The sequence below is a fragment of the Phaseolus vulgaris genome, chromosome 11, assembly GCF_000499845.2.
Source record: "Phaseolus vulgaris cultivar G19833 chromosome 11, P. vulgaris v2.0, whole genome shotgun sequence".
In the NCBI taxonomy this organism is placed as follows: Eukaryota; Viridiplantae; Streptophyta; class Magnoliopsida; order Fabales; family Fabaceae; genus Phaseolus; species Phaseolus vulgaris.
In genome coordinates, this window is record NC_023749.2 from 7,580,081 (window position 1) to 7,724,259 (window position 144,179).

The 144,179-nt window shown below is 32.1% G+C and overlaps 8 protein-coding genes and 3 long non-coding RNA genes across 15 annotated transcripts; 4 read left to right on the forward strand and 7 right to left on the reverse strand.

The window, feature by feature from the left end:
• Window positions 1-9,804: 9,804 nt before the first annotated feature.
• On the reverse strand, window positions 9,805-10,509 carry LOC137823369 (uncharacterized). Its single transcript, XM_068628477.1, has one exon. The coding sequence runs from the start codon at window positions 10,507-10,509 to the stop codon at window positions 9,805-9,807; it is 705 nt and encodes a 234-aa protein (XP_068484578.1).
• A 3,686-nt stretch (window positions 10,510-14,195) lies between these two features.
• Window positions 14,196-14,884, forward strand: LOC137829200 (uncharacterized). The gene is made up of 2 exons (XR_011084013.1): window positions 14,196-14,544; window positions 14,643-14,884. It is a non-coding gene; the product is annotated as an uncharacterized lncRNA (long non-coding RNA).
• An 8,603-nt stretch (window positions 14,885-23,487) lies between these two features.
• Window positions 23,488-33,383, reverse strand: LOC137836404 (helicase protein MOM1-like). Its single transcript, XM_068645152.1, has 8 exons — window positions 32,672-33,383; window positions 31,544-32,093; window positions 31,001-31,095; window positions 30,005-30,123; window positions 28,934-29,038; window positions 25,266-28,340; window positions 24,949-25,162; window positions 23,488-24,427 (listed from the first exon to the last, which is right to left on the reverse strand). The coding sequence occupies exons 1-8, from the start codon at window positions 33,060-33,062 to the stop codon at window positions 23,769-23,771; spliced, it is 5,208 nt and encodes a 1,735-aa protein (XP_068501253.1). The 5' UTR covers window positions 33,063-33,383; the 3' UTR covers window positions 23,488-23,768.
• Window positions 33,384-44,526: 11,143 nt separating this feature from the next.
• LOC137832952 (lysM domain receptor-like kinase 4) lies at window positions 44,527-46,884 on the forward strand. The gene has a single exon (XM_068641358.1). It carries the CDS (start codon window positions 44,817-44,819, stop codon window positions 46,707-46,709), a length of 1,893 nt encoding a protein of 630 aa, XP_068497459.1. The 5' UTR covers window positions 44,527-44,816; the 3' UTR covers window positions 46,710-46,884.
• Window positions 46,885-48,242: 1,358 nt separating this feature from the next.
• Window positions 48,243-50,518, reverse strand: LOC137827729 (alpha carbonic anhydrase 7-like). The gene is made up of 7 exons (XM_068634021.1): window positions 50,299-50,518; window positions 49,749-49,963; window positions 49,506-49,612; window positions 49,276-49,378; window positions 49,026-49,199; window positions 48,886-48,939; window positions 48,243-48,556 (listed from the first exon to the last, which is right to left on the reverse strand). The coding sequence occupies exons 1-7, from the start codon at window positions 50,387-50,389 to the stop codon at window positions 48,476-48,478; spliced, it is 825 nt and encodes a 274-aa protein (XP_068490122.1). The 5' UTR covers window positions 50,390-50,518; the 3' UTR covers window positions 48,243-48,475.
• Window positions 50,519-63,898: 13,380 nt separating this feature from the next.
• LOC137828289 (uncharacterized) lies at window positions 63,899-64,756 on the forward strand. The gene is made up of 2 exons (XR_011083850.1): window positions 63,899-63,964; window positions 64,259-64,756. It is a non-coding gene; the product is annotated as an uncharacterized lncRNA (long non-coding RNA).
• Window positions 64,757-68,711: 3,955 nt separating this feature from the next.
• On the forward strand, window positions 68,712-69,452 carry LOC137825514 (uncharacterized). The gene is made up of 2 exons (XR_011083307.1): window positions 68,712-68,829; window positions 68,944-69,452. It is a non-coding gene; the product is annotated as an uncharacterized lncRNA (long non-coding RNA).
• Window positions 69,453-74,890: 5,438 nt separating this feature from the next.
• Window positions 74,891-81,916, reverse strand: LOC137825521 (BEL1-like homeodomain protein 8). 4 transcript variants are annotated; one of them, XM_068631215.1, is made up of 6 exons: window positions 81,765-81,890; window positions 81,414-81,612; window positions 79,585-80,859; window positions 77,153-77,556; window positions 76,986-77,046; window positions 74,891-75,826 (listed from the first exon to the last, which is right to left on the reverse strand). In XM_068631215.1, the coding sequence occupies exons 3-6, from the start codon at window positions 80,815-80,817 to the stop codon at window positions 75,290-75,292; spliced, it is 2,235 nt and encodes a 744-aa protein (XP_068487316.1). In that variant the 5' UTR covers window positions 80,818-80,859; window positions 81,414-81,612; window positions 81,765-81,890; the 3' UTR covers window positions 74,891-75,289. The 4 variants fall into 4 exon arrangements, with proteins under 4 accessions (XP_068487316.1, XP_068487323.1, XP_068487330.1 ...); XM_068631222.1 differs by having other exon boundaries at window positions 81,410-81,612; XM_068631229.1 differs by lacking the exon at window positions 81,414-81,612 and having other exon boundaries at window positions 79,585-80,881; window positions 81,765-81,916.
• Window positions 81,917-101,385: 19,469 nt separating this feature from the next.
• Window positions 101,386-106,773, reverse strand: LOC137831263 (uncharacterized). 2 transcript variants are annotated; one of them, XM_068638874.1, is made up of 10 exons: window positions 106,466-106,773; window positions 105,859-105,906; window positions 105,029-105,145; window positions 103,548-103,997; window positions 102,958-103,397; window positions 102,725-102,824; window positions 102,506-102,565; window positions 102,132-102,221; window positions 101,891-102,010; window positions 101,386-101,797 (listed from the first exon to the last, which is right to left on the reverse strand). In XM_068638874.1, exons 1-10 carry the CDS (start codon window positions 106,517-106,519, stop codon window positions 101,480-101,482), a joined length of 1,797 nt encoding a protein of 598 aa, XP_068494975.1. In that variant the 5' UTR covers window positions 106,520-106,773; the 3' UTR covers window positions 101,386-101,479. The 2 variants fall into 2 exon arrangements, with proteins under 2 accessions (XP_068494975.1, XP_068494966.1); XM_068638865.1 differs by having other exon boundaries at window positions 105,859-105,909; window positions 106,466-106,769.
• Window positions 106,774-116,815: 10,042 nt separating this feature from the next.
• On the reverse strand, window positions 116,816-122,996 carry LOC137824628 (ABC transporter G family member 28). The gene is made up of 14 exons (XM_068630296.1): window positions 122,509-122,996; window positions 122,312-122,388; window positions 121,783-122,052; window positions 121,551-121,614; window positions 121,317-121,463; window positions 121,132-121,166; window positions 120,737-120,810; window positions 119,640-120,508; window positions 119,141-119,437; window positions 118,381-118,875; window positions 118,157-118,305; window positions 117,601-117,890; window positions 117,374-117,513; window positions 116,816-117,285 (listed from the first exon to the last, which is right to left on the reverse strand). Exons 1-14 carry the CDS (start codon window positions 122,748-122,750, stop codon window positions 117,129-117,131), a joined length of 3,306 nt encoding a protein of 1,101 aa, XP_068486397.1. The 5' UTR covers window positions 122,751-122,996; the 3' UTR covers window positions 116,816-117,128.
• A 15,288-nt stretch (window positions 122,997-138,284) lies between these two features.
• Window positions 138,285-138,785, reverse strand: LOC137823395 (transcription factor TCP15-like). Its single transcript, XM_068628510.1, has one exon. It carries the CDS (start codon window positions 138,783-138,785, stop codon window positions 138,285-138,287), a length of 501 nt encoding a protein of 166 aa, XP_068484611.1.
• Window positions 138,786-144,179: the final 5,394 nt, after the last annotated feature.

Sequence of the window (144,179 nt, forward strand, 5' to 3'; positions counted from 1 at the left end):
CTATGTATGAGTGAACCAATATAAAAACTTGCTTGCCTTTTCTTCTCATCCTTGCACTCATTTCTGGTTTTGCTTAATTCTGTCAAGAACTAAATCTGTTCTTTTGAAATTGAATCTGTTAATTCTGGGTTTAATAGAAACTGTTCTTCCTGATCTATCAAAGTTCTCTAATCACAAACAAGGTAGTTGTATATGATGTCTTAATTGGTTTGTGAACAAATATTTTACTCATTAAAACCTGAGAAAAATTCATTCTCTTTAAAACCTTTTATTGGATGAACTTGGTTGATTTCTTGGCATAGCTGTATTCTTCAAACTCATAAAATCTAACCAATCTGATTCTGTTATACCTCTCTGTTGATTACAATTTTAATCTGAACAAATTCAAATTGTGCTAGACTGCTCTGAAGAATCAATCTGTTTCTTTTAAAAACAATTTGTTCTTTTGCCTCTGATATACTAAAAATTGTGTGTTCTTGCGAAAATTTTATAAGCTCAATTCACCCCTCCCCTCTTGAACTTAGACACTAATAGACCCAACAATTGGTATCAGAGCTAGGGCTTGTATTTTGCTCAAGTGTATGCATGATGTCTGAGTTTAAAATGCCTTTTGCTGAAGGTGCGTCTTTTAATAGACCTCCTATGTTTGGTGGTGTTAACTATGCTTTCTGGAAAATGAGGATGAAGATCTTTATGGAGTCTATTGACATGGGAATCTGGGATGCAGTGGTCAGTGGACCTTTTATACCTATGCAGGTTGTCAAAGATGAAACAATAAAGAAGTCTTAGTCTGAATGGAGTGAAACCGAGAAGAAGAAGGCCCAATATGACTCCTTAGCCAAGAATATCATCACCTCTGCACTGAATATGGATGAGTTCTTTAGAGTCTCTCAATGTAACTCAGCTAAGGAGATGTGGGATGTACTAGAGGTAACTCATGAAGGGACTGATGATGTGAAACGGGCAAGGAAGCACTCACTAATTCAGGAGTACGAGCTTTTCAGAATGCAATCAGAAGAAAGTATTGCAGATGTGCAGAAACGATTTACACATATTGTAAATCACCTCACTGGCCTTGGTAAAGTCTTTGACAAGGAAGAGTTTAACATAAAGGTGCTAAAATGCCTTGATAGGAGCTGGCAGCCTAAGGTAACAACAATCTCAGAATCCAGAGATTTATCCAAGATGTCCACTGCTGCACTTTTTGGAAAGCTGATAGAGCATGAAATAGAGCTGAAAAGATTGAAAGAACAAGAAACTGTGGAGAAGAAGGCCAAAGGAATTGCTCTGAAAACGACCATGGAACATGATACAAGTGAGGAAGAAGTTGATCCTGAACATGATGAGACTGTGAGTCTGCTCACAAGAAAATTCAGCAGGTTTCTTAGAAAGAAAAACCGTGACTGAACTCAACAAAGAAAGAGGTACTCCAAACAACCTAATGATTCAAATTCTTCCAATTACACGTGCTTTGGATGTGGTAAACCAGGTCATATAAAAGCTGATTGTCCAAACAATCAAAATAAAGAAAAATCAGCAAGCAAGAAGAGTGACAAAGGCAAAGGTAGAAGAGCATACATCTCATGGGAAGAAAATGATGTATCCTCATCTAGTAATTCCTCAACTGAAAGTGAAGAAGCAAATCTATGCTTCATGGTGAATGATGAAGGATCCAACTCTGATTCAGTAAGTGATTTTTCCACTGATTCTGAAAACTATGATCAGTTGTTAATAGCTTTTAAGGAAACACATGATGAAGCAAACAGGTTGGCCATAATGTGCAACAGATTGAATAGAGTAAATAGGGTACTTGAACCTAAGGTCAAAGCTCTTGAAGAAGAACTGCACAAAGCTAAAACTGAATTGGTTAGCCTTGAATTAACATGTTTGCATGCATCAATTAAAACCTGTGATAATTGTAAAAAGCTGGAAAAACAGGTTGAATATTTGTTAAAAACACTTTCAAATTTCACTAAAGGAAGAGAAAATCTTGAAACCTTATTAGGTTCACAGAATGCTGTTTTCAATAAAAATGGTCTAGGATATAATCCTGGAATGAAAAGTAATGTGAAAAAGCTGTCCAGTTTCTTTGTTCCTTCCAAAACATGTTTTTCTTCTTTTAGTTGTTCAAAAACAATGCATACTGCAACATGTTTTTATTGTATGAAGTCTGGTCATGTATCTAAAACATGTAAAGCTAGGAGGTACCTTGTTCCTAAAGGATTGGCCAAATGGCTTCCTAAGGAAAGGTATTAATCATGCTGGACCCTAGACTAAAGGGGTACCATATGTGCTAAATCTGTTTTGTTGCAGAAAAACAGCAGGAAAAACCAGTGGTACCTGGACAGTGGCTGCTCAAAGCACATGACTGGTGATGTGACTCAGTTCATAAACCTGAAACTCAAAGCTGAAGGGCATGTCACATATGGGGACAACAATAGAGGAAAAATTCTTGGAAGAGGAGATGTTGGTACTAAAGACTCAACCACTATTGAAAATGTACTGTATGTTGAAGGGCTAAAACATAGTCTTCTAAGCATTAGCCAGCTGTGTGACAAGGGATACAAGGTCAATTTCGAAGCCAACACTTGTACAATTTCAAATGAAATTTCTGGTAAGGTGCTGTTCACTGGAAAAAGGGTAAACAACATCTATCTCTTAGATATTATAAAGAGCTGTTCTGAAAATGAGTGTTTGTTATCTAAAAGTGATGAGTCATGGCTGTGGTATAGGAGGCTAGCTCATATTCACACAAATCACTTGTATAAGCTAAAGTCTAAGGAACTTGTTTCTGGTTTACCAAACATAAAATTTCAAAATAACAGATTGTGTGATGCTTGTGTAAAGGGTAAACAGATTAGAACTACCTTTAAATCAAAAGATATGGTTTCTACAAATAAAGCTTTGGATGTTTTGCATATGGACTTGTTTGGACCATCTAGGACTGCTAGTTTAGCTGGAAATTATTATGCTTTGGTGATTGTTGATGACTTTTCAAGATATACATGGACCTTGTTTCTTGCTTCTAAAAATGATGCATATAAAGCCTTTAAGAAACTTGCTAATGTTCTGCATAATGAAAATGAAAATAGGATAAAACAGATTAGTAGTGATCATGGGGGAGAATTTCAAAATGCAAAGTTTGATAGATATTGTGAAAAACATGGAATCACACATAGTTATTCTGCTCCTAGGTCACCCCAACAAAATGGTGTTGTTGAAAGAAAGAATAGATCATTAGAGGAGTTAGCTAGGACAATGTTAAATGAATCTGGTTTACCTAAATATTTTTGGGCTGATGCTGTATACACTGCTTCTTATGTGCTTAACAGAACATTGATTAGACCAATTCTTAAGAAAACTCCCTATGAACTGTATAAAGGTAGGAAGCCTAGCATTAGTCATCTTAGGGTTTTTGGCTGCAAATGCTTTGTTCTAAATAATGGTAAAGACAATCTGGGGAAATTTGATCCTAAATCAGATGAAGGAATACATATTGGTTATGCTATAAATGGTCATGCTTATAGAGTGTATAACAAAAGATTGCTTGCAGTAAAAGAATCTATACATGTTGTATTTGATGAAACAGATTTTTCTGTGTCCAAATCTGTTCTGGATGAACCTGGTATGGATGATTTAAGAACCATTTTAAAAGAATCAATCTACTGAGCTTGATGCAACTAATCAAAATTTTGTCAAAGAATCTACTGTGAATGCAGGATTGCCTAAGGAATGGAAGACACCCAGGGATCTTACACTATATAATGTAATTGGTAAAATTGAGAAAGGAGTCTCAACAAGGAATTCACTTAATAATTTCTGCAGAACAGTGGCTTTTGTTTCACAGATTGAGCCTAAAAGTCTGGAAGAAGCACTGCAAGACAGCAATTGGATAACAACAATGCAGGAAGAACTGAACCAGTTTGAATACAATGAAGTGTGGACCTTGGTTCCAAGAAAGCATGAGATGAATATCATAGGAACCAAGTGGGTGTACAGGAACAAGATGGATGAACATGGGGCTATCACTAGAAATAAAGCAAGGCTGGTTGCTAAAAGGTTATAACCAAGAAGAGGGAATTGATTTTGGTGAAACCTATGCACCAGTAGCACGTCTTGAAGCTGTCAGATTACTTCTAGCATTTTCCAGCATACAAGGTTTCAAGCTGTTTCAAATGGATGTCAAGAGTGCATTCCTAAATGGTTACATCAATGAAGAGGTGTTTGTATCTCAGCCTCCAGGGTTTGAAGATCACAAAAATCCAGAACATGTGTACATGCTTAAGAAGGCCTTATATGGATTGAAGCAAGCACCTAGGCAATGGTATGAGAGGCTAAGTGAATTTCTGCTCTCTCAAGGATATAGCCGTGGCAATTCTGATAAAACTCTCTTTATAAAGAAGAAAAGAGAAGACATTATACTTGTGCAAGTCTATGTAGATGATATTATCTTTGGATCCACAAATGAAGAGATGTGTGAAGACTTTGTGAAAACAATGAAAAGTGAGTTTGAGATGTCAATGTTAGGAGAAATGAATTTCTTCCTTGGACTACAAGTTAAACAACTCAAGGATGGAATTTTCATAAGCCAAGAAAAATACTGCAAGGAGCTGCTTAAGAGGTTTGATATGGATCAACGCAAAGCAATCAACACTCCTATTTCAACAAGCTGCCAGCTGGATCAAGATTCTGCAGGAAAATCAGTGGATCAAACCAAGTATAGGGGCTTAATTGGTTCCTTATTATACTTAACTGTCAGCAGGCCTGACATTATGTTTGCTGTGTGCTTATGTGCTAGATATCAATCTGCTCCAAAGGAATCACACTACAATGCAACAAAGAGAATTCTGAAATACTTGCAAGGATCTAAGGATGTTGGATTATGGTATCCTAACAATGTATCTTTAAATTTAACTGGTTTTTCAGACTCTGACTTTGCAGGTTGCAAGGTTGACAGAAAAAGCACAAGTGGGACTTGTCACATGCTTGGATCAAGCCTAATCTCTTGGCATTGCAAGAAACAAGCTTGTGTTGCTCTCTCTCTATAGCAGAGGCAGAATACATAGCTGCTGGAAGTTGTTGTGCTCAAACCTTATGACTAAGGCAGCAACTAAGTGATTTTGGAATTTTGTTAGACAAGATACCTATAAATTGTGATAATACTAGTGCCATAAATATGTCTAAGAATCCTGTCATACACTCAAGAACTAAACATATTGAAATTAGACATCACTTTCTAAGAGAACATATAGCTAATGGAACTTGTGATATAAAATTCATTGGCACTGAATTTCAATTGGCTGATCTATTCACTAAACCTCTTGCTAAAGACAAGTTTTATTTTCTTCTAAATGAATTGGGTATCATTAGCTTAAATTGTCCTCTGCAGTAGAAATTTCAATCTGTTGTTTTATCTTTTAACATGTTTTGCTCCCTGTTTCAGAATCACAGGTGTGACTAGGAAAAAGAAAGATTTACTTTTCTCTCTCTCACTTTATCTTTGACTGCTTTTACGGTTATTAACCAGCAGGCCTATGCCAATTAGCTTATGGGTATCCTAACTGATTGGATTGTGTGTAAGTGCAATAGATTTGATTTATCAAAATAAAATCTGGTTCCAACATATTCTTGCGCAAATCAACACCTGCATCTGCTGCACCACAGGAATAAAATCTGAAGCATATCAAATTGATTTTTCTGATAATCAATAATTTCTGAAATCTGATTTAAGCTGATTTTCTTTTAAAAGTTTGTGATCTTTTGAAATCTGATTTAAAGACTCTATATAAACCTAGCACAAATCAGTTTTTCTCTCACACCTTCTCATCTGTGCTATAAGTTGTCCAGGTTCACATTTGCTTCACTACAGGTTTCGTTTCTATTTTGAGTGATAATCTGAACTGCAATTTTTTTTTCTAGCTGGAATTGTGTATTAATAAACAGGTGCAGGTAACAACAGATTGAGCATGGCATCCTCATCACACAGAAAGAAGAAATCCAGAGAGCAATCCAGCAGCAACCAAGGTATTCTGGAGAAATGGTTTGCTGGAGATTCTGAAGCAATGACAAGGTTCATCCATGAGACAAGCAGAAAACAAGTCAATGCGCACAAAGTGCTGGAATTCTCTTGGTTGAGGGAAGAAAATCTGACTGAAGCAAAAACCTTGCTCAAGCATCAAAAGCTGAAGAACTTCTTAGAAATGACTGGAAATGTCTATCCAGACTTGGTGAAAGTATTCTACAGCAACTTGGTTCAAGATGGCAAAAATTTGGTCTCCCATGTGAAAGGTGTGAAGCTGAAAATTACAAGGGAAATATTGAGCAATGTGGGAGGAATCAAGTACTCTGGAATGAAGGTTAGCAAAGGGAATACTGCTGGAATTTAGGGATTCAACAAGATGCAGTTTTACAGAAGTTGTGTTAGAAACCCAACTGAACCAGTAGCTAGATTCCATGCTGGAAATCTCACAATCATTCCAAGACTCCTAGCCTACATCATTGCTTGGCAGCTTACTCCAAGAGGAAGTAATCATGCTACTCTTCATGAAGAGGACTTGATTCTGCTGTATTGTATCATGAACCAACTTAAGGTAAATTGGGTGAGTACAATGGTGGAGCATATGCTCAAATCCACAAGGTTACCATACTATCGTTTTCCATATGCTATTTTTGTGTCAAAGCTAATCGATTATTTTGAAGTTGACACTACAAATGAGAGAAATGACATCATTAAGGCAGCAAGTGAAATAGACAACTCTACTCTCTTGAAGATGGGGTTTCAAAAGGAGGATGACAGCTAGGTATTTAGAAGGAATGCTGCAAACAGAGCTGAAAATGAAGCAGCTGATCCAGCAAATGAAGAAGAAGAAAATGTTGATGGAGTGCAGCACATGGATGAATCACCAGTGCACTCTGCTGGACATGAAGATGTTGCTGCTACAAGTCAAAATGCAATGGTTGCATATGAGGAACCTGAGTACAGAGGTGAACCTCTGTCCATGTTTAAAAGACAAGTACTAAGCAGGCTGGACACACTCACATATGAACAGAAGGCACACTATGAAATGACTTACGTCAGGTTTCAACACTTGGATGACCAGCTTGAAGGAGTTCAAGTGCAGCTAGCTGAGCTTTACTACAACAACAAGTGATCCTATTTCTAAGTCTTTATCTTTTATATGTTGTTGAACAATTTGGGTTTAATCTGTTTGTCTTTATTCTGCACTATTTTTTAGTTGGTTTTATTTTGGTTTGTAATAGAACTCAATACTGGCTTTATAGGTTGAACTGTGATGAATGTCTATGTTTTGGTTTGTTTTATCCCATGCTTTATTCTGTTTGATGAATCCAAAGGGGGAGAAGAACAGCTCACAGAAAGCTCATAAAAGTTGATGTTCTGACTCAAGCTACATGGAGGTAGCACAAAAATCACAACTGCTCAATTCTGGTTTTATGTCTAAAAATTTTCATGCAGGTTTTTGGCAATTAGTATAGTACATATTTTGATCATCAAACCATGCTATGCAAAGGGGATTTGTCTCCATCAAACAAGGGGAGATTGTTGAAGATGGATGAAGCCTCTTCTCTACCTAGTGTTAGTGTGTGTTTGATGTAGAAAATAGCTAGTTTGTTTTGAAGTTTGTAATAGGTTTAGATGATCTTGTATGTAGGCTTGTGGTTGTGTAAGGTTGCCTTTTGCTACATGATCTATCCTAGATGCCTAACCAAGCCTAGAATAAGCACATGAAGTGGTTAAAAGTTTTTCCAAAAGCTTTTTAGAGTTTTCTCCTAAAATCAGGATACTGCACAAAAATAAATCTGTTTCTCTGTAAAAGAACAGGTTTATTCTTTGGTCTGCTGAAAGGATTTTCGAAAGTTAGTTAGGGCACCAAAGGTACAACTCAGACAGTTATTTCAGTTAGCTGAGTTGACAGTTTTCACAAAATAAATCTGTTAAAGTTCAAAACTGAATCTGTTGTTTTCATAACAGCTTTTCAACGGTCTTTTTAAAAGAAGTTAGAAATTGTTTTCTATATAAAGAAAAGCCTCTCTCACATGAAAGGATGCTGAGCAATTACGTTTTTGATAGAGATCAAACACTTTCCATGTGAGAAGAAGGATTGAAAATATTTTTGAAAGGTTTTCCAAAGGGATTTTCAAGTGTGCTTGTTCTAGGAAACCTTTGATCTAGGTGAAGGTGCTGGTGCAGTTCTGCAGCAAATTGAACTACTGGTTTTGAGTTCTTGCATCTTCTTTTCAGGTGTAATCTTTCCTTTATTCTGGTTTGTAAAGGTGTAAGTGTTAGTCACTCCTTGATAGGGTTTCTTGGAGTACAAGGTGTGCTGAAATAGGGTTTTTCAGCATTGGTTGTATTGTTCTTGTAGTGTTCAAGAACTGTTGTGGTTGTAAGTGTTTGATACTGTTCTTAGTGGATTCCACCTTGGAGTAAGGTGAAACTGGATGTAGCTCTGTATGAGTGAACCAATATAAAAACTTGCTTGCCTTTTCTTCTCATCCCTGCACTCATTTCTGGTTTTGCTTAATTCTGTCAAGAACTAAATCTGTTTTTTTGAAATTGAATCTGTTAATTCTGGGTTTAATAAAAACTGTTCTTCCTGATCTATCAAAGTTCTCTAATCACAAACAAGGTCGTTGTATATGAAGTCTTAATTGGTTTGTGAACAAATAGTTTACTCATTAAAACCTGAGAAAAATTCATTCTCTTTAAAACCTTGTATTGGATGAACTTGGTTGATTTCTTGGCATAGCTGTATTCTTCAAACTCATAAAATCTAACCAATCTGATTCTGTTATACCTCTCTGTTGATTACAATTTTAATCTGAACAAATTCAAATTGTGCTAGACTGCTCTGAAGAATCAATCTGTTTCTTTTAAAAACAATTTGTTCTTTTGCCTCTGATATACTGAAAATTGTGTGTTCTTGCGAAAATTTTATAAGCTCAATTCACCCCTCCCCTCTTGAACTTAGACACTAATAGACCCAACACATCTGACATGCCCATCTTTCGGAAGGTCTTCCAGTACAAGATATCCACAGAGCTTCCTTGATCTATCAGAATTTTCATGATGACAAAGTTGGCTACTTCGATGGTGACTACCATAGGGTCATCATGCTTCAGGTTTATGTTTCTGAAGTCCGAGTTCGTGAAGAGCATGGGAGGCAGGTCTCTTCTGTTGCTTCTGCTGATGGAGTACACAAAACTGACCGCTCGGAGGTGTCTTTTTCGGGAGGATGATGTAGTTCCTCCTCCCACGAAACCCCCAGCAATCGTGTTTATGACTCCCCGTACCGGCATGGTTCTTCGACGATCTCTTCCTCCTCGTCCTTCTCGGCCTTCCCGGCCTCTCTGGCCTCTCCATTCGTTTACCTGTGTGTCTCTACGCCCTTGTCTCTTTTCTATGTCAACTTCATTTTTCCCGTCTTCTCGGCTTGTCTGGACAAAACGTCGCAGATGACCGGCTTGGATGAGCTCTTCGATTTTATCCTTCAGTGCCCAACAATCTTCCGTTGTGTGCCCAAAATTGCGGTGGTATCGACAATGCTTGGTTTGATCGGCACTCTACGGGGTGGGAGTCCTACTTGGTGCCTTCAGGAGATCTGCATTGAGGGCTTCCTCTAAGACCCTCGACCTTTCGGCAGTCAAGGGGGTGTAACGGGTGAAACGCGGTCCCTTGGGAAAGTCTCCAGGCTTCCCAAAATGTGTTGGTCTGCTTCTGTCTCTCCTCCTCTCAGGTTCGTCGGGTGCCTGAGCCCTGCTCCGGAACACTTTCAATTCCTCCAGCTACATGTATTTGGTGGCTCTTTGGCGCAACTCATCCAATGTCGTGGTCGGTTGCATGCATAAACTATCCGAAAACGGTCCCGGCTTCAGCGCAGTTATCATGTGGTGCATCGCCACTTCGGGACTTAGGTTTCGTATGTCTAACGCCGTTTTGCTGAATCTATTCATGAAGGCCCTCAAGGTCTCCGACTTCTCTTGCCGAATATTCACCAAGGCGATCGAAGTGAGGTGGTGTGGTCGGCTGGTAGTGAACTGTGCTCCAAATTTAGTCGCGAGCGTGTCAAAGCAATCTATGGATTGAGCTGGTAGCCGAGTGAACCAGCTCAAGGCTGCTCCCTTAAGTGAGGTGGGGAATATTCGGCACCATAACGCGTCTTCTGCCGTATGCAAGCCGACCTGTGTTAGGTACGCGTTTACATGCTCATCCGGATCCGTAGATCCATCATACTTATCCAACGTGGGATTGTTCCAGGTTCCCGGCAAAGGAACTTCAAGGATGGTTTCGGTAAAGGGGCTTCTTCGAGGTGTCGTGCCTAACGCGTTATTTGAGGTCGGTCTTATGTTTTCTTGATACGAGCTCCCGACCTCATGTGTATCCGCGTTCGCGTGATCTCCCGAGGGGATATTATCCACTGCTTCCGGTATTTCTGGCTTCTCAGCAAGCCTTTCTTTCATCCGAGCATTCTCCTTCCTCAAAGCTTCCATCTCCTTCTACATCTTCAAGATCAACGTCATAGGGTCTGGATGACTAATTTCTTCTTGCACATTCCTATCGTTACCTGTCATGTTCCTCGTAGTCACCATGTGGACAATTCGTGGGGTTTTTTCTTCTCGCCCCACGATGGGCGCCAAAATGTTCCTACAAGATCTAAACCCTGTAGAACACTTCCTCTTGTGATGTCTTGTGAGGTTCTTCTCGTCTTTCCGGCCTTTCGGTTAGTCTTCTTTCTGTTGGATCTCCTTTGGTCTGGACACGATAGGGGGAGTACCTGCAAAGACACTCCGACGATCAAGTCAGACCGAAAGTTAAGTACCAGAAGAGTGGGGAGTGAATATTACCTTGGGTGTTGTGCCTCTTCTGCTATTTATATTGCTCTAGGTGGGCTATGGCTGTTGTGGGCCTGCTTTAGGGTCCAAACGAAGGTCCAATTGTGCCTTAACCGTGCTTATCATTTAAGTTGGGTTGTTTATACCTAATTACGTGTTTAGCTTCGCCTGTTGTCGTCTAGTCGGTTTTGTCGTCTAGTCGTCCTTTCGGTCATCTGGTAGTACAGTTTTATTTATAGACTCACCTAATTGATAAAGAGGGTATTTAGTACAATTCTCTTCCGCAAGCAATGTCAGAGGTGAATGCATCAAATTCGATCTTCACTTGAATGCTCTAATGGCGATTCAGAATCCAGTCAAGGTCAATCTTTGTCCAATAATTGGTTGAATGAGGAAGACGATGATTCCACCAAAGAATCACAATCTGCTCTTAATCAATCTGGTGCTTTATATTATATTGTAAAGAAAAAAATACAGACATAGAAATCTGGAAAGAAAACATTTGCTTATATATAGTGCGCCAAATTATGTTGAAAAGAAGAAAAGTGAGAACACATTTGTGGAATTTTTGGTAAGTGGTGGAATAAAATAATTATGTTTTTTTTAAGAGAAATTGGTAAGATAATGAGTTATATACTGCATGAGTTGAGTGAAAGTGGACACACGTGAGAGACAGTGAGAGCACACATGTCTTAGTCAAACACACTATCATCATGTTGCTCCCAATGATATCAATTTTTTTTAAATATTAGGTTTTAGTTTAAGTGTTATATTAAAAAAATGTTATATATTAACAAAATATAAATGTAAGAAGAATTGTGAGTTTTAACTTAACTATATTTCGATTTTGATTTATATAATATTTTATTCATTAGTTTTAATGGCAGGAATGCTATTTTTTTGCAGGATCTTGAAATTCGTTCAAATTCCAATTGATGTTTCCAGCTACGTTCCAAATTTAATTTGGTGTAATTTGTAAATTTGGTGTTGTTTGTAAATTTATTTCTTAATTTCGTGTTATGTTTAATTCAGATTTATGTGAATTTCAATTAGTGAGTATATGTTATAATTTAATTTTAAAATTTTAATATTTATTTCAGTTTGGAATTTAGTGTTATTTGTAAAAGAAATTATTTTAATATTCATTTCAGTTTTGAATTTAATGTTATTTGTAAATTTATTTATTTTTATTACAATGAATTAGAGGTATTACATTCATTTAAATTGGATTTGGATTCATTGAAAATTGATTAAAATTTAATTTAGTATTAATTTAGAAAAATAGATTTAAATTCACTTTTAAATATATTTAATGGTACAAATAATCAAAATGTCCTAGTCTAAATATTTTCTTTTTATTTCACAATTTGTGTAGGTCTAACCCACATTAACATTTTCTTTTATTTCACATTTTGTGTGGGCTTAGCTCACACTAACATTTTAAATTATATCCACTTAGTGTCGGTCAACCTCATTCATAACTTTAGTTTAGCATCCAAGAAGTGTAGGCTAAACCTACACTAGTTTAAAATAATAGTTTTAACTTTGTGGTGGCCAAAATGACAATGAGTTTAATTACGTTCACATTGAGTAGATTTAACCTACTCAAATTGCGTCATCCAAAATATTAGTTTCCATTATTTTGGAAAATGCTAGACCTACATTAATAATGATTTTCATAGATTTTTGACTATTTGTGTCAGCTTCAAACCCATACTATTTACCTAGTTTCTTGTAGTGCTAAAATAGAATCTCTGATATACATACGGTACTTTCTAATGCTGGAAATTCATATGTTAAAGTGGAAATTGAAACCAGAAATGATATTTCATAGTGATACCTAATAAAAGATAATATTATTAATAAAAAATATTAATCAATTTTAAAATAATTTAGTCTGTATTTTATTTTTGGAAAATAAAGTAATATTAATTAAAACATATATTATTCTATCTGTTTTGCAGCGATGGTAATTTAATATTTAATATTTTATTCTCTAATAATAAATATAATCAATTTTAATATAATTAAATCCGTATTTATTTTGGAAAATAAATAATGTTAATTAAAACATATATTATTCTATCTGTTTTGCAGCAATTGTAATATTTTATTCTCTCACAGTAGAACAACAATAAATATAACATTTTGAAAATAATTTTACGAATAGTTTTATTTTTTTAGTAAAGGAATTATTTAAGTAAATAAAACATTGCATTTAATATTTATTTAGATAAATAAAACTTTACTCATTATAGAATAGAAGAAAGAAGTATTAAATATTCATTCAATACATTTAATACTTTCATGCATTAAATTCATTGATGTTCATTAAATACCATTAAATACATATATAAATACTCAGAAAATATGAGAATGCAACGGTGACCGTTGTCACCTTGCATAATTCTTAATCAGTAGAAAATACTATGATTTTGAAATTATTCAAATTTTAATAACTACAAATAAAATGAATTTAATATAATGACAGGGATTGTGATTCTATTTTATGAATATAAAATATTAAGTAAAATTATGTCTACAAATAATTATACCAACAATTAAAACACTGTATCTCATGAATATAACTAATGTACATAATTTTATACAGAATGAATGCAACTTTTAGAAATATACTAAATTGTATGATACTTATTTTTATTTAATAAACAATTTTGATAATACATACATTTATTCTTAAACTTAAACACTTAACGATGAATCAATAAATAAATATATATATATATATATATCAATTATTTTATGAGATTTCTTATATTAAAAAAATGTATAGTATTTACTTGCATTTGAATATACAATTATATGGTTAAGATGATTTTCAAAAGTTACGATATAATGCCTTAATTTAGTTTTTGTAAGTTTTATATCATATTATTTTTAAAATAGGAGAAAAATTGCTATTAAGTCAACAATAATTCTGTATTATTATAATTCATAATCTTGTATAAGATTTTAACTTTTATTTTATCGTATTAGCACGGCCAATAAAATAATTTTTTTATAAAACACAAATCTTAAACTTATAACTTAAACATGACCGGTGTAATAAAAATGAATCAATATTCTTAGTTTAAATATTTTATTCTTTTAATTTTTTTATTAAATTAAATTAATAAGATATTCTTTTTGGAAATCAAAACTCTATCATGATTTTATTTTTAAAAGATATTTTAAAAAATTAAAAGAAAAATATATATAAATTCACCTCGAGTTCTAAACAATACGAATTAGATCTATCTAAACACTTTACTTTAATATATATATATATATATATATATATATATATATATATATATATATGCTACAAAGGTTGTGATCTTAAAAGTTATTTTGTGGCTATATATAAGTTGGTGTTTGTCTTCCCTTGAAACATAGAAGAAAAATTGAATATCTATATAGTAGGTGGTTGAAAAGAAGTTATGGCAAAGAGTGAGATGAAAAGTATTGGTGTTGTTATTGTTATGATGATGATGTTGGGTTTCTCAGAAGCTGATTATGGTTTGTCGGCTCAACTCACATGTCCTGCTAGATGTGGGATAAATTGTCTCTTGGCTAATATTGCTTATCCGATATGTTTTGCCGCTTGTGTTGCACACTGTCCTAAAATGTCTAAAGATGCCTTCCACTGCATTAGTCAGTGTGGGATTAACAAGTCCATAAACATCAATATTGGTATTCAAACTCTTACAACATTGCTCTCATTAATATCTATATTTCATATTCACTTAATATCTTTTTTCATCTTTCTAATCATTCATTTTCTGTGTCAGATGCTACCGGTGCTGTCACTAAAGTGCTGGATTCTTGTTTACAAAACTGCCGAACCAGTTAGAAGTTTCTTGTTGAAATATTCATGAATAAAGCTGCATGATGTTCATGCATGATGCCAATAAGAATGTAATCAAGTGAAGAAAAAAAAGTTGGACATATTTTCTGCTCTATTTTTCTATAATGTTAGAGTGCTGCTTTAATTAGCTCTTTATTGATTATATCAACTTAGTGATTTCAAATATATTATTGATTAGGTTTATGTTATGAGATGAACATAAATCTTGCGAGACTTCTTAATTTGGTGCACCTTAAATGTGAAGTAATATATATACACACGCAATAAAATTGGATATGAAAATTGGAAACAGAACAAGGAATTCTAAATGAAGAAGATTGTGAGAACAGAGCTACGAAATTTGGTGATAGAGCTATAGGAAATTCATTTAACGAATCTTGAACCGAACTTAAGGGTGAAGAATTATCTTTTTAACTCCCGTACCCCTTTCTCTCTCTCACCCATATTTCTTCCTTCTTCTTTCTAATTATTTTTTCATTCCATATCTTATCTATTTTAAATTTTGATCTCATCTCATAGAAGGGTCATAGATAATTTTTTTTAGAGATCTTACATCGATTAATAGAGATAAGACCATTACCAATTTATATTGTATAAGTAAATGTAAATTTCAGTTTACAAGTTGATTTTTATAAAGTTGAGTTAACTTCTTAGATAATATTAGAGTTGTGAAAGAATCATTATGCGAATAAATAAAGAATGACTAGCTTCACTTTGAACATAACCAAATTAGAGTTAGTTTTGAGTTTCGTTGTTTACTTGTCTACTTTAGTCTATATAAAGATTTTTTAAGTTTACAAACTTTGTACGGTATGAGAAGGATTAAGGCTCGCAAGAGGAGTTATGTAAATTTCTTCATCAATATCACTATGAAAAAAAGACGTTATTCACATCTAGTTGATGAAGAATCCATCAACTAACACTTGCTAAAGATAGAATAAACCGGATGATAGTAATCTTAACTACGGATGAGAAAGTCTCAATACTCAATACCTTCATTTTGAGTATATCCCAACCAAATGAGACTTGTAACTATCAATGATTTTATTACAGTAAATGAAGATGAATATTCCTTGTCTGATGTGATGCTTTAATGTAGCGTACGTAATCGCACGTAATCGTAATGAAGAAAAAGAGATTTTGATGAACCCTAATTGTAATTGTAGAGAAAAATAAATATAAAAGAAACTTTTATTCACTTGTATATTAGAGAGTAAAATACATGGTGTGTATATATAAGAAAAAGATTCAGACCTAGCTGAAACAGAAAAGGAAAGTTGGGCCAAACAAACAAAGCCCAATAATTTAAAATAGAAAATTAAATATATTAACACCCCCTCAAGCTGGGAATAGATATTTGTCAGGCCCAGCTTAAATTTGAGAGTAGAGAATTGTGCGGAAGCAAGGAGCTTGGTGAATATGTCAGCAACTTGCATTGCAGAAGTAATGGGCAGTAGTTTGAGGAGACCAGAGTTAAGTTTTTCACGAACTAGGTGACAATCAATTTCGATGTGTTTGGTTCGTTCATGAAAAAACTTGATTGGAAGCTATTTGAAAGGCAGATTTGTTGTCACAGTACAGGGTTGCAGGCTGGGAGAGAGGAAGATGTAAATCCTGAAGGAGGTAAGACAACCATTGTAACTCACATGTGGTGGTGGCAATGGCTCTATACTCGGCTTCAGAGGAGCTGCGAGAGATAGTTGGCTGCTTCTTTGATTTCCATGATATTAGGGAGTCTCCTAAGTAGATGGAATATCCAGTGACAGATTTGCGTGTGGTAGGACATGTTGCCCAGTCAGAGTCACTAAAACCACAGAGGTGAAGTGAACTAGTGTGAGAAAAATATAGTCCTTCACCAGGGGTGCCCTTGAGGTAACGCAAAAGACGTGAGACAAACTTGCTGATGATGAGTTGTGGGTGCAGATATGAATGTTGTTTTGTTTATGATTAGCTCTAAAAATCCATTTACACCCAATAGGATGTTTTTCAGGAGAAAGATCTACCAAATATCAAGTTTCATTAGACTCATGAGCATCAAGTCCAGGTTGCATAACTTCTTTCCAAAAATCATGTTTTATTGTCTTTTTAAACGAGTTAGATTCTTGGATAGAAGAAATAATATAACAAAAAGAAGAATATGTAAAAGAAGAATTATGGTAAATATTTTTGAATAAGATATTTAGTACCTAAAGAATGATTGGTAACAATTTTTGAAAAGAAGAAAGTCGTGTGATAGTCCTTCAAACATCTAGGTTGTTGCTTAGAACGAGTACAAACTTGAACATATGGACATCAATTAGAAATAAAACTAATTTATTATATATATATATATATATATAAAATAAATTAGTTTTATCTTTCACCTTACAACTATTTTCAAAATACTTATATAATATAAAAGAAGTATGGAAGAGTAAAGTTTAATCCCAAAATTATTGTATTTGATATTAAAGTTATTCTACACTAGTTTTTTACAACTAAATATTTCATTATCTTTAATTTAAATTAAAATTCAATATATATTTTATGTAGTAAACCATTACAATAGAATTTTTATAATAATAACAATAAATACTAGATTTTCTTACAAAAATTCAAAATAATAAGAAATATATCACTTATTAAAAAGGTTTTACTGAAATAGTTTGAATCTCTATCGATAAAGATAGTGGTTTAATGCAAGAAATTCATATATTAAATTGCAAATTAGAAACAAGAAATAATAAATTAAAAACATATATTATTATATCTGTTTTGCAGCGATTATATTTCAATACTTTTTTGTCATGTTAACAACAACAATAAATATATCATTTTAAAAGCAATTTTACAAAATAGTTTACTTTTTTTTAGTAAAAGAATAATTTAAATAGAATAAAAAAGAAAATCAATTTAAGGAAAACTATAAAAAAATATTGCTTCAATAAAATATTAAATTTAATATTTGTTTAGATAAATAAAACTGTACTCATTATAGAATAGAAGAAAAAAAGTATTAAATATTCATTAAATACTTTCATTCATATTCATTGATGATCATTAAATAGCATTAAATACAGATACAAATACAAATACGACAATGCAAAAGTCACAGTTGTCCCCTTGCATTAAGTAATTCTTAATTAAAAGAAAATGATTTTAAAATTATTATAATTTTAACAACTCTAAATAAAAATGAATTTAAGCGAATCATTTTTCATCAACTGTGATTCTATTTTATGAGTATAAAATATTAAGTAAAGTTATTTACAAGAATTAATTAAACGATTAATAAAAACTCTGCATGTTATGAATATTATATGACTACTCTACATACTTTTATACAAAATACAACTTTAATTTAGAAGTATACCTGATTGTATGATACTTGTTTTATTTAATAAATTTTCTTTAAAAAATGATAACATATAAATTTATTTTGAAACTTTTACAAAATATATATCTATATATATATATATATATTATTTTTTAGTACCAGACAAATCATCTCACTCGATTTTGCTGTCCGATCGATGAGTTAAAATATATTTAAAGAAGTTAAGACAATTGTAGAGATTTTCTGATAATCAGAGACACATCTTACCAAATTAGAATAATGTCCTGGAAAATCAGGGAACTTTTTTAAAAATAAGTTAACATTGATCTTTGATAGATTCGGTCATCATAACAGAGGACTCATGATTAAATACTATAAATAAACAATTTACAAAGAAGTAAGATATGTTTTTATCAAATACACCATATACTCTTAATATAGTACTTACTTGATCGTCAAAGAATATTATGAAGGTTAACTCTTGACCGAACACCAAGAAGAAGTGATCGAGTACTAGAGAACGAGTAACGAGGAGCGACCGAGACATCAACGACAAATGTTACTATCAGTTATAGTTCCGGATACTATCTAAGTCCTATCAATCTATACAAGTACATATATATATTATTGTTAAGTGTTGACATGTAATTCTCCTATTCCTAAAATTTAAATATATAATTTTTTTTTTTTTAAAAATGAACAAATTTTGGACACACAAAGTAGACTCCATTAAAGTTTTCGAGACAACTTGAAAAAAAATTCTATATTAAGTTTCTTGTAGTCTTCATAATTGATTCCTTATAATCATGTTTTTAGTTATAATCTTTAATCATCTAACTCTCATGTATTATTTTTTATTATGTATTTTTTTTATCTTTGTGAGTGATTAATTTTTGTGTTTAATATTTTGACTTAATTAAATTTCAAGATGCTAATAAATTTGAATATTTTTAATTGAGTATTTTGTTAAACTTTTGTGGTCTAGTTTCAAAGTTTTGATATTTTTCAATTGAGTTGATGTCCCATCATTTTGCTTACTTATCTTCATATGTTAAGAAATGTAAGATTTTGTAATTAATATAATAAAATATTATATTTAATATAAAATGACAAGTAATTTTTATCGTTTATATTGATCATAATATCGTTTCTCTCACACAATACAGACCAATTAATCACACAGACCAATTAATCACACACACAACACAAACCAATTAATCATCAATGCAAAATGAAAACACTAAAAAGTTTATTATCTAATGGACAATCTTATTTGAATTTAATTTATCATAGTTTTATTTGGATTTCATCTGATATGATAAATGTAGATTGAAAATTTATTCCTCACAAAATTCCTTTAATCATTTCTTTTGAAATGTCACCATTCATTTATTCAATTTTTCATTACAATTTTGGACATCAGAATTTTTTGAACAAAATTATAATATGTATGAACTTAATCTATACTTCAATAATGTTACCTATAGGCATCAAATTAAGATTTTTTCTTTTCTCATTTATATCCATTATATAATTTCATGAATTAAACTCATCAATTTAGATAAACTTTGTTCATCAAATGATAGAAACTAACATTTGATTAGATATCATCCCTCTCTTAATCTTATCGTCTAAAAATAGCGAAAAATTTATAATGTCCTCTAAAGGTAATTGTATTGTTATGTACATCCACATTCCATTGTAGTCCTAAGAATGTAGCATTTACCACCACAAAGAATTATTGAACATTTGGAGGTGTCATACATATATGTTTAAACTCTCTCTATCATTTTATAAAAGACAAATGGTACAATTTATTACAATTATCACAAAAAATACATGTTTTAGTACATCTTGCAATTTCTTCGAAGTGTTTTAATTTACTAAATTAAACTCAAAATTTTAAAAAAATCTTATAGTAAGTTAGCTTATTCTCAAAATATTAAATTCTCCGACTTATAAAATGTTAATATATATATATATATATATATGAAAAAATTTATTTTTATGATTCAAGTTCCTATTTAAGATTCGAAATCCTAAATTTTATATTATATTAATATATTCCAATGGAGTTCTATAAGATCCAAGTCTTAAATCTTATAACCCTACCTATGCAATCAAGATGCTTTTAGAATCAATAACTAATGCAAAATATATAATCAAAACGAGTATGAATAAAGTTTAATTTCAACATTGTTGCATTTGATATATAAGTTATTCTTCATTAGTTTTTGGCATATACATACTTCATTATCTTTAATTTAAATTAAAATTCAACATGTATCCTTGTAAATACCTAGTAGGCATGCAAACTCCATTATATGATACTTTATTTTTCAGAACTTTTACTTCAATACTAATCAATATTTTATTTTTCATTGTTAAGAAAGAAATGTTTTAATACTAAAAAAATATTTTTTATTTTTATGATCAGAATCTTATTTAAGATTCAAAATATTAAATCTTATATAATATCAACATACTCCAATAATAAGAATCTCTTATAATATTATAGATTTTTAATTTATAATGCATCCATACAATAAAATGTCCTAAATACACAAGTTACAGTTACTAAAATTGAGTATGTAATTTATCACAATTTACAAACAATGTTTATCTTTGTAAATTTTCTATATACACAAGTTTTGGAAGCAAGTTAGGAAGGTCTCTAATATATTGGGTTAAATATGTTTTTCGCTTTATATTATAATACGAAATTGGTTTTTGTCTTTTGTCCAAACTTTATACCTCCTAGATATTTGTAGTTAGACAACTATTAGAATAAGTCTTTACGAGTATTTTTTTTAAGTAACAAACGAATTTCCAGTGTGTGGATTGTATTATAATATTACAACATCCACATCAACCATGAATTGTATGAAATATTTTAACATCATAATCTACTTTGAAAATCTATTTGCCACATGTAAAAAACTCGTAATTAAGAACTCATTCAAATAGTTCTCTTACTTATAAGTACCTAAGAGATCTCAAATTTAGACTAATGACGAAAACCAAATTTATGTAAAGGTATATGGATGAAAAACATATTTATCCGTTATTACTTTGATTCATCACTCTAACAACTATTGGAATCAAAATCTTATTCAGAAAACTCTTAGTGATAATAGTAATTTGTGGGAGCATGATATTGAATTGTGATGTGAAGTAATTCATTTTTCATCACCTTTCTTCTTTCAGTAGTTCTCAATTTGAAACTATTATGTTGTTTTATAATTTGGCATCGAACTAGCTATGAGAGAATATTGATTAGCCAATAAGATGTTGTTGTTGGACGATGCATTCCAAACACACACTAAAAAAAAATTACTAAATAAATATCAAAAACAAAAAAAATACTGTGGTTTCTTTAATTTTTTGACCTTTTCCATTAATTTCTATTGTAAGATCATTTAAAAACAAAGGAAAACATGATCTATATGTCTCGGAATTACTTTTAGAAATAGAAAATGAAAACCAAAATTTGATTATGATACAGGTTTGAAACCCTGTCATATACTATCATATATTTTAACAATACATAAAAACATTTTTCTGTAGACAATAGAAAAATATAAAATTGATAAAAAAATAGTGTCCTATCATAACCAAACCAAAACAAAGAGAATAATTTTATATGGCATAAGATGAACTTCATTTTTAACTTATCTTGACTTTGAATTCCAAGATAAAAAGCTTGGCTAAAAGTTTTGATAAAATTGGAGCATGATTTCCTTTGAGTTTCGAAGCCTTCCTAAAGAATTAGAGTAAAAAAAGTGAGAGAAAAATTTGGAAAATAAAATTTGTTTGCGTATAATTCACTCAATAAAGCTTGTTCTTTAGTATATAATTCGCATAATAAAATTTATTCTAATTGATAAAAATAAAATTTCTCCGTCATGATCCTAGTTTTATACAAGACATAAATAACAAGAAAAAGATAATTAATTATAAAGAAATTCATATTTTAAATTGCAAGATTTTATACTTACCATTATTGAGTAATACTTCTTTTATTTATTTATCACTATTTTTTTTCTTTCCAATCACACTTAATTACTTAAAACACATATTTTTATTTTAAAATAAACAAATAAATTTTAATTAAATACTAATCAAATTACTCACATAATAATTGTTGGAGATCTTACATAGAATAAAGATAAGGATAATTCATAGTATTTAAGTGAGTGCAAACCTTATCTTACAAACAAGTTTTATAAGGTTGATTTAGGCTTAAAATATATTTCTCGAGATGGTATCAAAGTCATTTAGAATCTATCCTATGGAGAATTTGTTGGGTCTATGGTGCAACACATCACTCATAAATATATAGTTTCACGCATGAGTTGACAGGTTTCAACATGAGAGGATGTGTCTCTCACATTGATTAGAGATAAAGAAAATTCATGTATAATTGGATGCAAATATCACTTTACAAGTCCATTTTACAAAATTGAATTAAACAATTCTTTATCCAAGAGACTACTTAATGTGACTAGTCTTTTGAACAAATCTCTTTAATTAGACAGAATTTTTTACAACATAAAATAAACATATGTATGTTCGTTGTAGTACAAGGTTAACTTAGACTAAGCACTTATCGTCTGAGCATATAGATTCTTTATAAAACGTAAAGGGAGACTATATTGTATTGTATCAACGGATAGATGAAATATTTGCTTCTTACACTATCTATTGTTAGAAACATCAATATTCATCATACTGATAATACATTATCTTGTTTTATAGTATTATTTTTAACGCTTAATCAGAATCATAGGATATTAAACTTTTACTTTAACAAGAATAATGTCTACTAGTACACTTAAGTGAATGTCTTATTAAGCTCTATTACTTCTTTTAACGTGTATATGTTTATCTCAATCCTCAACCCTTCGATCTCACAATCTTGCAAGGTACTCAAGATTCTTTTGTCTCTTACATATGCTTGAGAATCGTCTAATTGGATGTTACTACTGATGCTTATTTAGACTAATCTCAAGGTCAGGTATCAAAGCCAACCGGACCACCTGACCCAGATGGGTACTGATGAATAAAAAAGAAATAAAAAAATTGAACAAGAAATTTTCAGGCCTTTAAATATAATACTACTAATATTTTTCTTTCTCACATTTAAGTACGTTAGAAGGAATTAAAAAGATGTAAACCCCACATTTTTTTACTTTCTTCTCCTCATTTCCATCCTTCCAAACACACTCTTAAACTTATTTCTCACCTATTTCATCTCTCCCATCCCTCCCTTCCCCTTAACTAAATCACCCCAATCAAACCCGTTGTAAAAGAGTAATATAAATTTGAAAAAAGTCTAAGTACTCTTTACTTGTTTATTAATGAATTACTTTGCTTAGAGAGGACTGTTGGAGCACTTATTTACATAAAACATTAACAAGTATTTATATAGAACATAAAAAATGATACGACGTTATGAACAACAAATCGCTTCATTTCAAGGAACACTTGTTCATCTGCCCCACCAACAAAGTAGCACAAAACATCACTGTAATTCAGGAGACTAATAGAACTAATTACATTGCATATAAATTTTTAAAATCACAATAATTACAACACAATAGAAACAGGTGAGCACTGGCACCGCAACAATTTCTACCCTCCTAAATTCTTGTTAGAAACCCCTCAACGAGGGGAAAGAAAGAGATATTATAATTTCCTAGTGTTGGACCAATACATAAATACTTCCTCAAGTCATTCATCATCTGATAAACAGACTAAATCAGATGATGTAGCTGGATGAGCCGAGGTTTCCCGGGTGATACTACTACTTTTGTCACATTTAGATAGGTTCATCGAAGGCAAATCTGGCATATGTGGCCGAACATTTGGCAGATATATGCCGTGTTGACTGTTAGGATCAGTGCGAGGATTAATGGCAGGTAAAATGGGTGGCCAAACTCCCCTCTGAAGAACAGATGGAAAGGTTGCCAGTGTTGGCCGGGGTGTCTGGTGAGAAAATGGGAGAGAAGTTACAGGAATATTACCGAATGCAGGCTGACTAGGTCTCCCACGCATAACTGTACAGAAACTGGAGGCTGGGACGGGTGTTGGTGTTCTATAAGGGTGGAGATGTGGTGCAGGGGCACGTATCTCCCCATCAGTTTGAACATTTCCCAAGCGTGAAGAGAGGGGATTGATATGTTGTAGTCTTGAAGAACCAACAGAGAATGTTACAGGCGTACTGTACATGGCTTGTATTGGTGGTACCGTAGTCTGAGAGGTAGTTGTCCCATAGGAAGTCTGCAAGCTGGCTGCAGAATACACACGAGAAGATGGACTAGGAATCATATTGGGCCGAGTGCCATTTTGCGGACTTGCAACTTGAAATAATTGCTGTACAGAACTTGCATCTGACATTTATATAAAATGTGGTTAGAATAGACAAACAATAATTGGGGCAGATCGAGACGTGCATAAAAATGGCATATTTAACAAATAAACCCTTTCCTGATGTTTGCAAAAATCTAAACAACCTTCCTTAACTGCACTCGCCAAACGCACTGGTAGTTTTTGACTATGTATAAAGAAAGAAAACAGAAAACGCCAGCACAGTTTGAGAGCTTGGTTCCAAAAGCCCTACAAAGCCCACCCCACCAAAAGGGAAAGCCCTCTGTCCATTAACATTTGCGTTTGTGCAGATTCTTTTTTTTCCATTTGGGGGTTAAATTATAGAAGAACATAACGAATGGAAGAAAAGAAACACAAAACTGTCATGTTAAGAAGTCTTAGCAAAATATTAATCGTATCAGCAGTTTAGATATGTTTGTAAGCAGCAGATATACTTCGGCAGAAACTTGTACAGTCAAAAGGAGAACAATAAAGGGCATGGAAATTTCCACCATCACTAGAGTTAGTATAAAGAGAAATATACCTTTTTGCATGCTTGGAGCACCAGATAGTTTAAAATCCATGGATTTAGCCTTAAAAGCCTCAGCCAATTTCATATTTACATGAACTATGCTATGTTGTCTATCCAAGTCCTTCCTTACTTTCTGTAATTCAACTTCATTCTCCTTATGTTTAATGTCAAACTTCCTGTAAAGTTCCTCGAGTTCTGCCTCAAAATCAGATTTCAACTGCAATTTCTGCTCCAACAAGTAGAAATAACGTAGTTAATGTAAAAGAAAAGATTGAGGGTATATAACCTAATATAAGAATCATCATAGTAACAGTAAACCAAAAGCTAACCCTTTCTTCAAAGCCTTTCCTATTTTTCTCTGTCAGTACATGTAGTCTTTCCACTTCATAATTAAGCGGATCACGGCCCAACCGTTGAATAATCCTGGGATCTGATTGGCTTGCAGGTTGTATAGGATGATTATTAATCGCTGCGAGAGTAGACAAATTTCTTGTGTTTGAAGACTGTTGTCTAACTCCAGAATGCAGAAGCGAAACCAAGTCCACATTTGAGGCTGGATGTACATCTTGACTAAAACATGAAGAATCAAGTTCCACATTTGAGGTACATTGCACAACAACTTGATTTTGAATCTCCATTGTTGATGTCTCAGGAACGTGGTTGGGGAAATTATTTTCATTGGATGGCTGGTCTTCAGTTCCAGTCACCGTAGGCAAGTTAGATAGGTCTCCATCACTGGAAGAAAGGATACCAGCAGAAGGTAACTGGCCCTCCTTCTCGGGAGGCTCCATGACCAGTGAATCATTCGTAGATACATTAGCTGGTACAGTATCAACAGAACTTGGTACCAAACTGTTCTGCATTTCTATTGTAGTATTCTGGTCAGGTGGAGACTCTAAAGATGATAGTGGTTGCACTTGTTCTAGAGGCTCCATGAGATCATCAACTGATATAGATACTGGAGTCTCCTGGGACAAACTGTTTTCAGTCATAGTACTACACACTCCTTCCTGCTGGTCTGAATTTGAGGGATGTTGCACAACAGCTTGATTTTGAATCTCAATTAATGTTCCAGGAATGTGGTCGAGGAGATCATCTTCATTGTATGGCTGATCTTCAGTTCTAGTCATCAAAGGCATGTTGGATAGGTCGCAGTTGGAAGAGAGGAAACCTGCAGAAGGAAATTGCCCCTCCTCTGGAGTCTCCATGACCAGTGAATCATTAGTGGATTGATTAGCTTGTACAACATCAACAAGACTAAATACTACATAATTCTGCACTTCTCTAGCAGCATCCAGGTCAGGTGGAGACTCTACTTCTAGAGGCTCCATAAAATCAACTGGTCTAGATACTGGAGTCTCCTGGTACAAACTATTTTCAGTCATGGTTGTACATACTCCTTCCTGCTGGTCCAATGTGGCACTTTTATCCACCACCACATTGTGTGTTAATTGAAATTCAACCTCTACAAGGCTATTTTCTGGCATCAAGACAGAAACATGTTCATCAGGTAGGGTCTGGCTATTGCTTGGGCTTGTAGTACAAGTCCCTGATGATAAATTGCCATCAAATACTGGACCTCCATTAGCTAATTGATCCATGGATGAAGAATTCTGAGGAATCACATTGTCAGGGTAATTAACTGCGTCAGGCATCCAATTAGCTTCCTCCCCATCTAATACATTTACAATGGCTCTATCATTAGTTTCTGACACTCCACCTGGAATTTGTCCAACAGGTATGCTTGATGATACTCCATCGTGACTTTGTTTCTCTATAGAAGATTGATTTGAAAGAATAGCATTAGCATCAGAGCTATTATTACTGGAACTATCGGCTCCACATGGTTTTGACAACACACTATCTAAAACTGAGACATCTACTGCACCTCCAGATATTTGCTCAGTGGATGAAGTCAAATTGACAGACTCATGTATTCCCACATTTTCATCTCTATTTAATACTATGGTCCTATCAGCATTTCTCTCATCAACCAAAGGAGAATTAAGAATAAAATTATCTGAACCACTGCCATCAAGTGCAAATTTTTCACAATCTAGAGTGAGCATGCTATTTTCATTATGGACACGATGTTGAGGTGACTTTGAATTCCTCAAGGAAATTCTTTCATCATAAAAAGATGAGTTCAGAGTGTCAGCATTATGTGAACCATTATTGTTATCAGCGTCATGGATTTGTGCAGTATTCTCACAATATGGTGTGCACATGGCATTTACACTTGGAATATGTTCGTTGGATGATTGAGAATTCAAGAGGGTCATATTCTTTGCACCATCATTGGAACCATTAGCGTCAACTTCTATCGATGATCCACAAACAGGCTTGATCTGTATAGTCCCGTCAAGTTCCCCTAGCCTAGAAGAAGGAATTTCAACAAGATCATTCTCAGAACTGCTGGTGTTACAGACTGAAGGAGCCACCTCTGCACTAAGAACATCTAGTGTTTCCCCGTGACATATGTCTTCATTATGTGAAGGCAGAACTTGTATTATAGCATCCTGCCCAAAATCATTATCGGATTCATGATTAAAATTTACACACCCTTCCCCATGACGAGTTTGCAGTTCAACTGTGCTACCGAATGGTGCAACAACTGAGGCATTGACATCGGGAGCTTCAGAGAATCCAACAACAGATTCAGTCCTTGCCGTGACTTCCACTGTATCATTGAAACCCTTTCCTTCAGCAACATGATCAGACACAAGGACTTTCAGAGCATTATGATGCTGAGCTTGATAACAAATCTGTAAGGATTCGACCATGGTCCCAAGTTTGTCCAAATCAATTGAGTTAAACAATTCATCTGGCGCTGAAGACTCTTGGAACATCAGCCTTGTTTTTAATTGCTTGACCTCAAGATCCTTGAGACGTATTTCTTGCTGCCTATTCAATTCTCTAGTTCTTTTCATGTAAGCACTTTTGAAAGCCAGAAGCTTTCCATCGTTAACCAAATCATTGGGAGAACATGATCGAACAGCTTCCCACTCTATCTGGTGCCTTCTCTGAATTTCAGCATTTTCATTCTCAATATCTTTTTTCAACTTTATCTTCTCTTCCCGATGCATCAGAAGTAGCTTGTTCCACTGGCTTTTACGCTTCTGGACGGCTCTAATATTTATAGAATTATCAGTTTTTACCAATTCAGCCTCAGGTGTCACTTCAGTATATGGATGAACCCCACTTGATGATTCAGAAGCATTTGCATAGCCAGCAAAATTAGAGTTTCGTTTGAGCGATAAAAAACTTTCCCTCAGATCCCAAAGTCTTGAATTGATTTCATCTACAACTTCTTTCTTGCAGTCAAAATTCAAGTGCTTCTTTGCAAGCAAAAGGGAAGCTTGAAAGTTGAGTTTGTGATTTAGCAAAGCAGCAGCAGTCAAACACTGAAATTTTAAAAGTACACAAAAGCTTGTCAATTGTACGTATTAAAGGCAACCAAGAGAACAACACATTTAATTTAGAGTCTGAAAACCCTAAGAAACTAAATTTTCTACATTTAATTTAACAGGTTAAGATTGAAGCTTAAATCTAGCTTCATTTGACCAGCTGACTGTGCTACTCATATCAGAATCTCAACTTATAAAATACAAAAAGGCATCCATAAGAAACAGGTTGAAATTGACTGGTTAGATCAAGTGCAGACTAAAAAATTTCTGCCATTAGGTTGCAGCAACAGATAAAATATCAATGGACGAAAAAAACAAGCATCAATGGAGTATTAGATCTTCCCAAAGAGAAAGGCTAACTGATGCAGAATAAAGGATGCTAATGATTATTAATTTATTATGTTATTCTTATTTCTAAGAAATTGTAAGAATGGTGCACTTCTATGATTTAGTTGGATTTGGGATTACAAACAGTTATTTATAAAAAGGCTAAAAAGAAGTTTTTTAAGCAAGCAAGAGGACTCAGCCAAAGAAAACTGAAAGGGAAAAAATAAGGAAAAAGAAAAAAAAATGTGAGAAAATATTCTGACCAGAGATAGTTGAAAAGCCTGTAATATTGGCAATGGTTCTGTACAGATCTGGTAATTGTTCATAGTATATTCAAGACAATTTTGAACCATACTCTTGACATCATCCTGCATGAAAAGAAAATGTCAAAATACAACAAAATTCAAACTGATACTAGAACCCAGATTGAAGTATACTAAATCAACTATCGTGAAACTCGTACAAGCATACAGGTTTTAAAAATGAGTCCCTGGGGATGCAGGGTTGGATTCGAAGAATTCAAAGCTATATTTTTAATAAGTCAAAGTCAGAGACAATAAAATATATTATGAAAAAATAGATCCACGTTCCTTGAATCTAACCATCATACAACTATTTGAATCTGTTCAGTAACTCACCAAAATGTAATGCAACACCAACACATTTCCCTACTCCAATAAAATCAAAATATCAACAACAAACCCTTGGAGAAACCAAAAGAATGGCATCATGGCAGAGAAATGTTATTATTAATTATTTCCAGCTCCCTCCCCCCTGGCTATGTTGAAATATATACTGATTGTTGTTTTCTTAGTGGATCTTTATGGTAACTGTCTCAGTTTAAAACAAGTAATATAGGCCTACACCTACTATTAAGTTTCAACCTAATACTTTTCCTATTTCAGACATCCCTCTTAAATTTCTAAACATAATGTTACAATATCAACCAAAATCCGAATTCCATGTCAACAGGTGTTCTTCAACATAACCTGGATCTACCCTTTTAAACTTGGACTTCACATTTCCAAAACCGACGACATTCCCGCATCATTGTAAGACAGCCTTCACAAGATTCACACTACAGCATTGCAAACTTACGTGACATGATAAGTAATTTATCATAACATCCAGAACTTAATGAAAGGATAGTATCAAATCAACAAAATTATGAATGCATAAATCAATATTACTGAAGAGCACATGTTTTTATAGTCTCATAAATGCATTTCATCAATAAAAAAACTGGTAAATAAATTGCAATACTATCAACAAAAGACCATAGCAGGACAAACAAACAGCAAGTAAAACATGGCAAAGAGAAAACAAGAGCATACAGGGAGATGCAGAATTTCACAAAGATTTGCTATCTCTGGCTTCAGTAAAAGATGTAAGCTCCTCTGCTGTTTCCTTATTTTGTCAGTTTCGACAGTGTTTCCTTGAGATCTCGCTGAGTCTGACATTTGATCAAACAAACAAATGATAAGAACTAGGAACTGCAATTCACATTACCAAACAATGCTGGGATAAGGACAAAAGACAGTTGAGGCAGCACGCCCAAAAACTGTCACTTTGAGACAGTAAGGAAACCTGGTTTTGTGTGTGAGGGTGGGAATCAAGCAAATTATTTCTAGGGCTGTGACAAAAAGAATAAGGAAAGGCAAGTTAACTCAAATCTTAAAAGTTGGGGACGGAGGAAACAAGCACTGTATAGCAGGAGTTAGTACGTATTTCCTTCAGTTTGAAGATGAGAAAAAGAAAAGAGCAGAATGTATCTTGGCTATGATGAGTGGAAACCCATAGAAATAGATAAGAATCTTCACCAAAGATGGGAAAAGCCACCTATATTACTCCCTCCTTTGGCACTATTTGAACTCTGAAGAACTTTTCTCCTTTGATTGGTTCCTATATCTTCCCTCAGATAAACCAGATTGACTACTCTACAACTTATTTCACACTCACTAGGATAAGATTAATTCAGTAAGAATTTAGGTATCATTTTGATCACCAATGAGCTTGCAACAACTCTTGCTGTGTGAGTGATATGTTGTAAACAGCTGTTTAGCTGTCCTTAGTGTGGATAGTTAGAAGTTAGTTGTGACAGCAGTCAAAATAGACAGCTCTCACTAATTGTTTCTGTTGCTTGCTCAGCACTCTAAGAGTAGTTATATCTGATGTAATAGATAGATTCAATACAGTCATCCAAATCACATTTTTCTTTCAGAAATTCAATTTTCTCTATCTTTCTCTCTTAACTCTTGTTATTTATCAATGTCATTGAACTGCGAAAACTCAGAACAAACTGAAACTTAATAATGATGGGGACAACTAACCTTCCTTGTTCCTAGTAGATAACTTTGAAGAAGGCTGATCAACATTATTGGTCGATTTCCTCCAATCCTTTTTTACATCTGATAAGGAGATCTGCCTAAAAAACAAAACTCAAACCCGCTTAGGAGATAACGAAATAAGCTTATCCCTTTTCAGTTGCATGTCAAATTTTATTATTATCAATGGTATCTGAGGTGTTGATGGGATGTGACCCATTTCCCAGAAACAATACAATCTTCACAGACAAACTAAACTTTAGGTTGTTATAATGGTCAGGGAGTTTCTTAACAATGTGTAGAAAAATCCTACTTGGCATCTCACATCTTCCTAGACATAAAACCAAATATGTATTTTCAATATACAGAGAAAGATATCTTCTAAGAAAGAAAAAAAAGGAAATTATGTGAAAGTTAAACTTAATAAAAGCAATAAAACATGCCAAATTGCCAATAGGCACGAGCATTGAATGGATTAAAATTCTTAGTTTGTATTAATTCAGGAATAAGATTGATTAATTCCCTAGCATTAGCTAAAAAATAAAGTACCTTATCCTTTTGGAACATGACCCACTGGTCTCCACAACATTGCTGCATATCCTTGACGGGCGAGTATCCTCAAACAAGTTACTGTTATTGTTATTCTCCACCAACATAGCAGAAGCATCTGAATGCTTGTCCATCATTGTTCTTTTTCTCTTAGAAGATATTGATTTTTCATCCTTAACATGCTCAATACGTTTCCTAATCAGATTTTCATTTGATATGAAATCCTTTGATCCTAAAATTTGTGATCTCTCCTCTTTGCATGAATCAAACTGAACCTTTTCACGTGCTTCACTGGGCTCACAACTTGCAGTATTAGACAGTACCAATGGATTTACAGTCACATCATAATCTGATAGTTCTTTCACTGGCTCACTCAACTTAGGCTCAGCTTTCATCTCTTTACCGGTGGCACCTGCAGGCAGCCCAATATCCTTATCATCCCTGGCAGAATCTAAACAGTTCCCTTTAAGACAGCCATCAATCTTGCCCCCAACCCCATCATCACCTTCTTCAGTTGACCTATCCATCCCATTTGTCTTCACGTGGCAATCTGCCAGTCAAAAGTTAAAATATTAACATGAAAAATATACTAACTAACACTAGCACACCTCACTCAGCCACATTTTCAACTATCCAAATTTTAATAACAATACAAACTATTGAGAGACTAGCTTTAAGTCCCATCTTCATCTATAACAGCCAAAGTGAACTGAGTGAATGAGTATGAGAGATAGAAAACTGCATGTGATTGATATTTTTTTATACAGAAAATTTAGGAGGGAATTATGGCATTGATAATTGATTGAAACTGGTAAAATCCAATAACAGAATCCCCTAGCTCTTCATTTTTTTAGTATAAATTAAAATTGATTGGTACTAGTAAAATCCAATAATAGAACTCCACCTAGCTCACCATATTTTAGAATAAAAGTGTAACTGATATGAACCATCTCATAACCACCCCACTAAACTCTAACTGACTGCACGAGTTTTAATAACACTGCGACTGATCTGAAACCGATTCGTAACCACTCTCTCTTCAAGAAATGAAATTCCTCAAATCGTCCAATTTAAAAGAGTTCTTCAGTTTAGCTTAAGAACTAAGAACGGATAGAGCAAGATACTTACGCTCAGTCACTCTCCTAGTTCTGGGTCTCGAAGAAGCTTCCACGCCACGTTCCTCATTTTCATCGTGTCCATCCTCGCTGGCTTCAAACGACAACTGTTTCCCACTGCAATGCCTCTTCTGCCGCGTCCTCGAACCCGAATCCCTGGAAGCCGACGAAGGAGAAACATGCTTCGTTCTCTCAGATCTCCTCAACGGACTTGGCGTCTCCGTCTTCCTCTTCGGATCCATCCAGCCCACGGACGACGGTGGAGTCCTCTTCTCGAGACGCTCCGACTTGCGATTTGGAGTGGTGGAGGAAGTCGCAGCGACTTTCTTCGACAATGTCTCTCTCGAAGACCTCGTCATCGGTCTTTTCTCCGGTACGTGACTGGAGCCGGTATCGTGCGCCATTTCCTAGTATTTAAGCCCAAATCACTAACCCTAATTCGCCAACAATAGTTGTTTCGGACACAAGATGTTGAAAATGGTGAGCTCAGAGACTAATTTTACTCACTTTGGAGATAACTGTCTGAAAACAGCTGCGGTGGTTACTATTCGTGGTAGTTTGATGCTATGTTACCATCGAGGGGATTCACCCAACACTGCTATGCTTCACCTATCCCGAGAATACCAGAAAAACTTTTCTGATGAAATAATACCATTGGCTGCGAAAACGAGGAAAAGGGTATTCTTGACCATCTACACTCATGCCAATTTGTCTTTTACTCTGTTAAGAAAAGGGGAGTGAGGTACACGACAGGGATAAATTACAATGAATTATGGTATACTATGTATATAAAATTACACTTCTAGCCTTTCTTACTAGTTAACAAAAGTCTTAATACAAGTATTTTTACTTTTTCTACCTTTCTTGATTTTAAGTAACATATTTAATTTTTTAGAATAATGAATTTTGAAAACCATCATTAGTTAATGTCATTTCTGCAAAAGTCGCTGTTATAAAACTATTTATATTCTTTTAAAACTTACTATTTGTGATTGATTTAAGTAAAGAACATACTTTTTTTTAAGGTTTCCTTTATGCTTTACTGCACATGCTTTGTTTTTTTACCCTTTTTATCTTGTTATATATTTTTTTATGAAACGAAATCTTAATGACATAAAAAAATATGTTATTATATAAATTTTTTCATATAAATCAAATTTCTATTTTCTAGAAAAATAAATAAATAGTTTTATCATTATAATTTGAAACTAAAAAAGGCATATTTTTATTAAATTTTTTTATTACTACTATTTATATCTGTACAATTTTGAATTATTTAAACTAATTGATATAATAAATATTAAATTTAAATTTTATATACTTTATTTTATTTTTTAATTTAAACTATTTTATATTAAAAAATTATAATTTTCGTTCTGTGTAATTTTTACAATTATGTAATGAAATATTAACTTCTTTCAATTTGTATAGTCAAATCAGTGAACTACATACAAAATAAAAATATATTTAAAATTTTTCTAAACAAATAGTAAGAATAATACAAATATATATTAAAATATAACGATAGTAATGTAAGAAAATTAAATACCTTAAATTAAGGTTATAAAGTTTAAAATTTCAAAAATAAATCACTTTGAATACTTTGTAAATACTTTTTTGATAGTTAAATTAGTTTATAAGCTAATAATAGCATTGGAATAGATTCTAAATATCTTTATAAAAAGATATTGTTAAAACAAACAAAAAAATTGAATTATATTTTAAAATTATTTGAAATTTGTTTGTAAAATTTGTTCTAGATGAAGTTTATATCACATAAGATTTCTCAAGTAATTTTCTTAAGGATATTGTAATGAGATGGTAATATCATATTTTTAAATATCATATTAATTATTTTATTTTTTATCTTAAAATAAGAGTTAACAAATTTTATATTCTGATTTATGTGATTATATTGTCAATTTTAAAAGTATTTTGTATTCTAGATAAAGTTTAAGTATCTGATTGGTACCAGATAAGTCATGTCATTCGGTCTCGATAACTGACCCGACTGCATTAATATACATTAAAGACACCCAATATACCAATATATCAATATACCTCCTTATAACGCAGTGATCATGCTAGAAATTAGTTAACACTAATATTTAATAAATTCAATCCATTACAACAAAGACCTATAACTAAACACTACGTGTACTTACTTGATCATCAAAGTACCTTTTTTAAGTCAACCTCGATCGAGCACCAACAATTAAAAGAGGAGACTTGAAGTAAGGAGCGAGAAGGCGACTGACATATTTTCTAGGCCCACTTTATCTATACAGATACAATTGGCGTCCACCGTAAGATCAAGATAAAGTCAAAGCAAACAAATGGTATCAACAAGACAGAGAGAATGACAAAGGCTGAGCAAATGACTATGTTCCAGACCTGACAGAAAGATATGACGAAGATGCGCCAGAAGAATGAGGAGGAGATACGAATCCTCCGATAATAGAATTTTCAAATAGAGCAATGGGAACACAAACTATTATTTTAGAGGAGGAACTTAAGGAACATTCCTTTACTGATCAAATCATGGAAGCACAATTTCCTCCTAATTGGAAAGGTTTGAACATTGAAAAATATGAAAATAACAAATATAATTGTTAGTATTTAGATCTGTTATCATATTATTTTGAATATAACATATATAATTATTATCATTTAAATATGTTGAGATATTATTATGAAAATAACAAATATAACTATTAGTATTTAAATCTGTTATCATATTATTGTGAAGATAATATAAATGATTATTGTCATTTAAATCTGTTGTGATATTATTATGAAAATAACAAATATAATTGTGTCTATACAGGTACAATTGACGTTCACCGTAAGATCAAGATAGAGTCAAAGCAAACAAATGGTATCAACAAGACAGAGAGAATGACAAAGGTTGAGCGAATGACTATGTTCCAGACCTTACAAAAAGATATGACGAAGATGCGCCATAAGAACGAGGAGGAGATACGAATCTTCTGAGAATAGAATTATCAAATAGAGCAATGGGAACACAAACTATTATTTTAGAGGAGGAACTTTAAGGGACATTCCTTTACTGATCAAATCATGGAAGCACAATTCCCTCCTAATTGAAAAGGTTTGAACATTGACAAATATGGAAATAACAAATATAATTGTTAGTATTTAGATTTGTTATCATATTATTTTGAATATAACATATATAATTATTATCATTTAAATATGTTGAGATATAATTGTTAGTATTTAAATATGTTATCATATTATTATGAAGATAATATAAATGATTATTATCATTTAAATCTGTTGTGATATATATTATTATGAAAATAACAAATATAATTGTTATGATTTAAATTTGTTATCATATTATTCTGAAGATAACATATATTATTATTATCATTTAAATCTATTGGGATCTCTGAAGATAACAAATATAATGATTGTTATTTAAATATGTTATCATATTATTATGAAGATAACATATATATGAGTATTATAATTTAGAATTGTGTGATCTTATTTTGAAGATAATATAAATTTATTATCATTTAAATTTGTTGTGATATTATTCTAAAAATAAATATAATTGTTATGATTTAAATTTGTTATCATATTATTCTGAAGATAACATACATTATTATTATCATTTAAATCTATTGGGACATATGAAGATAACAAATATAATGGTTATTATTTAAATATGTTATTATATTATTCTGAAGATAACATATATGATTATTATAATTTAGAATTGTGTGATCTTATTATGTAGATAACAAATATAATTATTGTTATTTAAATATGTTATCATATTATTCTAAAGAAAACATATATAATTATTATTATTTAAATATGTTGTGTATTCTCGTCAAAAAAGACAAATGAGAAGAGATCAGGCCAAACTCTAAAGGATGACTCCCAAAATTAAGATAAGTATTATTCTATGCAATACATAATACACTGATGTATTTTATGTTCTTACCCACTTGATCGTTGGAGTATTGACAAAAGGTGGAATTGCCTCATCACATATATGATTGTTTTATTTAAATTTGTTGTGATATTATTCTCGTCAAAACAGACAAATGAGAGGACATAAGACAAAACTATGTAAATAGAGGATGACTCTAAAAAATAAGATAAGTATTATTCTATGCAATACTAATGTATTTTATGCTCTTACCCACTTGATTGTTGGAGTATTGGAAACAGGTCAAACCCCCCTCTCATTGTGACTATCACACATCTAGAAAGTTTTCAATTATGACAAAATTTTGAACACCATTCGGTCAAGTAACCTTTGCCTTAACATGACAATCCCTCCCGATGCGCAAAGACTCTTCATCCAAGGCAACTTGCTTAACAATTAGCAGCCATTGTCGAACGAACAAGTCACTACACGCAACAACTCGGTTAAACACAACCGCTTAACAACTAGCGACCCTTACCGACTGAAAGATCACTCGGTTAAGGCAGTCGCATAACAGCTAGCAAGCCTTACCGACCGAAAGACAACTCGATTAAGGCAACCGTTTAACAATTAGTGACCCTTACCGACCGAAAGACAACTCGGTTAAGGCAACTGCTTAACAACTAGCGACCCTTACGACCGAAAGACAACTCGGTTAAGGCAACCACTTAACAACTAGCGATTCTTACCGACCGAAAGATCACTCAGTTAAGGCAATTGCTTAACAACTAGCGATCCTTAACGATTGAAAGACAACTCGGTAAAGGCAACCGCTTAACAACTAGCGACCCTTACTGACTGAAAGGTCACTCGGTTAAGGCACTCACTTAACAACTAGTGACCCTTACGATCGTAAGACAACTCGGTTAAGGCAGCCGCTTAACAACTAGCGATTCTTACCGACCGAAAGATCACTCAGTTAAGGCAGTCGCTTAACAACTAGCAACCCTTATCGACCGAAAGACAACTCGGTTAAGGTAGTCACTTAACAACTAGCGACCCTTATCGACCGAACTCTTCGGCCAAGGCAGTTTGCCTAACAATTAGCAGCCCTTACAAAACACACAACAAATTGGTTAAGGCAGCTGTTGAATAACTAGCAACCCTTACCGATCGTCACTTATTTGGATAAGGCAGTTCGCTTAACAACTAGCAGCCCTTACCAAATTGAACAACTACTCGATCAAGACGATTCGCTTAAACAACCCTTACCAACCACGAGTTCACATACTCAGATATTGCCTTCAAATTGGCCATCACATAAAGTAGCTTGCTTAACAATTAGCAGCCCTTCCCGAAGGAACGCCACATTACATGCAACTCTTCGGCTTAGTCAGCTTGCTTAACAATTAACAGCCTTTCTCGAACGAACTCTTCGGCCAACCTTCCCGAACGAATGCGTAATGCGCCAATACGATTAAGGAAGTTTTGCCTTAAAACAACAATCCCTACCGATATCCTAAATCTACACCCTTTAGCTAAGGAAGTGATACAAACCAAAGCAACCGGTAGATGACTAAGGACATATCAAGCACCTCACAAAAATGTTAGTCATCTCAGTATACAAATTTAGGCCCCACCAAACCTCGAGAAAGCATCAACGGAAGAAGAAGCTATAAACCATAACATCAGAAGTTCTTCCTTCTAGTCTTTTCCACAAGAGAAAAATTATGTAAATAAATTAGGCTCACTTTAGGGGTCTAAATAGCAAACATAGGCTAAAATAAGGTGCCTTTAGCATAATAGGGCGTGTAGGTATCATTTTAGCTTGTTCCTAGCCCTTTAGGAAGATATTTTGACCTAGTTTCTAGAAGGACAAGCCTAGGATGCAGGATTGACTTAGTCAAACCCTAAGGCAACCCCCTTTTTCCCTTTTCCCATCCTACCCCTCTTGCTTGTTTCCAAGGCTCCTTTCCCTATAAATAAGAGGTCTACCCATTGTATTTTACAAGTTGAAATTAATAGAAAAATAGTTACTCTGCACAAATTGTGTGAGGTGTTAGTGGGGTTTGAATTCCTCTTAGCATTTAGGTCTTATCTTGTGAGTATTGAGAGCTCTCAAGTGGCGGCTATCTTCACTTATCTTAGAGGCCAATCACACTCCAAGTGGCATGTTCCACTTCTCAAATCCACCACATAAGCTTTCTCCTTCCTTCATCTATTCTTCCATTGTCATTCCATTTTTACTCTTTGTATCATGTTCTTGTTTGGTTTTCCTTGTTTCCATTCAGCAATTCTATTTTGGTTTCTTCTCCTTGTTCTTTAATTCCACCTTCTACCATCATTTTCACCTTATAATTATTATCTTTTCCTTTTGCCTTTGTGAAATGAACCTTCACATCTACTTAACCACTTGGTTAAGTTAATGTCCAGTGGGGATTTTCCTAAGGTCTTTACTCTTAAATTCCTAAAATCTCAATCTAAGTAAAGTGTCACACCATAAAATGAACAATCCTAAAATTAACTCACATCATGAAGCTTCATCCCTGAGCCAGTCCCTCCTGAACGGTTAAAATAAAGTTTGCTTCGAATAAGGAAACTGTCTTAAAACAACAATCCTCAATGCCTAGTTAATGTTCAACCTATCTAAAGCTCGACACAACTTATTTAAATCATATTGATCCAGGTATCAGGTCGACGTTCAATCTGTTAAAGACTGAACTTATTTAAGTTATATTTATTCAAGCATACGTTCAACATTGTAAAGCAATTCAAAAGCCCGAGCGACATCTAATGGATCTTAGTCATAATGATCGTTCGACATACATTATTAAAACTATACAAGTGTCAATAGAGGCATTTAAAAAACTACTGAAAATATCAAAAGCAATAAGGCCATTTGGTCGGCAATTAAAGAAGGACAAGAAGTCACTTCATACCTTGAAGCATCCAACGGTCATTAGGACAAGTGTACCAGTTGGTACTGGACAAGCCATGTCACTCGGTCTCGGTGACCGACCGACCACATTAATAGACATTAAAGGCACCCAATATACCAACATACCAATATACCTCCTTATAAATCAATGATCATGCTAAAAATCAGTTAACACAGATATTTGATAGATTCAGTCCATCACAACAAAGACCCATGACTAAACACTATAAATAAACCCTTTACAAAGGTGTAAGGTACGCTTTAATCAACTTTCACTATACACCCTTAACACATAGTACTTACTTGAACTTCGAAGTACCTTTTTCAGGTCAACCTCGACTGAGCACCAACAATTAAAGGAGGAGACTTGAAGTGAGGAGTGAGAAGGCAACCAACACATCAACAATTTTACAACCAATTCCAAGTACTATTTAGGCCCACTTTGTCTATACAAGTACAAAATGTTACAAAATAAATCAAGTAGTTTTTAAGAAACATCATGACTAAATAAAATGAAAATAATAATAAAAATAAACAATAAAAAAACATGATCCAAAAAATTATTCAAAACATTATCTAAATAATTTTCCAAAACATTAAAAGAAAAGATAAATTATAAGAAATTTTCATATATATAGGATGGGAGGAAAACAACGAATGAAGTGAAAAGTGTGAAAGGAGAAAGGAGAGAGAAGAAAGAGAGACAAAGGAGAATAGGAAAGAGAGGAAGGGGATTTGGAGCAGGGTAAATAGGAGTGACTATATTGATCCATGTCTAATTATTTAAAGTTCTTGCTTTAATTCTTTTTTTTATTTCATATAATTTGAAATATATTTTTTTATAATTAAAAAAAAACATAAAGTAATGATAAAAATAATGTAAAATTAATTATTATTTTTATTTAATGTGTTATGATAAAAGAGAGTTATCTTCTTGAAAGTGTTAAAGAATAAGTCATAAAATTTAGCAGAAGTTGAATATGTATGTTGATCAGTGAAATGGAGTCTTATGGTTGCAGGTCAAGTCATAGGCCCTCATTATTTGCATTGTGTATTAAGTTTAATAAGGCTGATATTTAAGGCTTACAAATACCTCTCTTTTTTCATATTTTTTCTTTGATATGAATATGTTGTACGAGTAGGAGTAGAACCTACTCAATAAGAGTTCTTCAAACAAATTTCTGGAGATCTTCTATAGAACATTCACTCATGGAGAACTTAGTTATAAAATATATGGATAGTTCTCTATCTTAATATATAACTCTTATTATTGCAAAACTTATATATTTTTGGAATATATTATGAATAATTACTAAAAGTGTAAAATGTTGATTTATATCAATTAAGTTATGTTATGATTAATGTTTTCTCTAAGAAAATTTTATTACATAAAAAATTACACTCCCAAATTCTAATTAAACAAAAATTATTTATATAATAGTGGGTGCCACAAGACACACTTTAAGTTTGACATATCCATTATTAAAAACTTTTTTCAAAACTTTTTTTGTTTGCAAAACTCTCCTTTTTAATCAGATGGAGAATATTAACATGCAATCCTAAGGGATGAAAATATTTTACTCAAGTTTTTTTGTGCTAATTCGTCTATAAATAGCATACTATGTCTACTTCCCCGATCAACTGATCAAATTTCATTAAGCAGACTAATATTGTAAAGATACAAACAGGTAATATTTGGACTACAATCACTCTTGGCTAAAATCTAGTCCAATATATAACGGATAATACAATTGTATGTAAGGCAACAAGTATGCTCATAGAATTAGAATTTCCTTCAATCTATTGGACTCGTTTTGTAGTTCACACCTTGAATCTTGCATTGAAAAATATTTGTGCAACAAAAAATACCAAAAGAAATAGTGATACTTATCAATAATGTTCTTGTATTTCACAAATTGATGATGATGCTACATTTCTTAAAAACTTTATTATGGGTCACTCTATGAGATTATCAATGTTTAATAACTCCAACTCATTGAAGTTGTTTTATAATGTTCGAACAAGATTTGTTTCAACCATAGTTATGATAAAAAGGTTTAGAAGTTTGAAAAAAAAAGGCTCAAAGGGATGATTATTAGTGATGAATGGTCTTCTAACAAAAATGATAATGTGTTTAGTGCACATTTTGTGAAAGAAAATTTGTTAACTAATAATTTGTGGATGAATGTTGATTACATACTTTATTTTATTGCCCCTATTTATGATGTTAAAAAAAAAATAGACGCGAATATGACTACTCTTCACTTAGTAACAAAATTCAATTATTGAAATTGAGAAAGGTCATATGCCAACATATAAAGAGAGAAGTTTAACATTTATCATTTTTGGAGGTAGTAAAACATAATATTAATTTATTGTTGGATTAAGAGTAACATATCTCTTTATTGTCTTGCTCGTTCTTTAAATTCAAGGTAATACATTCTATAGTTAAATTATTTTATAATTATATTTTGTTGTGTACATATTATATATAATATCGTAAATTTATAATATTATGTTAATTTATGTTTATATATTTGTAATGTAGATATTATAATCATGAATGGTTTAATTAAGATTCACAAAGACTTGACCCACATCAAGATGTGGAACTTACTCATGAAAGGAAGAAATGTTCTAAGAGATACTTTGCTTATGCGAATGTAAGAAGACAAATAAATATAAAGTTTGCAAACTTTTTACATGGAAGAGAAGATTTTGCTGATGTTGACTCTTGAAGGGATAAGGGTAAAATAGATGCAAAATCATGGTGGATTGCTCATGAAGCTCATGCACTAATATTTCAGAAGATAACTCTTAAACTACTTGGACTACCATGTTCTTTTTCTTGTTATGAAAAGAATTGGAGTAGTTACTCTTTTATACATTACTTGAATTATTTTTTGCTGATAAAAAATACATTCTTTGAAAAGAAATAAGATGACACCTAAAAAGATGAATGATAGTATTTGTCCATAGGAATCTTCGTCTTCTCTAAAGAAACTTCTCAAGATACAAAAAAGAGAAAACTAAATCATGAAATATTATAGAAGATGATTTTTCATTGAATGATAATGAAATTCTTAGCTTATCTATTGATGAACCAAAATTAGAAGTTGTATTTTTTAATAAAGATGAACAAATATAAAGTCAAATATTATGATTCACATAAGTTTATCTTTTGTTAAACTTTTTTTTATAAATCTTTTTTTTTATACTATGAAGTATATTAGTATATATATATATATATTTATATTTGTATATATCTATCTATCTATATATATATATATATATTTGTATCCCGTGTGCCATGATTTTCAATTTGTTTTCGTGTCGCAATTTCGTATCATGTATATGTTTCATAGGTTATTATTATTCTACATTATTCCTAGGATAAATGATGTGAACGTAGTCATTTCACTACAAGAAAAACTTGATTTAGCTTCCAAATTTTTGCGTGGGCCATTTGTGGACGCTACTCTCGTCGGCCAAAATGAGTAAAAGCCCACGCAAGATTTACATTGGACGCAAAACAGACGCATATATTGATTTAATTTTTTTTTTGCGTCGGCCGTGGCCCACGCATAGGCGTCGGTTTTGCGTCGGCTGCGGCCCACGCATATGCGTCCGTTTTGCGTTACCCACAGAACCCACGCATATGCGTCCGCTATAGCCCACGCATATTTAGAATTTTAAAATTTAAATATTTTTAATGTATAATAAATATTTTAATATTTAATTCTTTATTATATTTATTTTAGAATTATTTCTTTAATGTTATAATAAATTATTTAATTTATCAATTTTGAATATAAATTAATTAAATTAGATTTATTAAATTAAATAAGCGTTTGATTTAAAATTAATTGAGTAAAATAAAATATATATTTAAATTATTTAAATGTTATATAAAATATTTTTTTATTTTAAATTTATTTTATTTATATATTTTCATAACTATTTTATTTTTGAAATTATTATATAAATTAGTTAAATTAAATTTATTAAATTGATGATAATAATATTAAATTTATTAAATATTTAATATTAATACTAATAATATTAATAATATGTATAATATGTATAATAATATTAATAATATTTATAATAATATTAATAATAATGTTAATTATAATATTAATTATAATGTTAATAATAATGTTAATAATAATATTAATAATAATGTTAATAATAATATTAATAATAATGTTAATAATAATGTTAATAATAATATTAATAATAATGTTAATAATAATTTAATAATAATGTTAATAATAATTTAATAATATGAGTATAATTTATTTTATTATTATTAATAATAATTATATTAATATGTATAAATTATATTAATAATAAGTATAATAAAAATGATAATATGATCAAAGAATTTGGCTGGTCTAGTTGTTAATGCTTCCTTCGAATCCTGGCTGCTGCTGTAGTTTCCTTGGAATATTAATTGTGTGGGCTTGGTTCGATTCCTATCCAGTGCAGAATGTTTCCAACAACAATAAAAAATATAAATAATAATGAGAAAATTAAAAATAAATTTTTGTAATTATGCGTTGGATAGGCCTACGCAAAATCATTTTCTTGTAGTGTTTACTTGTATGGTTGATAAAACCTGGTTAATATAAATACTAGTTCGGTTCCTGCAATAATGAAATACCATCTTATTAAAACAATACTTGTTCAACAGAATATTATGTTGAATATGTGCATAGAAAAAAATATAAATATGTTATGCAATGTTTAGTTGATCTGATCTTAACCGCGAGTAAACCTATTCTGCAGTTCATATTTTTCTGGCAATTGGGTTTTGGTTTGGCATATTTAAACTATTGCTGATTGGCTGATTGATAATCTGCAACGTGTGTGAATGAGAGGAAGGGCCTAGTTTCTGACTTGGTGACAAACAACACATAAGATATTGAATATGATTGGAAAGAAACAAGTAGAAAGGAATAGAACAAACATCATGTTACAACTATATAATATATAAAAGTTTAGTCTCAAGTAGCCATTTTGATTTTTCTGCCGGCTTCTTACGCATTTATGCATGTTGACAAACTCTGATAACGTTTTTAGTCAAATGACCTTCATCTCTAATGTCATATTTATTTGGAGGCTAGCTAAGTAATTCATTCATTGATTATAGTCATAATACCCTTTAGCAATGAATGACTCAATTCATATGAATCAAGCTCAAGCTCAAGAGTGATCTAATTTATCACTTGGATTTTGCATCCTCTTCTTTTGTTTCCCTACATTTTTGTTTGTAATATATTATACTAGTAACTACGCAGAATTTTCTTCATGGGAAGTCTTGTACTTGTCCACAAGATTATGGTTCATGTTTGGTTTGCTGCTTGGATTTGCTTAGGTGTGTGCTCAGCTTACGACCAAAATAATTGTATTTCAAATGAAGTTGGGCTAGGGACAAGGTACAGCTGCAAGTCAACGCAGGATTCATGCCAAACATTCTTGGTGTATAGAGCTAACAAAAATTTCAATACCATTTCTAATGTCTCAAAGCTCTTCAACAAGAGCTCTGATGAGGTGCTTCTAAAGAACAACCTCACATCTTCCTCTTTGTCCCGTGTACTCAAACAAGGTAAGGAGGTGCTTATTCCTGTTAATTGCACCTGCTCTGGCACGTATTATCAAACCAGTTTAAGCTATAAAGTCCTTGACAACACAACATTTTCCGAGATTGCTTGTGGTGTTTTTGAAGGGCTGCTCAGTCGTCTCACACTGGCTGAGGAAAACCTGTCACAAGGTAATAACCCAGAAGCAGGTGCTGAGCTTCATGTGCCTCTCATATGTGCTTGTCCTGACAGTGAGAATTCCACCTGGAGCAAGAAGGTGAAGTACCTTGTCACGTACCCTCTTATAAGGGGAGACGAACCTGTCAAATTGAGTGAAAAATTTCAAATCTCACCAGAAGAGTTTTATAAAGTCAATGAGTTGAATTCCCTGTCAACTGTTTATCCTAACACAGTTGTTATAGTTCCATTAGAGGATGGTCCAATCAGAATACTGGATATTCCTGACTCTCCTTCTCCACCTCCAGGTTTTCTTCCTACAAATCCAGTGGGTAAGACACAAGAATACACACAACCATCAAATTTTTACATTGCAGGATCTGTTATTGGATTTTTGTTGCTCATAATATTGCTTGCAAGCGGATTTTACATAAAGAGACTGAGGAAAAGTGATGTTGTCCATTCCTTCAGTCTGACCAACTCCCTCACTTTGGGGTCACCAACTAGAAGCTCTCCGATATCTACACAAACGACTAAAAGCAATACAACTTGGTGCCTGTCCCCGGATCTTCTTGTTGGAATAAAGTACTACTTACTCAATTACACCATAGAGGAGCTCCAGAAGGGAACCAAGAATTTCAGTCAAGAAAACAACATCAGTGGCGAAGGAGACTTTGTCTACAAGGGAACAGTCAATGATCTTGAGGTGATGGTAAAGAGGATGAGGTTGGAAGACACACGCCAGGTGATTGATTTACATTCTAAAATGAACCACATTAATATTGTGAACTTGATTGGTGTTTGTTATGGTGAGAGCAATGATTCATGGTCTTATTTAGTCTTTGAGTTGCCTAAGAATGGAAGCTTGAGGGACTGCTTATCTGATCGATGCAATCCGCTAAATTGGTACAAACGGACACAAATAGCCTTTGATATTGCGACATGTCTCTACTATTTACATTGCTGTTCTTTTCCTTCCTATGCTCACATGAATGTCAGTAGTAGAAACATATTCATAACGGCCAACTGTAGGGGTAAACTGGCAGATGTTGGAAGAGCATTGGCAGCCACTGCCACACTCACCAAAAGCAATGATAGTATGGAGATTCCCAAAGGATTGGTGGCACCAGAGTTCCTCTCACATGGCTCAGTTTCTGAAAAGGTTGACATTTTTGCATTTGGGGTTGTGTTGCTTGAGCTGATCTCAGGGAGGGACAACTTTGATGGAAAACCAATAAAAGATTCCCTGAGATTCTTGTTGGGGGAGGCAAGTGAAGGTGGTTGTTTTGAAGGGTTAAGAAGTTTCATGGATCCTAATCTGAAGGATTACTCTCTTCCAGAGGCTTTATGTTTGTCTTTTCTAGCAAAGGATTGTGTGGCAGATGATCCCCTGCATAGGCCAAGTATGGATGATATCATGAAAGTCCTTGCAAAAATGGTTTAGCCAAAATATGTGCTAAGCTGGTAATTATGAAATGTGAGAAATGTTATATTTATTATATTACCTCATTAGTTTTGTCTGCTACTTACTTGCCCCTCTTGTTTGTAGTTATTAAATATGCAAGGAATTGCTCAGTATGTAAAGTAAATAATCAAATGATTTTGTTGTCATTTCTCAATTGGCTTTCAGTTATGTCACCAATCTCTGTCCTTCAACACAGATGAATGATCACCTGAGCACTTGGTCTTTGGAGGATATTCCAAAAGCAGATGCCATTATTTGAAATATTCAAATTACCTTTAACTTTTGGAAGATTCTAAAATAAGGGGTATTCTATAAGTAAAAGGTGATTTTGGAATAAGAAAACCAAAAAATTAAAAAACCATTTTAGAATAAGTAACACATTTTTTACTTCTGAAATGGTGGTGAATCTAGAATTCATAAAATATGTTCTTGAAATATTTTAGATTTAGAAATCCAGAAGTAATTTTTAAAAAGGGTAAAACAGTATTTCCAAAAACTGATAGGGTGCAGAGAGAAATTTGTTGGGGTGCAGAAAGAAATACCCAGCAAGAAATACACCAGTTCTGACACCAAGCCCAACCACACTGGCCACGTTTTATTTCGGCCTCAATTTAAAAACTGGATTGACTTCGAGTACATTTCGCTTTTGCTACCTGCATTCCTATAATTACTAACTACACCCCAAGATTTTTAAAATATTCATTCTACTCTTCCTCATGGTAACTTCCACATTACTTGGCTTTCTAGAATTATCATAACATAAAAAATTTAAAATAAAATTTTCAGAATAAAATCTATAGTATAAGATTTTCAGAATATATGAGATAGTTTCATATTTTTTAAACGAGCATAACAAACTTTTTGAATCATGAGATGTTTATAACAAACTTTTTGGAATAAGCTTTCCACCAAACCTAATATTTTTTCTCTCTTTTTCTCTTCTTCTTCCTCTGGAAGAGTGCAGTGGAGAACAAAGGTATAGTTGGAGGTATCATAAAAGAAAACACAGTAACTACTTTTTTTTCTCTTCTTCTCCTCTCGAAGAGTGCAATGGAGAAGGAAGGTGTAGTTGGAGGTACAACATAGAAAGAAAACACACTGAGGACAATGACTATAAATGCAGCGATGTAATGTAAGATAATGAAGGTATTTTAGTCTCTTTTGCCGTTAGTGTGAGAGTGCAAGTAGTAATTATGAGATGCAAGAAGAAAAACCGTCAATTTTGATAGTTTTAGAAAGTACATCATATAACATTTATTTGACTTTATTATACTTGTTGGATTATTAAAAACAGTATTTTGTTAAAAATATTGATAACTTAATAATCGACATGAGTTATATCAGTATAATTTATGATAATTAATCAAAATAAAAAGACAAATGTTCTTAACCTTTCAAATTAAAATGTAAGCACTACCAAACTCTTAGTCCTAAATAAACATCACAAGAAAAATGAAAATTAAATTGAAAACGTATTGCCCTAAATAAACATTGAAAAATAACAATACTGCATGAGAAAAATCACTCTCCGACCAAAATTTCAAATCACATTAATCTGATAATTTATTCACAAGAGGTTTTTTTTATGAGATCTTCACCTAGGTGTAGGTGAGGCAAAAATTTGATGTAAAAGAATTAAAGCACCCAAATGCTCCTTTACAAATATAATTAATTCTTTTCCTGAAAAAAGAAAAAAATCTGATAATTTATATGTGTATAAATGTCCTCGTCAATGCCTTGAAACACTAGTGTCTATCTCCGGGGTCATTGAGCTGCACTACGCGGTTGTTTAATTCCTGCAATGGTCTTGCATTGGACCTTGAGTCCTGCAAATTAAGTACAGGTAAACTTTAAAACATAACCATCATGTAGCTCCATCTTCCAGCAACTTTATAATATGACATTCTAAAATTTAGTAACAAAACATGAAAAAGTTGATAACGATACTTCTCAACAATATATATGTTACTAATTTCTTTAACTGAAAAAACTGCTATATGAGTTTGACTGCTATACCTTAACATTTTGATCTGTCTTATATGAGTTTGACTACCAACACAATCATCATTTTTATAACTGATGACAGAATCTAAATAGTATACTTGCATATATATATATATATAATATGTGTGTGTGAAAAACTATAGTTACTTACATCTTCAACGGCCTCTTGAAGCAATTTGATTTGTTCCTGGGAAATGGATCTTACCTGATGAAAAACAAAGATTGAGTAGAGTATATAGAATTTGAAGGAAAGTAAGGAAAAATGATAGCAAAATTAGTTAGAAAATTGACCTCTCTTAGCACGGTCCAAATAACATTCTCAGAGCATGGAGGAGTAGTGAGAGAACCAGTATATCTGTAATACAATGACACGCTCGAGCCTTCTTTAACCATACTAGGATCCACTTCAGCCACTTCCTCTTCTGCTCCCGTGTGATCAGAAATGGCCTTTAAGCCTTTCGATAACTAGAAAAGATGTAAAAGGTATATATAAGAAATTTAGGGTCAGCATAATAGACATCTTTAATTAATTAATATGTACCAATGACACAAAAGGATCTTCTCTTCCAGCCCTGTATATTATTCCAAGCACTGCATATTCTCCTGATGGAGTTTGGTGCACCATGTGTAACTCTAGATCCAACCTGAAAGTTAGAGATATTTGTAAGGTTTAATTAATTTATGAGGGTGAGTAAATCTTTCTGGTGAATGTTTGAAGAATAAAACTAATGTGTATATGTATATATATTTGGACGTAGATCAGAATCATACCTTGTGCCATCTATGGCATGTTCAGAGGGAGAATGCCAATGGGACTGAATAAGATCATACTTAGTTCCATTAATTTCTATATTGCTTTTGCCTCCAACCCATTTCACCTATTCACAAAGAATTACTTTTAACCAAAATTGGTAAAGGGTCAACACAGAAATTATTATGAGTACAAAAATGATAATGCTTAATTGCATAATAACTCAGTGACAAACATAATTAAATATTCTGGTATTGACCAACCTTGATATCGTGGCCCCTATTTACAAGAACTACTTTGGATGGTTTATAATTGATCTTAAGTTCTCCCAAATTGTTTACTTTTTGAACACCATTCAAGAAATTAATCGGGGATTGCATGGATCCCTTTTTGCATAGATTCCATTCGGGTTCTATGTCTCCCCAGTTTTCTGGTCCCGACTTGCTCTTCATATCATAAGTAAACTCCTTCTCGTTCTCTGAATGTGCCATCAAACAATAAATCAATTAACATTTGAAAAATCTTACCAAAAGGTTTAATCTGATGAAAAGAAACTGCTTTTAGACCTCTATAATGTTTCTTTTACGTTCCTGTAAGAAGGGGACTATCGGACCAATCCAAACCTAAAAGCTTCTTTACATTCTGCCCTATATTTTGGTAACCCTAGAACTAGGTAGCAGTCAGTTCAATCTATCAGAAACCCAGTAATAATGTGTGTTTTATGTGTGTACTATTTCAATTTGTTTTTATTTTTTGATGCATGCATGCAATATTAAGAATATGAAAGTAATTAAACAAACAAAAGATGCTCACCAACTTCTTCAGACATTGTTATTGGACATGACAACAAAACAAGTGCTGTTAGTAAACTGCAAATCAAAGCCTGCTTGGTAAGATTTTCCATTTGACTCAACACCTCAGAGCTTTTGCTATGATATTTGATCGATGTAATTGTATGTGGAATGATGCAGAAAAGGAATAGAAGCGTGCTATATTTATTGACAATCACAGGTTACGAAAGTTAATTTAGAAACTGGAAATATATAGAAAGGGTCAAGGATATTTAAATGTGAAAAAACCATTACTTTGACGTCAATGAGACACTTTCATCTTTAGCATTGTGTCTTAGCATTTTTAGAATTTGCCATTTTCTACCAACCATATGTGTGGTTTAAACGTGGAGGTTGGTAGAAGCTCGTGTTGTGTCCTTAATTGAGGAGAATGTTGTGCTTCAGTGAATTAATTTCCAAAAATATGCTTTTTCTGGAAAAATGAAGACGTAATTGGCTCACAGTTCATCACAGAATGGAAAACAAATCGAAATCCGTAAAAGTTAAAACCAATCGTATCAAGCAATAGGAACCCTGCATGTTATTGACTGAAAAACTGCGTGAAGTGCTCTTAATCTCTCATACTCATGGTTGAGATTTCTAAGATGAGTTTATAATTTGAATAAAATAAAATAACTACAATGTTTTTAAAAGGGAGATAGTAACAGTGTTTGTTTGTTTTTTTTTTTTTATAGTTTAAGCTATATTATTATCTTGTTCTTTTGGTACATATATACTTTTACATATATATTTTTAGAGTTATGAGATATTTTGACAACAGTTTTCCATCCAACAATTACAATAAATATTAATATTTATAATAAAAAAATCAAAAAAAAATCTACTACATACAAACTACAAAAAGTTATAATTTATTTAAAATTAACAAAATTTAGAATTTTTATAAATAGTTAAAATTTAATATTATTAGGTTACTGGGTAAAATACTTTTTCAAATAAACATTTTCGTACTTTTAAGATAGTGAAGAAAAATAAGAAGGATAAATTGAGCAATAGAAAGAACCTTATATATTATAAAGAGCACTCGGATATTAGAAAAATTCAGAGATAACGTCGTATTATTAGAAACATTTCTCTATTAGAATTAGAATTAGAATTGGCTAGACGGACACACAAAGTATTTATAATATTTATAATAAATATAATATCTGAAATTATTATAATAATATTGAATAAGTTTGAACATTTATTAAATTCATTATTTTTTTTATCATTTATGAATATTATTAACAAACTGTCGTAAAAAAGAGAATGAACTCCATTAAATGAGTGGAAAAAAATATTTAATCACTGTTCAAACAAACTTTATGAACATATTATCATCATCATTATTTTTTTTGATGATGATTATTATTAATATTATTATTATTAATACTATTTTTATTTTTGTCAAACAATAATAATATTAATAATATTCATAAGAAAAAATATTAACTATTGATAAGAAAATATTATATAAGTAAATAATTTTTTACTAAAAAATAATTATTAAATAATCTAATTCAATTGGTTGAATTATTAGTTAGTTGATGTAAAAACTATGAAAATTTTTATTATTACCTAATAATAATTATTTATGAATTTAGTTTAGTAGATAAATTAAGATTTATGTACGGTACAAATAAACTCTGAACTTTTCCTTCTCTGACTCTTAAACCTTGAACTTGGTGTAAAAAGTTACAGGTGATGTTCGGAAGTTCTATTGTTAAGATTCTGTTCATGGTTTTGTGGTAGTTCGTTTCTTTTAAACGCAAGGGGAGTGGAGTTCTATTCTGCCTCTACAATTTCTGCTATGAATAATTTGAAACAGCAGGGATTGAGGTTTCGCTTTCTTGGTGGTACGGTAGTGGCTTTTTTTGATGATGTTTCTTTGCTTCCTTAAAGCTACAACAGGCAGCAAAGGGTGTGGTTTTTAAGTAGTGAATGGCAAAGAGGATCTACAGGTAGGGGTTTTTTCTCTGGGCCCTGGTATGTTTTTTTCCGGTCTTATGCATGGCACACAACAAATGCTATAATGGTTTCTGTTGTGGGAGGGCCTGGAGGTGTGCAGATGGTTATGTGGGGCATTGGATAAATGGGAGGTGTTGTCTTACGGCTCAGGCTCAAACAATAGGAAGCAAGTGTTATAGCTAGTACTTAATGGGGTGGTTTTTTGTTTTCAGCTGCTTTTTTAAGCATTGGACTTCTCTCTTGGCAGATTTCTCTCCTTGGTGGATGATTAATCCTTATGAGGAAATGTTGAGTAAGTTTGGTAAGGGTTGGTGGCAGGAGTAGTATCTGTAGTGGTTATATCTAGCTACACTTATGGGAAGTTTATTCTCTTTTTTGTGGTGATAATTTTTTAGCATGCTGGTTTTTACAAGAAAAAGCCTTGATCAGGGAAATAAAAGTGCTTAGCACACAATCACCCTGTGCCTGCTGTCAAAAACGTTGTGTGCAGGTTTTTTCTGCATAATTTTAGCAGCAACCTTGGTAACTCTTTTTCTCTTTTTGCCTGTGTTTTGGTTGTCTCTGACTTTTTTTCTTTTTTTTTTAAAGTTGGTTCTTGTATTTGTATTAGGGTGAGAGATCGGAAGGGTTTTAATTTATTTTATTTTTTCTGATAAAAAAAATAAAAAAAATAACACATATATAATTTTAGAATATTTTAAAATTTTCTTTTAAAAAAATATTATCAGTAATTTTAAGAATTATTTTTTAAAAATATTATAAGTAAGTAATGATAATTGAATCGATAAGTAAATAAAATTATGTATTATTTATTGATTTTACATATAAATAATAATAATAATAATAATATTATTATTACTATCAATAATAATAATAATAATAATTAATAATATTTTTTTTTATTAATAATATAACTATTTATGCTTCTTATTAAAAAGTAAAATAATTTGAATGAAAGATTTTATAAATACTTCAATTTTTATACACAAATTCAAAGTTCAAACTGAGAAAATCTCAAAATACCTACAAAACATACCAAAAGTGAGTTTAAACTAACTAAAATTACAAGTACCATTACATTGGTTGCATTATTTGTTATTAACATTATTATTAGTATTAAAAAATAATAATTATCAAATTATATGTAATATTGTACAATATTATACTCAATTATATGTAATTAATTTAATAATGATAGAATCCCATTATTAGTGGATCTAGTCTTCCTACACTTTTTTTTATATATTTCGTATACATGAAAGTGATGTAAATACACAAAAGAGAATAAAAACATCTTTTTTTTTTCTTTTTTCCATCTTCTTACACAATTTTCTTATATGGTATCAGAGCACCGATCTTGGTGCTTTGACAACCTCTCTATTTTTATCCGCTAAATAAGATATCATGTTTGACAAAGAAGACACTAGTAACGTCCGATAGAAACCTCGTATAAGGCTTCACTGTCGAGCAAATTCAACAATTGACAAATGTTATTTACTCGCTTAACAATAACGGTAAAAGTGACATGTTTGTTAGCTCTGCCGCTCTACTTGTCCATAACTCATCTATTAATTCTGCTTTTACGAAACCATGGATTTTGGATAGTAGAGCAACCAATCATAATGCATCCGATTCACAAATTTCCACACACACTTCATTATCATTTATTCCAAAGGTAAATCTGCCCATAGGCTCAACTGCGTCCATCTCATCTACAGGCACAATTGAATTCAATGACAATATCACTCTCAAAGATGTTCTTTGCGTTCCTTCTTTTAATCTAAATCTCATGTCTATGTCTGTTAGTAAGATAATCAGATCACTAAATTATTGTGTCGTCTCTTTTACACATGGTTGCGTTTCACAGGATTTGGCTACGGGATGATGATTGGCTCGGGTAAACAACACACAGGCTTATACTACATGTCCCTCTTTCAAACTAAGCCCACGCATCTCAAATTTTGACCAATCCTGATTTATGACACAAGCGACTTAGACGTCCTTCATAATAATTGTAGTATTTGTCCCAAAGCTAAACAAACAAAGCTACCATTTTCTTTAAGCACAATAAAATCTCATTCTCCATTTAATCTATTGCATTGTGACATTTAGGGTCCTCATAAAACCCCAACTCATTTTGGAAATCGTTTTTTTCTCACTATAATTGATGACTATACTACATGTACTTGGGTATTTCTTATGACTCACAAGTCTGAAACCCAACATTTATTAGAATCATTCATTAGTTTTGCACAAAATCAATTTCAAGCATCTATTAAAACCATCTACATTGACAACGACGGATTGAAATTTATTTCAATGCGTAATTTTTTTTCTCAAAAAGGGTATTGAATGTCAACGCACTTGTGTCTACACTCCTCAACAAAATGGAGTAGTAGAACGCAAACATACACAAATTTTCAACATAGCACGAGTCCTCCTATTTCAGTCTCATTTACGATTAGAATTTTGGAGACAATGCGTTTTAACCGCCACTTATATAATTAATCGTTTGCCATAACCTTTACTAAAAAATAAATCACCTTTTGAGATGCTATATAATCGTCCACCTTCACTTTCTCACCTAAAGAAATTGCAAGTAGATAATATTACGAAGACACCGGGCAAATAACAATTTTTTTACTTTACAACACAAGTTAGGGGTTCATGATCTTCACCTACCAACTTGATGGGTGGTATATAAGAAAATAATAATTATCATATTATACGCAATTATATGCAATTAATTTAATAATGATAGAATCTCATGATTAGTGGATGCGTACCATGATAGTTCTTCCATCTAGCACTAAAATACAATACTACAAATATGAAATCCATGCCCCGAATGACATTTCAGCTGATGATACTTTTGGAAAAGAGTATAAATATAAGAAATAAGAAAAAGTATGTTTCCCTAAAGGAATTTTGAGCAAATATTTTTACGAAAGCACTATACAAAGAACCGTTTTTGACGCTACGACACAAGTTATGGTTCATGATCTTCACCTACCAACTTGAGGGGTATTAAAGAAATAATAATTATCATATTATACGTAATTATTGTACGCAATTATATGCAATTAATTTAATAATGATAGAATCTCATGATTAGTGGACCTAATTAGCTTGTAATTTATATGCAATATTGTTTAATGATTTGTTTGTAATGATCTTTTGTAGGATTAGTTAAAAAATGTCAATCTGTTCAGAAAAGGACGAAGCAAAAGGATGTATATCACAATTTTCAAGTGCCTATGAGTGATAAAAATTTGAAAACAGCGAAAAAATTGTGTAAAAAACAAACAAGGATAACAACGAAGATTAGGGAAAAGAGTTTAGAGTTATATGCAATTAATTTAATAATAGAATCTCATGATTAGTGGATACCTACCTAATTAGCTTATAATTTATATGCAATATTGTTTAATGATTTTTTTGTAATGATATTTTGCAGAATTAGTTAAAAAATGTCAATCTGTTCAGAAAAGATGAAGCAAAGGATGTATATCACAATTTCAAGTGCCTCTGAGTGATAAAAGTTTGAAACCAGCGAAAAACATGTGAAAAAAAAATCAAGGATAACAACAAATAGGAGGGAAAAAAGTTTAGAGTTTGCTATAAGAAATATGGTATAAATGAGAAGGTGTATCGTTTGACACTAGAGATTATAGAGACATTTTCAGAGATGGATTCAAGGCTTGGCGAAAAGGAAGTACGCAAAATTCTGACTATTATAACTTGTCAAAATTAATTAATAGTACAAGTCAGCCTCTGGATTACAATTGGTGCCGATCTAAATCAAACGTACAAGCGGTAATAAATATTGGAAACCAACACCTCCCATGACAGTTCTACCATCTAGGACTCAAATACGGTATATGAAATTCATGCCTTGGACGACATTTGAGCTTATGATATTTTTGGAAAAGATTATAAATATAAGAAGCAAGAAGAAGTATGCTTCCCTAAAGGAATTATGAGCAATATTTTTACGAAGACACTGGAAAAGGAACAGTTTTTGACCCTAGAAAGTGGCGCCAATCCTAAGTCATGAGGAAGGTGTGACTTCCTCTCTCTCACTTTGGCACCTCCCTATTATTTCTACATCTCTCTACTAAACGCACACCCCCTAAGACTCCTATACTAAAGACCTAAAGATGCTTTGACAAAAGAGGTTTTTTATGTTTCCCTCTAAGCACCTTCAAACAAAGAAATTACAAAAAGAAAAAACAAACGTCCATTAGCTGGTTCATGATCTTCACCTACCAACTTGAGGGGTATTAAGGAAATAAATATTATCATATTATACGCAATTATTGTATGCAATATTATACACAATTATATGCAATTAAACGTACAAGCTGTAATAAATATTGGAAACCAACTCCTCCGATGACAGTTCTTCCATCTAGGACTCAAATACAGTATATGAAATCTGTTGATTTTGGCTTAATTCCAAGTCCCACATCGGTGGGTTCATTGTGGGAAGGAGGTTTGAGGGTTATAAATTAACCTTTCCTCCTTCACTTTTAAATATCCCAATTTGTAATATCTTCTCCCATAATAATAAAAGTGGGTTGTTTCAGCTGTGCTCGGAGATTAGGCTAAATTGGCCGAACTCCGTTAACAATTTTCTGGTGTGTTTTTCCTCTTTATCTATTTTATTATTCCGATCTGTTTATTTAATATTATTTGTCGGGTAACTCTATTAGGGTTCTGTTTTAGTGGGAAAATTACCTGTTTTTTCCAACAAGTGGTATCAAGAGCCGAAGGTTCGCCCTTGGGTTGTTTTAAATTATTTGTAATATTGAATATTATATTTTGAGTTTGTAATGGCAAATCAAGAAGAAGAAGCGAAGGATGTATCCAGAGTGTCGGGCTCCTCGTCATCATGGTCGAGGTTCCCGGTGTCCACTTTGAAATTGGCGGTGGAAATATTTGATGGGACTGGCCATTTTGGTATGTGGCAAGGAGAGGTCTTGGACTCTTTTTTTCAGCGGGGTCTTGATATTGCTATTGAAGAAGAGAAACCAGAAGAGGTAGAGGAGAAAGACTCTAGCATCATCAACCGGTTGGCATGTAGAACTATTCGATCCTGCCTGTTTAGAGAGCAAAAGTATGCTGTAAAAAATGAGACTTCTGCACACAAACTGTGGAAGGCATTGGAGGATAAGTTTCTGAAGGAGAGTGGTCAGAACAAGCTCCTGATGAAGAAAAGGTTATTCCGATTTGACTACCAACAAGGTACTACTATGAATGCACACATCACTATGTTTAATCAATTAGTAGTAGACTTGTTGAATTTAGATGTGAAGTTTGAGGATGAAGATTTGGCTTTGATGTTGTTATCATCTCTTCCTAATGAATTTGAACATTTGGAGACTACGCTCCTTCACGGGAAGGAGAATGTGTCATTAGATGTTGTTTGTTCTGCTTTATATAGTCATGAATTGAGAAAGCGGGATAAGATGAAAACCAAATCAACGACGTCAGAAAACGCATTGGTGGCAAGAGGTCATCAGCAAAGCCAAACAAAGGAGTGAAGAGGGAGGTCTAAGTCTAAAGATCGAGTCGTTGCTAAAGATGGGTGTGCTTTCTGTCTTGAGAAAGGACACTGGAAGAAAGACTGTCCAAAACTGCAGAAGAAAGGGAAGGCTCCGCAAGATGCAAATGTTGCAGAATGCAAAAGTGATGTTGAATCAGATATCTCTTTAATTATCTCGCTTTCAGCATCATCGTATCCAAATGAGTGGATATTGGATTCAGGTTGTACTTATCATATGTGTCCCATTCGAGAATGGTTCTTTGAATTTCAAGAACTTGATGGCGAGGTTGTTTATATGGGTAATGATAATCCATGTAAGACAACTGGGATAGGTTCAATCAAGCTGCGGAATCATGATGGATCCACCAGAATTTTGCGGGATGTACGGTACGTGCCAAAGTTGAAGAAGAATCTCATCTCATTAGGGGCTTTAGAATCTAAAGGCCTAGTTGTGACGATGCGAGATGGAATTCTTAAAGAAACTTCAAGAGCACTGGTGATGTTGAAAGGCGTGAGGAAGAACAATCTGTATTACTATCAAGGTAGTACAGTGGTGGGGATAGTAGCGGCATCAACTTCTGGCACTAAGAAGGATGACGAGGCAACGAAGTTGTGGCATATGAGGTTGGGACATGCTGGAGAGAAATCCTTGCAAACTCTTACCAAGCAGGGATTGTTGAAAGGTACGAAGGCTTGCAAACTTGAATTTTGTGAGCATTGTGTTCTGGGAAAACAACGAAGAGTGAAGTTTGGCACTGCAATTCACAATACCAAGGGTATTCTGGATTATGTGCATTCAGATGTGTGGGGACCTGCCAAGACTCCGTTAATCGGAGGTAGACATTATTTTGTCACTTTTGTGGATGATTTTTCCAGGAGAGTTTGGGTGTTTACTATGAAGAACAAAAATGACGTGCTTGAAATTTTCCTTAAGTGGAAAGCTCAAGTTGAAAACCAGACAGGAAAGAAGATTAAGGTTCTCCGAACCGACAATGGAGGAGAATACAAGAGGGATTCGTTCCTGAAGGTATGTCAAGATTGTGGCATAGTTCGACACTCCACTGTTAGAAAAACACCACAACAGAATGGGGGTGTCGGAGCGTATGAACAAGACACTTGTGGAGAAAGTTCGTTGTATGTTGTCTAATGCTGAGTTAGGCAAAGAGTTTTGTGTTGAGGCTGTGACATACGCTCAACATCTCGTCAATCGTTTGCCATCATCTGCTTGCAACTGATTATGATTCTTTGCATGTTTTTGGTTCTATTGCATATTATCATGTGATTGAATCAAAGTTGGATCCACGGGCAAAGAAGGCTCTTTTCATGGGCTTTAGTCCTGAAGTGAAGGGATACCGTTTGTCGTGTCTAGAGGCAAAGAAGACGATTATCAGTAGGGATGTTGCCTTTGATGAATCTGTCATGTTAAAGAAGGTAAATCCAGAAGGAGTTGATAGTACTCCGCAACAGGTGGAGTGTGCCCGGAAGCAGGTGAAGTTTGAGCAGACAGTGGTGATCCCAACACAAAATACCACAAGTGACTCTCCTGTGGCAGCAGAAGAGTCAGATGAGGAAGAGGTTCCTACCCAAGAATCTCAACAACAATCAGCGCCAATTGCAGTTAGAAGACAGAGACGAGATATTCAGAAGCCTGCTCGTTTCATGGATATGGTTGCCTATGCACTTCCAGTTTTGATGACATTCCATCCACTTACCCAGAAGCCATTCTGATCTCAGAGAGTGGTAATTGGGCAGGTGTGATGGAAAAGGAGATGCAGTCTTTGAAGAAGAACAAGACGTGGAAGCTGGCACAATTACCAAAAGGTAAGAAGGCAATTGGGTGCAATTGGGTGCAAAAGGATTTCCTAATAAAGAAGATGTTTGCTACAAGGCAAGGTTGGTTGCTAAAGGCTTCGCTAAGAGGGAGGGAATTGATTATAATGAGGTATTTTCTCCAGTTGTTAAACATTCCTTCATTCGAATTTTGTTGGCCTTGGTAGCACAGTTGAATTTGGAGCTAGCTCAACTTGATGTAAAGACCGCGTTCCTACACGGTGATTTGAAGGGGGAAATCTAAATGACTCAACCAGAAGGATACAAGGTTGCTGGTCAAGAAGATTGGGTTTGTAAACTTAGCAAATCGTTGTACGTACTGAAACAATCTCCGAGATAGTGATACAAACGATTTAATAAGTTCATGAAGGATCAGAAGTACAAGAGAAGCAAATATGATCACTGTGTATTTGCGCAAACTTGAAGATGGTTCCTACATTTACTTACTCTTATATGTTGATGATATGCTGATTGCAGCAAAGAGCCAAGTTAAGATTGACGGGTTAAAGGCTCAGTTGAGTAAAGAGTTCGAGATGAAGGATTTGGGGGAAGCCAAGAAGATTCTCGGCATGGAGATAAATAGGGACAGAGAGAGAGGAAAACTTTGGCTGTCACAGAAGCAGTATTTGCAGAAGGTACTACAACGTTTTGGTATACACAAAGAAACAAAACCTGTAAGTACCCCACTTGCTCCTCATTTAAAATTGAGTAGTCGTTTATCTCTGACAACTGATGAAGAACGAGAATACATGGCGAAAGTCTCATATGCAAATGCAGTTGGAAGCTTGATGTATGCAATGGTGTGTACAAGACCAGATATTTCACAGGTTGTGAGTGTTGTTAGCAGGTACATGCATGATCCGGGCAAGGGTCATTGGCAAGCTGTGAGATGGATTCTACGATACCTCCAAAATACCTTAGATGTTAGATTGGCATTTGAGCAAGATGAATCACTTGGTCAATGCATAGTTGGATATTGTGATTCTGATTATGCAGGTGATTTGGATAAGCGATGGTCTACAACTGGCTATTTATTCACTTTAGAAAAAGCGCCAATTAATTGGAAGTCTACCTTGTAGTCTACAGTGGCTTTGTCTACGACAGAGGCAGAGTATGTGGCGATTACAGAGGCTGTGAAGGAAGTAATTTGGCTTCATGGGTTGCTTAAAGATTTGGAAGTTGGTCAGAAAACACTTGAGTTATATTCTGACAGTCAAAGTGTTATTCATTTAGCAAAGAATCAAGTCTTTCATGCACGGACGAAGCACATTGATGTTCGTTATCACTTTGTGCGTGAGATTCTCGAAGAAGAGGAGATTGTTCTCCAGAAGATTCACACTACGGAGAATCCTGCAGATATGCTCACCAAGGTGGTTACAACGGCCAAGTTTGAACATTGTTTAGACTTGGTTAATATCTTGCACATTTGAAGTTGGCGCCCGAAGGCGCAAATTTGAAGCAGTACAAAGTTTGTTTTTGTTATGTTTTGAGAAGATTTGTATTAGGTGAGAGTTGAAATTAAGCCAAGGTGGAGATTTGTTGATTTTGGCTTAATCCCAAGTCCCACATCAGTGGGTTCATTATTTGGGAAGGAGGTTTGAGGGTTATAAATTAACCTTTCGTCCTTCACTGTTAAATATCCCAATTTGTAATATCTTCTCTCATAATAATAAAAGTGGGTTGTTTCAGCTGTGCTAAGAGATTAGGCTAAATTGGCCGAACTCCGTTAACAATTTTCTGGTGTGTTTTTCCTCTTTATCTCTTTTATTATTCCGTTCTGTTTATTCAATATTATTTTTCGGGTAGCTCTATAAGGGGTTTTGTTTTAGTGGGAATATTACCCGTTTTTTCCAACATGCCTTGGACGGCATTTGACCTGATGATATTTTTGGAAAATATTATAAATATAAGAAGCAAGAAGAAGTATGCTTCCCTAAAGGAATTGTGAGTAGATATTTCTACGAAGACACTGGAAAAGGAACAATTTTTTACGCTAGGACACAAGTTGACGGTTCATGATCTTCACCTACCAACTTGAGGGGTATTAAGGAAATAAATATTATCATATTATATGCAATTATTGTATGCAATATTATACGCAATTATATGCAATTAATTTAATAATGATAGAATCTCATGATTAGTGGATACCTACCTAATTAGCTTGTAATTTATATGCAATATTGTTTAATGATTTTTTTTTGTAATCATCTTTTGCAGGATTAGTTAAAAAATGTCAATATGTTCAGAAAGGATGAAGCAAAAGGATATATATCACAATTTCAAGTGCCTATGAGCGATAAAAATTTGAAAACAGCGAAAATATGGTGTAAAAAAATCAAGGATAACAACGAAGATGAGGGAAAAGAGTTTAGACTTCGCTATAGGAAATATGGTATTAATGAGAAGGTGTATCGTTTTGACAAAAGACATTATAGAGAAATTTTCAAAGATGAATTCAAGACTTGGCCAAAAGGAAGTACACCAAATTCTGACCATTATAACTCTTCAAAATTTATTAATAGTAGAGGTCAACCTCTGAATTACAACCAGTGCCCATCTAAATCAAGCGTACAAATAAATATTGGAAACAAAATCCTCCCATGACAGTTCTTCCATCTAGGACTCAAATACGGTACTACAAATATGAAATTCATGCCCCGTGGATATTTGTAGGATTAGTTAAAAAATGTCAATATGTTCAAAAAAGATGAAGCAAAAGGATGTATATCACAATTTTCAAGTGCTATGAGTGATAAAAATTTGAAAACAGCGAAAAAATTGTGAAAACAAAATCAAGGATAAGAACGAAGAGACAATATTACTATATTACTATCTATTGGTTAGGGTAACCACCTATCCTAATTAATATATTTTTTTCTTGTTCCTATAAAAAAAACTATTTTTTTTCTTGCTCATAGAAAAAACAACATTGAATTTTCAAGACAATTAAAAAGTATTAAAAAAAAATTATAAACAAAATTTTTTTAATAAGAAAAACATTTCTTCATCAGATTGCTCCCTAAAATGTATATTTAATAATTATATTGAAAAAAAAAAGAAACAGTTAAAAAATAGGATAAATGCAATAAGAAAGAGAGAAATAGAGTAATTTTAAAATTGATTTCATATTAGTTAATATAATTTTAAAAATGATTTATTTCAATAAAAAATATTTTTCTTTTTAATTATAATTAGATAATTTTAAAATATTTTTCAATAAAAAAAATTCATGCCTTCTTCAAATAAATAATATAAAATATATTTTGAAGGCTAAGTTCTCGCTAATTTGTGGCGGTCAACAGAAGGCTTAGTCCATTTTTATTTAAAGAGTGTGTGCTTTTATGGCTAAACTCACCTTACTTTAAAACTGTGTGGACATCTTGAAGGCTAAGCTCACGCTAATTTTTGGCCAACATGGGCAATAGAAGGCTTAGTCCACGCTTATTTAAAGATTGTGTGGCATTTTCGTGGGTTAAACTCACGCTACATAAATTTGTCAACACTTTATAGGTTAAGCACACTCTTGACCTACGCAAAAAACATATATCATGTATTGTCCGCACCTGTCAATATTTTTACGTCAAGTACATTAGTTTCAAAATTCCTATTAATATTATGCCCATGATAAATACTATTTTGCGTAGATTTTTCATAGATCCAAATTTGGTCATTCTAATAAACATTTTTTTTTTAGTGTCCGTTACTTTATGACAAATCTCATTCATCAAATTGTTCTTGTTAATGATATCAAGAAATATCCCCTTAGATTCATCTTCCTCAACGGTGGAAGCCTTGAAACAAAGACAAAGACAAGTGCATCCTTTCATCCAAATACAGTGTTAATCAATTTGCCGATAAAGATAAAAGTGCTAAATTTGAAATCATAACTCTTTTAAATTCTATTTCACCTTTTCTTTTCATTGAGGTAGATTTGATATGATTCTTCATCTCACTGTGTTTCCCACAATTCAAGCAAGTTGGTCAGACCATTAAAACGAACAAATCATCATACCAAATTGGCTACTCTATAACCTATATTGGCAATGCCCTAGCATTAGGTGGATTTTCCCTATTTAAACCACAAAGAAATATGGACAAAACATGTCATCATTTTCTTGGTTTCGTTACCAAAATCAATGGGCATCGCACTTAACATTGCCTCACACGTCATTGGTGACAACCCACCACTATATTATCATTATCATTCCATGCTTAGCTATGCCCTATTTAAGTAGCTTCAACCTCCTTCTTTCTTCGTGTTAAATCATACAAATCTCAAAGCCACATACTATATCTGGTGCGTTAACCAAAGTAATACTCAGCTTGTTTTTCAAAAAAGTACAATTAGCTTTATGCGTAACCTTATACTCACTAATTATTTCTCCCTTCGTCTTCTTCATTTAAAACCATACATACATACATATACTCTGTGCTGTTGTAATCAACAATTTATTTATTTTCCTCAACATATTTAGCATGCATGCGGAGTGTTCTACGTGTGTGTATATATATATATATATATATATTTGCTTTTATGTCAAGAACTCACATAATTTTTTCTGTGTGGCTAATTAAGTAATTAATTGTGCAGTTAGCCAGTGTTGAAGAGTGAGGAAGAAATATGAGAATGAGGGTAGTGGTAATTGCACTAACAGTTCTTGTGATGCTTGCAAGTTGTTGTATGGCGATGAATAAGATGAGTTTGGTGGTGAACATGCAAGAACACAGTAATGGTAATAATGATGAACATCAAATCCCTCTGAACAGCTACAGTGATGTTATTATCCATCAAAGTCCTGGAACAGGTGGACCAGGTGAACGTACAGTAAGTCATCATGATATCCCTCGCAAGGACTTTGGTGAATTTGCCCCCCCCGAAGGAAATGCTTAGAACATGAAGGATGATTATATATATATATAAATGGTTGTACAATTATTGTGTGGTATTGCAATTTATATGTTTGATATGTCATACATATACATATGTATGTCTACGTTGCTACTAACTACTAAGTTGTATACGTGCATAGCAATGCATGGAATAATTGTTGGGGAACTACGTTATAAAGTGTCATTTATATGATGCAAATCCTCATAGTTCGTGCCTCATGTCTATAATTAATATTTGTATGCATGAATTACTGGGGTTGGTATCCATAAGTCAGCTACATTTATGTGACGCTTTGTAGGGTACCTATGTTTAAAGAATATTTTCTTTGTTTTTTTTATTATAAAAAAATCTAATTAAATAAATAAAATTATAATAATTAAATAATGTTTCAATTATTATGTAAGTGTCTTCCTTTTATTTGAAAGATTCTTCTTAAATGAGAGGTTAACAAATGTCACCTATTAATTAGAGATTATCTACACTGCGGAAGAGTCATATGAACTTCATGTTTTTTATGTTATGTCTCATGTTTCTCATGTCAAGTGGAGAGTCACTTATAATATGCATCTACTTTATTATTATATGCAATCACTCTTCTATTAGTCCAAATACAATACCCAAATTAAAACCAAGGCCCAATACATGACCCAAATAAAATTGTAAACTAATTTATACAACTATTTAAACTAAAGTCCAGCCCTAAAAGATATTGACTTGGTCTTGTTGAAGCCAGCTGAGTTTGAATATTCTTTTTGTCCTCTCACCAAGGCTCTAGTATCTTTCATGGTGTGATGTCTTCTTTGATATATTATGTACATGAATGAATATATTTTTTATTCTGACTGGTGTCTTGATCATTTGGTTTGTATGAGGTTAGTTTAGTGATGTTTTTGAGTTGTTGGTTAGTAACTTTGTTGTTGTTTGGGTGTTTGGTAGTGTTTCGTTAGTTGTTGGTAGGATGTTAAAGTTTTTTTCTTAAGGGGAGGCTTAGAAAGTTCCTTTTCAATATGTATAAGGGTTAGATCACTCCCGAAGTTGTTCACATTTATTTATTCTTTCTTGTTGATAAAAAAGATGTACATTTTTTTTTCTCCTAGAGTTGTCTTCTTTATTGGGCCTACAAAAGTTCAATTAGACCCAATAAATTAATGTGAACCACATCAGGGATTGTCCAACCCTTATACAAATCTAAAAGGAACTTTCTAAGCCTCCCCCTAATAGTACAAAGACAACCTGCTACCAAAAATTAACAAAGCTCCTGTAAACCCCCAAAAAACAAAAAAAAAGGGACACACCAACACTGCAGAAATACATCAATTATTCATACAAATCAAATGATCAAGACATCAATTAGAATAAGAGAAAAAAGATGAGGATGCATTGGAGGTGACCCACAACCAAACCTTCAATTGAACAAGAGTAAATATTTATTAATCGTCAATCACACCACCTTTAAAGATAACTTTGTTCATATGCTTCCAAATCTCACTTACTACAGCAATCTAAATCGCTCCCCAAACATTGTTAATAGATTCAGAGGCTCTACCGAACTTAGAATGTAAAAAATGATAACATGATTCATTGTGATCCACAGATTCCACTCCAAGCCAAGCACAACACTAACTATAAACGAGCCAAGTTATTTTACACTCAAAGAACAAATGACAACATGTATCCTCTTCTATCCCCACAAACTACACAAGAGACTTTCGACCACAACCCCACGCATTTCCAAATTAGTCCTGATAGTAATCTTATTAGACAACACCCTCCAAGCAGTGACTTGAGCTGAGGGCAAAGCTTTACACCTCCAAACCTGTAAAAAAAAATACTTATTTCCCCCCTCTACACCCTTCCTTAAAACAACATAGGAAGAGTTTACCAAGTACCTTAAGAACTCCCCATCCTTCCACACCAAGCTATCCTCAATTCCCACGTCAGGCCTCATCCCTTGAATTTCCAACACACCCCCTCACGCCGAGGCTACCAACTCGTGCGTAGAGATATATGTTATGGGTGGTCCGATAACGGCCCGATAGCGGGTGGCCTGATAAACCCAACAAATACTCGCTAGGATAGGCTTGAAAATGACTCTGATACCATGTTAAGAAGTGGACTTTAAGTCTAACTCAACCTCATAAAACCGGCTCAATAAGGTGAGGTTTGCACCCACTTATATATTCTGAAAGACTCTAATCTCTAGTCGATGTGGGATCTCCAACAACACGTTCTTCAAAACACCACATTTGCCCAATTATCCTTCCAAAAACAAATATCCTTCTCATTACTAATCTTCCAAAAGAAAGCATCATCAAAATTCCAAAATTCTGTTCCAAGCCCTTCGATCCCCAAACTCCTTCAAATCTTTCCACCAAAATAAGTATTTGAATAAAACTCTAAGTATTTATTCTCCTTATTTTCTAGATTTTGTGGCTAGATTTCTATCACAATTTGTGTATGCTCCAACAAACGTTCATTCAACAAGCTGCCATGAGAATTCTACATTATTTGAAACAAACTTCGGGAAAAAGGTCTATTTCTTGTTACAAATAGTGAAGCTCAACTCAAATGTTACATTGATTCAGATTGAACTGGATGCATTGATACTAGATAGTTTGTTATTGGTTATATTATCTACTTTGAAAATTCACAAATATCTTGGCAGTCTATGAAGGAACCTAGAGTTTCAAGAAATTTTGTTGAAGCTTAATACAACCATATGTGAGTTACGATGATTAATGTATCTCTTTGATAACCTAAAAGTTAATTATAAAAGTCCAACTTTACTTTAGTGTGATAATTAGACAACTATTCAAATTTTCTCTAATCAAGTTATGCATTGTGAGGGAAAAATATCCTCTGTTGTATGCTCAACCTTCTTTCCATATCATTTAACTTGGAACTTGCGAACATTGTCACAAAAGGTCTACCTATAATTGTGTTTAAAAATATATGTTCGGAGCTATGAGTGTTTAATTTGTACTCCCAATTTGAGGCATTATTAATACTACTGGAAAGTTATTAAATAAAAATTAATTTAAAAAAAATAGTTATTATATTAATTAAATTATATATTATTTTAGAGGTTAAAAAATTTATTTATATTTTAAATTAATTTTTATTATAAATAAATAATTTTTAAATTGAAATCTAATTAGTTACCAAGATTTTAACTACTAATTATTGAAATAATTGGTAACTAATTAGATACCCATTTATAAACTATTTATAGATATAATAAAAATTAATTTATATATTAATAATTTTTTTAATCTCTAGTATCTAATTTACACTATATAACAACTAATTATTATTATTTTTAATATTAATTTTTATTTGAAATTTTTTTTAAGTGTGACATTTGTACTTGTTTGTTAGTGTGGTAGTAGTTGCTGATTTATACCACTATGATTTCCTTTCTATAAATTTCTTTTCTTTCCTCTGTTATTTGGGATAAATAATATATGTGTAATCTTTCAAAGATTATTTTCAATAAAATATTCTTTGTTTCTCTTACATTTTTTTTTGCTTTTGTGAACCTTTTATCTTCTGCTCTTTGTTTTTCAGTTTTCATTTTGAAACTTGCTATCATAAGTTTCAATCTGATCAAGCTATGAGGAATTCTGAATTAATTTCTCTGATATATATATATATATATATATATATATATATATATATATATATATATATATATACACACACACACGAAATATCCAATATTGGAGATAAAAAAAATCCTACATCCTTATCAACGTTTAAACCACAGATTTCTCCAAGCGTCAATCCATTAGTTACAAACATTATTATTTCAAAATATTAAAATAACCTTAACAGTGAAAGCGTTCTTATTGGTGGTCATTTCAATGAGGTAGATTTGAAAAAAATAATATTATTCTACTGTGTTCCCCAACAACATTCAATCAAGTTGGACAGACCACATACATTTTCGAAATGACCATCTAATTAATTCAACCTACATGTCCAATGCTCCTCAATTAGTGTGGAATTTCCCTATTTAGACCACATAGAAAAACAGACCAGAATATCACCATTAAATTTGTTTTACTAACAATTTTAATGGGCATCGCACTTAATCTTTTCCTCAACGTCAATGGTTTCAACCCCACCATGCTATTATTTAATACTCACATCCCATTTCCCTATCTCACATTTAATTTCATTCCATCTGCCCCTATTTAAGCTGCTTCATCCTTCTTCTTTCTCTTCTCCATGTAAGATCACACAAAAGGGTACATATATAGCATCTTCTGGTAAGTTATTAACTGAACATGCTTCTTGAATATGTGTGTTTTTGTATAACTCATTCTTAATTTCCCTCTTATATGTAAATAGTACTGCCTAACTGTTTCTGCCTATGACTAAAGCAAATTGATCCACTTAACGTTGAAGAGAATGAAGGTTGTGGTTATTACACTGCTAGTGTTGATGCTTCTGGCAAGCTCTTCTGTGGCTACAGATAGGAAGAAATTCATGACCAAATCGGAGAAGGGAGAACTGAGCAATAAATCTGATGATAATGGTCACCATCAAATCCCTCGAAAGGAGTATGGAAAACCTGGATCTGGCCAACGTACAATCAGTGAGGAGTTTAATCACCATTACATCCCTCGGAAGGATTATGGTACACCTGGTCAGGGAGGAAAATAAATGTTATTTAGTAGACTAAGATGCTTCATGTGGCTGTATATGTGCACGAGTCTTGGAGTGTTTGATGAGTTATGAATGCTAGATATGTGTGTTAGTAAGATATATAATATGTATTTGTTGGAGATCCAATCGACTAGAGATTCAAGTCTTTTATAATATATAAGTGGATGTAAACATTTTATTGAGTGGTTTTATGATGTTGAATTAAGATTAAAGTCTCATATTTTCATATTTTAGTTTATGAAATTACCAGCGGCAAAAAAGTACTTTAGGGGAATCGTATGATGCAAACCATGGTGGTTTCATGTACGTACGTCTTCATTTTGATAATCATGATGAGTTGGTATGTTTGTAACTCTACATTTGTTGCTTCATCATTGCTGGCTCTAATAAGATGAGTTGAATTGATAGTAAATAAAGAAGACGTTGTTTGATCAATTGTGTTTGATTGTCAATCTTCCAACCATTTCTTTCAAATGTTCTTAATCATTTTCAAGATTGTCACTTAACCACAGATCAAAATTTTTAAGGATTGAACCATAAACTTTCAATTGTTAGTTAATATCATATTAATACAGGAAATAATTTTTTTTATACCAAAATAAAGAATGAAATAAATAAGAGACATTTTAGGAATATGAAGCATGGGAGGGATGCAACGTTATGGTTATCTCATGGATCGCACACCGCATCTCAACACAAATTGTACAAAGCATCGTTTATATTGATCATGCGAAGTGGGAAGATCTCAAAGAGAAGTTCTAAAAAAACAATCAATTTCGAGTATCTGATCTTTTGCAAGAAATAAATTTTATTAAGTAGAGAAAAAGAAGCATCACAAAATATTATAATGACTCCAAAACCTTGCAGGAAGAATTAGATTCTTTACGGCCATTACCGAACTGTTCTTGTAAATTGAAATGTAGTTGCGATATGATGAAGATCATGGCAGGTTATAGAAATTCAGAGCGCGTTATGAGTTTCTTGAAAGGTTTGGGAGAAGCTTAAAATGCTGTCAAAACACAAATCCTATTAACAGAACATTTGTCGGGTTTAACAAATTTTTCTCTTTCATTCTACAACAAGAAAGACAATTAAGTGAAAGTATAGGAATTGATACAAAGATTTTAGCCAATAGCACTCATCAACAATATCAAAGAACCATTAAAGCCATTGATCGTGGGAAAGGATGGCGCAACTACGAAAAAAGGAAGATGAAAAGGCTATGGAAAGAAGTGTTCATTTCGTCACAAAATGAACCACACCACTGACGAGTATTACTCGAAGCATGGGTTCCCGCCCTGGATGAAATAGAGGGATAACTACAATGCAAGCCCTACTAAAGAAGATGGAGACTATGAGAGCGAGAGAGGAAAACACAAACCCAATGACGTTGTCAATGAGCAAAGCTTTAAAGTTATCAATTATGAACAACTTCAACATCTTCTAGATATGATTCAAAATTAAAAGGAAAAGAAAAGGTTGTTAACAACACCATAGGAGACTCCTCGACAGCAGACAACAACATAGGTAAAAAACGTATGAGTTACTGGATTCTTGATACCGGAGCCACAAATCACGTGGTTTGTTCCATCTCTGCTTTCAAAAATTACTACAAAATAAAACTAGTAAGGGTTAAGCTCCCTAACAATCAAAATGTCACTTCACCTTTTGCTGGAACTATTTTTTTAACCAAAGATACTATTTTGCATGACGTTTTGTATATATCTGAATTCATGCTAAACATAATATCTGTGCAAAGAAAATGAAATCTTTGAAGTGTCAAATTGTTTTTACACATGATGTTTGTCAGATACAGGAGAAACTTACCTTGAAGACGATTGGTCAAGCTGAAATCGAGGATGGGCTTTATCACATGTATGCATATAAAAAAGATAGCCTTATTTACTCCATGCTTAATGAAGTTGTTTTCAAAACTGCTGAAAAACATGATATTTGACATTGTAGGATGGGTCATCCTTCGAATAAGGTCTTAAAACATTTAACCAAAATTCACAGTGATATACATTTCAATCATGAAAATGTTTGCTCTCCCTGTCATCTTGCAAAGCAACATAAATTGCCTTTCCAACATAGCAAAAATTTTAGTAAATATATATCTTGTTAATTCTAAATTAAAAAAAAAGTTACAGTGTACTTGAAATCAAAACCAAATTAGCCGTAAAAACATTCGTTTTGTCTTTGTACCTTTATTTGTTCAATCTAAATGAGGAAAATTCCCCTATTCATTATTCTGTCAAAATTGATCATGATGCTAGTTTTGTTAATTTCATTATGTTTCAAGGTTAAGTACTCCATTACTCTCAAGAAAACCATTCAATTGAAATTAAAAATATTATTAGTCTTCCAGTCTTGATTAAGAGCTTTCACGCTATAATCCAAACCAGAAATCGGACCAAATAAACTTAAACATGAAAAAGGAATGAAAAAACAATTTTTTTATTAAATTGAGTTGATCTTAGATATAATTTTAAAGCCAATCAATACAAATAAATCTTGTAAACATGCTGAAATTTCATTTATAATAATACTTAACATGTATAAAGATATCACATTATAATACTTGTTCTCACTTCAAGTTTGTTGTGATAATATTGTTTGAGTTAATCATTACATTTGACATATTTGTCCGCTTTAGAGTTAAACAATTTATTACGATTTTATCTTTAAAAACGTCTCAAACAATTAAACGAGAAATGTATATTTAAATTATCCTTGGTCTCAACTCTTAAAGTAATGTCAGACTATAAAGAGTACCAAAACAAGCCCGAAATAAAAAATAAAAGGAGAACAAGAGCTCATCTTTAAAATTACTTTTTCATTTTCCTAGTTAAGAGAACAAGAGTTCGTCTTTGAAGTCATTTTTCTATTCTCGTAGATAATGTCAATAATTCAACTTTAAGTTCGTTGAAATAACATCGTTAGGATCAATTATCAAATTCAAAATATTATCTATTTTGAAACTCAAAACTCCATAACAATTTACTCTTAAAAAAAATTTCAGAGGATTAAAGAAAAAAAAAATATTTAAATTACCATTCTCATCAACTTCTAAGTCATGTTTAAGTACTAAAACAATAATAATTTTATTTTCTTTACAATTTCATGTCGAATATGTATTTTAGTATTTTATAATATATTTGACTAATATTTAGTATTTATATGTTTCAATTAATATTTTAAATTCACCCTTATGAGTATTTACTTATTTTTTATCAGCAATAACGATTAAATAAATGCAAACCACTTCAGGAGTGGTTCAACCATTATACAAAGAGAACAAAAATCAACAACTAGCTAAGCTTAACAAACTAATCAAATCAAAATGCTACCCGAACTAGAAGCCTAAAAACTGCTTCAAGCGACCAAACTCATACATACCAAAAGGTTCAAACACCAACCGAAAAAGAAAAATGGAATAGATCCAAAGGTGGACCAGTGCCCTTGCTAGCTATGTATGTCCACTTTAGTTTATATGATCCACTCTCTCTTGTTCCCTAGTTTTAGATTGCACGCTTAATATTTTAATACTTAGCACTCACATTTATATATTAATCTAAATATAGGGTAAATCATATCCTTGCTCTGATATTATGTGGCATGATGAAGTTGGGTTAATTCATATGCGATATGTTAAACCTATCAAACGGACTCCAAGTGGAATAACACTTCTAAAATTGTTCAATAGATTATATGTGCATCAAAACAACTAAAAGTCTTAGGGATAATTAACTAAATTTTAATTTGATCTATTTCCGTTCCGTTCTTTTCTTAAATCAAGCAGTTTTTTATTTACAACTTTATTCTATTTCTATTTGAACTTGTTTGAACAATTTTTTTCATAAACACTTTTAAGAAAGAATAATAAAAAATAAAAAATTAATTTTTATAGAAATTAAAATTAATTTATACACAGACAAATTTTTTTTTTAAAACTCCCTTATAGTTTTATGAAAATTTTGTTTTTAACTTGTATATATTAGTTTCACCTTATTACTTTTTTTTTTCAAACAGGGCTTAGAGAAAAATTCTTTAAAACAAACCTTATATTTCATTTCACTTTACTTCTATTCTCAACTAGGCATTTCTCTTCTGGTAACTTCTCCCACTATCAAACAAAGGGTAAATGGCACAAGTAAATTTGAATTATTCAAAGATGTTCATTTTCCTTGCTAATTAAGCATGTTTTTATGCTTTGTTTGGATTGGAGAGTAGAAAGTTGAGGGTGTAAAAAAGTGGAATAGTGGAAGTATGAGGATTTGAGAAGAAAGTGTGAAGAAAGCTAAGTGTGTTTGGATTAAAGTATGTTAGAGTAAATGTGTGATAAAAATTTATTAAAATATGTGAGTGATACTATAGTTATAAAAAATATTTTAAATTATTTTTAATGGTGTAAATTGTAAGATTACAAATTTACCAGTATATAAAAAATAGAAAAATAAAATATTAATTAATTTAAAATACATTTTAGTTAATTAAAATAGTTTATATTATATAATTTAATTTGTATTATATTAGGTTATATATATATATATATCATAATATTGTTAAATTTTAAACATACACAAAAAAAATTCTTATCCAAATTTTAAATACTCATTTATTTTTTAAAATATATTAACTTTTTCGTAATAATAATAATTATAAAAATCATCATTAATATTAATAAAATTAATATTAATTATTCTTATATGAATAAAATTATATATATAAAGGTTGTTTGCTTTTTTTTTTTTCTGCATGAACAATACATAAATGGATCCAAACATACTGTAAAAAAAACATGAAAAACAATACCTGTTACATAAGCAACACTTAAGACATAACAAGAATTCCTAATCCTCTGAGCACCGCTGCCCTCATGTTATGATGTTCTTTTAAATTTTGTTTTAATTTAAAAACTAATAATTAATATAGATATTTCATTTTATAACAGAACAATAATGACATGTGGTATGATGAATGAATAATTTGATAAAAAAATTAACACATGTAAAAAAAAACAATAAATATAAATTCTGTATTACTAAAAAAAATTATTAAATAAAAATAAAATATAATTCATTGTTACAATAATTAAATTGAAAATATTAAAAGTTAAAGAAATTATTATTTTTTATTATTAATAAATAAATTTTAAATTGATATCTAATTAATTATTAAATTTTAACTAATTAGATATTAATTTAAAAATTATTTATCTACAATAAAAATTAATATTTTTTAACTTTTAAAATAATCTTTAATTTAATTATTATAACAATTAATTATTTTTATTTTAAAATAATTTGTATATAGTGATGATATGATGATATTCTTATTCGCAAAAATAGCATGTGTGAAGAAGTAAAAGCTTTAAACCTAGACAATATTTTTAGATGGTGAATTAAAAATCCCAATATCATGTAGAACTCTTATGCAGAACTCTAGCATCGTCATTAATCTTTTGCAATACAATCCAGAATATCATCATACTCAAATTTCAATAAGGGCAACTTGCAGTTTACGAGAACATGATTTCATTACTTACCTATTAAGGTTTTTCTCATTGCATATAAATAAACATAGAAACTTTATCATACACACCCTGAATAGTGTGTCCACAAAAGGTGAAACAGAAAAAAGAAAATAGTAAGGAATGGGTACAGGAGAAGAATTTATTTGTATAAATATTGCTGCTGTTCTTTTCTCTCTTCTTTTCATAAGTAGCCCAAATCACATAAGTTAAATATTACAGAAATGTGCATGCAGGAATACTTGACCTTCCTGCTCTTCACTATCTTTGCAAGTTTAATATTGACCACTGCTTGCCAATGTTGTAAGGTTAGCCACCCAATCTCAGTTCACACAATTTCCCCAACACAAAAGCAAAAATTTGAAGGTAAAAAACAGCTTACACCATAACCCCACCTCTCCCTTTCCTCACCAAGCAAATGTATACAAAACTCCTTTTTTGCCTCATTCACGGCACGTTACTTAGCTACCAAAGGGTCCCCATTCCCTTGACCCATTCTTATTCCTTCCCTCGTGACAAATATCTAACTAGCCCACAAAGTCATGGATCATGTGCCCTCCAAACTGACGCCTAAGATCCTCCTCTTGCTGCAGTTGTTGCTGTTGTACACCTTCAACACTATGCCTAAGACCCAAAGTGAGTGACACAGATCCAAGACCACCAGCCTCAAGTCCACCTCTTCTGTACGGCATAAACCCCATCACTGTCCCATCCATATTTGGTGTGGTAGCAATCTGGCATTCCAGTTTTGACCTCTTCTCTTGACTCCATTGGACTTCATTCATTCCAATGTGTTCCTCGTTTCCTGCTGAGGATGATGACCCCATTTCCAAGCACTGAAATTGATTGTCATGGATTGCATGTGATGATGCCTGCGTGCCAAACCTGCTCACAGGTTGGTGATCTGATTTGGGCTGGTTGCTACCTTCAGATGCAGAAGCTACCTGGTCATTTTTATTAGAGGCTTGGCGGGGTTCTGCTGCACCCTTTGTTTCGAGCATGTGTATTTCCTCAACCATTGGCTTCCACACACGCACTCGAGCATTTATGAACCAATTTGACACCTACGTTGCAGTTACACTGTTATTCCAAGCTTCTAAAAGTAAAAATATATATCAGCTAGCTAGCAATTACGTTTCAGTTACATTGTTATTCAAATTACCAATTACACTGTTATTCCAAGTTTCTGGAAGTAAAAGTACATATAAGCTAGCTTGCAAAGGATACCTAATTGTACAAAAATGAAGCCATAATGGTAATGAATTGATTTTAACTAGAAGAAAAATTCAATTCTTTTACCCTCTTAAATAAACAATGCAATTTGTCTTTTCCACAGATTACATCCCTTAATGGATTGTGTAGAAGGCCATAAAAAGCATGTTTGAACACCAACTCCAACCATGCAAACTGACATTTACACATTCCAAAGCTTTAAATGTAGGAAGCATAAATTTCAGTCTTTTCATGTTACAAGTGGGTGGGGTTTAGATCGTTTACACTACAAATATGGGAAACTCCTATAAACCAAAACAACAAAAGAAAACACTTTTCACAACTATCCCTAAGGTGTGGATATTATTACATGGTGAAGGACAGATGATCCTGACTAGTCCTTACATGATAATTTACTAAATCTCTTAGATTAAAATGTGTGACTACATGCAAATTTGTACGAAACAAATCTCTGGTCCAGACCATGTACTAATATCTCCGTAAGGTGAGGTTCAGATAGCACTTTATTTCTCAAATTCCCTTTATATGTATACCCTTTTTTTTATCAGCAAAAATGATTGAATAACAGGAACCACTTAAGGGTGGTTCAACCCTTATATGCATACCCATATTAAAATCTTCAAAAATAGCATTGTTTAAATTTGTTTTCACTACTGTCAGAGAAGTAAATAAATGAGAAAACAAATGTTCACTTTAACATATTGCTTCAAAACAAAAAATTGAAAAAAAGAAGCAAAATGAAACGTGATGCACTAAAAACGTATGTGTCGGCCTAAAAGCCTGAGAATGAAAAACACAAAGAACAAGTTTCCTCACTAATTTAATTAAAACTTGGAATTTGAATTAGCAAATATTTGACTATGTTTGGCCCACTGATAGGACCCACTAAGAAGCCACCAAAAGAGCATGTCAAAGACACAAATTAAATCAAGCAAATAGCTCAAGGACTATATAGACACAATAATGAATTCAAAAGTAGTAGACCCCCACCTGGTTTCTTGAAAGACCTGTTTGGGTAGCCAACATGTGTTTATCAGTGTCCGTAGGGTACCTGAAATGAAATTGAACAGCAAAATGAAAATCATAATTCAATCTCACTTTCCTTCTTCTGAGCAAACAGAAAAATCCATAGTTTCATACACAGAGAGAAGACATACGGATGAAGAAAATGCTCAAATAGCCAAGCTTTAAGAATTGCCACTGATCGTTCTGGTAAGCCTCTCTGGGGCCTCCATACGTGTTGTTGGGGCTCAAGAAAGTTTATGTTAGCCCCCAGAGATTTGTGTTTCTGAAAACTTTGATCTATGCACCTTAGCCTTGCCATATTATTGTCAAATTTACCACCATTACTTGTGGTTGGCAATGAAAAGTCCTCTCCCAAGACTTCACATGTAAGCTTCAGTTGATCTGAGATAGCATTTTTTAAACATCTGAAGTGTTTGGATACTGACTTAAGAGCCAAGGAGACATACGGAGTAGCCGAACTAAGACCCGCTACTGTCTCGAATGATTGAACAACCATTTGCATTTGTTGATGGTATTGCTTGAATCTCCTAGTAACCTATCATGACTCAGTGCAACAAAATCAACAGCAACTTTAAAAGCATGCCCATATATTTCAACCAGAATGAGTATAAGCCAAAATTATACTATTTTAAACCATAAAACAAACACGCCCCTACTTCATCATTATTGAGCTGTGGCAAGCTTGGTAAAGCAAAGGTGTACAATATATAATAATAAGATATTTTAATATTGTTCTAACAACCACAATTATTTAGGTAAAATTATTAAAAGTGTGTTGAAGTACATGACAAAAAAACTAACCACTAATAACCCACCAATTTGAACAATAGCAACCAGGTAGGATAATCCCTCAGACACTTTGTTTAGAGATTTTGGAATAAACAAAGAACTTTCAGAAAGTGGAATGCACACAGGTGAAACGTTATCAAGCAATCTATTCATGCATAGGCATAGACACCTACATGGATTTATAAGATAGTTTTTGGACAAGAAGCGAATCCCAGACATTTTGAGCAACAAAATTCATTTCCACTATTAGAACACAGTAGTCCAAAACTACATAAATTCCAACAGTAAATTAAGCAATTTATCGTATCCTATATTCCCTCATTAATAGCTAAATCAGGATCCTACCAAATGCAGTACAGAAAAAACAGTATGATCAAACCTGTTTGAGTACATTAAGACTTGCGTTGATAGAATTTCTGAATATTTATTTCAAAAGTAACTAGAAAAGCTTGTATGTAGGATACATCAACATCTAAGTGAGTACACTGCAGTGTGCAGGTGAACATATGCACGTGAGTGAAGAATATATTTCAAAGCTTTTATGTAAGCAACAATTATTACTTAGTATGCATGAAACGCAATTATTTTGTAGAGAACATAGTTGAAACTTTTACTTGCTAAGCAACAATTATTTATGTATGAAACGCTATTATTTTGTGGAGAAAGAAAGTATTAGCAAGCATGGAAACAGAGGTTTGGATGTTCTCTAATAATCTTCAAAAAAATATAAAATGAACAAAGAAAAGCCAGAAAAAATTCAATGAGAGAGCTCTCCTGTCATGTTCATATTTCTTCACATTATTTTAAATATTTAAATAATTAACTACTTAATACATTAAAAAGCAATTATAAAGAACCTATTTATCAATTTAGTTCATTATTAATTGGATAAGGTGTTTACCAAGACTTTTATATGGTGTGACTGCACATTGTCACAGATACGCTGAGATAGAGTCCATATTAACAAAGAATAAAATGACAAGATAAAAAAAAATTGTACCGAAGAAGGGATAATAAAATAAGGTAAAGAACATTAAACATTAGAAATGACACAAGGAAATATATTGACAGAATTTTTTTTGTAAAAATAAGAAATTAAAGAAAGGACCAGTATATCATTAAAGAAGAATGAGCTCCTCTTAATTAGCTTGTCAAAATAAAATATTTAATGAGCAAATGCCCCCACCCAACAGTGAAAAATGAAAATCAAAGCAAAAGAATTAGAGCCACAATAACTACACGACACGAAACAAACAAAAAATAGACCTGGCAAACACTCTTCATGGAAGCAAAGTAACAGCATTACCATAAACTCAAATTGTAAAGAACAATAGCCTAGCCTTATTACCCACAGACCAGGTTGTAATAATATTTGGCATAAACAAAACTATTCAAACCAATAAGAAAACGCTAAAAAATCCATATAAAATTAGAAACACATTCAAATTAAATAACTGACCAATTCGACACAACAACACAAATATGCATATTTTCGTTTTTCCCCACACTCTGAGGACGTAAATCCTTGTTGTAAATACTTTGGCAAGCTAACTTTTCATGAGCTTTGCATCCACAATAACCGACACCAAATGACCTCATGTTGCACAGGAAAGTTTTAAAGCATTTGGCCTTTTTTTCATGTTACAAAACAGTAAAAACCTCTGACAGACATTAGCCATACAAACATACCAAAAACACACAAGACAAAAAAGTAAGAAACACAAATAAGCCAGAAGGGTTACTATTACACTACATGAGCAGTGAAAAAACCAACCTCATCTTGCATGTACAGTAGTTTTGCCTTGTTCTTTTGGCACTCTGGCCGAGAAGAAAGACAAAAGCTACTCGTGGCTCCGCCATCAGCGCTATTTGTATTATCATTTTCATTTGAACTATACAACACAGAGGATGAAACACCCAAATTGCCACCACCTTTTGCAGCACCTTCACTTTCATCAACATTAAGAGCATCACCAGCAGCTGCAGCTGCTGAAATAGAAGCAGCACTGACATCTCGAGAGACCCACTCTGGAACGTCACAACCCCCTCCTCTCGCAGACTTTGAACCATATTGACAGCACCACTCATCTAACAGCTGTTGACACGGCTTCAAGAATCTTGAACTCTTCAAAATCGTGGCGTACCCGGTGAAAGGACCGAGGGGGCCAACATTTCGATAAACAGTGTTGTTTGAAAGCACGTTCAGCTTCATGGAGCACTTCACTGACTTTGAATATTGTGTAGGGTCATCTGATGCAGACCCTTCTTCAAAACAAGGCTTGGATTGTGAGTTTGATGAAAGTGACAGTGACAAACCCTGATGAGGATTTATGTCTTGTTCATTATTCTTTTTGAAACCCATTCCGCTACTATTCGCCCATAAATTAGCCCCCCCAAAACGTAACTCGCTGTTTGCTTGATAATGAAGCACAGGCTCAGCATGGTTCCCTCCCCAAACGCCATAAGCCATGTCCTGCAAAGCATTATGGTAAAGAGGAGGTGAAGAAGACGAAGGGGGGTAATGCATTTCACCTAACTGCTTCTGAATTTCTCTATTGGCCATTTCACCAGAAGCATTGTTATTAAGGTCAGAAGAGAAGAAGGTGTTGTTGGTGTTGGTATTGCTTTCGTTATAATTCACCATCCAATTAGAACCCAAGTGGCGTGGTCCACATTGTTGGTCCTTAGGGGATGATGAATGAGGAAAGGACGTGGAACCATACTGAGCCATCATCAACTCTTGACACTCCAACGGGTTTCTGGGATTAGATAAAGGATTCGAAGCAGTGGAAAAAGTTATCATATCCGATGAATAAAGGGCCTCGTCGAGCATGTTTCCGTTTCGAACATTTCTCACTTGAAGAATATCCAAGTTGAAACCTGGGTGTAACGATAACTGTTCTAGGTTGCTAGGGAACTCCTGCAAATGTTGGGAACTGTTTTGGATCCTCAATTTGTCCCGCCGAAGTTGTTGGGCAACATGCAATTCAGGCCTTAAGCTGCTCATTCCAATCTTCTAACCCAACCACTCTCTAACTCCGAACAAAGCCTAAAGGATCACCAAAGAAACCCTTTCACAAACGCATTAGAGAGAGAAAAACAACCATTCAAAAACAAACACATACATCATAACTTCAATAGTAGTAATAAAATAAACTAACAGTACTTATCTACATAATTTCAACGAAAAAATAATTAAATTGAGAACGGTAATTACACTACAGACAAAATAGGTACAAAGTTCAAACTGCAGTAAATAAAGTTCAGACGAAAAAAACAAGAATTTGACATGAGAATGAAAGTATTCATAAAAAAGCCAGATAAACATAGAGCTTCTTGTGCTTCGAGAATAGATAGAGTTGATTGATTTATTATTCTGTATGGTGAAATTAATAAGGCAACTTGCGTTCCTTCTCTTTCTCACTCGTTTCTATTTGTACTATATTTAGCAATAAGCAAAAAATACAAAGACCAGGAGAGATACATAAGCTAACTTGCCCTCCTTACCTGCTCTCGTGTGACACTATTTCAACTACCAAACGAACAGTATAACATTCTCCTAATCTATATGTCGGTAAGATTGAAGATGAAGAACTCACTCACATAACTCGCAGAAAACAGGCACAAGTTAAAGCTCTCACGGGATACGTAAGAGCACAACAACAAATGAAACCCTAACTTTTGATCCACCCTCCAACTCCAACGGATCTAGAGGAGGTTTCCAAGTTCAACCACCACCAACTCACCCACGCTTCCTTAAAAAAACTAACAAGAAAGAACCACCTTGAGAGTGGTGCATACGCTGAAATTAACAAAGAACAAGAAACACAACACCACATTCAATTTACGGGGGAAAGACAAAAATTACTTACAAAAACAATACTAAAAAAGAAGTAGAAGTTTGTGATATAGTATAGTGGTGAAGGAAGTAGCATAGTGGGTAGTTTATAATACCTTAGGTGCGATCGAAAAGAAGTGTTGATGAGATTTGGTGGGAAGTGGAAGTGTGAAGATTCCGGTTGGGGAAGTGTTGTTGTTGTTGGTATGAATGAAAGTGAAGTGAGAAGGGTGAAGTTAAGCAGTGCTACAATGATTGCAAAAGCGATTATCAGCCGTTACTTTTAACGTCTAAATTAACATAAAGTTACGTGTTTTTTTTATTTTTTATTTTTTATTCTTATAAAATATTTATTTATTTTTAATTTTGTTTTTACTTTTTAGGTTTGAAAGTTGAGAGAGTGAGAATATGTGTGAAGCTGGGTGAGGCTCCAACATCTGTGGTCCCTCCTCCCTCTACTTTCCACAGCTTCTTGCCATCTTTTTATTTCTTCGTATTTCTGAGTCTGTCATTGTCTCCTCCACCCTTCTCTGCATCATCCTAAACCTGAAATTTTGAGGCAAGAACATGAAACATGTATGTATCTTGGCAATAAAATAACAGTTTCAATCATGTAATAATGGTGTTGTAATTATCATCCAAAGCTTTAACCTCACTTTTTGGGATAAAAGTAAGTTATGCAATAATAATAAATCCTAAAAAGGAGAGAGAAGTTCTCTCCATAATCATCTAAAGTTCCTTGAACTGAACATACTAACACATATTCAAACCTTGTCTCAACAAGCTCCACACTTTAACCAAGAAGCTGTAATTGAAGAACTTCTTTTCATGAAAACTAAAATCCATCTAAAACACTCAACACTAACCTTTTATCTCTCCCACCTAGCGTGGGGCAAACATTTTCAAACCCAGAGAAAAAATCTACACGCATGCTCCAAAACAAGAAAGTCAATCCACCCTGTATATTTTTCAAAGATTATTTTTTTTCTTTTTCAAAACTTGTGCAGAAAATGAATGACCATTTATAGAAATAAATAAATCCAATCATATAGGCCAGTGTATGTTTCCATATATAGCCACTTGAACGATATCATTAATTAATATAGTGTTAAATATGTACTACTATTTAATATAAATTTAAATATATTTTTCATGCCTTATTTTTACATGGTTTTTGTCAAATTTAAATTTCATACATATTCATAATAAAAAAGTTATCAAAATATATTTATGTTGAGATATAATTATGTAAATGTTATACAATTATAATATAATTGGTATTGAATATTTGTTTGTTATATAAAAAAGAAAAATATATAGTCAAAATCTATTTTAATAATTTTTTTATTAAAATGTGAATTAAAAAAATCAATTTTATATATGAAAAATATATTTAACTCTTTAATATATTAAATTATCTAATATGGATAAGTATAAATGTAAATTAATATTTACGAAGTTAATTAAAACAAAAGTTATCAAATATATGAATACATTACAAAATATTTATAAATTATAATAATATACAAAACTTTGCATATTCTCTGTGTGTGACTCAAAACATGAGGTTCTGAAAAGCTTACATTTTGTTTCACAAGAAATTGGCATTTTGCGATTCTAATTCGGGGGTGCAAACGTAACTTTTTAGGTAAAAGTAAAATATGATTACTTTTGTAGTAACTTCTATTTCTATTCCAACAATAATCGTTTTTCAAATTATTTTTTATTAAATAAAAAACAGAAGCATAAGTTTATAAAAATAAGATAACTTAAAATGAAATATATACATATATATATACTACACTTAATTTTGTTTTGTTAAATAGAAAATTAATAAACTCTTATCTTGGTTTCTAAAATAAAGATGATGATGATGATGGTCCTATATATATTCATGATTAAAACCTCTCTGGAGAAACTAGAAAAAGCTATAAATATTAGACTAGTAACATTTTTTTTTCTTATATGTTTTACCTTCATCTAAATATCTGAGGTTGAAAAGCACATATTATTATGAGAGTAGCCTTTCAAGCACTACAGTGTTCAGGAGGCTATTACATCAATCAACTTCTACAAGATTTGTAGCTTTGTACTGTATTCAACACTCTCAAACGCAGTTCATCACTCCTATTCTATTCTTCATGTTTCAAAATACAACTTGTTTCACTGTATCAGCAAGTTATATCAAACATGCTCTCACTCTACTGATACATCTTTTTCTTTCATTTATGTCCTATTTGATGCAGATACTGAAACTGATATGTAAGAAAATAGAGTAGAATTAAATATATTGAGTTCAAAAACAGTGTAAGATAAGATCATCACAGGTAGAGATATATGTTCCATATGGACACAGTAAAACAGACTCTTGATGTTAATCATTGTCAGTAACAGTGTTTAACTCAGAAGTTTTTTTCTTTTCTTTTCTTTTTAACTGATAAAAGTTAGAAGTATTCTGGCAAGTCCTGGCCATTCATTTTTCGTAAACAAACAAACGTTGTCTCGTCTCTCGTGTTCTGTCAGTGTCTTTTGATTCTGTCACCGTGGGCTCTTTCTTCGTCCTCATACTTCACCAAAATACGAAGTTCTCTTTATGGAAAATGGAACAAGTTATGTAGGAAAAACAGCAAGCAAACTGAACATTTTTTCAGCCTGTTTACTGATATATAATTTTATTATTATTTTAAGAAGTAAAACAATGATAGTATTATTGACAATAAATACAAAATTTTGCTATAATCACATTAAAATCCCAAAACTTAACTATATTTTTAAAGATGGTTTTTGTAATGATGATAATAACAATAATTTAGTCGTTTACAGAGATGGATTGGTGTAAGAAAAAGTGAAAAAAGATAAGAGAAAAAATGGTAAATATAATAATATATATGATAAAAAATAAAGGAAAATTAGGCATGAATCATACTATATTAATTATATTTGTTTTAAATTCAAACCATATTAATTATAATCAGTTTCATAGTCAAATTTATTTTAGTTCAACCTTAACCAAGACAAGGATTTGATAAACTTTTTTAAAAAAAATTAGATTATACGCTTAAAATTTTAATACTTTAATTTATTTTTATTTTTCATTTTAACTCGTTTTACTAAATCTCTTGATTATTTTTATTTGATGGTAAAAAAAAAATCTCTTGATTTAATCACTTTTATGCAATTTTGTAATTATATTTTAGATTAAAAATTAATGGAATACAGATGCTTTCATCGATTTAGTTCAATGATTGTAGTTTTTTACTTTTTATACACTTGTGCTAATTTGTAACGAAAATATTTTAATTAAAGTACTCGTTGTTTCTTTTCGTTAAATAAAGAATAAAAAGAACATAAAATTAACACATAAAATACAATGATTAATAATATTTACTTGCATTTTCTGTTCTTCTTTCAATCTTCGAATTGTTAAATCTCACGTATTTGCTACCCAATTTTAAACAAAGATATTTGAATAATGGTTAAAGTTTTGAATGAAAGTGTTAAAATTTTAAATAACTTGTATTATTCTTCAAATAGTAAAAACAATCGAATAAGAGGTAGACTGATATATATAGAGAGGGATTCAATTAGACTTAAAAAAAATCCAATATATCGATTAAAAAAATCAATTTAAATTTATAAAAATAAAAAATAATATGTTTACCCTTTTCAATCAAAATAATTCAATTTAAATATTTTTATCCATTTCCATTTTATTTCCACTATTTATAATTTACGTTCTCACTTTCTTTGTCTCATTCAAACAAAGTGAAAGCTATAATTGCAAGAAAAATAGATTATTAAATAAAAAAACTATTTAGATGTTAAAGAATATTTTTACTTTAGTTAATATCAAAATAATTTTTTTTTTAAAATAATAAATAAATGTTAAAATGTAATTTTTTTAACATAACCTGTTTACCTTAATCATAAATGAATATAATTATTGGTCTTAAAATAAATATGGAAGCTAAGGAAAGTTTGTGAAGATTGGAGAATGGGATTTAAAATGATTTGTTTGCAATAGTAACTACAGTGGTTTGTGTTATTGCAGAAGATGAAAATGATGAATTATGCAGTGTCAGTAACAAATCCCAAGGTTTAGATAAGAGTAATAAGTGAGTGATTTGATGATTGAACTTACAAATCCACAAATACAGCTGACATAATATTGAATCCAGCCACTAATAATGATTGCGGTAACCGCAATGGGAACGGAGTTAAGAATGTGACCGGCTTTTCAGTTTATCGGTAAATGGAGATATGATCACTGCCGTTAAGCAAAAGATCTGATCTGGTGCAGGAGGTGTATGGTTGGAACCCAAAACAAAAGCAGAACAAAATAATAATTAAAAGTGTAATTAATGAGTCTGACAGAGAGAAAGAGACAGAGAGGGTATAATCCTCAGTTGACGTAAGCTTCAGATCAGATGCCTCTTATGTTGAACTCTGTTAGTAAGCATTTCTTTTTCTTCTTTTTCTCTTCTCAGCTCACAAATTCACACCTATTATGTATATATCTGCACATATGCAGCACCCTGACATGCAACCCTCTCTACATTATACAGTCTTTTTTTAACAATTAGAGTTATTTGCTTTTATAAAGTTAAATCTTATAATTAGAAATTATTTTTATACAATACTCACCTAATTTCCTCTACGGATTGAACAACCAATTTGTTCCGTTACGATTTTGTTTTTTTTTAAATCTCTCTTATGTTTTGTTTGAATCCAAAAATGAATTTAAAAAAAAATAGTTTAAATTAAAGTAAATGAAATAAAAAGTGAAAATTGTGATTCTCATTATATCTATAATAAATAAATATTTATTTATTTATTTTAATTGTTTTACATATAAAATTTGTAACTCTCATGATAACAATTATCATTGTCTATTTCTATATGTTATTTGTTGATCAGCAGTCTTGAAATGATTATGTTGCTTAGGTTTTTAATTTATTTTCTTCATACATAATATAGTCAAACTTTTTTTATTATGAATATTTTTTAATGTTCATCTCTTTTGAAAATAGTGATGTTTGAAATGATACACTTTCGGTACAGGAACATGATTAAAAGAGTATATACGAGAAAAAAAATTGACAAATCATAACTTAGATACTATTGATTCAGATTCACATATACCCACTTATAATAGAAGTTTAAGTAATTATCAGGTACAAAGGTCTACTCTTTTTTTTTCAATGTTATAAATCATCTGTTTTTTAATAACTGTTTTTTATTTGAATTTGGAAGGTAATATAGTTGGTCGGATCATACTCTGCTTTTGCTACAAAATTGTAATAAATATAATGTTTTATCAAAATCTTTTATTCTTATCATTGTGTTTGGACAATAATACTATACTTCCTTTTTTTTTATAAGACTTAACGTACAACGTTAATTGAAATATGTTGACATTATAACACAATATTGCTCAATTCTCAATTTATGTCAACTAAAATAAGAAAAATATGTTATTCAATTTCTATTGTTTGTTGTTTGACATGCTTTGTCATTTAGATTGCCTTTTTCCCTTATTTATGGTTAATTATGATATTTTTTTTCAAAAACTTTATGTAATAGTTATTGAATTAAAATAGTTAATCCGTTATTAATTTTCAATTTGTTCATTAAATAATATAATGAACTTTAAAGTAAAAATGGAAACTATATGACTATATTTTTATTTTAGTTTTTTACTTTCTTTCTACAATAGTTTAAATTTTATGTGAATTATTATTGTTTCATCTAATCTTTTCTTTTTTTTATTTATTGTTGCATCTAATTTTTAATTTTATTTTTTATTTATTGCAGATGTACTTATAAGAATGATGTGGATTGCGTAATCTATTTAATTTTTTAATATTATAATTATTAAAAAAATAACTATTATTAAATTATACATAATTATTATATATGTAACTATTATACGTTATTGTATGATATTGTAAACAATTATATGTAATTAATTTAATTATAATAGAATTTCATGATTAATGGATCTTACATAATTAGCTTATAATTTATATAGAGTTATGAAAACACACAAAAGAATAAAAACATATTCATTAAAAAAAGTTAAAATTATCCTTAATTTTATTTGTATCAAATATTTAATAATATTGTTAATAAAAATAATAAAAATAAATATAAAAATTTATTATATAATAATATTATTATTAATTATAAAAAATATAAATTAATTTTTTATTTTTTATTATTCAAATATTTTTAAAAGTAAGGATAAATTTGTAAATTTACATTTTACACATTTTAAAAAATTAAATTTTTTTACACCATCATTCCATCACTCAAAAACTTCAATAAACTTTTCTCACAAATCTACTCTAACATATTTCAATCCAAACAACCTCACTTTCCTCTCAAATCATTACAAATCCACTCCTTCAACTTTTCTTTCTAATCCAAACACACCTTTGGAGATTGTGTCATGTACTAATGATCAAAAGACATTTTTTTTTCTAGTATAGCAATACCTACAACCACCAAGGCCTCGTAAATAAAACTCATGTTTCTCACTCTCATCAGGGCCCATTGTAAGGGTTTAGAAAATAACCTTAGAGTAAAAGTGGTATATTTTAAATGATACCTGAATATTTTATAATTAAAATGAAAATGACATATAAATAGAAAATTCAGTTATTCAGGTTTCATTTTAAAAGAATCACCATCTCTCTAAAAGTTTCATTTTTCCTTTCTCTCCCTTCTCTCTAAGATTATGATCTCCTCGCTTCAGTTTGGCGATCGAACATTGGACTCCTGACAGTGAATCCTATAAGATTGCCCGATCAGAATCTCTTATAGAGTAAGTTCAGTTTTGTTCCTCTTTTTCCTTTTCTCTCCCTTCTCTCTAAGATTCTGATCTCCTTGCTTATCAGGTTGGCGATTGGAGTCTGTCATTGGACTCCTGGCAGTGAATCCTATAAGATTGCCCGATCAGAACCTCTGATAGAGTAAGTTCAATTTTTACCCTTCTTTGAGTCAAATTTTGAACTTGTAGGTCTATCTCAATCTAAGTGTATGCATGTGCCTCTTTTAGTTTTAGGATTAGTCTTTGGTAGATTAGAGTCTTAGAGATATAGTTAGATTTTTTATCAAGACTCTCTGGTGCAGGTTAAGCTACTTTTGAAGATTTTGGTAGAGTTGGAGCTCTTCGTGAGCATATGCTTAAGTAAAGGTAAGGGAAGCTAGTTTAAAATCTTCAATAGAACCCTAGGTTAGAAGATTTGAATGTGAGTGTGACGGGGTCACCAATTCCAGATTTTGTTGCAAGATTTCTTGTTCTGAGTAGATTGTAGTTTGATTGAAATTGAAAGTGTTGTGATTGAGAATTAGTTGTTTGATTTAAATGGTTTTGGAATTAGAAATCATATATATGTATAAATGGACATAATAACTCAATGATTCAATGAGAGTGATTGTATCATGTTGAACAGGAACTGTCAATGTAATTTGTAGATTTATAATTTATGAATTGAATGAGATATTGATTTATAATCTAATAGGTATATTAAGTTATGCAAAAAATTTCTGCATATTTCGCTCAAGCTAGCAGTGCTAGCTCAAGCTAAAAATTATGGGTGCTCTCTGGAGGATTTTAGTCCAAGCTAGAGAATTTTAGCCCAAGCTAAAAATTCTGGGTGCTCTCTTGGAGGATTTTAGCTCAAGCTAGCGAATTTTAGCTCAAGCTAAAATTATGGGTGCTCTCTGGTGGATTTTAGCTCAAGCTAGCGAATTCTAGCTCAAGTTAAAGTAAAATAAAAAAAGATTAAAAAAAATAAAAAAAATAAAATAAAAATATTAAACTAATTTTTATTTGCTTTTACAAGATTGATTTATTTATTTCTATATAGTTTTTCCTATAAAGTATGTAAACTTATATTTCATGTATAGTTAATTGAAAATCTCTTTAATTAGACATTTATATGATTAGTCAATGAATTGTTGTGTATTTTGGAAATTATAAACATTGGTATGATTTGATTGTTTGATGGTGGATATTATGAGGTTCAAAATATGAATTCTAATAGAGACATAGTATTTTCAGGAAAGAAAATACTGTGTTAAGATTGTTTAGGATGTGCATTAACTAGGAATTCGTCTAAAAGGAGATATTCTGACTCTCTTAAGATAAAGGAATCATATAGATGAAGTTATTCAGGTGGTGAGAGTCGAAGGAGGTTCATATGAATGGGTAAGTTGTTTGAAAGATAATTAACTTGACCTGTTATATGAATTAACCCTGTCATACTAGGAGAGAGATGATATTGAGATTAATTATGCGCATAGCTGTGTGAATTTCACAGTGATATAGTATGACAGGTGCAGATCTCTGAGTCTAAGTCAACGCACGAGTCTTCCGGAAGTAGAGCCAAGTGTCTATGTGTTATGAGTCAGTAGAAGTCTGATATGTGAAAAGATGAATTATGAAATTTAATAAACACTTGATGATTTGAGAAATTGTATGAGACTTGATGAATTATGTTGATTAATTTGACATAAAATTATATAGAAATTTTTATATAGCTAGGTTACCCTGTTATTTGTTTGTGTTTGTTTCTTTAATTGTGATGATCGTGTTTTACACGGGAGCATATGAGATTACAGGTAATAGAGTTATTAACTCCCTATGAAGAGGGATATCTTTTTGGATACAAATATGATAACCTAATATATGTTTACATGTTAATTAGATATTGCATGCATAATATATTAACAAATATGAAAAAAAAAGGATGTTACACCCATCAATTTACAATAATAAATCATGAGGATCCATATTCATATTTATCTATATTTTATAAATGGGAGAGAAAAATTAACTTTCATTATGATGATTTTGAAAATATCTATGTTCAATTTTTTTTCATTAATAAGAAAGATTAAAGAGGAATTCAAATCTCAAAATTTCATCCGGCTACAAATATTTTTTTTAATATTATGATTGGTGATGGTATATAAACTTTGATTATCTTCTTAATATTTTCTGTCAACCACCAAGATAAAACAATCCAACAAATTGCAAGAACCAGTCTATCATTTCAGTAACATATCTACAGTATCCTGTATTAGTACACTCCCATGAAGAAATGCCATATGAACAAGAGGAGGAAGTGTACGACAAATCTGGTAGAAACTATTGCAAATCCCAGAGCTAAAAGAAAGTGAAAGATACAGTGATTAAAAATCTCATATTAATTAAGATAGAATAAAATTAAAAATATACAAATTAATATAAACTTTGTTAGAATTAACTAATAATTGATTATATTATCTTTTTGACATCTTAAAATATATTTGTTAGTATTTATTTTTGCATCTGTGAACAATTTCAGTAACTATTTTCCATGATATCTTTTTTTTTCCTATGCTTCAATATGCCTCCGGAGAAAGCATACATAAAAATGTCTCCTGAAAATGGTGGTGTCTGCCTCTACATACTGTGTAATATTCATGTGAGATGTTTAATCTACACAAAAAATGTGACACATTCTTTTTCTTTCTTTAGACGTCTAAACTAACATTTCTAGAACTTACTATTTACATGATATTAAAATAAAATAAGAAGTTTGTATGTTGGTAAGGTGTGTGATGTAATGATACATTTGTTTTTTTTTTACATCACTCTTAGAATAATTCTTATGTATATACTACTTATTATTGATAAAAATAAAATAAAATAAAAAATTTATGTTATTTAATTTTGGAAATATTAGAAAAACAGTTAATCACAAAACATGTATATCAACTAATGAGAAATTATTCAAAGTTTAATCAATAATATAATTTTTAAAATATATACTTACGATTAAATAAAAAAAATATTTATATAATTCTGAGTTTAATATATTATTTTTAGAAATCCTGTAAAAAATGACCGTGAAAAATGATGAAGCCAAGCACAAAATGAAAATGTAACATAAATATAATCATGTTAATTTAAGCTATGAACCAAAAACAAAAGTAAAAAAACATGAACAATTTGGATAATTGGATTAAATTAAAGTGAGGTCATGGCATGATGTCACTACAGAAACCCTAGCTGGAGAAGATAGGTTCCTGTGCTATAGTTGCGGCAGGTAACACTGTAAAATAAATAAAAGAACGCTTATACAAAGAAAGAGAAATCATATTTTAATAAAATATAATAATTTTAAAATTATATTTATCAAATCACAGTTGAAAAAAATATTTTAATAAAATTAAATATTTTAAAATTATATTTATCTAAATAAAACTACCAAATAAATAAAGGTGTATTCTACTGTACTTATAAGTCTCATTCATCTTCTTAACTTGTGTGGATCTTATAACTAAGCTATCTAGGGTTTTGAAGTATGAAAATGTCTCCTTCTCTGTAAAATAAGTTATATTTAAAAAAGTTTTCCTTTTTACTTGCAAACCTAGTAAGTTATAATTTGTGAAAGATAAATAATTCATATAAAAAAAAACTTGCATTCCAGTTCCACCCTTTGCTTGTGGGTCAGTCTGAATGAGGAAGGGTTGGTGCTCAGTGCATGTCACTGTCAAGCTTTCATTTCTTCATTCTCCTTTTTCTCTCTCTTTCTTCTCTCTTTTGCCACCTTGGTTTTCTTCTATTCACCCCACTGCCACTCTTCAATGGAGGTGATAGCCTGTCCTTTCACCAAGAGTGAATGAACACTCAACCATTTAAGCACTTCCACCTTTTTCCTATGCAAAATCCCACACTCCATAATGTCTTGTCCTTACATGCATTTTTGGCAACCCCAAATTAATAACATCTTCTAACCATATTCCAACCCTCTATATCTCTCTCACCTTATCTTTCTCATAATTTTTTATCCTTTTATTTTCTCGTAAAATCATTTATTCTCCCATTATCATTACTGTTATAATACATTTTTCTATTCTAGTAACTTAACTCCTGAGAAAAAAAAAAAACCACAGCATTCATTTCTTAGATACTGAGAAATATGGCAATCCCCATGATTCATGAATGTATATTTTCTTTAGTAGAGACAATGATGTAAAAGAAATCAAGTTGTTTGAAAGATTAAACGCAAGAAGAAAAAAGTTAAAACGTGAGACTTCTTTATTGGAGTGGAGAGAGATATGGCAAAGATTGGAACACACTTATCACTTTCCTAAAATGATCTCTATCTCTTGCTATAGTTCTCTGATTTTGCCGTTTCTTCATGATTGGAGGCAAACACAATTGATTTTGTACACTATGTAACATACTGTTTGAAGTTTTATCCATCAAATCAGATGTGGGATGAAAGTTTTGTAACTGTTGCATTAGTGGCTAATTTGCTTTTACTATTTTGAACAGAAGTTTTGAAAGAGAAAAGTGAAAAATGAGGTATATTCATGCACATGTGTAGTCAAGAAGAGAGAAAGAAAAGGGTGAGGGATGAGATTCTGATGTAGTAGTACAGCTAGCTAGAGAATACAGTCTACTAAATATATGCACTATAAGGTGTGAGAGATGTGAGAATATAGAGAAGAAAAAAAAATTCTTTCACAAAGAGGTACATTGGATGATTTATCAGTCACATTGACCATTCATTTGCTTAATGACATGAAAGCATATAAAGAAGTGGGGTCCCTTATGGACGGAACATGTTCTGTTTAATTTGATATTTTTGAAGTTGTAAGGTACAGTCACACTTCAATTCACATAATTAAGATGAGGAAGCAATCAATCAAGTGAAAGGAGTTGCGAATCACAATGATGAACCTAATAACCAAAGAGAATTTTGTGTAATGTAGGCATGTTGTTAAAACGCCAGCATCATAGCATGCGTTGTGTAATGTATTGTGCTCCCATTTGCTTTGATGGCCCATCTTCTTCCTCTTCCTCTTGGTGCTTAATTGCTTTACTTTATTCTGCATCCCTTCACAAATCATATCCATCCATGCATCAACACTTTTCCCTATTTACACTTTCTTACTCAATGCTTTTTCATCTTTTCCATCATCATCAACAAAACAAAACTACCCCCTTTTACTACAACCAAGCTTTTCTCTAGGCATCTCTATCACTATGCTCTCTGTTCAGTTTCATTGCTAAATTCTAATGCTTCCTCCTACTGCTGCTGAAATTTTTATACATCTTCATTTCCGTAACTTTTTTTTAAAGAAAAATGTTACTTTTTTGACAATTACATAATTAAAGATACTACTAATTTATAATCTTTCAAAGTTTATTCATCTTCTTATATTTTGAGGACTCACATTTAGGTTGTAATATAAATAAGTCACCATTAAGTTGTCAAATTTTTTTCTAAATTAAACCTGTCAACATGACTTTTTTTTCAAATTAAGAGTTTAAAACATATATTTTATTGATTAATAAATGATGATGTAGATTAGCAATTTTATTGAAGCAAAGAAAAAGTTCTACAAAATTAAAAATTCAAGTAAAACACAATTTGGATTTGGATTTTTCAAAAAATAAAAATACTTAGTATGTTAGGATAAAATAAACCTAAAAAAATTCTGATAAATATTTCTTTGATCGGAAAAATAATTAAATTAACTTTAATTTAAGGTCGTGATAAAAATATAACTTTAAAATTTGACAAGGTTATTTATATTACATTCAATAGAAGGTGTTGGAGAAGGTGGTTTTGTGTAAAATTAAGGAATTTGGCCATAGAGCATTTTCTTAATTATTTTTTCTCTTATAAAACACATTCTATCAATTTGCATGAATAAAAATATGTTCAAATAGTTGATAATTTAAATTTATTAAAAAAGTAGTCGTCAAAACTACTCTTATTTTAAAATCTGCCAATTTGATTATTTTCTCTTTCTATTCTAATGGTCTCTTTAATTATTCTCCCCACGCTTTGGTTCTCCCATTATTCTCTTCTTACCCCCCTTTTCAATTAAAACTATATGATCTTTAAGTTTTTTTATAAGGATTAAGAAAAAAAAAAGTACATGTGAATATTTTTTTAATAAATTGTATTTATTAATCACTATTTGGAAAATTAATTAATGCAGTATAAAAAATAATCCTATTTTATTTTGGGTGAAGTTAGAATAAAATCTTTTTATTTTATTGAAAAAACACTAAAAAAAAAATCATGAAATAGAAACCAATTTTTAGAGAATAAAATATTAGTTGCAATAGTAATTAAATTAAAGACTATTTTAGAAACTAAAAAAAATTAATTTTTAAATTAGTTTCTATTATTGTTAAATAGTTTCTAAATTAGTATCTAATTAGCAACCAAAGTTTTAACTACTAATTATTTAGTTTCTAAATTTGGTAGCAAAAATATTGGTTGTTAATTAGATATCAATTTAGAAATTACTTAACAATAATATAAACTAATTTAGAATTTTTTTTATTTTCTAAAATGGTCTCTAATTTAGTTACTATTACAACTAATTATTTTGATATCTAAAAATTGGTTTCTATTTCATGATTTTCTTGTAATGGAAGTAGACATTTAGTATTTTAACCATAAGTATCTCTAATTAAAAAGAGAAAATAATGTTAAAAAAAATTATAGAATGGTTACAAATGATTGAATTGGAGTTAAGAATAATTTCTAAAAAAATATTTAATGTTTTGGAAATTTTTAAAATGACATATACAAGAAACAACAACAAAAATGTGAAATATTACTTATAAGAAAGTAAAGAAATTTACTTGGTTAGCTCTCCACTTTTGTCAAGCTCTACATAGGAGTGTACCCTCAATCCAATGAAAGATTATATTCTTAAAGCTTTGTTTCTTATGAAATAACTTTTAAGAGATTATACCTGATGATAAAAGTAGAAAAAAACAAATAAGGTTCAAAAGTTATGTGTTAAAAAAAGTTTGTATCTATGTAGTAGGTATTTGTAATTTTGGTTTTTTTTATTGTCCTTCTTTTCTTATATGTTTCTATTGAATAATTTTTTTAAGATATCATCAATTAATATTTTTCAGGACTGCATTCTTATTAAAAAAGAAAAAAAAATAATTACTCGTCTTGTTTCTCATAACCATAAATGATAAATGTAATACAATAATGAAAATAACTATAAATTATTTTAAATATTATATTAAGTGCATTATAAAAAAATAATTTTTTTCTTTAAAATTAGTTTGTTATTAAATAATTTTTATATAATTATATATATATATATATATATATATATTTTATCGACAATAAACAATAAATAAATATGAACCACTTCAGGAGTATTCAATCCTTATACAAGAACTCACTCATAATTTTCATTACAAGATTTACTTTAAAGTTTGCCAAAACAGAACTTTTTTAACTAATTCAGAGAAAAACATCTAGGAGAAACGGTCAAACAACTTGAATAAATACGTCATGAGATCATTCTCATACAAACTAACGAATCTATGTATCTCGGAAAAAAAAATCACAAACTCTGACATGAATGTAACTTGTCTATATAATGTTTTTATACTGTTAAAGGTTTGAATAGATGCAGAGTGAAATGAGAAATAACTACGTATATGTCTTGTCTATGATATAATCCCAATAGAGAAATGCAGATCCTAATGCTTTTTGAAGCAATGAAGTTGGCACAAGAATAAGACGTGGTGGGATAGACACTTGGCGCAGAGTCTCTAATGGAACTCATCTTTCACTAAGATTGGTCATCGTCTATGAGGACAACATATATGTTCCTTGTCACACTTTGTTCTTATTAGGTTCACATTAACACGGACACCTAATTTGGTCAAAAAATACAAACTTCTCATAAGTGCTTTCTGCATACCCTTCTCTCTTTCTCGAGTAAACTGCAATCTAAGTTAACACACACACAAAATTATAAAATAGAAACATTTAAAATAAAAGTATTTCATAACTTTATAAACTAATTTCAAAACCATTTTAAAAATCGAAAAGTTTTAATCTTCAAATTATGTTGCATTGTTATTAAATAGATTTCTAAACTTATCATTAGTTATTCTTTAAAATTACTGATAAATTTTTTAACTATTTGAATTTGAATTTATACAAGAAAATCATTAAATAGAAACTAATTTTAGAGACAAAAAATAATTAGTTGTTATATTGATTAATTAGAGACCATATTGACTAAATTAGAGACCATTTTAGAGACTAAAAAAAATTTGGTTTCTAAATTAGTTTTTATTATTGTTAAATAGTTTCTAAATTGGTATCTAATTAGCTACCAAAATTTTTGTTACTAAATTTAAAATATAAATAATTGGTAGTTAAAACCTTGGTAGCTAATTAGATGCCAATTATAAACTATTTAACCATAATAGAAACTAATTTAGAAACCAAAAATTATTTTAGTCTATAAAATAGTCTCTAATTTAGTCAATATAGCAACTAATTATTTTTAGTCTCTAAAATTGGTTTCTATTTAATGATTTTCTTGCATGATCTCTAATTATACTATAGTAGTTAATTATATATATATATATATATATAAACATTAATTTAGTCATTTTTTATATTAACTTATTTTATTTATGTTTCTCAAAAAAACTTTTCAAAATAATATTAATACTATATTTTATAATTATGAAAATCATAAAAAATTTATTTAATAAAAGAAATAAAAATATGAAAAAGATCATATGAATAAAAATATACCAATTTTATTATATTTCATAGGTCATGTGCTATATAACATGTTTTTTTTCTCACATTCCCTTATCAATCCAAACACATCTTAAAAATGATCTTTATATATATATATATATATATATCAATATATATAATACATAAAATTTCCCAAAATCAATATCCATATCAAAAGGATAAACTCTATCATATCAAAATTGATTCGCTTTCACTACTATTATATGCAGCAGTACAATCATCCCAGTAACACACAAATATGCAAGAGTAAGTTAATTAAACTCAAAATAAAGTAATATATATCACCATCATTATCAATCATATTATCATTATGCATGTGACTGCAATAAACTAATATATACAGTCACATGTCATAATTAAATATGAGACATCCTTTGTATTACTCTAAAATCATGATAAAGTAGTATCACCAAAGACTAATACCTAATATATCCTAGACCCACTAGGCCTTAGTTGGTCATGTCTCTGATGTTAGAGTGACAAAAAACATTTGATACCAAGTCAAACATACACCTACTACCAAGTTAGATATAAGTCTCTCTTAGTTTCTCACCACCTGAATTCCTCTATATGTAACTTGACTAGAGTGAAGTTGAGATACCCCCTATTAATGTGAGTTTCGTGTTTATTACTACAATCTAAGACACGATCCACCCTGGGTCCATGCAATCGCTTAATCAAGGCCACCCATTTACGACAAAACCTTATATACACATAAACCACTTCATATACATGTATTTAAGTAATGCAATGGGATTCATCACCCACAAAGGGTTATCCAAAAGGACATATGTCATGCATACACCATGTCCTATACCTCAACATTAATTACATATGTATCTAAAGCATATATAATTAAATATCACCTTTTATACATCGAATCATTCATAAACATGTATAAAACATTAAATAAACATCACATAATCATCATCTTAGTATATTGTCACTTGAGTAAGCTCCTCTTGCTTGAGCGACCTCGTCATCATAAAGAAGATAACATGCATTTAGCTTGAGAGACTCACTTGCCACTTGATCAAAATGTAACTTGAGAGTAACACCCTTCTAGGTCTCTCCTCCCTCGAATGACCACCTCATCACTCGTGTGATAGTCGCTTATAGTCAATGTTTGAGTGACATCCATTTATTGGAAGAAGTCAAACAAGTCCCAAAAACTCCTCCAAAATCATAAGACACTTCAACATCCAACTAGTGCTTGAATGCTAGTGACACATGTCACACAAAATGACACGTGTACATTGCATATCTCTGAAATGTTTAGAAACAACGTTTGGGCCACCAAATAGATTGCTTGAGTGTCTTGTCCAATGCTTAAGTGATATGTTTCTAGAGGAGAGAGAATAATCTTAACATCTCTCTTACTTTGCAACTCCTCATTTGAGCTATAAAGCATGTTGCTTAAACGACCAACTCATTGTTAGAGCGACGTAAAAGTTAGTGCAATTAATGCACATTGCTTGGATCTTGATTGAGTGACAACATGTCGCTTAGTCTGAAAGTAACCCAAACCCAAGAAATATAATATTTTTCAACATCTAGCAAGAATTATACCTCTCTTAAAACATTAAACAATGTCATTCGTAAGCATACAACCACTCTAACATAAATACAAACTAACAATTTGATTCCAAACTTCCCAATATTATCATATATTCTTCTTTCATATGATTTACACCTTAAATCATCCATCATATTATAAAGAAATAATATAAATTCTCCTTACTTTGATTGAAACAAACTTATATATAATAATTCCTTCATAGTTTTCCCATTAACACTATCAACCTAGGTAAAGCTTTCAAAAATTTAGTCATATACACTGACAACATCTCTCTTTAACATAAACCTTAGAAAAAAATTAACTAAAACTTAGATAAAATTGATTCTCCTTACCAAAATCAAAATATTCAAATAGTTCAAATTGTTCTATACACTATAACTAATTCATTTCAAAATCTAATATTAAAATATTGTCGAGTCTTAAAGGGTGCATAATTTATAATTGAGATGTAATTGGTATTCTACCTCCTTTTACAATATTAATGCACATAATTATAAAATGCAATTACTTTTCAATCGTAATGTCTGTAGGTCTAATTCTCCATATTCTGTATTCAATTCAAAGATATTATTCATTACAACTTCCTTATAGCTTAATCATGCACCTCTGTTTTTACTAAACACAATTATTTTTTCACTGTTGATTAAAAAAAATTAATTTTTTTTATCACAACAATTATATCAAATTTTTCAAAATATAATTTCAATTGAAAAACATTGACTTTCAAATTGCAAAGTTAAATGGATTTTAATGTCGAATTATCTACAAGCTCAATTCCACATGGCTTATGAAATCACTCCAACCTTTATTTAGGTAATTTTTTACACTCTTATTTATTCATTATCTTTTGTGTCTTGTAAATTTTTTTATATAAATATTATAAATTAATTAAATAAATTATTTTGATTTAATAAATAGTTATGTACTTTTTAATATTATGCACCTATTTTAAAAACTCGATGGTGAGGATAATTCAAACTTGCTTTTATAGAGTAACTATGTAAAGACCTAGAAACAATACTTTTATTAAGACTTAGACGGTTTAAGATTTAAATCTGTATTTAACCCATCAAAGGTCGAAATCGTATTTTTTTAATTTTAATAAAAAAATTAAATTTGGGAAACAAGATCATAAAGAATAAAAATATAATTAAACTATAAAAGGATTATCTCTAGAAAATATAAAATTGTTTGGAGAAATTCATGCAAAGGGGTATGCATGGAACAAAAATATATAAAGGAGTTATCTTTAGGCACATTCTCCCTGCACCCAACACATTCTAACTGGCACCCAATTACTTAATAGTAAAAGACGAATATACCCTTAATGAAATTCTGAAAATTATAATTGTGATATGCACCCAATCACCTGCACCAACCCTATTCTTCTCTTCTTCCATTCCATTGTGCCTGCCGCAGCCACCGTAAGCCACCGTGTTGTGCAGCCACCGTGAGCAAGTTTGTTGTCCAACCACCGTGAGCGACGTTCTTCTCCATTCTTCTGCACCCACCGTGACCTCCATTATCGTAGGCAGAGCACCAGATTCGAAGGTACGTCATGCTTCCGGATATTTTTATCCATAAGTGAGTGAGAGTTGCGGATATTTTTATCCGCAAGTGACTTTTGAGAGGTGCAGATATTTTTATCCGTAAGGGAGTTTGGGGTCCGAATATTTTTATCCGTAAGTTTGTTTTGACTTACGGATATTTTTATCCGGAATATAGTTGGGTCCGGATATTTTTATCCGTAGGCACAACTGTGGCTGGCTTCCGGATATTTTTATCCGTAGGCACAACTGTGGCTTCCGGATATTTTTATCCGTAAGCAACGATTAGTTCCGGATATTTTTATCCGTAAGCAACGAGCAATTCCGGATATTTTTATCCGTAAATGAAGAAGACAAGGGCATTTTAGGATTTTTAAAAGTGTGTCGGGTGCCAGTCACAATTGATCGGGTGCAGGAAGCAATTGCCTTATCTTTAACAACTGCATCCATATATGAAACTCTAGCCCAGGCCCATTGGTAGTCATAAAAAATTTGCTGGGTTCAGAAGTTTGCTGTTGAATGTGCTCTTCATATTCGATTTCTTAAATTAAAAAAAAAGAAAAAGAAAAATGGAAGAGATTATAATTAAATTATTTAAATTAAAAATATGGATTACTGTCAAAATATCCAAAGGCAACAGTATACAGGATATTAGGAAATATGTGTCAATGTTCATAGCATATGGAAACTCATTTAGCAAACTCACTCACAGTATATTTCTTTTTTAATTTACAAAAAAAGATAAGAAAATTTGTTAATTTAGTTAACAGAATTAAATTTGGTAACAATTCATATTATTCTTAAATTATATTTTTGGGTCACTTTAACTTTTTCTGATTTCAAATAATTATATATCAATAGAATAAATAATATATGCATTATGATGATAATATACCATATAAAACTTAAGAAAATTTTGGAAGATTCTATGTAACTGTTGGTGGCTCTCCAAAGATAACAAATAGAGGAAGAGAGAAAGGGGTTGGTGTAGTGCAAGATGGTTCAAGAAGTACCCTTTTTAATATTTTGTATACTCAAAGTTTTATCAGTTAACAAAAAGAAGAAGTGTTACATACAATGTACATTTATATTGTCAACAAATACTGGAATTCATAGTCATAGGGTATCTTTTCAACAATGGTAGAAGCCTTCACAGAATTAGTATTATTGTGGCCTCTAAAGCAATCCACCATTGATTTCCTTAGAGTGCCTGATGTTGGTAACTGGCTACATACCCACTCCACCAACAATTCTATATCTGCAGCAAAATCAAGCATGTTTATGAGAAGAAGCTCTGGAAATCCTATTCTTTTGGTGCTAGTGGCTAGAATTGAAGCTTGAAGATAGTCTAGTTTTGATTTCTCCAATTCAGTTGTAACTCCATCTGCTGTGTATATCCTCACCTGCATCAAGTGCATATCATTTTCTTAAGATTAAAAGTAATCTTTTAAGTGGGGAAAACCAATTCATAGATGTTATTGAGCAGAAGAACTTACAGCAGGAGAAGAACGAGTTCCACAACACAGAGCAAATGTGACATTAGGATCAACAAACTCAAGTCCATAAAGTTCACGAACAACTGATTCTTTCTCTTCCCACTCACCCTTATGCTGAACCTAAACCACCACATAGATACATTGTTTTGGAGATATATCAATTGTAACAAAATTAAAGCTTAGTTTGTTTCAGTATTTAGAAGAACAAGAATAAAGTAACTGATCTTGTTTCATTGTTTACCTCTTTCATGTTAGAAATATCTCGTTTCCTCAATATGAAATGCTCTATTGTTTGAGCATTTATTAGGTTGCCTCCTACATTGAGGGTTGCCTGCACAGAAGTGAGTTCAATTTAACATCAAGAAAATGTTTCTTTAATTAAGACATGTTTAAGATTTGTATATAGATTTATAAGCTTTTCAAAACAAAAACATAAACATAAACAAATTGTCTCAGTTAGTTAGTTGTCTTCTCATTTAAACTGGACAAATTAAAATCTAAAAAAAACAAAGAATACTTTTTTGTCCTTAATTATAGCACCTGTCAAGAAAACATGGCAGATTCCAGAGGCCAGAAACAGGATAAGTAACATCTATATCAAGATTTTTAATGTACCTTGTTCATCAATGCAAGTAGTTTCTCTGGGGTGGATGGCACTCCATATTGGATAAATCCCTGAAACAAGACAAATACGTTAATCATAGTCCGATCTATGTCCTAGAATTCTCATTCATCAGATTGGTCATGAATCAAATTCCTCTTAATCTGATGTCACTACAACGATAATATGCAGAGAGATTTAAAAAAGAGAAAAGCAGGAAATTTCTACTATACATGCATGATACAAGCATTGTACACGTTGATCCAGAATGCTAATTTCTGTTGGTTTGTAAGGCTTTTCAAGTCAACTGTTTGAAGATTGCTCATCAAGATTCTGCAGACCACAACAAAACTGTTACTTTAAATTTTGTTCACTTGCCCATGGACCACTCAATTGCCAAGTAGACTTACAAAGTTTTCAAACATTTTGATTCTTCTCATAAATGTAGATATCATCCATGCCATACCTTAACTTCCTTAGTAATGGTATAGAGGATGGACTTGAGATAAACTTGGGATCCATAGAGCTGGAAGTGAATATAACCAGGTTCTTGTAAGGACCAATGTCCCTTGGAATGGACTCTTCTGTGTTAAAGATACCATAAGGGTCTTGCTGCCTAAATTCCTTTTGCAACAAGTGGCTTGGTTTTGGGTTTGACCCAGTATCCACTCTGAAGCTTCTTGAGCTTAAAGAAGAGTGCACAGACCTTGAAATGGGCCCTGATTTCTCCAATTCCATTGCTCTTGATGTTCTGAGTAGTCTTACATATATGAAATTCAAACACTTCATGATGCTCTCAGAGAGCTTGTTGGGTTGCCACTTGAGATCATTCTCTTCTGACAGAAGTGGATCCAATAGTGATCTAGTTGGGAGATCCAAGTACATCTCTGGATTGCGTTCCCGCAGCTAAAAATAGTAAAATTGCATATTAGCAAATTCACACTGTTGACAACAATATCTAATAATTTTTTCACACTGTAACCATATAAAAACATACTTTAATGAAGGAAAACAAAGCTACAATATACATGGATGGGAAAACTGGCATGCATGTACCTTGGGAGATGGATGACGAGGGTCACGCATAGGTGAGGGAGGTTTTACTATCCCATTTTTTCTTGGAATTCTTTCTTGAAATTTCACATCTTCTTGGAACTTATTTTCTTTCTGTTCTACAGAAGTTTTCAGAAAACCTGCTTTTTCATTAAGACTGAAGTCATTGAGATTGTAATCACCCTTTATAGCTTTGCTTATGAAATGCAACGCCTTGGTTTCAAATGCCATCCTTTCTTGAACACTTCTGCGAATAGGACTAGGATTTGGAAGCGGAGAAGCTGATAAGTGATTGTTAGAATTACTCAAATTCCCTTGATTCCACGTTTTAGACTTTGATTCCTTGGTCACTTCTTGTTCATGTTTCAAACCAGCTTGGAGTTGGCTTATTTGGCTTTCAAGTCGTGCAATTTCACTCTCTACCATCACTAGCTCTCCTAGCAGTTCTCTTATCTGCACATAATTTGCATAATTAATGTTACCAACTTTATAACTTGAAACTCTACTTTCAACATATAAAATTCCAATTAAACTATCCTAAACATATTCCCTACATTTTATGTTTATAACTTCTAGACTTAATTCCTAAACCGAGGTGATGAATAAGGCAAAACAGAAAACAATTATGAAATACTTTAACTCAAATCAACCTTAAAAATACTACCAAAAAAACTCTTTAATCACTTTCTAAAACTCTTTAATAAATTTTGGTTCACCTTATTTTTAATTTAATGAGTGTTTTCTTTCTAATTTTTTAAATTTCAATAAATTTTAATCATGATCAAATATGTATTAAAATATATATTAGAAAATGTGTTATTATTCTTCAATCAACCATATATACATCCTCACTTTCACTACAAGAAAATAATTAAATAAAAACTATTTTTAACAATTAAATTGATTAAATTATTTTAACAACTAAAAAAATTATTAATATATAAAATGGTTTCTAAATTGATATCTAATTAACTATTAATTAGATATCAATAATTTTTTTAGTTGTTAAAATAATATATAATATAGTCAATTTAGTGATTAATTATTTTTTTCTCCAGATATTAATTTTTATTGAATGATTTTCTTCTAGTTACTCATTTTCTGAAAAATACATCTTTACTCTAAAATAATTAATTGGATAACTTCTGCACACCATAAATGTGTGCACAACATTGAATTGAGATAAATTAAAACAATTTAGGAACTCAGTTGTTGCATTTATAAACCTTGATGGATATATACTTAATAAGGAAATAAGATTTTTTTTTTCAATTTTAAAGTAGGTAGTTAAGACCCTATGCAAACATCACAATGGTCTAACTTACTCTATCTATTAGCCCATATCCCTAAGCGATACTTCCAAAGCACTAACATAAGCCCATAGTACTTACCAAAATGAAATTTTGAATAAGGTCTACCACTCTACAAGAGAAAGAAAGCAATAACAAAATAGAAAATTGTGATTGAGGAGATGATTATATTACCTTGGGTGAAAGAAAATTGGGAATTGATATAGCTGACCCATTTGGTCTATTATGCACCATCTCCAAAATCTCATGAAACTTTTCTTCTTGGTTCAACAACCTTTGAAGCATAGCAATCTGTTTATTACATAGTAAAAAATCATATGTAATTTTCTCACCAAGTAGAAATGACACATGTATCCGTAAAAAGAGTACACATTCCCTAAATTTGTCCTCATTAATTATATACACTTAATGGGTTGAACACCTAAACCATAACACGAATGTGTACAAATTTTCCCATTTAAGGGTGTGCCTTTGAGGGTATGGTTCTCATTCACTGCTCGTACTTTCCATTGTCACAAATAGTAAACCTATAGTTCGAAAGTTTGTACGAAGTATTGCTATACTTTGACATAATGATGAATCCAGTGGTAGCTTTTTCAAAAGGAGAGCGACACTTTTCATTCCTATATTGATTACTGTTGCAGACCAACATCTTAAAGATGGTATGCCTAAAACCTATAGAGAGCCATACTCTACCAAGATCAAATCAATAATATTCTTCATTTGGTTATGTGTGGCGTTAAATGGCACATGTTAAGTTAACTGATAGGAAGATGAAATTCTTGTGCAAATTGCAATTAGTAGTCACGTGTACTCAAATGTTTTCATGAAAGAAAAAAACTCAAGTTTTCATGTACAAAAACTAATTTTGAATCATCACGCATTGAAATGAGGATGCAGCAGTTGAAGAGATTAAGATAATTTAAGAGATTAGATTCTCATCCTCTGCATGGTAATTAGAATTTGCCATCAAAATGTGTCGTGTGTATTATGAATGCAAATACCTCTCTTTCAAGTTCCTCTCTCTTTTGCCGCCCAGTAATTTTCTTTTTCTTCTGCAGACAAAGAACAAGAAAGGGAAAAGTGTTTCAGAATAGTGTACACATATTTTTGTTATCTGAAGTTCTGAATACAAACAATTTGCTTTATCAAAGAATACAAAAGAAGCATAACACCAAAACAAGAGAGAGAGAGACAGAGAAATACAAATAAAAAAAACCAACCACATATGTCTTCATCTTAAACACTTAACATACTCCATGTACATTGATTCGATTAATTGTCTTGTATATGTTAGATTATGATATTTACCTTTTGCAAAACAACACTCTTATTGATGCATGCCTATACACATGGTACAACTTTCCTACAGTAAACTAAAAACCAGTTTTATTGAACTCTCTGAGATCACAATTTGAACTACAATACTTCGCTTTTTAGGATCATTGTGACCATAACACGATTACAATAGCAACTTCAGGAATCGTTTTTGTCTATAATTTCTCAGACTATCAATGATATGACAAAACTATGATCAGGATTGTAATTTAAAACCATGCTATAGACGACTGATGATGCTAAAAAATTTGTTAATGGGATTAATAGTCTTACAATAATCTGAGAAGGAGAGTGAAGAGATGATGAGAAATCTACTTGAGGGTCCATGGAGGTGCAACCAAGCTTGAAGGCACCCCAACGTCTGGAAGGGACATTAAAACAACAACGGAGGGAGGGGCTGTGAGGTTCATGGAAGTAGAAGTGTTGGTGAGGGGATGATGACAGAATCTTGGGGCCAAAGAAAGAGCTTGTGTGGGTTGATGTAGGAGTAGTTGACGTTTGAGAGTGAATGAGACATAAGGGGATTTTGGTTTTGTAGAGTGTTTGAGAAGGTGAGAAGGAGCTTTCAGGAGGAGGGTGTTCATGAAGTTGGTTCAGGCACAGAGATAATAACCGTCTTTGTTGAGGTTGTGGATGCTGGTGGGAGTGGGACATCATGCACAGAAAAAAAAAAGAGGATGTTTGGTTTGGTCTCTTGGCGTAGCTTGCAATCCTGGTTTAATTTTTGAGAGTACCTGCCATTGCTCATTCCAATCCTAAGTTCCTTTCTAATTACATGACTTTAAGTAAAGCTACCCTTCTCCTTTTTGTGTTTTACTTTTATATTTGTTTTGGTTTGTTGATGTAAAGGTGGCTTTGTAGTTTGTATTTGTATTCATACATAAACTATCATGGGTCAATGTTGACAAGTTTTCAAGGTTTTCAAAAAACAAAACCCACAAAAGTTGGTTCTTTTAGGAGAAAACTTAAGTTGTTATTATTAGTATTCTTTTTGCTTTGTTAATATCGAATATATTTAATAAAATATGAAAATTATCAAAATAAAGCTTTAAATTTGATTGAACAAGTTATAGATAAATTTGTTCTTTTTAAACCATTAAGATTTAAATTACATTTGTCTCTAAAATATATTTATAAAAAAGAGAGTTAAATTTTTTATTTATTTTTGTTTGAATATTCTTATTTCAATAAAAAATTATAAATTTTCTGAGTTACTCATTTTATTAAATTATGTTTTTAACAAATTATTTAATAACTTTAAGAATGCATTATTGTTCCATGTATGAAAACTATTAAGAAGAAAAAGAGAAAGAAAAAAGTGAAATTGGAGAGGCAACTAGAAGGATATTGAAAAATTCTACATAGCTCACTTAGCTAAATGGAAATTGAGGATAGGGGTGGAAAATCTAGATCTGTGACCAAAGGTATTACCGTCGATGTATGAATCATGGAGGACCTTAGATGCGGAGGGAAAGGTAAGAGAGGAATCAATATGGTGAAGAGACTTAATGAAGGTGTGCGAGGAACATTATCAGGGTAATTGCTTTAATAGAAATGTACCATGGAAAATAGGTAGAGGGAGCAAAGTAAAGTTTTGGGAGGATGTATGGTTAAAAGTTGTACCATTGAAGAACGCCTTCCCTAAGCTTTATGGAATATCATTGGATAAGGAGATAACAATAGGAGAGGTTGTGAGTTGCTACGAACAAACATGAAAGTGAAAGTTAACCTGGGGATGCAACAAATTTACTTGGGAAGATGCACTAGAAGCTGAATTAGAGCAAATGATGCAAATTCTAAACCTGAATAAGGATTTATAGGACCTATGGGAGGGGGGTTGACAAACGTTTGCAATATACTATCAAATTAACATATTGCAGTATAAAAGCCAACTAGGGAGGGGAGCTACTAACATTACATCCATGTCAATATGGAGTCTTGTGCAAGGCTAAAAAAGGCTTAGGGAAAAGCTATATCTATAGTGAATAAAGATATTTAACATGTTATCAAGTTCCCCTTCCTGTATTCTCATAATTCTTTGTTATACCTTATATGTTATTGAGTACATTAAACATGTGTATTTGATTTTGAAACATGTCAGGATATGTAGAGTGTTGTTGGTAAAGATTGTTCATGACATTAGATTGTTGGAAAGTGTCTTTCTTTAGGTTTTGGATTTGTATAGTAACAATCTATGTTTTGTGATTGATCTATTATTTTTGTATAGGGTATGAAATCGATCTTTCTATTTTATGAATAACGGTTGAGACACTCCTCAAGTGTCTCATTTTATTTCATTTATTCATTGCTGAAAAAAAGGGAGGAGATGGGGTTAATAAGGAGTGTTGGTACACTTTTGTTTGGGATATTAAAGTCTCTCCAACAGCCCAACATGTGGCTTAGAGAGTGATTTTGGATAGAGTACCTACTAAGGTTAATCTTATAAGGAGAGAATGATAGGTTTATCTAACACCCTCTGTGACTTGTGCTAGCTTGAATTGGAAATAATTACACATTTGTTCATTAGTTGTAAAGAGTCACATAATATTTAGGTAATGTGTGATATATGGGTGGAAATACAATCAGTACATCATGGAAACCTACCTGGTCACTTCCAACATTTTCATCTCATGGATTTGATTGAAAAACGTAATAGAGTATGAAAGGAAGTGTGGATAGGGATTATATGAATGATTTAGAATCATAGGAACATGATAATTTAAGCAATGTAGGTAGTCATGCAAGAAATATTCTAGATGACTCAACTTAATGTTTGGTCTTGGATAAAAATAAGTTACCAAAAACACATTTTTCTTATTTTGATTGGGTTCAGTGTCCAAAATAGTGTTTGAAAATGTGTGCTAGTGTTCAGGAAAGTCAGTAATTTATTAAAATTGGTATAGTCTGGTTTGGTTTTCTTGTGAGGTACAAACATGCAGGGTCCAAGAAGAAGATAGGAAAAGTACGACTATAGGGGGAAGGGCTTTTCGGTGTGCGGGACCAAGCATGCTCATCTAACCTTTTGTTGTGTTCCTACTGCATGTTTAGAGAGGAAACAACAATAGTAAAAAGCTTTTAGGATCTAATTAAAATGGGACCAGTACAACAATTGAGTTCAGGAATGTCAAGGTTGTAACAGAAAACTAACCATGCGGGATCATATTAGTTGCAATTGGATAGAAGAGACTCATCTACTACATGTTTAATTTCTGCAATATCTAGCGTATCTTATTATTGTTTCTATCTACATATTCTTGCCACTACTTCTCAAAAGACTTCAACGAAGAAGGAAAAACCGTTTGTCGGGTGCTCACAAGCCACATCAAAAACTGGTAACAGGACTATGTAATTCTTTGGTGCAGGGGGTATCTGATAAGAAAGGAAGGAAGGACTTCAGGCAGGAGTTTTTAGGAATGCTGAGTCGTTGGGAATGATCGATAGTTTGGAGGTAGGGAGTAAGAAGGTTAGAGTTAATATGCTGCAATACGTAGACGATACTCTTTTCTTTTGTCATGCGAATTCTAAAAGTGTGTTCAATGTTAAGGCAATGTTAAATTGCTTTGAGCTTTCTTCGGGTTTGGAGGTGAATTTTTTGAAAAGCATAATTGGTGGAGTGGGGGTTAATGTGTTTTCTATTCGGGGTTTTGCAGCAATTTTAAATTGTGATACTATGAAAGTTCCTTTTAAATATTTGGGTTTGCCAATTGGGGGTTGTTATAAGAGGGTAGTTTTTTGGGATGGTGTGTTGGATAAAATCAAATCCATACTAGGGAGATGGAAAGGTAGGAATTTGTCTATGTTTAGAAGGATTTGTCTTATCAAGTTTGTTCTTTCGTTTATTCCCTTGTTCTATATGTCGATGTTTAGGTTGCCTACAGGAGTGATGAAGAAGATTGAGAGTATTCAGATGAACTTTCTTTGGGGATGGGGTTCCGAGGGGAGGAAGATCGTTTGGGTTTCTTGGAAAAAGGTTTGTGAGACGAAGGGAGAGGGAGGACTCGGTGTGATCAATGTCAAGGATTTCAATTTGGCTTTGCTCAATAAGTGGATTTGGCGGTTGGGGTTTAATGAAGGGGATTTGTTGGAGGAGGTTCTAGAATCTAAATATGGCGGCTAGAGGAATTTGAAAGAGGACAAAGGTAGTTCTTATGACTCCCTCTGGTGGAAAGATTTAAAAAGGAACTGGCAGATTGAGAAGTGGGGCAACAATTTTGGAGATTATTTAAACTGGGAAATCGGTAACAGAAAGTCTATTGGGTTTTGGGAAGACCGGTGGACTGGTAATGATGCTTTGAAGTCTAATTTCCCAAGACTTTTTTCGTTAACCACTGAGAAAGAAGAGTCGTTGGATAGTTGTGGTTCCCGGACAAACTTTGGGTGAGAGTGGTCTTTGGGGTGGAGAATAAACCTTTTTCATTGGGAGCAAGTACAACTAAGAAGGTCCTTGAAGAAGTGCACAACTTGTGCCCTATATTGGAGAAAGCTGACAGGTGGATTTGGATAGAAGATTTAAGTCATGGGTACTCAATTAGTTCGACTTATAGGATTATAAGAGGTGGTCGAGGAGAGGACTGGTTTGGAATGTTTAATTTATTTCGGAGGATTAAGGCTTTGTCCTCAGCCCAGTTGACCGCGTGGAGAGTGCTGGGAAATAAGATTGCAACCAAGGTTAATTTACTCAGGCGTGGAGTTGCAGTCAGAAACGGTTTGTGCAGTTTTTGCAGGGAAAAAGAGGAAGAATTTTTCCATTTGTTTTTTGATTGTAGGATATCTTGGTTGACGTGGAACCTTTGTTATGCGTGGTTAGGTATTACAACGTTTGTTCCTTTTCATGCTTTCTCACACGTTTTTCAATTCAGGTTGTGTAATGCTCTGGAGTCGGTAAATCTTGGCTTGGGTAATATTTGGATAGCAATGGTCAATGAAATTTAGCGTCATAAAAATAAGATAGTTTTTAATAAGGGATTTCTGGACTTTTCTAAAATCTTTTCTCTAGCTCAGTTGAAGGTTTGGGCTTGGCTCACGTATAAGTTTCCCTCAACTAGTTTTTTTCTTTCTGATTGGTGTCTCGCCCCTTTGATTTGTCTGTATTCGATTTAGTGGGATGTCGGAGGAAGTTCCTGTCAGGTTATGTCAGGAGGGAGCTGCTTTGTTTCTTAGATGTTTGAAAGGTGTTATGCAGTTAGGTTGCTCATTCCTTTTTACATAAGGGTTGAATCACCCCTGAAGTGGTTCTTGTGTATATATATTCTTAATTGCTGATAAAAAAAAGGATGGTTAATACTGTAATAGGTGTAAGCCATTCTTTTATTTGTTGTTCATATATCTTTTGTGTAGGTGAGACTTTTTTTTTTTTATATCAGTAGACGATTTGTGGGTTAATCTATATGACCATAAACAATTAGAAAGTAATATTAAGGTTTCTGAGAATTATGACTAGATAGTTTGCTTGAATGATATATGAAATATTTAAGTTTTTTGTCCGCATATTAATATGACATAATTTTTTTATATTAGGGTTGAAGAATCTCTCAAATACTTTAATTAATCTATTTTTTTAATTAGTTTATTTATTCTTTTATGATTAAAAAAACCTATTGATTCCTTTGTAAAGAGATTTCAATCATATATATAAATAGCTTGTGTTTTGAGGAATGAAAATGGAAAAATAATCCTGCCATTAGAGTGGTGCCCATGCTTTGATGTCACATATACATACTGTTTACTCTCTTCCAACTGGACCATGCTACCTCTATGTTGTTTCGTCATGCTACTGGCAGAAGCCATGATATTTATAACAAGTTTTTTCTGTATGAATTTCATGATCAGTGTCAATCAAAATTTACTTTGTATTTGTATTTATCTGCTAAGTTTAAGGTGATTAAGTAATGTACTTATTTCTGTGGTAGTGTTTAAAATTGAAACCGAAACTTATATATATATATATATATATATATATATGTGTATGTATATGATTTCATAAACCTGGGCTAATATCTGTGTCTGTCCCAGGCTATGCAGTTTTTCTTTTCCTTGTTCAATCGAAGAGGTTGTTCAATTGAAGAGGTTTTAATAGATGCTGACATAATTTTGGACCTATGGCAGATTTTGATGCACCAACTAAATTAATGCTAATACTTAATGCGTACGATACAAATGCTCTTTTTTGCTACCTTTTGAAGATAAACTTGCTTTTATTTAAAAAATGTTTACGAAGAAGCTAAGCTTAGTTAAGACGCTGGAATGATACATAGGCCTGATTGGAGGGTTAGGCCAAAAGAAAAATGGAGCTATCAAGAAAGTCACGTCCACTAATAGTAATAAGTCTAACCGACTTATACTCTATGTTGCATTTGATTTGTTAAAAAATAATATTATGGCGTCTAAGTACAATTATTCTACGAGTTTGTTTGCTATAATAATCATATGTTTATAATATAGTATATTGTATAATATATATCAAAATATATTTCTTTATTAGTAAAGAATATAATAAAATAAAATAAATTTTAAGGGATATTTTAATATTTATACAAAGGATATATGACAAATTCTTTCTGCAACCTATCAATTGTGACATTCAACTAATCTTCTTTTAAAATTTAAAACATACCTTTCATTTTGGATTTGAAAATTCAAAAAATACCTTTCAGAAAAGTAAAACTATTGTGTTTTGGAAATGAAATTCTGAAATGGAATTCAAAACTCATAATTAAATTTTGTAAGAAAAAAAATTGAAAATGGAAAAGGATTTTCATTTATAAAAGTGTTTGGGAAATCCAAATTCAAAAACATGTTCCAGAAATGAGGTTTTAAAAGTATTTTTTATCCGCACCTCCCTTTTTATTTAAAGGCATTTTTATCATTTCATATGCAAATCGGGTGCAGGTTCAAAATTTCAGAATGAAATTTAGAATGGAAAAAGGGAAAGGTTTGAGTGAGAAAGGGAATAACAGGTACAACTGATGAATGAAATAAACACTATGCAACTAAAGAGAAATAATTTAGATACATGGAATTGGATTGGGGAAGAGGACAAAGTTTTTTCAGTTAAGTTAGCTAGCATATGCAGTATTACAGAGTAGTTGCAATTATGAAAATAGTGCCATTCTTGATTTCTTATGGACAGAGGGATCAATATAACAAAAACAATTTTCCATTTGTATAATGTAGATGAGGAAACAGTCCAACACCTATTCTTTAATTGTAAAACAACAATTTCAGTATGGAATATGTGCCGTAGATGGGTAGGAATCCAATCTTCCTTACACAATGAGTCTAAGGATCATTTCCATCAATTGTATTTATTCCAAATTACTTCAAACGAAAATGATATTTGGAGGTGACTATGAATTTATATCTGGTGTATTTGGGAGCACGATGTTGGAGATCCCACATCGACTAGAGATTAGAGCTTTCATTGTATATAAGTGGGTGCAAACCTCAACCCTATGAGCCGGTTCTATGGGGTTGAGTTAGGCTTAAAGTCCACTTCGTAATATGGCATCAGAGCCATTTCGAGCCTATCCTAGCGAGTATTTGTTGGGCCTATCGTACCACCCGCTATTGGGCCGCTATCGGACCGCTATCGGACCACCCAAAAATATATAGTCCCACGCACGAGGCTTAGAATTTTCATATGATCAACTAAAGGCTTAGAATTACATGAAATACAAAATATAGGCAGTAAAATTCTCATATTCTGACTGGGTATTATGCCCAATACAATGCATGCTTGAGAACACTATGGTAACCAAATGTTTCAAGACTAGGAAAGCTATCAATACAAAGAGTGAAGGAAAGGCAGAATCTATAACTGCAGGTTCCAGGGGGCAATGGAAGATGTGACTTTCCCAGATAGAACAATGCTAAAAACTGGGACAAAGGTGATATATGCAATCTATGTAATGGGGAGAATGGAAAGCATCTTGGGAAATGACTGCAAGGAGATCATGCTAGAAAGGTGGATAAGAGAAGGAAACTTCCTAAGTGAGTTTGCTTACAGGATTTTTGCCTTCAATGAAGGAACTCGTATGTATCTTGGCACACATCTGGCATATCATCCATTAAATAAAAAGAGACACTTCCAAATGTGTCTCAATCTTATAAAAAACCTCACGCTTGCAAGATCAAAAGAGAATCTAACCAATTATAAATTATAGCTATATGTAGAAACAGAAAACCTGCACCTCTCTGATATAACATGACTGTATTATCCTATTCCAATATTAAAAGTTTTTTCCTTAGTCAGTTTTGGCCTTCTATGGTTTGTCAAAAAAATTGGTGAAAGCACTTTGGATTTGTCGAAAGCAAGGACAGTACCCAGTGGCAAGAGAGCAAGGTTTTTTGGGGTGGGGGCCACTGTTTGATATTCTCAAACCAACGTGTAACAATCAATCACCCGCTTTACCCACCCACTTAGCCATATTAGGAGGTACTTAAATGCTATATGACAGCATGCCTACTTGGAATTCTCCTCCTTGCATCATGATCAAATCCACAAAATTCTTGACTGGCGTGCATCCTCCATACTGCATACCATCAGTGATATATGTTGCAACTAGCAGCATATTGAACTACTATGTCAAGGTGGTTGAGAATTAACTTGTGGAGCCAAAGATTGCTTTGACTCTTTACATTAAGCATGACTTGAAAGTTTAGAGAGTAATTTTACTACTAGTAATGTTATCATGGTTTGCGATGAATAAGAGATTAGTTTTACAAGTTTTTATGGCTAAGTAAGGACGGTTATGTAACACCTATGAACTTTCTAAGAAAAATAATGCTATGGATATCACAAATATACTTAGTCTTAGTCTTGGATGAGAAGGTATAAATGTGCAAGTGTTATCAAGTGGTGATCAGGGTGCAGGACAAAGGCATATAATAGGGAACAGGACTGCCACTGGATCAAGCTTAAAGGGATCAATTGCTGCTATAAAGTCACAAGAACACAACCAAGATGGACTTTATTATGCAGAGTGTGCATAACAACAGTGATGAAACTGCTGCAATTCTAAATCTGAAGGGGGGTAACTTCGAACCGGTGCCAAATTTGTGAAACAGGGATGTCTTTAAGTGGTGCAGAATGTGAGTGAAGCAAAAGAAGCAAAGGAGAGAGATGCAATTATGTATACAATACATGGCAGCAAGGTGTAAGGAGGTCAATATAGCATGTCTAATTGTTATAATGAGATAAAAACAATGGAGGGGTGTGTTTTTGGGTTTGCATTATGGTGGAAAAGTGGGCGAGTCGTGCAGGTCGGTCAGTAGCTTGCAGAAAAAAATGCGGGGTAAGTTACTTATTTCAATCCGTTGGCTTGCTTAGGTCCGTCCCGTATAACTCGCAGCTCGCGTGGACCAAGTGTGGGGCGGGACGGATTGACCCGCATAATTTTAAAATGTAGAAATTTTTTTTACACCTCCATATTTTCTTCATGTAGCCTCATATTTCACATTCCGAAAATTTTAATAACACATGTATCGTGAAAACAATATTATGAGACCATTTACCTAATGCATCTAAATAATAAAAATTCAAAGTTTTTATTTAAAAATTATTTTTTAAAAAAATATTTCTTATGCGGGCTAGTTTACCCTTATGCGAGGCGGGTTACAAAAATCAGCCCGCAGATTCTATGCGGGATGGGTCAACCCGACCCGCTTTTTGTGGGCCAAGTGCGGGACAGGCCAGCTCGCATTGTCACCCCTAGTTTGCATGTCAATAGGGAGCCCTTAGTTTTTGGATAACCTTTGTTACTGTTGTTTTAAGAGTATGATATTTTGACATTCTGTTTCACTTTACACCCACGATAAAATATTAATATTTATAATAAAAAAAATAAAAAATCTCCTTAATAAAAATAAAAACAAAATGCAAAATGATAAAATAATTTTTAAAATTAAAAAATTAAAAAAAAAATATTAATATTTATTGAAGTATAGGTGGAACATACTCTCAATAAAAAATTTTCCTTTTTTTTAGAGCAGAAATCATCATGTATACAAATTTCTTGTCTTTGGTTAAGCCAGTGCTATTTATTTTTACAAAGGGTTGAAGTCTACTTAGTACTCCATATTTATTTTTTTGAATTTTTTAGTTAAAAAAAATCATTATGAACAAACTTGCGTAGGCTAAACTTAAACAACCATGGCCACCCGTCTCATGCTCCCTCCCTATGTTGTTGGCTCTTACTTCAATCCCAAAACTTTACTTTTATCTATATACAATTTACACGTCAACCCAAATCTTATTTTAATTATACCCTCGTTATAGCAATAAATGGATCATCAAAACTTTATTATATACATCCTTAAAAGAGTTCTCTTATCAAGATTTTTTTTTAAAACAAAAATTGACTTGGTAATGAAAGATAATTATTTTTATTCAGCAAAAAAAAAGTTGAACATTTATACTAAGGTTAGCTCTAGTTTTTTAAATCAATGAGTGGCCAACACGTTACATTCTTTTAAATTTAAGATGTACAATCTTTTCTTTCTTGTTTAATGAAGTGGGTTATAATTAATGTGTTCACAACTCCATAATAAAAGTGTTTTGGTACGTATTAGCAGTTTCTTACCACCAACCATTCAGGAAACTGTACTTGAAAGATAGAACAATTAAAAACTATACAAATTAATTGATAATGTCACCACTAACAAAAAGATGGAGTCAAGAATGATAATGTTGAACTCAAAATTGTTGAAGCTTAGTATTTATGCACAACTTGCTCAATAGCAAGTACAACGCAGTGTTATCCACACCTAAGACTTGTCAAACTAGCTCTAGCAAACTTTTGTGCTTACCAAGATAACTAATGTCATGTTACTTTACATAGTTGTTGGGCACAGAACACAAGTTGTATCACCAATCAGAGTTGTGACATAACATCTTTAATTCGCCCAAGGAGAAACTAGAGGGATTGGAGTGTTGAAATTATTTCTTTTGGAAGGTTATCATGCAGAAAAATGCAAGCATGCGACTAATTATTCCCATCACGATAAGAAGGCCTAAGCATTGGTACCAATGTTTAAGATCATAGCCAGAAGAATAAAGTGCACCACATCGACTTATTAACCAAACTCCAGCATATCTGCATGGGAGAAACTCGTCTTAAAATTAGCATATGGAAAAAACAAGAGAAATAAACATGTAGTGACGAAACATATCAAAAGTCAAACCTTTTTGCATTTGATATTACAAATGCTTCAAGAGCCCACTTAGTGTAGCACAAATCTGATAAATATTTAACATATTTGCTATCATCTTCATTCTCATAGGTTGCTACAAGAGTCAAAACTACAGGAAGTAACACTGACCACTGCATAACACAGCAAATTACTTGTAATAACTAAAACTAAGATAAAAAGCAAAATCACCTAAAGTGGAACGAGATTTCAATGCTTACCAGTTGGGCTGGACCTGGCTGTAAAAAGATTGCTAACACATAAGCTATGCCAGTGACACAATAGACTAAACATAGTAGAACCATATAGTTATCTGTGACTGATGATCTTGGATTGTTGAAGAAATAGAACATGGAAAGGTAAACCAGTGGCTTGATAACTGTGCTAAAATGGTCAACAGTGTCCTTTGATAGAAAGTAAGCCAAACTGCTCATGCCTGAAGAACTTTCCCGCCAATAGTGCAACTTATCCAATGAGAATGATCTCAAAGCCGCAATCTTAGAAAGGAGTGCTGCAATGTTAAACATTAGTTACATGACAAAGTAGCTAACCTAATATCAATAATAACAACAACAAATTGCTAGCAATACACTCATTTCAACACACTTATTATTATTATACGTGAGTGTTGAAATGATAATTTTTCTATTTAGTGAGTCACATTATTTTTTTATTTCGAATACATTTCAATCAATGAGGAAGGTGTGTTGAAAAGTATGTGTTAAAGAGTGTATCACTACCACTTTTCACGTTAACAAATATTCATATGAAACTTACATACTGCTATTACAGTGTATGTGTATCCAGTTGCTCCAAATGATTCGTCACTCACTTTGGCAAGTGTACCTAAGCAAAGGCCAGCTAGTAGCAAAATCAAGAAATCCACAGCCTGTGTTCTAGCTTCTCTTAGTCTTTGCTTACCAAGTCTGCAATGAAACAACAGCAAATAAAAAACATTGAAAACTGATTGAAATATTCCATCCCTTTTGTAAATTAATTACCTTCCAAGAAAGTATTTGTATTGGTTGAACACTCCTGGTGTAACCCGATTGGACAGATCATTTGAAGCTAAGAAGTTAATGTGAAGGATATCCTTCTTCATCTCAACATTGCACTTTACATCCTGCCAAAGTTCTCCAGCAAAAGAAGGTGCATTTTCCTCATGCGGTCCAGCAGTTGCTGCTCCACGTGATGAGCCTTCACCACTTGCGGCGGCCATTCCTTCAACACTCTGCAGCATATCCATGGGCACGGGGTACCCATTATGAAGCATCCATCTTACAGGTAGTTGTTTATAGGTCACTCCTAAGCTTGGGCTTAATTTTACTATTCCTTCTAAAATGTCAATGAAGTAATCTGGAGGGTTGACGCGGTCAGGGACATTAATGCCCATGCTTGAGAAATACTCTTCCACTTTGTTCACTGGTCCATGATACACTGTAAGACCTCCTTTTGCAAGTAGTATAAAATCGTCAAACATCTTGAACAAGGTGTAACTGCAGAACACACATGCACAAAAAGGCATTAGACTAGTAAGTAAGTGCCTATCACTCTAGTTCATGAAATTTTCTAAACCCTTTTTCAGCTCTAAATATTTTATTGACATTAAGGAGAAAAGTGAATGAATTTCTTGTTTTCATGGATTTAAATAGGGTTTAGAAGAGTGGAGGTTTGAAGTAACCAAGTCTTACAATTCCAAGAGACTAATCTTGGGTTCTCTTAAGATGTGTTTTGATATGTTAGAAAAATTGTGAAAATTACCTAGGTTGGTGAAGGACCATACATATGTTTACACCTTCAAGAGCTTCACGTCTAAGTGCTCTAAGAAGTAATTGAGAAGATGAGCTATCCAAGCCAGATGTGGGTTCATCCAAAATTAGAAGGGAAGGTTCCATGACCATTTCCAATCCAACGTTTACTCTTTTCCTTTGACCTCCAGAGATTCCTCGTTTCTCCACTGTACCGACCAAAGAATCTCGTATTGCCTGTAGACCTAATGACTCAATGACTCTTTCAACCACCAACACCTTTTCTTCTTTTGGTAGATCAGCAGAGAGTCTACAATGACGGACAAACATAGTAAAAATGGAAGAAGAGAAAACCTGATAGTAAGAAAACGTATTGAATATACTCAAACGTTTTATCAACAGAACTTGTGAAAAAATGTAGCTAAATAATTAACCTAAACATGTTATAAAACGTACTTTCTTAACATAAAAAGTCGTGTTAGAGAAAAAATGCTTAACATATTATAATATACCTGCATCTTGCACTGAACCATAAATTCTCCTCCACTGTCAAATTTCCATGCACAATATCATCTTGTGGGACAAACCCAATGATTTTCTTGTATGATCTGATAGAAGATTCCTGACCATTTACATGAACTTGCCCAGTTGTGTGACATCCAGTTGCTTTTCCAGTTAAAGCAGAAAGAAATGTTGTCTTACCAGCCCCAGATGGGCCCATGACTGCTGAAACTCTACCAGGAAACAATTTACCAGTCACACATCTCAATAAATGTTTGTTTTTTCCCTTCAAAGTGAGGGTTAAATCTTTAAAAGCAACTTCAATGGTAGGTCTCTTCCTAATCTCAATGTCACTAGCCATTGAAATTACTCCAGAAAAGGTTAAGTTTTTGTTTTGTTCTGCTAAAGCCTTTTCTTTTTCAATCTGACCATATGCGTACTTGAAAATTTGACTTTGAGTATGTAATTGTTTGCCCCTTGGTGCTTGCTTTTTGACATTTTTATCTCCTATCTGAAGATGAAACCCCTCCGGATTATCGGGATTTTCCTCAATATCATTTATTATTTTTGAGAGATTGTTTTTATCCTTTTTCTTGCCTTTACCAGATGGTGGTATGGCAGAATCTGAATGTTTAGAACCAAAACCTTTGAACTCTGGCTTCTTTGAAGTTTTTCGTGAAAAAGTACGTGATAGTTGCGATTGTAGTCCTACTGCATGCTTTTTAGCAATATCTTTCGCAGATTTCCATTTTTCACGGGCTTGGGATTCTCTTACACTTTGAACAGCCCGTTCTCGTGTATTTGCTTGTCTTCTTTCTCGAGTTGCAAGAACTTGATCAGAACAATTGTATATGATAATAAGCAAAAAACACAAGCCAGCCTGTGTTGAAAAGTTAAGAGTTAGTTCTACTGGATCATGATGGACCTGTAACCTAAACGTGCTATATATAACTTAACCTATTTCAGGCAAATATCATTTTAAAATAAAACTAAAAATAAAATCATGGTTCACACTTCATAATGACGTTGTTGTTTGTTCTGTGTATTGGTTACATAACTTATGTGCAAGTAGTGCTTTTTAAAACGACAATGTGTAAATATTACTCACAAAAATCAAGACACCATATGCAGTAATATTTTGATTCGCTGACTTAGGCTCACAAGTTGCCAATTTGAAACACCCTGTAGAAGTTAGAGAGAGAAGGAGAGATATTAATCAGAGTTATTTCATGCCACATAGATCACCTTTCACACAACCATGATATCCAACAAATATATTGCTTATAAAATTAACATAATAACTGTCAAATGATTAATAGATACATCGAGCTATATCAAAAGATTATGAGTGATATGTTAACATGTTTGTCAACTCCTTTATTGCAGAAGACTTAATACTTGACACAACTATATAATAACTCACCTGCATTGACTACAAAAGCAAGGGATTACTAGTAAAATCAACTTAAAAGATCAGATAAATAATAGACTTGGACAACTTACTCTCTGGAGAAGTAGAACCTGTTCTGCAATAATACCTATAATTCATATATAAAAGTAGTTTAGAATATACAAATGACGTGAGAGATAATAATAAGTAAAACAAGTTTTCATACTAGATTAAGTAAAAGCATATAGTAATATTATAAGCTATGAGAAAGTAGAAGTTTAGGTATAGATATTAATACCCCTTATTGCAAGGATTTTTTACGATTGTAGAGGGACAAAAAGACCCTGATGAGCAGAATACCTCACTGCTACTGGTAATATCTGCCCAAATATCTGCCCCACCACAAGTATGGTTAGGCTTTCCAGGAGGTAGCTGATAACGATATCTGCATATTGATTCTATTGATAAATATTAAAGTGTGGAAAAAACAAGAATGTAGAACAAGTAGAACTCAAAGGGAAGAAGGACTTACGGTTCACATACTCCACTAGTTTTATTGAGTTGTGCAATAGGACAATAAGCGCCCAATGGGCAAGCTTCAGTAGTAAACCAAAAATATGCAACAAATAAATGAAATTAGAACATCAAAACACATTCACATGACTAGGAATATACGATTTTCTTTGGTTTGAAGTTATCAAAGTCTATCACATTAGTAGACAATACTAATGCTGTGATGTTGCTGTATGAACATAAATGCTTACGTATCATGCAAGTGAGACCACGAGGGCAAAAGAAACCTTCACAACAAGGTTGGCAATCTACAGATCTAACAGGCATCTCCTTCTTGGCACTGTCAATGCTTACTTTCTCATTAGCCTTACAAGCCCATCCGGGTTCACAACCATTAACCCATGAGGACAAATTACAATTTATGTTTGGCTTCAAGAAGTTGGTTCTTGACTTCCCACTAGCAAAACTTTGCCCATAAGCTAGTATTTCCGCTTCTGTGCACATGCGTTGTGTAATATCTCCTAATTATACCAAAACAAAACACAAATTATCCCAAAAAACCTTTAAAACTGTACAAAGATTCATGGTGTATCACAGAATAGTAATAGAAAGGTCCCCACAACAACTTTTTCCCTGCATGATCATCAATACTGATATGATCATATAAATTCTGTGTTACGTTTTTGTGTATATGAATTTTTTTGTGCATTTATCATCTTCGAATACACAAACATCTCAATGGAAGTCTATCTTTTAATGATGAAAGTAATTAAGTAGAACCTTTCAATTGCTGGGCACAAATGGTCAAAAAGGTAAGATCTTTGGTGAAATTAAATGCCCCATTCCAATCAGCGTCCCTGGAGGGAAACAAAATGGCACTAGCAATGTGATATATTTGAATCAAGATTAATTATTTAAGACAAGAATAAAGGTATTTGTACACAGTTTGTGATGAAAACATTTATGATGGGACTCACACATCAACTACGCAATAACCCAACTCTTGTTTTATTGCTTTCTTGAACACAGATGTATAATTGGACATGCTACGATATACTTCTTGGGCGAATATCTCAAGGCCAGCGCTACCACCATCTCCTCCTCCACCTCCACCAGTAGTCTGACCAAAAACTAGCTTTGGCCCGACAATGAAGCTTATTAATACAACAACTATGACAAAAGGAACCTTCCTTGTCTGCTTAGGAAGATTCATCATCATATATATTATTTACAATGTGGATGATTTATTAATATCAAAAGAAAGGGAAAAAATTATAGATACATAGGGTTGGATTCATGATGAAAAGAAGCAGAATAACAGATAGAGGCTAAGATGACAATGGAGGATTGAGAACCAGAATGTAGATTAAGAGAGAGAGAAAGAAAGCGCATGAGTTGCGTATTCGCATTTTCCTAAAGGAAATGGCGACAAAGAGGAAGAGTTGGCGATGTATAGGGAAACAACATTTGCCGATATCATGATTGAATACATTTTATCTAATCTACAAATTCACCAATCAAAATCAATGTATACAAAAACATATGCATTTTTCCTAGGACGGTGATGCAATTAAGACAAGTGTCACACTCATAACTTGGTACACATTTGTAACTTCACACTACACCATATTTTAATTTTCACCAATACTAACATATTAACATCTTTCAATCCACAACTAATTATATATACATTTTTAAGTACAAATAGGCACATTTATTTTTTTTATAACTATTTTACTACTAATAAATATATTAAAGTGGAGCTCACAAATTATATAAACTATAAACATTAATAATTATATTTTTGTAATCAATAATAAAAAATAAAAAATTAAAATAAAATACTTGAGGGTGTTTCAACTTCTTTACAAAATTTGTTTCATACCCACTTTATTAATGATTTATAGTCTTCTCTGATTTGAAGAACTAATAATCATATGTAAATTTTCTAGTTATGCAGAATGTGAAATTTACCGGTGGTTTATTTGGAAGTATGCTTTTATATGAAATTTTTGTTCACATAGAATGTTAAAATTATTTGTGGGATCACACCTACATAGAACATAATACTAGGTGACTTTTAGGTGACTTTTATATATCCTGTAAGTCCTTAAAAATGTTTCGTGTATAGTTTTTTATTTGTAAACAGGTTGGAGTAATTCAATATTGTCATTTATAATTTTTGGTAATTTTAATGTTAATACGATTATCATATGTAAACATGTTTCATATATTTTTTTTTCAAAATATAATTTATGTCAAAATTTAAATTTTATCTCACACGGATATTTTCTTGTGATTTAAATTTCAATACAATTTAAGTTGTCATCTCAACATGAAAACAAATTAATATTTATCTCACCATTTTAAGACATTTTATAATGTGATATGAAAATGTATATATAATTTGATATAAAATTTCTAGTCTTTTTTACTAAAAAAAAAATTATTGAATTAATAAAGCTGCTGTCATGATGGGCCAAATCTGCTGCCACACTGCATAATTATGCAGAACATTAGCCTTCACCAATGCATAGATGAACAAACTTCCTTCATCATTCATCCTCCAAAACTCTAACTCTATAAAAACCTGCATATGTTGCATAATGTGCGCTCCTGCATCCTCTGATGTACCTCCCTTTCTTCCAGCATCTTATAAACCTCCTAACTCAGCCCTCAACCCTCTATTTATTCTCCCACACATACTTACCATATACCTCCAGCACCCAACCAAAAAAGCATTGCCTGTGACCTCCATTTGCAGAGAAAAAATAGGTCAATGTTGCTGCCACACTGCATACTTATGCAGACCATGATTGCAACCCACACCTAAGCAATGATAAACAAAGTTCCTTCAACAATTATCCTCCAGAACTCTAATTCTGTTAAAAACCTATATATGCTGCATAAATGTGTGCCCATGCATTTGTCCTGCATCCTCTCATGTAGCTCACCTTCGCCCAACATCTTGCATATACCTCCTAACTCAACCCTCTATTTTTTACTTCCTACACATGCTTACCATATGCATCTAGCACCCAACCAAAAAACTATAAACAGGTACTCCCTGCATAGAAAAACATGTGTTTTCTGAAGGTTCATTTCTGCATAATTATGTAGAGGTGATACACACTCCATAAACTTGTCGTGCACTGTCTGTGACCTCCATCTGCAAAGAAAAGGTAATTTACAAAACTTGTTTTGCATCTCCACACTCCAATTCTGCTTGCACTCACATACACCATACTCCCAGAATTCTGCCATGCCACCTTACTTGAAACTTTTAATACATTCTTCAGGATTCAAGTGTCAATCCGAGAAAGAGTAGTTGAAAGCACGTACCCTATCTTTCATCCTTAGCCAAGATGTAAGTTGTGCAAAATGGAATATTTCTTCTGCATTAGTTACTCCTTGTTTAAAAATAACTTCATTTCTTTGTTCTCATATGCCCTTCACTGCTGTAACCCACAAATCTTTCCAAACCGGATTTTGCTTGATGCTCATATGTACCAAGTGGAAATTTTCAAAATGAGACTTCAAGTCCTACACTTTCAAACTAATCTTTGTTGAGGTTGATAAGTTCGTCCATCCATTCTCCATCCTTTGATGTTAACGGGACTAAATTATCTCCCATGTACCTCACTCTAATCATATTCATCCCCTTTGATAAACTCTTCACATAGTTGGTTATAGTTAAGGTCTGGAGATATATAACCTACCACACTATTAATGATTTACGACAAAACTTGTTGATTGGTCTCAACAATGGTTCCTTTCCACCCCTTTTGTGAGTTTCTTCTCAATACATCTATAAAAGACTGGATCAATTCAGACCCATCTCATTAGTGGGGGCCATATACAAAGTCATATCTAAAGTGCTAGCAGGAAGATTGAAGAAAGTTTTACCTTCCATCATAGATGAAAGTCAATCATCATTTATGAAGGACATAGTGATGTGATTCCAATAGCCACATAGAACAAGATTCTTGACATTCTTAGGAATCACCTTGAGCTGGAAAATATAGAGGCACTTTTCTTAGAGTTGGATCATTGTTCTAAGACAAGAACTCACCAATAACTAGTACCAAATCCCAAACTCATTTGGATGAACCAAATATTGTCAAATTGAATCAACAAAGGGAATGAAAGCTGGAATGACCGAACAGAATTAAACAACTAAACATATGAACCGAACAGAATTAAAAACAAAACAGAACATAGTGCTGGAAAATAGAAAAACCGAAACTGAAAAACTCAAGAACACAAAACAACATGAACAATTGAAGAAGAAGAAAGGAAGGAGAAGAGAATGCTCATGAAGATGGAAGGAGGATGGATGATCTCGCCACTAGAAGTGTGGAATGCTCCTAGATGAGAGTGATGCCGCCACTTGAGGACTCCATTGATCCATCAAGATAAGACTAGAGAAGAAGGCTCCAAAAGCTCTCCAAAGGTCACTCAAAATTTGAGTAGAGTTTTCTTAGATTAATTCCAATCTGAATTTTACAAAGAGAGCACCTCTATATATAGCCTAAGGTGCTGAAAAACTAAGCTAAAACATTTCAAAATTTCCTCCTAAACTATTCTAGAAACCGGCGCCTAAAACAAACATCCTATGGCACCTCCCATTCTTACTCCTACACCTATCTACTAATACACCCCCCTAAAGCTCCTAATTAAAACCTACAAGATGCTAAAACAAAAGAGGTTTCTAATGTTTCCCTCTAAGCACCTTCAACTAAAGAAATTACAAAAAGAGAAAATAAATGTCCTCTAGCTCCCAAAGCTTTGAACATGCTTCTTGTAATCCTTTGAGGTGGACTTTGACCACCATGGGCGTCCTCCATTTGTGCCTCCACCTCTTCTTGAGCTTGATGATTGGCCTCCATGTCCTCTTGAGCTTGATCTCCATCACATAGGCCTGGTTGATAGCGTGCTCCTAGCAAATGAGGTGGTTGAGGATCTTAGGAGGAAGGAGAAAAGTGGTTTGTGCCTAAAGGTTGACTTTGAAAAGGCGTACGATTCAGTAAGATGGGATTTCATGTACGACATGCTTGGCAGATTGAGTTTCCATAACACATGGTTAAAATGGATTAGAGGATGCATGGAGTCAGCCACTGTATCAGTTCTAGTGAATGGGAGCCCACGGAAGAATTTAGGTCGTCAAGAGGGTTAAGACAGGGAGACCCTCTAACACCTTTTCTATTCATCATAGTGGCTGAAGGTCTGGCAGGGTTAGTGAGGCAGGCACTAAAAGTCAGGCTCCTATCTAGGGTCAAAGTTGGGAGTCAAGAGGTAGAAGTGAGCTTCTTGCAATTTGCGGATGACACGCTCTTCTTTTGTGAGGAATCTTGGAGTGATGTCATCATAATGAAGACTATCTTACGAGGGTTCGAAATAGCTTCAGGTTTGAAAATTAATTTCCACAAATCAAAGCTAGCAGTTATCAATGTGCAAGATCATCTTCTCAGTTGCTACTCAAAGACCCTGAATTGTGGACAGATGGGCCACCCGTTCAAGTACCTGAGTGTAGAAGTAGGAGGCAATCCAAGGAAGAAATCGTTCTGGAAACCTGTCTTGACTAAACTGAATGCTAGACTAAGTGTGTGGAAGGGGAGGTTTCTATCGTTAGCAGGAAGAAGGTGTGTTATCAAGTCTGTGCTCACATGCATCCCTCTCTTTTACCTATCAGTATTCAAGGCACCAAAGTCAATCTACAAGAGTATCATAAGCATCCAAAGGAAATTCCTATGGAGGTGGGGAAAGGAGAAAAGACCAATATCATGGGTAAGCTGGAGAGACTTGTGTAAAGCGAAGGAAGAAGGAGGTATGGGGCTTAAAGACATCAAAAAGTTCAACTTTGCCCTACTAGCTAAATGGAAATGGCAGTATATTTCCCAAGAGAAAGGGAAGTGGAAGGAGGTGTTACTTTCAAAGTACGGTGCAGAGCTAGAATGTTCGCTTATCCCAGTGAAATATCAATCGTGGTGGTGGAGAGACATTGTTAAGGTTTGTAAAGAGGGGGGAGGAGAGGGGTGATTTCAAAAAGAACTAAGATGGAAGCTAGGGAGGGGAGATAAAATTAGATTCTGGGAAGATGTGTGACTCAGTGAGTCAAATCTTAAAACATCGTTCCAAAGGTTGTTCTCACTGTCGATTAACCAGGAACAAAAGGTGAAAGATGTAGGTGGGTGGGAGGGAATGGTTTGGCGATGGAGGCTACAGTGGAGGAGGGATAGATTTGAATGGGAAGCTGAAATGGAAGGAAAGCTTATGGAATGCATAACTAAGGTTCCTATGAAGAGAGACTCGAATGACACATTTGAGTGGGGGGATGAGGCATTTGAGAAGTATACGGTGAATTCAGCATATGGAAAGCCTAACCAAGCAAACGAAAGGCTTGAGGCAGGATGCCTATGAGATTGTTTGGAAAGCCAAAGTCTTTCCTAGTGTGCTGACAACAGCCTGAAGGATATTAATAGATAGAATTCCAACAAGGGAGGGGCTCAGTAGAAGAGGAGTGTAGATGAACTCAACTGAATGTGGTTTATGTATGCTCAAGGAGGAAACATATCAGCATTTGTTTATAAAATGTAAAATTGGCCAACTCGTTTGGAATCGATGCCTCAATTGGTTAGGTATCAAGTTTGTACAACATAAAGTCCCAAAGATCCATTTTGTAAGCTTCCACCGATAAGTGTCTAATTTCAGTAATATTTCATATTAAAATATAGGCACTTATGAGGATTTATTGCTAATTTACATATAAAATAATCCCTAATTTATGAATTTATACCTTTTTACATTTTTTATGATCTTTATTTGAATAAGAGTATTTTATTCCCAAATTTGGTGTTAATTGCAGATTTCTGAGGAAGATTGGAGATTTGGATTAAAGATGAATGATTTGAGCCAAAAAGATAAAGATAGAAGGTCCCAGAATGAAAGAAAAAAAGAAAGAAAGAAAGATTGGGCCTTTTTATGTTTTATCATTTAGCCCATTAGCGCGACACAATAAACAACCTAACCCTAGAAAACTAGGATAAATAGAGGGCTAGAGGCTCAACCTTAGGGTGCCAGATTGAGAGGAAAACACCATAGAGTGAATTGTAACCCAATTGGGAGAATGGAAGGTGATAGAAGTATGCGTGGCTAATTTTACCCTTTGGGATTGGGAGTAATCTGCTCAAACTCTTATGTATTGAGGTGATATTTTATATATTAATATTCAGTTCTTGATTGATTATTGGTATTGTTGTTTTACTTTTAATTTTCCGTGACAAATTGAGAATCTTAAATCTGACCGGGAGGTATTTTTAGGGTTCGGACCTAAACAACAATACTTAACATATTTGAGTGCTAGGAATAGACTTGAAATGTTAATTGCTATTAAACGTCTGAGCTTCGTTCTAAGTTGTTCTTATAATTATGCGAGGGATTGATAGTTAGGGAACATTCTTAAGGATTTTATATGCGAGGAATCGATATAAATGATTTTTATACGGGCATCAATTTCAATCAAAGAACTTAATATTGACATGCTAATCAAAATACTTGAGAGTGAGAGAGATGAAACTAATCCTTATTTTTCCAATTGAAACAACTAATTCTTTGTTTGTTTTCTTATTGATCAGTGTCAACACAATTAATTCAAAACTCTTTTAATTGTTATGTTTTTATATTTAGCGATTATTGTACCCGATAATTCACTGTTCTTTGTGGGATTGATATCCGTCCTTAGGGACAATTATTACTTCTGACAAACGCGGTGCACTTGCCGTAAAAAGTCAACAAGTTTTTGGCGCCGTTGCCGGGGAACAGGTTTGATTTGTTGAGTATAATTTCCTAAATATTGTGAATATACTAACTTTTTTTTTTATGTGAATAATATTTTTAGTTTTTTTTTTTTTTAATTTGAATATTTTTGTAAAGATTTTGTTTTTCTTTTTAGACATGAATAATTTTGTTTTTTTTTGTTTTCTAGATTTTTTTTATTATTTTGTAAAGATTTTTTTTTCTAGTTTTGAATATGTAAAATTTTTTTTTTTTTAGATGTGAATATGTTTGTTTTTTTTTTTTTTGTAAAACTGTTATTTTTATGTTAATATTTTTTCTTTTAAGTTTTTTTTTATTTGTTTACTTTATTTCTTTTATTTTGATTTTGTTTTGTTATATTTTATTTTATTTTTTACTTCTTTTGTTTTTATATTGTTTACGTAGTTTTTTTACTGTAATTATTTTATTTTGTTTTGATTTTGTTTTGTTATATTTTATTTTATTTTATTCTTTACTTTTTTTTTTTGTTTTTATATTGTTTACGTAGTTTTTTTTTACTGTAATTATTTTATTTTATTTTTGTATTTAGTATATTTTTATTTTATTTTGATTTGGATTTTGTTTTATCATATTTTATTTTTACGTTTAGCTTAAGTTGTTTATTTAGAGTCTACGTAGTTTTTATTTATTTATTATTTATTACTATTAGTTTCTGTTTTATTTTTTTTTTCATTTTTTTAATAGTTATTTATTTTATTTTATTTTTATTTTTATTTTTATTATTTTCTTTGATTTCATTCTTAGTTTTTATTTTACGCAAGTTTTTTTCTATCTATATATTCTGTTTTAGTTTTCTTAGTTAGTTATTTAATTTCGTTTATTTTGTATATTTTTAGTTTTTATATATTATTCTTGTTTTTATTTATTTTATTTTTCTTTTTGTTAAAAATTATAGTTTTATTATTTTATTTATTTTTTAGTTTTTATTTAAGTAAGTTTTTGTTTTTCTTGTTTTGTTTTTCATTTACTATTTATTTCTCTTTCTCTTGTTATTTTAAATTTTCTGTTTTCTTTATTTCATTTTTTTTTTAAAAAGACTATTTACTTGTTATATTAATCTTTGCTTGAGTTGTCTTATGATATTAAGAAAACAAGTTTTTATACAATTGAGAAGACAACGCAAAAGAATAGAAGTTAAAAATAAAGAAAAAAGAAGCAAGGAGAGAAGTTAGAAAAGACTGAGAGATGATGATGACGGTACCTATCACCAGTTGAGGGAGAACATATGGTTTTAATAATGAAGTGGCTAGGAAATTCTGTCTAGCCAATCACTTCTATCAAATAAGACCAACTGGTAAACCATGGAGAATTTCAAGGGAAACCCAACCTATGTTATGTATTTTGACCTGGGGACAGGTTTTATTATTTAGGGGGCAGATCCAGCAAATGAAGCAAAGACTGTAGATAAAGATCTTAACAAAAAGCTGGTTGATTTCTTAAGAAGAGAGGATTGAGCAAAAATATGGTTTTATCTTTCTAATTCTCTTTTCTTTTCAGTTATTTGAATTTTGTCTTATTTTATCTATTTTATTTTTCGGTTATTTTGTTTTCTGTTTATTTTCTTATTTGTTTAGTTTGTTTATATTGCTTATTTTGAATAAATTTCATGTTTTGTTAGTTTGTTCGTTTTAAGTCTTGAATTATCTTTCTTGAATAAATTTCAGTTTTAATTTGTTTATTTTTTTTTTCAAATAAAAAAGAACTAGAATATTAATTTTGAATTGTGGAAAAAAGAATTCTTTAAATATTAAATAGTGAGATGAATTAGACACAGGTTAGAAAAGAAAATATGATTGAATCCATATTCAAATGTAGTTAAAATTATGATACATGAAAATTTAACAGGATAATTGATTAGGAGAGATAATGACAAGACAAAAAGGAATGAGACCAATTAAACCAAGTGAGTGTGTGAACCTTAAACAGTTTTGAGAGTTTTACTGATGAATTGACAGTTGTGGTTGCTTAATTTTTATTTTTTTTGTTGCATCATAAAAGAGCATGAAGATGATTGAGGCATTTGTTTGTGTTAATTAGGAGCCAGGGCCAAAAAGCCAACCTTTATATTAGAATTCCATTTTTTTTTATCCCCTTTGGGCCAAGAATTTTTTTGTTAATATTGCACCTTAACCTTTATTGATATAATTTCCTACCCTTTAGCATGTTTAAGGAAGGAGAACATAGATGCAATACATATAGAAAAGGGAATGGTTGGTTCTGATTGTGAAAGTCAAAAAGTTGAAAATAGGAAGAATCTTTTCCTATTATTGAAAAGAAAAAAAAAAGGAACAGAAGAATAAAAATAAATAGAAAAGAAAGATAGAAAAATTTCATGAAAATCATGAAAAGTCAGAAAGAAAATGAGGGAAAATGTGACATCGAAAGAAAGTGGTAATTAGATAACATATATGTTCTCTATAATTGAATTGTAGATATGTTCTTCTTCTTTAATATGTGCATTTTGTTATCTAAGAAAAACCAATATTTTTTGGAAGCCCAACCTCATTACAACCCTGGAAAAGACCTCAAGATTCATGTTTCTAATATGTTTGTGATTTGAAGATGAAATGAAAAGCAACTGTGATTTGTTATGATTCAGTGAAAATATAGAGAAACACTTACCCGTGAGCATATGAGAAGATATTCCTTGATGAATTGTCATTTATTTGTTTTGATTTGATCCTGGAAATTGATTGTGTCTATAATTTTCTATATTTGAATTTGGAAGCATCATAAGTTTCTAATTTGATCTGTTGTTTAGTGAATTAAGCTGTTTGATATTTAAATTCAAATATATTCATTTACTTTGTACAACATAAAGTCCCAAAGATCCATTTTGTAAGCTTCCATTCTACTCGGGCTAGCTGTGAGCAAAATTTGGCTTGGAAAGGTATATGGGCAGCAATTGTAAGGTGCATTTGGGACTAGAGAAATGTTGTTTTGTTTAACCAAAAAGTAGAAGATGCAGACGAAATCTTCCAAATGGCCAAGCTCAAAGTGTGGGCATGGCTGAAACACAGATCAAACTCCTTTGAGTTCTCCTATTCAGACTGGATCCTTAACCCGTCAATATGTTTAAGTAGTCTCAAATAATTAAAAGTGAGTGCCAGAGGGGTAATAGGAGAATTTATGAGCAATCCATCAGCTACGGAAGGGTTTGGATCTGGCTTCTGGAATTGATGGAGGTAAAGTAACATAGCTAAGGAGGAATCCAAATCAGAGGATGGATGGAGTTTGATGGATGGTGTTGGATGGATGGTGTTGAACTTGAAGATCGGTGTTGGATGGCTGGTGTTGATGGCTCCAAACGATTAAAGCAGGGATTGTTTTGCCAAGTAGAGGATGGGAAATGTCCCTTACGTGTTATGGTTGATAGATGGATACTGTAGCAAGGAGGGACAGAACAAATTGCTCACTAGTGAGTCATAAGTAGGGTAGAAAGCACACCACACTGGCAGATAAGCAACTGAAGATGTGATCCTGATTTATCTATGTTGGCGCTGGAGGAAAATAGCTGGTTGGCGGGTTTCGATGGAGCTCAAGTACCAAACAACTAGGCTATCCAGGGGTGGTGCTGGTTCTAGTAAGCAGCCATAGGGTGTAGGTTGGGGGAGAGTATTGCAGGTCAATGATTGAAGTACAATAGAGTAGTCTGTCTGGCTGGTGTTTACCAAGTATGAGGCAAGCAAGAGGCTGGCCTTTCTAGCTGTTGTTTAGTCTGAAGTACTAGAAAGGAGCAGAAAGAATGAGAAATAGGTGGCTTGTGCAGGGCTTACTGAATTTAAAGTAATCCATATGAAGTTCTGGTTGATGTCTATTGTTGACGAATCTATGCAGGGATGCACTTTTGTCTCTGGTGGTGGTGGGATTCGAGAAGCTTGCTGTCAGAAGTAGTATAACCTGTTTAAAAGTCACTCTGGTGCAATCATATAAGGTGGCACAAGGCTTGCATGTAAAAGGGGAGGTTTGGTGGTTTGATTTAGTCTATGAAGGAAGACAAGTAGATGTAGCTGAAGGTGTTGTAATTAATTGGCCACCACAGAATTTGTACATGGAAGCTGAGTAAAGAGGGTGGATATTTGCCTCTCTTTGTTGAAGTGCAACAGGGGGAGTAACCCGTGGCCAGCATAAAAATATGAAGGGACGTTGTCATGTTGTGTAGTGCGGAGTAACCATGTATTAGGTGCAAGTTAGGAGGATTTTGTTGCTCTTTCAAGGGCAGTTGGAGTGCTTCAATTAAAGGTGCAACTGCGTTGGGTTTGTGAAGGCTCTCTCAGCTTTCAAGAGCTTATTTATCCAGGAATAGGGAAGCAAAAGCACTATGTTCCCCTATTTTTATCTGTTATTGGCTTGTAAGCATGAGGGTAAAAGGGTTGTTTCTTGTATAAGGGTTGAGACACCCCTGAAGTGTCCCATAAACTTAATTCAATTTATTTTTTGCTGATAAAGAAAACATCTATAAAGGACTGTTTCCTCTTATTCGTCTTCCCTACTGCCTTCCCTTTCTTTTCCATCCACAACTCCTTCTTTTTGTTTTTAACCGGTTCATGTACATGTGATTTCCTAACTTCTCTAGGTGGGTCGCTTACTAAGTCAGCTCTTTTGTAATTTGGATGTTCACATAAAGTTTCTTGTTCACAATATAGATTTCCAGCTCCTTCTCCAATCTACCCAAGTTTGCTACCTCAAAAAATTGCACGAACCCAAATTTTCTTCCCCGTCTGTTAAATCTACGTGAAATGACCACTTCCTTCATCCTTGCCCAATTCTGGAAGATCTTAAGCATATCATATTCCCCATGACATACTGGAAAGTTTGAGAAGAAGAAAGTAATGAAGTTGCTTGACGAATGTTGCATCGCACGTCCCTCGGATCTCCTCCAGCGATCCTCCCTCATTTTTCCAAAAACTTATAAAATTTCTAGTTATAAGCAATGTGGTACATGCATCTTTCATATGTTTATTTGTGACATATTTTGATTTTTTTTTTTTACTAACATATACACTTCATTAATTGGGATGCATAATCTTTGTGTTATGTTCAATTTTTACATCAATGTGAATTTTTTTTCACTTTTTACACTACTAATATTTATGTTATTTTTAAATTAATATAAAATATGTAAAATAACTTATTTTTTAAATATTTTTAAGCCTTAAAGAATAAAATTAATATATTAAGCATTTAGTGGTTAAAGGTTCTTTATTCATTCAAAGGATTTGAGTTTGATTCCTTCTCATAATTAATTAATTTTTCACTTCTATTTATTTTATTATTTTTTACTGATAAAAAAAATATTAATCTCACATATTATGTTGGTTTTTTGATCATCATGGGGTCTATTTATTTTTGTTTTTACCAAAATGGGATCGTTGTCCAAAAAATTACAAATCTGGGGCAAGTCGTGCCAACTTGGCACGACATATGCCACGTCAACCTGAAATCGTGTCAAGTTGGCACGACTTTGTCCACGTCATATTTTTAAAAAAAAATTCTTGTTTTTAAATATATATATATATATATTATAATTATTTAATTATAATTAAAATTATAAAATATGTAATATTTGAAATTAATTTGATAAATAAATTTTTTATTAAGGAATAAATACTTAGGTAAAGAAAATGAGTAAATTAATAATCAAACTTGAAATTGAATTTTATTATCAAGCTTGTTTGTGCGGACAATTGTTTCTATTGTGACCTTCGGTTCTGCAATATGAACATTTTTTATGTTTATTTAGAATTGAATTATCTATTTTATGGATTAAATTAGACCTCATAAGCTTGGAAATATTATGGAGACTGTACATTGGGGCGATAAATGTCTTTAGCTGTAAATGAATGAGCAAACAACAATTACATGTGGACAAGGCATACGTATAACTTGAAACTCCCCACAATTCTCTATTTATTTTTCAAATAATTAATTCTCATTTCTATTTATTTCCAAATGCAATAAAAAAATTCATATTTTTTATTAATCTAATAACCAAATTAATATATTACATTACCGTCAAACATGATCCATACACAATTTTTTTTTTATTGCTTAAAACTAACACCCTTAGAAAATTATGTATCAAATTAATTTTAAACATTACATAACTTACTACTCAATATATAAATAAGTAAATTTTACAAGAAAATTAAAAAAATAATATATATATATATATATATATATATATATATATGACGTGGACAAAGTCGTGCCAAGTTGGCACAACTTCAGGGGTTGATGTGGCAGAAGTCGTGCCAACTTGGCACGACTTCATGCTGACGTGACAAAGTCGTGCCAACTTGACACGACTTCTACATATGAAGTCGTGCCAAGTTGGCACGACTTGTCCAGATTTGTAATTTTTTTGAAAGCGATCCCATTTTGGTAAAAACGAAAAAAAAAAGACCCCATAATGGTCAAAACCCCTATTATGTTTGTTATTGTAGTTCAATAAGTTTTTCTTTGATCAAACACATGCAAATACATATATAACATCCAAATACATATATATTAAATTAAAATGCTAATTTAATAGTACAAAATAGTGGTTTAAATATTGTTTGGATTTAAATATAAGCATGTAATAAAGTTGAAAGGATTCACTCACATGTCATTTTTTTTTTATCAGCAATAAACAATATATACATATGAACCACTTAAGGGGTGATCAAACCCATATACAAGAAGATCAAGAGCATCCTAACAACAAAAATCTTACCGACATCTACTCTAAATATAACCCTGAAAAAAACTCCTACCGACAACAAACTAAAGCGAAGAAAGACAAACCAACGATTCAAGACACCAATCAGAAAAAGAAAAACAAGTAGAAGGGAATTTAGAAGTGATCCAGGACCAAACCTTCAATTGAGCCGAAAAAAGAACTCAGAAGAATCCAAAACTCTATCTTTAAAAATAATCTTATTCCTATGACTTTAAATCTCACTAACCACCGCAATCTTGATATTTCTCATCCCTAAATTGACTGACTCTGGAGCATTACTCGCTCTGAATTGCAAAATATGGGAGTAAGCGTGAAGAGGAGCAGCCGACGAAATACCTAACCACGCATGACAAAGATTCCACACCAGCCAAATTACTTTGCAGAAGAAAAAAAACATATGATTTAGCTCCTCCTCACTTACCCCCACAAAAGCAACAACAAACACTTTCGACCGCAATCTCGCGTCTGAGTAAATTAGCCTTGGTAGCGAGCTTATTTTCCAGCACCCTCCAAGCAGTAACCTGAACAGAAGGCAAAACCTTAATCCTCCAAAGTAATTTAAACATCCTCACCCAGTCCCCCCTCATTCACACCTCATAGAATCTCGTAAGCCGAATTAACTAAGAACTGATGAAGCTTATCGACTTTCCAAACCCACCTATCAACTTTCTCCAGAACAGGGCACGAGACATGCACTACCTCGAGAAGTTGTATAACTTGAACCTTCTTCTGATCAAATAGACTTCTTCTCCACACCAAAGACCACTTCCAGACACCGTTTGTCCAAAACCCACAACGACTCAACAACGCATCTTTCTCGACGCTCAAAGAAAAAAGCCTTGGGAACTTAAACTTCAAAGATTCAACGCCTACCCACCAGTCCTCCCAGAACTTGATAGAATTCCCATTACCAACTTCCCACTTTAAGCAGTATCAGAAATTACTACCCCATTTCTCTAATTTCCATATCAACTTCAAATCTTTCCACCAAAGGGAAACATTATAGATACACCTATCTTGCTTCAAATTTCTCCATACTCCATATATGGACTCTACAACCTCCTTCCACAAACCTACCTCATTACACCCCCAACTGCCACACCCATTTACCCAGCAAAGCCAAGTTGAAATCCTTGATATTAACTACTCCAAGCCCACTACTTTCCCGAGACTCACCGACCTTTTCTCAAGAAACCCAAACGATCTTCCTCCCTTCAGAACCCCACCCCCAAAGAAATTTTCTATAAATACTCACGATCTTTTTTATCACAATAACAGACAACATAAACATTGTCATCTAAAACTATGCAATAGCCGAAAGAACTGACTTGATGAGACAAATCATTTTAACCATAGACAAATTCCTACCTTTCCACCTTCCCAATTTGGATTTGATTCTAGCCACACTCCATCCCAAAACGCTTCCCTCTTATAAAACCCCCAGTCCAGTTTGTTGCTGAATGAAACATGTAGGAATCTCTTGGAGTACTTTTCCAAGTTGAGTTAAATGCAATACATGTGTAGTTTTTTGTGATGATTTATGTAATGTAAAATCTTGATCGTCACTTTTTTTATAAGGATTGAGATATTCTTTAAATATCTTATGTATTTATTTTATTCTTTTGTTGAATAAAAAGTATTGTTTGGTTGACATATTTCAAATTAAAGGAATTAAAAATAGATAATATTTTTACAAAAGTAAAATTGAACTTTAAAATTTTTATACGAATAAAAATATATTTTATATTATATTTACTATTAATGGATTAATTGCGCAAAGACGTGAATGTTTTCTTCTTCATTTGGTAATTTTTTTCTTTAATTTTATAAAATAAAAGAAAAAGGTACCTAACTAAATCATATATGATTTTATGCGTAAAAAATTTATCTTATTGTCTTAGTTTTTTTTAAGTTGATTAGATTAGAAACTAATCTTATTTATAATATATGATTTCCGACGAAAATGTGATAACTTTATTATTCTATGTTCTTTTTATGAGTAATGATAAAAAAAACAACACAGAGCATTTTTAATTTTAAGTCCCAAGTGAATAGTGCAACCAAATTCAACAAGTTATATATCCTAATAACACCAAGGACATGGATTAACTTTGTGAATATTTGGTAATTAAAAGTAATTAAGAAAAACACTAGAAATCACTTCATTCTTTCATTCCATCACCACCTTCTACCTCAGCCCAACCTCGTCATCAATGATTGGAGCATTTCGATCTCAGCAGCAGAAAATTCCACATTAAAGTTTGCAAACACATCAAAATCGAAAGGTGGAAACGTCTCTTTTGAATTGATCTCGTTGTCTGTTGACAAATGTACCGAACTTGCATGTTGACCAACAACGTTATCACCCTCAGAAGGTAGTGGAAGTGTGGGTAGTGACGACGGTGAGGATGAAGATGGTGATGATGATGTTACATCAACCATGGAAGGTGATATCCCAGTGCCAGTTGCAGAAATAATGGAGGGTTCAGCCTGGCGTAGAAGCCACCCTATGGTTTCTCCGTGAGTCTTGTAACCTAGCTCACGAGTGAGTTGGAAGATGCGAGCAGCACACAAAGGTGGCAAAAGAACACGTCGTTCTCTGCCATTCACCTTGGTGTGGCGATCTTTCTTTGACCTTAGAGATGGTAGCTTTGTGTTGGTGGCTTGAAGAGGGAGTGGGGTTTTAGAAGCCATGGTTTTTGCTTGGTTAAACCAAACAACTTTGATGTGAACAAAACCTAATAAACTCAAGGCTCTTTATACTAATCATCCCACTCCACCAGCAGAAACGTTTATTAGTAGAGTAATATTTATCTTCTACAATTTTTTTTAAAAATATTTTTTGAAGAAAATATTCATTAAAACAATAAATGTATTAATTTCTTAAACATAAAAAAGTTGGAGGATTAGTAAGAAATTTTGTAAAACATGTAGAATTATTCCTATTTTCTGTTTTGGATGGTTGCTTAAATGGAAACATTTTAGATGTAATTCTTTTATTCTCAATTAGGATTAGCATTCACTTTGGTAATTTATGTAATAGAAAGTTTATATTAAAATTTAACACAAGTTATCAAGGCATTATTATTTTAATAAATAAGGAATTGTTTTTAATTTAAGGGTAAGGAGAGGATTTAGTATACCAATTATTGATATATTTCAATTTTAATAAAAAAAAATAACCAGTTCAATATTTTTTTTTTAAACTCGATTAGTGGTTAATATAATTGAGCACCATTCAATAGTTGTAACATATATATTAAAGAAAAAAATGAACATTAATATACAATTTATTTTTTATTTAGTAAATTTAAAATTATTAGTGACTTATTTAAAGTTAATTGTATATTAATCTTATTCTTTTCTTAACAAGCACACGTAATAATAATTAAAGACCAAAAACTTGCTTAATTAATTCAATTGTTAAAGAAATTCAAACAAAATAAATAAAATTAAAAAAATTGTAATAACTTTTTTTTTATCGTTCCAAAACTAAAATATGTTAATATTTTTTTTTATCAACAAAAAATAAATTAAATAAAAAAGAACACTTAAGTAGCGTCACCCTTAAACATAACACTGTAATAGATCAACAGGCTAGTTTCATCTAAAAGCTAAATGTTAATAATTTGTTGTGCTGAATCTTATCTATTTACCTTTATTTTAATGTAAGTTTCTTTTCTATTTGACATACAGTTGAGAAGGAATGAAGATGTTCACATTTATTTAGCCTTCAAAGTTTCAAATTGGGAAGGTTTTGGCATAATCTGAGCTTGAAATTTTTGGCTTGTGATGCAATGTGGTAAAACCATCAATGCCTGCATTTGTAACGCCCAAGAAAGCCTGAGCAAAATGAGCATTTTTAGTGTTATTCAAAGGTTTCAAATGCAATCCACCAAGGCACTTTAATCCACCAAGGCATTTTTAGAAGCTGCATTAACTTTTTGTGGTGCATTCCAAAAGTGCAGATGCAAATGACATGACATATGTAAGCAATGTGAGTGTTATAGCACTCAAGTTTAGGGCTTAAAACGTTTTGTAGCAGAGCTTCCTTGGTTGTCTTCTCTGCACAGGTTCAGTCTAAGAGTTATAAACGTTTCTGCTCTAAAGCATCTGAGTTGTCTTCTCTTTAGGCAATGAAACAAATCAAGTTGATAACTCACAAGCATGAAACCATATAAGGACTCCCCAAAAACAACCGTTTCATAACACACGTGCTGCTTCTTTCTTTTCACATAAAAACATAACATTTCTTTATGATTGAATAAAATAAAAATGTTAATTAAAGAGAAAAAAATGAGGTTTTAATATATATATAACATTTGATTATTTCATGTGACTATTGTTTAGACCATTTGTATATTTGAAGAATTATATATATATATATATATATATATATATATATATAACCTACTTAAAGTTGCGGGTTTTAAATTCATCAATAAAATTAAACAAGAAAGAGCTCATATTAGTAACATGTATTTTTAAACTTTGATTAAACAAAATCAAATTCTAATTGAAAAAAATAATAATAACAAACGTATTTGAGGATTCGTTGATATGAGTTGTAGTTATTCTCCCTTTTTTTTGCATAACAAAAAGTATAAAAATATAGGGAAAGTAAATATTTTAATGCGAACATGTATAGTAAGTATACATATGTTTTAATATGAACAGCTATATATAAAAATGTTTTAATGTAATAAAAAGTATCTGCTAATTTTTTAAAATACAATTAATACTTCTTTAATATATATTTTTTTAAATCAATTAAAGGGATAAATATTATTTATAAAAATTATGTTAAATATAATTGTATAAATTGGGAAATAAACAAATACTAAAATATTTATAATTTTAGAAGGGGTTTATTAATGGCGGTTACTAGAATCTATAGTAAAACACGCAATGTAAGAGATTTTTGAAACCCTAGTAAATATGAACGGTTTTCTAAAAAGTAACAATAAAGTATTTTAATTTTATTATTTTGAAAAGTGTGAAAATATTTCTTGAATTTTTTTGACGTACTTCACTCTTCCTTTCAGAAACTCTAAACTCCAGAGTGCGGGAGTGTTTTGTTTCACACTTTACACTTAACTTCGCCAATTTTTCACTCTTCCTTTCAGAAACTCTACACGGGAGTGTTTTGTTTCACACTTCTTAACTTCACCAATTTTCTAGCGTGGGGAGCAAACCATTAACCCTCAGGATCACAAATCTACATTTCACACTTCACTTCATCACTTTCCCAATGCTGAGAGCAAATCCTTTTTTGTTGCTCGCACGAGGACTGCAAGTGGTTTCACAAGTAAATCATTTCTATCTCTTTTGATTTTCATCTCTCAACCAATATTCTCCTTCCATTTTTCTGTTTTCCCTATTTAGGTTTCCAAAATTGGTTTTCAATTTTTCCATTTCTCACACCCTATATCACTTCTCTAGCTAACTCTTAATGAGTTCTTTGTTTTTGTAAATAAATTGTTCTCACATAGTGCGTTCCTGTTCCTAGTTCCATAACTGCGATGTGTTTTCGTTTCAGAACTACAATATATTTTATGGATTTGGTGTCTCAGATCTCTCTACTTCATCTCTTGTTTAAATTTGTTTGTCTCGTATTTTGTTATTGTACACAATATTGCTTACAACATATGGAAGTGGTTATTTGATGTTTAAAAGGAATGAAATAGGTTTTTATGGAAGTAAATATTATAGTTATTATTATTGTTACGATATAGCATGTTACCACTTTCTTTTTTTGCCTTTTGTTGATGTTGTTTAGTTTTTATGAACACTTCCCTTGCAGCCTCTCTCATAATCTCTTAACGCTTTCGCCTCACTTTTGTGGCTCATTCTTCAAGTAATATGAATCTTTGTTTTCAGTTAAACACAATTTGTTTTCATGTATGCTCAGATTGAATGTTATTTATTTTTAGTTGTTGTGATTTAGATTTAGTTAAATACAATTCATTTACTTTATTTATTGATTATGAGGCAAACCCATTACTAAAGAGTAGAGAAATGTAAGTTTATGTTTGTCCCATTGCCATTACAAGAAAAATTAGTTTTAATGACAAAAGGTTAATGATAAATATAAAATTTGTTACTATTTATATATAGTAAGTATACATATGTTTTAATATGAGCAACTATATATATAAATGTTTTAATGAAATAAAAAGTATCTGCGAAATTTTTTAAATGCAATTAATACTTCTTTAATATATATTTTTTAAAATCAATTAAAGGGATGAATATTATTTATAAAAATTATGTTAAATACAATTGTATAAATTGAAAAATAGATAAGCACTACAAAAATTTATAATTTTAGAAGAGATTTATTCTTGGAGGTTACTATAACCTCTAGTAAAACACACACATAGAAGAGGATTTTGAAACCCCCATAAATATGAACAGTTTTTTTAATAAGTAGCAATAAAGTATTTTAATTTTATTATTTTGAAAGGTGCGGGAATATTTCTTAATTTTTTTATGCACTTCACTCTTGCTTTTAGAAACTCCAGAACGCGAGAGTGTTTTGTTTCACACTTCACACTTAACTTCACCAATTTTTCACTCTTCCTTTTAGAAACTCTACACGGGAGTGTTTTGTTTCACACTTCACTCTTAACTTCACCAATTTTCTAGCGTGGGGAGCAAACCCTTAACCCTTAGGACCGCAAATCTACATTTCACACTTCAGTTCATCAATTTCCCAATGCTGGGAGCAAATCCCTTTTTGTTGCTCGCACGAGGCTGTAAGTGGTTTTAAAGGTAAATCATTTCTAACTCTTCTGATTTTCATCTCTCAACTAATATTCTCCTACCATTTTCTGTTTTCCCTATTTAGGTTTTTAAAATTGGTTTTCAATTTTTCCGTTTCTCACACCCTATATCACTTCTCTAGCTAACTCTTAGTGAGTTCTTTGTTTTTGTAAATAAATTGTTCTCACGTAGTGTGTTTCCGTTCTTAGTTCCATAACTGCGATGTGTTTTCATTTTGGAACTACAATACATTTTATGAATTTGGTGTCTCAGATCTTTCTGCTTCGTCTATTTTTTAAAATTGTTTGTCTCGTATTTTGTTATTGTACACGATATTGCTTACAACATAAGAAAGTGGTTATTTGATGTTTAAAATGAATGAAATAGGTTTTTATGGAAGTAAATATTATAGTTATTATTATTGTCACGATATAGCATGTTACCACTTTCTTTTCTTACCTTTTCTTGATGTTGTTTAATTTTTATGAACACTTCCCTTGCAGCCTCTCTCATAATCTCTTAACGCTTTCGCCTCACTTTCATTCTTCAAGTAATATGAATCTTCATTTTCAGTTAAACACAATTTTTTTTCATGTATGCTCAAATTGAATGTTATTTACTTTTAGTTGTTCTGATTTAGATTTAGTTAAACACAATTCATTTACTTTATTTATTGATTATGAGACAAACCCATTACTAGAGAGTGAAGAAATGTAAGTTTATGTTTGTCCCGTTGTCACTACAAGAAAAAATAGTTTTAGTGACAAAAGGTTAGTGATAAATATAAAATTTGTCACTATTTATATATTATTTGTGACAATTTTTTTCCTTCTCACTGATATTGTTTATAATAGTGACAAAACTAAACAATATCACAATAAGTATATTAAAATTAGTGATAAAGATAAAATTTGTCACTATTTATCTATTATTTGTGACTACTCATTTTATTTGTCACAAATGTTATTCATAATAGTGACAAAATTAAGAAATGTCACAATAATTATATTAAAAGGTTAACAACACATATTATAAATAATTACTAAAAAATATATATATTAATTTTTTTATAATAAGTATATAATTATTATAAATGTATTAAATATTTATAAATTAATAATTATTTTTATCAATGATAAATAATTAATTATTAGTATGTTAAAATATGTCTCAATAATAATGTGTTATAAATTTATTTTTATATATTTAATAAAAAATTTACAAGCACATATATTTATATTAGTGGTAAAGAATATTAAATTTAAGTTATTTTAAATTTATAATTTTTTATAAGTTAACAAAATAATATAATTAATAGTGATA

Excerpts from the sequence above, each read along its gene's own strand:
- LOC137831263 (XM_068638865.1), bottom strand. The coding sequence starts at position 106,519 with ATGGACCCTCAAGTAGATTTCTCATCATCTCTTCACTCTCCTTCTCAG. Across the intron at positions 102,825-102,957 it reads CCATTACTAAGGAAGTTAAG|AATCTTGATGAGCAATCTTC; the intron begins GTATGGCATGGA and ends TGTGGTCTGCAG. Across the intron at positions 102,222-102,505 it reads TACTTGCATTGATGAACAAG|GCAACCCTCAATGTAGGAGG; the intron begins GTACATTAAAAA and ends ACTTCTGTGCAG.
- LOC137823369 (XM_068628477.1), bottom strand. The coding sequence starts at position 10,509 with ATGGAAGCTTTGAGGAAGGAGAATGCTCGGATGAAAGAAAGGCTTGCT.
- LOC137825521 (XM_068631229.1), bottom strand. The coding sequence starts at position 80,817 with ATGAGCAGCTTAAGGCCTGAATTGCATGTTGCCCAACAACTTCGGCGG. Across the intron at positions 77,047-77,152 it reads TTTGAGCATTTTCTTCATCC|GTACCCTACGGACACTGATA; the intron begins GTATGTCTTCTC and ends ATTTCATTTCAG. Across the intron at positions 75,827-76,985 it reads CAGGTCTTTCAAGAAACCAG|GTGTCAAATTGGTTCATAAA; the intron begins GTGGGGGTCTAC and ends ACTGCAACGTAG.
- LOC137823395 (XM_068628510.1), bottom strand. The coding sequence starts at position 138,785 with ATGGCTTCTAAAACCCCACTCCCTCTTCAAGCCACCAACACAAAGCTA.
- LOC137827729 (XM_068634021.1), bottom strand. The coding sequence starts at position 50,389 with ATGGAAAATCTTACCAAGCAGGCTTTGATTTGCAGTTTACTAACAGCA. Across the intron at positions 49,613-49,748 it reads ATAGGGGCCACGATATCAAG|GTGAAATGGGTTGGAGGCAA; the intron begins GTTGGTCAATAC and ends CTTTGTGAATAG. Across the intron at positions 48,557-48,885 it reads TTCAAGAGGCCGTTGAAGAT|GACTCAAGGTCCAATGCAAG; the intron begins GTAAGTAACTAT and ends CTTAATTTGCAG.
- LOC137824628 (XM_068630296.1), bottom strand. The coding sequence starts at position 122,750 with ATGATGATGAATCTTCCTAAGCAGACAAGGAAGGTTCCTTTTGTCATA. Across the intron at positions 122,053-122,311 it reads TTGTGCCCAGCAATTGAAAG|GAGATATTACACAACGCATG; the intron begins GTTCTACTTAAT and ends TGGTATAATTAG. Across the intron at positions 118,306-118,380 it reads TACAAATACTTTCTTGGAAG|ACTTGGTAAGCAAAGACTAA; the intron begins GTAATTAATTTA and ends GTTTCATTGCAG.
- LOC137832952 (XM_068641358.1), top strand. The coding sequence starts at position 44,817 with ATGGGAAGTCTTGTACTTGTCCACAAGATTATGGTTCATGTTTGGTTT.
- LOC137836404 (XM_068645152.1), bottom strand. The coding sequence starts at position 33,062 with ATGGCGCACGATACCGGCTCCAGTCACGTACCGGAGAAAAGACCGATG. Across the intron at positions 32,094-32,671 it reads AACTAGGAGAGTGACTGAGC|ATTGCCACGTGAAGACAAAT; the intron begins GTAAGTATCTTG and ends TTTGACTGGCAG. Across the intron at positions 31,096-31,543 it reads TCATGTTCCAAAAGGATAAG|GCAGATCTCCTTATCAGATG; the intron begins GTACTTTATTTT and ends TTTGTTTTTTAG.